The sequence below is a fragment of the Rhinolophus sinicus genome, linkage group LG01, assembly GCF_036562045.2.
Source record: "Rhinolophus sinicus isolate RSC01 linkage group LG01, ASM3656204v1, whole genome shotgun sequence".
Taxonomy (NCBI): domain Eukaryota; kingdom Metazoa; phylum Chordata; class Mammalia; order Chiroptera; family Rhinolophidae; genus Rhinolophus; species Rhinolophus sinicus.
In genome coordinates, this window is record NC_133751.1 from 69,192,600 (window position 1) to 69,302,923 (window position 110,324).

Here is a 110,324-nt window from a genome sequence, read left to right on the forward strand (position 1 = left end):
CACTACTGGCACTTTGATTTCAAACTTCTGGCCTCCAGAACTGTGAGACAATAAACTTGTTTCTTTAAGCCACCAAGTTTGTAGTAATTTTGAATGGCAGCTACAAGAAACTAATGCAGGAGCTACAGAAGGTCCAGAGAAAGCAGACTATTTTCCAAAGGTTGAACATCCTTGTTACTGACAGTTCCTGTTCCATAGTATAGATATAGGTAAAAAGGCCAAAGATGGGCAGGCCACAGTATCTCACCCCGGGCGCCATACTCTACTGAAAAGTTTACTCAACAAGGACTTCCAGCTTCTGAGGTGAACTTTGGCAAGTTACTCTTTCTCCCTGGACTTCAATTTCCTTGTTACAAAATGGAAGTGCCCTGATGCATCCCACACATTTCTCAGAAATGTTTGAGTCAGGGTGGAGGAGTGTGGTGTAGAAAGGGTGTATGTGAAAGAGAATAACTTGAGTGGCACAATTTGAAGCCTGACTAGTAAAGCATGAAAAAGCACAAGACATTTAGATTTAGTAGTAACCTCCTACAACTGGGTTTACGGCTCCTATGTAATTTTGGAGAGGGGGAACTTGCTCTTTTATTTTCCAGACAGTCTCAGACTGAAGCTTATACATCATTACATTTATATGAAGAATTAACCATCTTCAGCTGACAACACAGCTGTGTCAGCTAGAGTGCCGGCAGCTGAGTCAATATAAATTGTAACCAAGAATATTCTAAGCCAGAAAAAGAGCCTACCCTGAAAAACATCAGTCCCAAGAGAGGCCACCTGGGGCCCTAGGGTTTCCCATGGAAGGTTAGAGCTTCCTCCTGGGTCCCATAGACTGAATCATCCTTGCTCTTCCACAGCCACTTTGGGCCCAAGCAGTTGCTGTGTGAAGTGATAAAGATGCTGTGGAGCATCCTATTACTCATCCTAAAGTGTGGGGTCCGAGAGCACCCAGGACAAGTGGACGACCCACAACAGATGATTCGGGGCTCCTGTAAAAGCCCTGGCCCCTCCTTTATTCAGGTGCCAGGCAGTTGTTAGTGAGGATTGAGTAACACTTCCTTGATCACTCAGTGTATGCAGAGTCTGATAACAGAATTTAGTTTTCTGAAGGATCTACTACACAGATCACTGACGGCAAATATACGAAAGTCTGTGAAGCAGGCAAAGCACAGGATCTAGGGTCTGTCTTTACTCACTGTGGGACATTACTTTTCTAAGTCTCAGTTTCCTCATTTGTAAAATAACACTGTCTAACACATGTTGTTGCTGTAAATATGAAATCAGGAAATACAGATGAGTGGCTTAGAACTGGAAGTAAAGGCATGAGGCATAGTAAATACTCAAAAAATGTGAGCTTAAAAAAAGCCTGATTTTTGTGTTTCTGTGTCCTATTTTTTTCTTCCCCCTTTCTCGTGACTTCCTACCAGGGCTCACAGCCCTCACCCTTTCAGCACACACATTTCTGATATCCCCAGACTTATTTTCCCTACCTAACACCATTGCCTACCTCAGACAAAAAAAACAACAACAAACAAAAGACAAAAAAACAGAATACCCTTCCCTTTCTTTTCTTTACTTCCTCTGAAGGAGACATTGTCCAGGCCCTCCCTACATCTCTTTGGCACTCATTCTCCCTCTGCATGCTGACAGCTTCTTACTGCAAAACTATGCTCAATGTGGCCAGAGGGACAAATCAAGAATGTCAGGGAGTTAATGACCCTGAGAATAGCTCTGGGCCACTAAGTGGGAGATAGTGGTAACCTTAATGGTCTAAATGTTCCAGTTAAAAGGCAGAGATGGACAGAATAGATTTCAAAAAGAAAGACTGTATTATATGTTTCCCACAGAGATACACTTAAAAGATAAAGATACAGACAGGTGGAAAGTAAATAGTTAGAAAGAGATCAGCTATGCAGAAGTAAGCAAAAGGAGGCTAGAGTGGCTGTGTTAGTGACAAATAAAGTAGACTCCAAACCAAAGAGTATTACCAATAATGAAAAGGGACATTCCATAATAATCAAAACGTCAGTTCATCAGAAAGATTTAACAATTATAAATGTGCCTTCACCTAATAACAGAGACTTAAAATGCACAAACCAAACATTGAGAGAAAAATATGGAAAAATAGACAATTCAACACATGGCATGAAATTTCAACTCCCCTCCATTCAATTGCTGAAGACACTAAGGGGGAAAAAAAATAAAGACATGGAAGACCATAAGAGCATTATAAGTCTGCGTGACCTAATTGACATTTATGAAGCACTATATATAACTGCAGTATATACATTGTTTTCAAGAACGCATGGTACATTGCTAAGAGAAATGGAAGACCTAAATAAATGGAGAAGTATACTGTATTAATGTGTTAAAAGGTTTAATATCATTATAATTCCATATATCCTGAAATTTGTCAATGAAATACCAATAAAAATTCCAGAAAACTTTTGTGTAGAAAATGAAAAGTGAATTCAAAATTATATATGGAAATGAAAATACCTATATAACCAAAGCAATTTTTAACAAAAGAGGACAAAGTTGAAGGACTTATCTTACTTGATTTCAAAACTTCTCATAAAACTACAGTAATCAAAATAATTTGGTATTGACAAAAAGAACATATATATATATATATATATATATATATATATATATATATATATATATATATAAAACGAATGGAATAAAATAGTCTAGAAATAGACCTACACATACAGGATCAATTGATCTAGTACAAAGGTGCCAAGGTGATTTAATGAGAAAAAAGTCTTTAAAAAGTTGATGCTGGATATCAATATAAGAAAACTTAATAAATATCAACCCTTACGTCATTACATACACAAGAATAAACCTGAAATGGATCAAAGGTTCAAATGTAAAATCTAAATTTATAAAACATTAGGAAGAAAGACAGGAGAAAATCATCATTACCTTGGGATAGGCAAAGATTTCTCAGATAGACTGCAAAGAGCACAAACTGTAAAAGAAAAACATTTATAAAATTGGACAATATCAAAATGCAAACATTTGTTCTTCAAAAGGAAGCTTTAAAAAGGCAAGCCACCAAATCAGAAAAAATGTCTGTAACACATCCATTTAACAAAGGACTTGTTTCTAAAATATATAATCTGAGCTTTTTTTACTCACAGTACTCTGACACCAAATGTGTGGGATTTTCCAACTCTTTGTTCTCCAACTCTTTGAACACCAACCGTGTGTCTTACAAGCCAATTCTTATACTAATGACCCAGAGTTAATGTCAGATTCCACAGGTTTAAGGGCTCAGTCCCATAAGATTGTCCTAACTTCAGAAGCCAATTGCAAGTCCCAGATTGCCAACTGTACTTTTGACCAACAGGCTATAAATTGGGGGTTCCCATGACCCTCTCCTCAGGTTTAATAATTTGCTAGAATGGCTCACAGAAGTAAAGGGACAGCACTTTACTTCCTATTACTGATTTATTATAAAGGACACAACTCAGAACAGACAAATAGAAGAGATGTTTAGGGTCATCCTCCCAGCACCTCGATGTGTTTACCAACCTAGAAGTTCTCCCAGTCGCATTGCTTGGGGGATTTTATGGAGGTTTCATTACGTAGAAGTGCTTGACTAAATCATTGGCCACAGTGACTAACTCTGTATCCAGCCTCTCTACCTGCCCAGGAGGTTAGGAGGTGTGCTGAAAGTTCTAATCCTCTAATCATACCTTGGTCTTTTTGGTGACTAGCCCCCATTCTAAAGCTCTCTAGGGGTCCCCTACCACCATCTTATTAACATAAAAAAGACAATCTTATCACTCCAGAAATTCCAGGGGTTTTAGGAGGTAAGTGCCCAGGAACCTGGGACAAAGACCAAATATTTATTTTCTCATATATTGCATATCAAACCCCTTAAAACTCAATAATAAGACAAGCTTTAGACAGACATTTCACATAAGAAGATATATGAATGGTAAACAAACAGAAAATATGTTCAATGCCATTAGCCATCAGGGAAATGTAAACTAAAACCACAATGAGATACCACTATACACATATTAGAATGGTTAAAATTAAAATAACTGACCAACCAAGTTTTGATGAGGATATGGAGCAACTGATACTCTCTTAAACTCCTGGTGGGAATGTTAAATGGTACTACTAGTTTGAAAAAAAGTTCGGCATTTTCTTAAAAAGCTAAAAATATACCTACTGTATGACTCAAACATTCCACTCTTAGAGAATCGAGAATCCATGTCCCCACACAAACTAGTACACAAATGCTCATAGCTGCATTACATTTAGTAACCAAACTTGGAAACAGTCCAAATGTATATCAATAAGTGATAAACAAATTGTGATATATCTATACAGTGGGATACCTCAGCAGTAAGATGAATGAGTTATTGATACAAGAACATGAATAAATCTCAAAATAATTATGCTGAGTGAAAAGAAGCCAAGCAAAAAAGAGTCCATATTTTATGATTTCCTTAATATGAAAGTATAGAAAATGAAAACTAATCTATAGTGACAAAACAGATCAGTGGTTGCATGCGGACAGAGGTGGAGGGAGGGATGAATTACAAAAAGGCAGGAAGGAAACCTTAAAAGGTGATGGTAATGTTTGTTATCTTGATTTTCAGGATGACTTTACAGTCATGTAATATGTCAAATCTTATCAAATTATACACTTTCAATATGTGAAGTACATTGTACTGCAAGTATATCTCAATAAAGTTGTAAAAGAACTGTAAAAACATAAAAGCAGAGCAAAAGGGAAAAATGAAGAAAGGAATAGAGATAAAGCATATGTTACAAAATTTTGACATGGATGACTGGTTCAGAGGGGTTCATTATATTATGCTATCTACTTTGTGTGTTATAAAATTTTCACAGTATAATTTAAAACGATACAATTAAGATGCCACTTTGGGAATGGTACCCTGCAGAGTTGGGGTGGTATAAACTGAATCTATAGCCATTGTATGCTTCTGTGTCTCAAAAGTTATAATATGTGGGTCAGGAAACCAAGTGGTGGAAGTAAGAGTGGTTCCTCTCACTATCATGTCCAGTGATTCTCTTGGGATTTTTGTTCCTGTCATCCCAACACATTTAGGATTTGTGGGGGTGAAGGTCCTTGTTTACAGTATCTGGGAATAAGCACTGTAAAGTCCCACTAAACCTAAAGCAGACGTCTAAAACTTTTTAGTTTCAAGACCCTTTTATATTCTTTGAGGATCTCAATGAGTTTTATTTTTGTGGGTTTTCTCTACCACTAATTATCGTATTTGTAATTAAAGCTAAAGAATTTTAAGAGTATTCATTTATTAATTTATTTTAAAATAACAGTAGCACACCTATTGCATATTAAAGTAAATACTGTATTTAGAGAAAAGGAAATATTTCCAAAACAAAAATTTTAATGACAGAATGCCCTTGTTTTATATTTTTGCAAGTCTCTGGTTTAATAGAAGCAGGTGGATTCCCACATCAACTTCAGGGTTCAACCTATTGTGAAGGCTTCTTCTTCTTCTTTTTTTTTTTTTCTGGTTGAACCATATGAAGAAAATTTCAGGTCCCTCACAGATACATAGTTGGAAATGGTGGCCCTCACAAGGCCCTGGAAATAGTCTTGGGAACTCCCTGTACTCTTCAGTCGTCTCTTTGAGATTCCCTAAACCTAAAGTTATGACTGCCACCTGGTCATTTTGCACTTCTCATGCTGATAAACTACCAGGAAAAGAAGTGTCACTATAGTGGGATGAAGATGGGAGATAGATTATTTATATATAGTGCTAGCAGAGAAGGAAATATCTGGAACCCAGAAAATTCACTGGGGCACTTTTGGTTGATTTCCTATATGGTGATAATCACGAACAGGCAATTCAAGCAGTCTCAGTTTGACAAAAGCTGCTAATCAAGGGCTCATAACCCTCAGGGATGAAGTTCTAGGTTGCCAAACCAGGGAAGCAACCTAAACCAGCCAAACTACTAAACAAGTGGTAAAGGATGGAGATGATAATTATCAGTGGTGACTCTGGGACTGACTGCACCAGGGGTGACTGTATCTCGTGCCATCAACTTTCCTGTTGTCTTTGTTCTTTTTCTCTTTTGAAGTCTCTAGCAAATTATCTCTGTAAAGAATCAGTGACTGAGTCAATGTAAAATAAGGCCCCAGGGGACTGGAGTGATGCAAAAGGTGGATTACTGCAGACACTGTTGGAACCCAATCCATGTCCCCTTAGCAGGCATCAGTCTCTTGCATGCTGATGGCTTTTTTCTTCAAGCCCAAGAGTCAGGTCACTCAGTTCCATACAAGTGGAATGATAAAAATGCCTGGAGGAAATAATGCCCTGGAGCATCTCTCAACCAATGATGAACATCAGTTGGTGAATAAATACCCCAGATCTTACGTCTTGGTTGAGAAAACTGAGATGTGCTATTCACAGTGTCCTAGAGGTTCCCCCTGGGATGCACCCCAATTGCCACAGTAGTAAATTGTTCATTATCACACACTATATTGCTTTTCTCTTTTCCCTATTTCACTTCCCTGTTCCCCTACTCATGATTTATTTGATCTGATGGCAAATAAATTACTATTACTTTATTCGTTGTCTTACCAGTTGATGCTGGGAGCACCCAATTCAAGACAACCTCTTACCCACTGAAACTTTGTCTGACCTGAGTGTCATTTTATCAGTTATTTTCTCTAAGTAATGGTTATATATGTTTTAGTAAGTGTTTACAATTGGTTTATATACTACTCCTTCCACACAAAGGTTTAAAATTACAGCAGTCCTAAACAAAAAAAAAGAAGTGTGATGTGGAAATGGAAGGCAGTGGGTGGCTAAATGGGTGGGGAAGATATTCTAGAACAGGAGGGACTTCCTTACTCTGTTATGAGTACAAGTGACCTTAGGATGTGGACCGGTCACTTCCGGAACTACTTCTCTTTTTCATTTTTAGTCATCTACGAGTTCTAATGTATTAGCACCCTGCTTCTGAATGTATGTTTAGTGATTTTTAGAATTTATTGAAAAAAAATTGTTTTCACTAAAAACCCATGTTTAGCCTCAGAGATCTCTTTCCACTTGTTTATTCTTATAACATTCTCTTTTTAAAATGAAATGTTTGTTTGGACTTTGATTATAATTGTTTGAAGGCAAGAGTAAAACAAACACTATGTTGTATTGTACCTATTCTTCTGGGTAAAAGAAAAATGTATGCTTGGATTGGTTAAGAAAAAGGGAAAAAATGAAGATATGGAAAATGGCTTGTAGAATTTTAGTTATAAACCATATTTGAAAGCCCAGAATAACCACTCTATATGCATTTGTAAAGAATTGTTTGTGTGACATTGTTTCATGATGTATAATTGATAGGTTACCTTTTTGCAAGAAAAAGTTAAAGATATTCCTAAAACAGTGGTTTCCATTTTTATCTGATCACATCACTTGGGAAATTGCTTTAAATACAGATTCCTGGGATCCACTCCAGACTTACTGAATCATAATCCCTTAGAGTGAGGCCCAGGAGTCTGCATTTTTAAGTAGTTGTTCCTGGTGATTCTAACGTAAAGGATTCTTGGGTCAGACTGTGAGAAACACAACCATAGATGAATAGAACTCTTGTTCTGAAATTTATCAAAGTCCTAAGAGGTAAATCCAGAGGGGCAAAAATAGTTGTTGTATCCATTGTCAGTCAACTTAGTGAGATATTGGTATAAATGGAGAAAAACTACCCCTGAAGTTCCTGATACAGATTCTCACATATGTGAGGTCATAGCTGGAGACAAAAGATTCTCTTCATATTCAGACTGGTTTTCAAGTACCTACCCTATATTTGCATGTCAGTTCCCCTTTTACCCATCCCTTCCACCTTTTCTCAGACAATTCTCCTCATACAGTAAGTCCCATTTTTCTTGTCCACTGTCCCCCAGTTTTAGTACTTTCTGGAGCTCCAACCTTAGACCCTCTCCCCATTGAACCCAATGCCCTATACTATTTACTTTTCTTTCATGCAATAAGCGTCAATAGTTTTGAAATTCAGAGTCCAGATTATTAGCAACTTAACACTGGTTTCTCTTTCCAGTGTAGGAAAGCTTGGTCATTAGACACTTCCAGGGGGAAAGGAGAAATGTTTGTCTTCCTTCCTGGGGGTGGACAGCAATGGGAATGGAAGGAAGGCAGTGACTGGTACCCCTTCTTCTAAAATGAATTGAATCATTCCTTCCGATGCAGAAAAGCAAAGAAAAACAGACAACAGGTAGTGATGTTTCCATATTAAAACAGGTTAGAAATTCATATCCTGTATCTTTATATTTCCAATATATTATACCTTGCTTGTATCTCTGGAATAATTCCTTATGATTAAGGGAGAAAATGATGGTGCCCTGAGAGCTCTGTGGGTCTTGGCTTCCGTTTGCCCTCTGTTTGATGTCCTTTATGTGCGCTGTTGTAATTGAACTGTTTTGGTAATTCCATTATAAATTTCTTTTTTTTTTATTAAGTTGTTTGGACCCTGGTCACCAAATCTCCTGTGCAGCCTCAGTTTAAGAGCAGAGCTAATGGTGACACTTTTTCACCCTGACCAGCTTGGATTTCTTTATAGCGTGAAAATGCAAAATGAATAAGAAGAAGCAGTTGTGCCTTTATTAGAAAAAGCCATAGATTGTGCAAGTCAGGGGGTTGTGGGAATTACTCATAGAAAAAATATGGGTTGCCATCTTTCGAGATGACACCTGAATCTTTAAGGGGTAAAATCTTTACTTGGTTTGCATGGGGCAAAGATTTAGTTTCAGATTGACTTGTCTTTTATTTAGAGGAAAAAAGAACAAATTCTCTCCTTCCCACATTCAACCAGTTCATTTTAGACCACAGAGTTTATTAATATTCAGTAATATGTCTAGCTTGAATGGATAAAAATAGACAAGCCGTTTCATTCAGAAACAGATTTCTGTAAGTTTATTTTCCCCACCACCGCAAGTATAACTATCTGTGGAACGCGAATTTTTCCTAGTAATGATCAGCATGTGGGCCACCATCTTTACTAATTTACTTTGTTTCCTGAAAGGCTGTGTTCATTTGGGTTCTGTCTGTTAGCATCTGTCATGCAGGAGACCCTGCTCGCTGCGTCATTTGTCATGCAGGGTGACAGGCGGGGTCTCTTCTGGGGTCTCTAGTCCCGCTTCCCACATAGGAACATAGGATATGGTGAGGCCAAAAAGGAACACCCACGGAGCCATAGGTAGGGGTGTCATACCACTATATTCTCGCTGGCGGCTGGGTTGGAGACACAGGAAGTAGGAGTCACACGATCCGCTACTTGCTGTATGCTTCTCTGCAATCCGCAACCCTCACTCCGCCATGCTTACTGCAATCCGCTCTTGCTAGCTCAGCCACCATCTTCTTGCTAGCCCCCATTTGCTGCCAGCGTAGCCACAGCAGTTATATTAGTGGCCAATGGCTCACTGGTTACAGCTGACGGTCAACTAGCCACAGCTGATGGCCATGAAATCACAGTTGATGGCCATTTACTACCTAAGCCAGCACCTTTCCACATGAGGCCGAGAGCCTGGAAACTCCAATCCTGGCTCTGTCCCCACAGCATCTTTACCTGTCTGTTTCTCTTTCTACTGTACTTTTACCTCTACCCCACAAAATATTAAAACAGGTTAAATACCTGTTAAATATCTCTTCTATCTATTAAGAAAATATTCTTCTCCAGTAAAATATGTAAAATTCCCTGGTCATCCACAATGTTGCTATGATCTGAGTACTATACAGCCTCATGTGGTTATTTAAATTTAAATTCACTAAAACAAAACAAAACAATTCATTTCCTTAGTTGAACTAGCCATATTTCAAGGGCTCAATGGTTTCCTGTGTCTAGTGACCACCATATTGTACAGCACAGAACATCTTTCCATCTTTTCAGAAAGTTTTACTGGATGACACTGCTATAGAGGCTTAATTGAATAAAGATCGCTTATAGAAAGCCATTTCAAATTCCAGTTGGCTGTAACTATTATTTTTATGCCAGTTTGGGAATTCTAATTGAGTATAACTGAAAGGATTTTGTCATTGTTTTGTTTTGTTTTTGTTTTCCAAAGAGCTCTTTTTTTAATCTCTGAAAAAAAATCTTACATAGACAACTAGAGAGTAATGATCTAAAAGTTAGATAGTCCTGGGTCTGGTTCAGATGTCACACTACCAGCTATACGCCCTCCCTTGATCTCTGAGTATAGATTCTTTCCTATAAAATGGAGACAATTATGTTGCCTGCTCTGCTATTTCCCTCATCAATAGGCAGGGATCGTGTCATATTTATCTTTGTAGCCATGAAGCTTATAATAGTGACCAGTACACAACAGGTGCTCAATCAATGTTTGTTGAGCAAAACAGTGAGGTAATTTACATAGATTCCCTTTGCAACTTCAAATTGTTCTTTAATATATCAGAATATAACTAAATGAAGGATTTTATTCACCAAAATTTGAAGGAAGGTGGTCCTAGTGATATAAAACCTGGAAAAGATGTCTAAAGAGGGTTTTGAGAAAGTTTTAAGGAAATTACAACAAAGATCTAGTAAATTCTTGAAAGCTTTCTGAGTCAGAGTGATGTGGTTTTGAACGTCTTGCTCCACCTGGTTTCAAAGCAAGAGTAACCAGGCCTCCTTTTATATGGGTTAGAATCATATGAGAGATTAAAAATAGATCATGTAAATTAAATTTTTTTAAGACCTTTAAATTATAATCTTCTTTTCCCCTTTGTTCCTTACAGCTCTCACTACCCTAAGCCTGCATTAAAGTCTGTATTGCAGCTGTAGCTTTGGGAGAGCTTAGAGAAAGTAAAATAACCTCCCACCTTAGACAAGCCGGCTTTCTTTATAGGTGTTATATACAAAGCCTTACTTTTTTATGAGCACTCACAGAGCAAAGTGCTGCAGACCCTGACCAATATACATAACAAGAGTCAGAGTTTTGTTAAACAGCTTCTAAATTAACAAGGAATCAAACCAGCCAGACAGATGCGTGTGCAGTAGAATTCCAACTGCAGGAACACAGAAGTCAGGCTGTGTTGGCAGTTTGGAAGAAGGGTTGGGTTACTCTGGGAGGACTTTCTGGAAAGAAGGACTGAATGTTCAAACCAGATTAGCACCCTGACAGATGGGAATGGGTTTGAGGATCTTTGTGGCCAAAAGACTATGGGGATTATATTGTTCCTTGCTTTTCTCTGTAAAGCATGAGTCCAGATGTGCTGAGCTCCAGGGGTGAGCTGGCCAGGCACACGGCCCTGTCTCAACTCTATTTTTACTTCACAGAAGAATGAAAATCTGATCTCTGCATTCCCTAAGTACAGAGGAACCTGGCTTGGTGCATTGCCATTCATTATATACTACTTTTACTCTCACATATATTCATCTTCATTAGGTTGTATATTGTGGGTCTATGTTCATTTGCATGTTTTACAAGAGTTCGATCTGTGACTCAACATCCTGCAGGATGTAATTGAAGTGATAAATGGCCTGGCTGTATCTTTTGCAAGTCTGGCTTCCATATCTTATCTTCTTTTTTTAATTTAATGAGAGTGATCTACATGTGGGGAGGTCTTCCTTTCTTGTCTGATGTTACTTTTATCAGTTATTGCTGATATTCTCAAATTACACTGTAAAGAAGGTGGAAAATATACTCTCCAAATGTTGATTTGTTGCAGATCCAATTCTGTAAATTCAATTTAAATAACAAATTGCTATAATTCCTAATCCCTTTCCTGTCACTTTCTCTTTTTCTTTTGAGAACAGTGATTGCAGATCTCAGTTCTTTCAAGCTATCAGAAGCTCTTTCTCAGATAGCTGCTTGTATTTTGAGCCTCTTCATTTCTATGCTGGAATATTATATTTCCTTTGGTTCTTTAGGATACACGGAAATCTGAGTCCTTCTGGCCTAATGGTGGCCATGGTCACATAAGTGATTGGTCAATCTCAAAACCTAGACATTGCCTCACTCTCCTTACCCAAAATACACACAAACACAGATCCACCTGGGAGACTGGATTGTCCAGACGAAGAACACTGGAGCGACAGGGAGTCCAGAGGCCTGGATTTGAGGTGCCAGCAACTAGCATGTGTGCATAGCAAATAACTTCACCTCTGTTTTCCTCAACTGCAAAATGATGGAGCTGGATTAGATAATCACAAAGGTTCTGCTGGCTCTGACACTGCTTAAATCCACAAAGCCTGAAGAATACTAAGGCAAATAACAGTAGGGAGGGCAGAACTCATAAATCCACTGCACCTCCTTACTGCACGTGTAAGAATATTCTAAGCAGCAGACTTTAGACTTCTTAATTGATATTTCTCATCTAGTTTGGAAGGAAGCCAGAAAATAAAAGGTATCATAAGAAAACACTTGCCCACAAGGGCTTCTTTTAATAAATTCCTAAAAAAAAATGTTCTATTGTTTCTCCAGAAATAAGAGATTTAGTCTTTCCCACATCTCCCAATTCCAGGAAGTTTCTAGGTTCTCTATACTGCTGAATATTTGGTAAAGTATTTGACTTATTGTATGAAATTATGACTATTACACAGTTATTTTTAGATACTGTTATATTGAAAATCTTTAGGCATTCTTAAATATGATTTTTAAATGTTAATCTAGATCTTGTGTGTGTGTGTGTGTGTGTGTGTGTGTGTGTGTGTGTGTATCCATGTCTTGGATATATCAACAGGAAAATGAATCAATTTCCCAAAAAAGTGAAATTTCAGAAAGTTATGTATTGTGTACCTTAAGTCTACCAGTGTCTCTGTGTCACATTGCTCCTCATCTGGGCATGCCCTTTTTCACCCCTCTGCTCTGTCAATATATGCTCCAGAGTTTAGAGCAGCAGCTCCCAGCCCACTCTCAGGGCCTCTGGTCCTGACAGAATTCCTACAGAACCTTTGGTCTTTATACCATAATCTTTCATTCATTCAGTTAATCCAAAGAATATTTTATATGTCTGAAACTTTGCCAAGCAGTGAAGATGTGGTAGTAAGTAAGAGAGAAGTAGATATTAAACTAACAGGAGCTGATTATTTCATTACAATTATAATAGTGCTATATAGAAGGAGACAGAGTTCCCTAGGAGGATAGAATGGAGAATCTAACTAGAGGGTGAATGTACAGGAGGAATGTCAAGGAAGGGCTCCCAGAGGAAATGCTCTGTCCTTAGACTTTAAGGAGGATACAGAGTTGTTCAGGAGAGGACAAAGTGGGGTGGGCATGAGAGTGAGGAAGAAAGGGAAGCTCACAAAGTCTCATATAAACAGCCAAGTTAGCTTTAAGCCTTCAATTTCTAATCCCCTTTGGCCACTCTGCTACAAAATACTCATATGAGTGCCTCAAGACACATTACACTTTTTCAGGCACAGAACTCTCTTAATTCACCTACAGGAAAGATTCCCAAGTTAATAATAATTACCCCAGGGGTTGCTATTATGGATATTAATTTTGTCTTTGTACCTTTGCATATTTTTCACATTTATAATGACCATATGTTACTTTTATAACTTTTTTTTTTTTTTAACAATTTTTTTCTGGAACTTTTTTTTATGATTCAAATGTTGTTGGTTTTTTTTTTTTTTTTTAGATTTTATTGGGGAAGGGGAACAGGACTTTATTGGGGAACAGTGTGTACTTCCAGGCCTTTTTTCCAAGTCAAGTTGTTGTCCTTTCAATCTTAGTTGTGGAGGGTGCCGTTCAGCTTCAAGTTTTTGTCCTTTCAGTCTTAGTTGCAGGGGGCGCAGCCCACCATCCCCCGTGGGACTCCAGGAATTGAACTGGCAACCTTGTGGTTGAGAGCCCACTGGCCCACGTGGGAATCGAACCGGCAGCCTTTGGAGTTAGGAGCATGGAGCTCTAACCACCTGAGCCACAGAGCCGGCCCCTATAACTTTTAAAATAGTGAATTTTACTTTTAAAGGAAAAAGTCATTGAGACATTGATGTGTACATTGCGTGGCTGATTTAGAATGAAGGGAACTTTCACACAAAAACTAGTTGGCATAATGCCTGGAACAGCCTAGGCTCTTAAATGTTTGTTCCATTTTTTCTTATTTATCTCCTAATCCCCAGTACTGGGCATGGTGCCTAGAATATTGCTCAATAAATATTTGTTAAATGAATCCATAAGCAAAACCTCCAGCTAGAGTTATGGGTATTGACTATGAGACTGCTGATCTGTACGAAGGAGGCAAAAACTATACATATTTTAGGGACATGAAGCTCTTATTCATCCTGGCTGTGACACGGAATTGAGAAAGGCCAGCTGACCTTCTGTGATCAAACTTTTGACCTCGCCCTTATTAATCTTGGGCCTTAAACCACTGAAGTAACTGGACATACCCAGTTGTAATACTTGAACACTTTAACACAATTCAATGGGAAGGATATCATCTTTTATAAAAAGATTCCTGATCACTATGTTTGCATTACAAACTGAAATTCTAACAGAATCATCCCAGGTTAGTTAGTCTATATGGTATAGCTCTCATATTTTTCATAATGGTGGTAGAAAGTCATTAGAAAGTCACAATTTTGGGGTTTCATATCCATTACAATTCAAGGTGAGTTAGTTTTGGCAAAATGTATCATCTTGGCTTTAGAGACTGTGCATTGTCACCCCAATAAATTTAATTAAAAAAAAAAAAGGTTGATTAAAGTTTCCTCAATTAAAAAGAAAAATGAGGAATCTATAGGGGAGGACAAATAGAATGACAATACCTTCGAGTAGCAGTTGCTAATTCAAACCATACTAAGGTTGGCAGAACATAAGGGACACACACACGAGAGAAATGGACCTGGAAGTTCAGAGCAAAAGGCTATGATTCTTCCAACCTTTTAACACTTTCATGAATGAATTACATGCCCCACCTTGTTCATGAACTCAACAAGACTAAAGCTAAACTCATTTTCACAGTTGACCCAAGGGGAATATGAGCCCACTTCGACTTGCTAATGGGCCCTTGGGAATCTGCCTTTTCAGGGTCTTCATTTGCCCAAGCTCCCTGTACAGTACTAACCACTGTACTCAAGGCAAATTTCCTGGGGGCTCCAGTGTCTTGCCCAGTACCTGACCTGAAGTTGCAGCATGTTCTTTCAAGCATTTTTGCTGAAGAGGTCTCATTTACTTCCCCAGAAGTACACTTCTCTTGATTGATCAGGTCAGTGTTTCCAACTACCTGACCCTTGTAAGGACCAAAAGATTATCTAGAAGTTTGTAACTTCTTCATTGGTTTCTTGTGTTTTCCTATCTTTGAACGTGTGGAAAGCTGACTTTTGATGATCACAAAATCAACCAAATAACTAAAACTACAGTCCCCAACAGGAAACTCTGCACTTCTCTCAAAGCATGTAAAAAAGTATAATTGGGTGGAACGATGGAAAGTTATGGATAACTCACTATAGACTGACTTTCAAAGGTAAATGTAATAATTTATTTTTGGCCATGACATCTTAAAAGATTTTCAGGAGAGGTAGTTATGCTGCTTAAAATCTGTGCACTTGCTTTTATTTTTTTCTAACTTACTAAATTCTTGTCAGTTTTGGTCACGTTGGTTAAACCTGTTTCTACTGCCAAGTGTTCACATTGTTCACTATTAGAAAGACAGTGTTTTTCAGACTGTGCACTATGGAGCCCCACGAGCCTGAGAAGGTATCTCAATGGCTATTGTGGGGTTTGGGGGAAGGTGCATGAGTCAGGAACCAGACCATGTTGTTTCTGTCACATGGATATTTTTTGTTTTTTTTAAGACAATGGAACCATTTATAAAACTTTGTTTGGAGATAAGAGTTCTTTAATGAAAGTGATTTTGAAGATATCTGAGCTGAATATATGTATAGTGGACACTTCCATGAAATCCTAAGTGATACAGTCATAGGAAACAGAATTATGAGTTTATGTTCCCCTTGGTTAAGTTCTGTGTACATTAGAAATAATTCAGTACAGAAGGAAAAACTCTTGCTCATTTAGTCATTCATCCTAATAGTTACTGAAATTTTGTTTTGTGTCAGGCCTTGGAAAAACTATATTATTTTGTGAGATAGCATTGTTTCACCTGTAGTCTAGCCTTTAACAAGGACAAATAACACTTATTAATAATTTTTTAAATGCTTACCATATTTTCTCACTTATTCTTTTTATCAAGCCTTCAACTTGCAAGGTAAGTATTATCTGCTTGCTTCAGGTAAGGAAAGCACACCTTAGAGATGTTAAGAATGTTCTTCATATTTACCAACTCAGTAAATAACCTTTCTACTCTCTCTTGGCCTTCTCTAGCTTCTCATCTCTGACAGGACACAGTAGCTCTGAATTCAGCAGAATCACATATAAAATGTATAATACGTTATTATATTTTCTTTGCCATCTCATACGGTTGTAAAAATTGAAATGACATAATCTGTGACAGTACTTTTCAAGGTAAAAAAACAAACAAAAATTATACTGATATTAGGTGATGGATTATTTTTATTGGACATTTGCATCCTGAGCATTGCTGATCAGAAGGTCAGAATCAATCATTGCATAATTATGGATCAAGAGCAAGGCACTGGCAATTGGAAAGACCACTGATCAGGACAGTGCTTCTCAAACTATCTACGGTTAAAAACCAGTCAGTTATTTTAAATTCCCAGTTCTTTATGGATAAATACACAAAATATAAACCTCTTTTTTATGATCAGCTCCAAGAGATTTAAAATTATCATGACAAACTGCTGAAAAACTTTCCAAATGCCATTCTCAATTTCTGTATAATGTTGTTATGGACTGATAAGCAAAAGTCAATAGCAGTGTGTGAATACACTTTCAGTTGTGCTGGGTTAGGAGAACTGGAATTCGTGGGTGTTAGAATTTTTAAGTTTCTGTACAGAGCTATCCTTAAACCTATAAATATGAGTCAAAGATGAGCACCTGAGGGAAAGAGAGAATGGGAGAGGAAAAAAGGTTCTTCATACTCTATCGTTTCTAGTCTAGGAAATATAAAGGGAAAATTTTGTTCAATAGTAGTCATCCAGTGCTTTATGTAGCAGAAATGTCCCAATCAAGGAGGCCATAAAACCAATTTTTTTATATAGTAGGTTTTATGTGTATTCATCAGAAATCTCCTCTAAATTTTAGCTGATATTGAGATGAAATTGAAAGATGTTTTCTCCTCTGCAGAGTGGGAGGTTATGTTAATGTTCTTTCTTATGTTAATATGTTGTGATTTTGACTTGCAAGCCCACTCTGTGCCTAGATAATGCAATGAACCAGAGGAATACCTCTGGTGGAGGTCTGGGCTACATCTTTCTGGCCAGGGCCCTCTCTTCCAATGCTATTCCCTTGTTAAATTCTTCGCAAAAACTCCCATATCTTAGTTCTCTTCTTCTTTTTTTTTTTTTTTTAACATATATTCTAATAGGTTTTTTTAAATTAGTTTCCAGTGTACAAAACAATGTAATAGTTAGACACTTACACCCCTCATAAAGTGATAGCCCCCCCAATCTACTATCCCTCTGACATCGTATATAGTTGTTACAATTCCATTGATTCTATTCCCTGTTAGTTCTCTTCTTTATTCTGCTATTTAGAATGTCTAATAGAGTCACAAGTGGAGTGTCATACTTTGTTAGGCGGTGCCCTTGACTAATGTATGCAGGAAATACCCCTGAGTTAGACACTTTAGGTCACATACAATGAGCAGCTGGTTGTTAGCGCTTCAGAAAGTTCAAAGCTATTTACACAAAATGTATATTTTTGGCTCCTGGTAGTCTTCATTGCTGAGCAGAAGGTTGCAGACAACAAGTTTTGAATATATATTTTTGGAAGTTTCTAGAATAATTTGAATGGTTCCAGCAGCAATTCGTTTGTGAGCTGAAGGTTGATGTAGTCTGTAAGGCCTGATTTTTAGAGGCCTTTAAATCATTAGTATGATTTTTAGAGGCCTTTCAGATATCAGCTTTTACCAGAAAAGAGTCCCTTTCATACTACACATAACTAGGTAGCAAGAATAATTAACACTACTATTGTTTTTTTATTTGTTTATTTCCTCCTTGTCACTGCAGCATGTATTATAACGATTTTACTGCGATAGAAATGTTTTCTGACTGCCCTTCCTTCATATTACATGAAGACACATTTCACAAGTGGGCCAAATAAAGAGAAGAGACTAGAACAGAATCATAGGCTAGTTTTGTACACAGATGCACAGCAGACAGGCTGAGGCTCCGCCAGCACAGATCAGCATAGCCCTTTTGCTTGTTTGCAGCTGGTGTCTTTCTGATTGGCTGGTGCTGTTGCAGGGCTTTCAACACCAATGCCAGGTGTACAGTGACCCACTGAAAGCTAAACGGGTAAAATATAGCACATAGATGGATGCAATGAGCTGTCTTCAGATATAACCCAACAGAAACCCATAAATGTGGGCCTGAGAAAGTATAAAAGCACCCAAATTCAAGGTGTAAACAAAAGAACTCAAGCCTGAAATGTGACTAAATCTAAGAAAGCCCACCTAAACAATGTGTCTGAATGGGAATGAGAGAGTGTTGTCCAGGGACCTAGATACAGTCATACTACAGCCACCTCCCTCTGAAGTTCATGTGGGAAATAGGCATCAAAGACAAGATCAGAACATGTACACTTGCTTCTGAGAACTTTTATCCCAAATTCCAACTGGGTTGGCTGGTGAACGAGGCTGAGGATTTGGAGGCCTCCCTCTAATATGTTTAAGGAAGGCCTATTTTTTCCATTTTCTGCTGGGCTCAGACAAAAGCATCTGTCTTCTTGATTATGCCATGCTGATAGCAAGGAAAAGCAGTACAAAAACCTGCCAAGGAAAAGGGGGAAGGGAGTCAGCTTGCATCTCCTTAAGGGCTATGGGACACTGGTCTATCTAAACTTCCCACCACACACTCTCTCCTGGCAGGGTGAGCCACAGCCAGGAGCTGCTCCTGGTCATCTATTGTACCAGGTGTGTAGAGGCAAGACAGGCTCCCAAGAAAGAAAGCACTGGAAGAAAGAGACCACAGCCTTAGTATGGTGGTTCAATGTCCAGATGCGAGTGCATTCAAGAATGGGAAAGTGGCGGGAAGAAGGGGAATGAAACCGCAGGCCTGGAGCTTTCCCTAGAGGCTAATTGCATTCTACCCTGAGTGAAAAAGAAACTTGTATTAGAAAGCTGGGGAAACCTAAAATAAAAGGGTAAGAGTCATCAGTTTTCTGTCAGCACTATTCAGGAAAGAGAGAGACACTAAATTTGGTGACCAGAGCTGAGTGCTTGAAAGAAAGTGCAGGTCCAGAATCCTTTATGAACAGTTCCCAAAAAACTCTGAAAATGGAAGTTGTTTTATGAGTCATTTGGTAACAAAATATGACCTGAGTTGATATGAGGCAATTTATAGTCTATCTCAGTGTGAATTTAAAAAAAATTTTTTTTATTACAGATATAGTCATGTGTTTAATCGTGAGACGCTACCCCAATCCCCACTAGGGTTGTTGTAAGGTACACATATGAATTGTTTACTTCTCTAAAATCTTAAAAATTATGAAATCTGAAATACATCTGGCCCCAATCAGCTGAGGGACTGTGGACCTATGTATCATAATGCTTGATACTGTGTGGGCCTCAATGCCAGCTCAGCCACTCATATGCCATGTCATGTGACTTTGAACAAGTGACTTACTGGCTCTACAGTTTTGTTTCTTCATTAGTATGGTGAGGATATTACTAGCTAAGATATTAAATGAGGTTATGCACGGTGTTCAGCACAGGGCCTGGCAAATGGTAAACATCTAATAATGTTAGTATTTATTATCATACTTTCTCTGAAAGAGTGCATACTTGATTCATAATCACCAAGGTGTCATCTGCCTACCAGCTACCAGGCACTCTGATACCAGGAAGGTGAAACATTGCAGAATTAATTTTTGAGTTTTTGAGTCACTGATGATCCATTATAATTCAACAATTTGATACTCTAAATCCAAACTCAGTCTTGAATATTAAACAAAAATCAATTAAACAAAACTCAGAGATAGCCTCACTTGTGAGGTACACCTGTCTATATACCTACAACCCTCCTGTTTGCAAGTGGGTTTTAGTAAGACACCCAAGAGCATTTTGAAGTTGGGTAAATTGAGGCAAAGAAACTTAGAGAATAAAATTTTTTTATATGAACATTATAAATCTATCGAGACTTATTTTGTGGCCTAACGTGGTCTATTTTGGAAAATGTTTAATGTGCACTTGAAAAGAATGTATATTCTGCTGCTTTGAGTTGAAATGCTCTAAAAATATCAATTAAATCTATCTGTTCTAGTGTGTCATTTAAGGCCACTGTTTCCTTGTTGATTTTCTGTCTGGAAGATCTGTCCATTGGTGTTACTAGAGTGTTAAAGTCCTCTACTATGATTGTATTACTGTTGATCTCTCCCTTTATGTTGGTCAATATTTATCTTATATATTTAGGTGCTCGTATGTTGGGTGCATAGATGTTTACCAGGGTTATGTCCTCTTATTGGATTGATCCCTTTATCCTTATGTAATGTCCTTCTTTGTCTTTTATTATAGTCTTTATTTTAAAGTCTATTTTGTCTGATATAAGTATTGCTACCCCAACTTGTTTTGTTTTGTTTCCATTTGCATGAAATATATTTTCTATCTCTTTACTTTCAGTCTATGTGTGTCTTTCGATCTGAGGCCAGTCTCTCATAGATAGTGTATGTATGGGTCTTGTTTTCTTATCCATTCAGCTAATTTACATCTTTTGATTGGAACATTTAATCCATTTACATTTAAAGTGATTATTGATAGGTACATTGTTATTTGCATTATTATTATTTTGATCTTTTTTATTTGTTTTCCCCCTTCTTCATCTTAAAGAAGTCTCTTTAACATTTTTTTGTAACACTGGCTTGGTGGTAATGAATTCCTTTAGCTTTTTTGTGTCTGGTAGCTCTCTATCTCTCTTTCAATTTTAAATGATAGCCTTGCTGGGTAGAGTAATCTTGGTTGTAGATCCTTGCTTTTCTCCACTTTGAATATTTTGTGCCAATCTCTTCTTGCTTGCAATGCTTCTGTTGAGAAATCAGCTGACAATCTTACGGGAGCTCCCTTGTAAGTAACTAGTTGCCTTTCTCTTGTTGCTTTTAGGATTCTCTCTTAACTTTTGCCATTTTAATTATAATGTGTCTTGGTTTGGGCCTGTTTGGGTTCATATTGTTTTGGGCTCTTGCGCTTCCTGGGCAATCTGTAGGTTCAATGCAATCCCTATCAAAATACCAATGGCATTTTTCACAGAACTAGAAGAAATAATCTTAAAATTCATATAGAACCACAAATGACCTAGAATAATCATAGCAATCTTGAGAGAGAAGAACAAAATTGAAGGTATCACATTACCTGATATCAAACTATACTATAAGACTATAGCAAGCAAAACAGCATGGTACTGGCATAAAAACAGAAAGATCAACAGAACAGAATAGAGAACCCAGAAATAAACCCACGCCTATATGGTCATTTAATCTACGACAAAGGAGGCAAGCTTATACAGTTGGGTACAGACAGTCTATTCAATAAATTGTGCTGGGAAAACTGGACAAATACTGCAAAAAATGAAACTATGCCAACTTTTTATATTATATGCAAGAATAAACTCAAAATGGATTAAAGACTTAAATGTAAAGCCCAAAACCATAAAACTTCTAGAAGAAAACATAGGCAGTAAACTCTCTGACATTGCTCTTAGTAATATTATTTCTGATCTATCTCCTTCGGCAAGGGAAACAAAAGAAAAAATAAACAAATGGAGCTACATAAAACAAAAGTTTTCGCACAGCAAAGGAAACCATCAACAAAATGAAAAGACATCCTACTGAATGGGAGAAGGTATTCACCAATGATATACCTGATAAGGTGTTAATATCTAAAATTTATAAAGAACTCATACAACTCGACACCAAAAAAACCCCAAACAATCCGATTAAAAAATGGGCAGAGGACTTGAACAGACAGTGCTCCAAAGAGAACATACACGTGGCCAATAGACATATGAAAAGATACTCAATGTCACTAATAATCACAGAAATGCAAATTAAAAGCACAATGAGCTCTCATCTACACCTGTCAGAATGGCTATCATCAATAAATTAACAGAAAACAAGTGTTGGTGAGGACACCAAGAAAAGGGGGCCCTTGTGCACCTTTGTGGGGATTGAAAATGGGTGCCGCCACTATAGAAAATGATTTGGAGTTTCCTCAAAAAATTAAAAATAGAACTACCCTATGACCTAGCGATTCCATTTCTGGGTATTTATCTGAAGAAATCCAAAACACTAATTCGAAAGACATATGCACGCCTACGTTCATTGCAGCACTATTTACAATAGTCAAGATATGGAAGCAACCCAGTGCCCTTCAGTACACAATTGGATAAAGAAGCTGTGGTACATACAAAATAGTCACGGGATGTAAAGTACAGCATAAAATACATAGTTAATAATGTTGCAACAAGTATATATCGTGCTGGGTGAAACTAATCGGGGGATCACGGCATAAATTACATAAATGTCTAACCACTATGCTGTAAACTTGAAAGCAATATAAAATAATATTAAATGTCTACTGTAATTAACTAAATAAATAATCTAAAAACTAAAAAAAAAACACCCATAAAATTATCACTCTCATACAGATATAAAATGAACATTTCAATGATTTTATTTAATTTAATGAAGGAATCAGCAAGATGTTAAAACTAATTCAAAGATGACTGAGGAACAGACATATATATATATAGGTAATCAGCAATACTGAAATAAATGACTAATTGTAGAAAGATACTATCTATAGAGCAAAAAATATACTTAGAAATAATATTTACTACAGGTCAGAAATAATTATATATCTATTAGACACAATTTATTTGTGTTTCTATAGAAAGTTATTTGCATTGCTCTCAGTTTCTCTAATTTATGGTGAGTTGTACAATAGTCTTGTGAAAGACAAGAACACCCATCTAGAATCAGATAACCCCCAGAGTGTCCACTAGATAGGTAACAATGAGCATTCCATTGAAAAGATACTGTAGTAAGCAGAATAATGCCCTTCAAGCCCCCAAACTCAGATGTCTATGTCCTAATTCCCAGAATCTATGAATTTGTTATGTTAGGTGGAAAAGGGGAACTAAGGTTGCGGATAGAATTTTGTTTGCTAATCAGGTGACTTTAAGATAAGGAAATTGTCCTGGGTGGATTCAATGTAACTACAAATTCCTTTAAAGTGGAAAAGAGAGACAGAGGAGAGGTCAGAGTCAGAGATTTGAAGATACTACACTGCTGGCTTTGAAGATGGAGGAATAAGACACAAGCCAAGAAATGCAGGTGGCCTCCAGAAGCTGGCAAAGGCAGAGAAACAAGATTCTTCCCTGAGCCTCCAGAGCAATGCAACTCTGCTGCCACTTTGATTTTGACCCGGTAAGACCCATTTGAAACTCTGACATCCAGAAGCACAAGATGATAAATTTGTGTCATTTTAATCCACTAGGTTTGTGGTAATTTGTTACAATAGTAAGAGAAAACCAACAGAGACACCTAGTAATCTCTGCCTGTTTTAGTCTTTTACAAATTTTCCCAATAAGGAGAAGTAGCAGACTGTTATAGATGAACTTAAAAAACTCCATAAATGCTTCCTTCATTGCTTACACATTATTATGCATAATAGTACATGATAATATAAGCAAAGATATTTAAAATATATGAAAAGTCAGACAATTAAGTTGACTGTGTAAATGCACAGTGGAAAGTTTGCGAACTTAATTGTCTGACCTTTCATATATCAAGTAGGAAAATGAAAAAGTGCAATACAAGGAACAATAAAAAGTACAATAAAAAGAAACCATTCAAACTATTTGGAGTAGATTGTGAAAAATAAAGTACAATAAAAAGAAATAATTCAAACTATTTGGATTAGATTATGAAAAATCTGGAAGTTTCTTCAGACTTTTAACAGAAATGAAGTTTTATTGCTTTTGTTTAGAATCAATAAACATTGATCATACTATGAACTCCTGCTGAATAGCATTCTGTAGTAGGGGGCTAAGCCAGGCTCTTCGTTTTAGGCTTTGTGCCTAGACCAGGTACCCACACAGTCCTGCTCTGAATTCAATATCCTTTGCCTATTACCTGGTGGGGCTTTTGTTGTAGTGCACGTGTCAGGAGCATGTGTTTTTCACGAAATATTTAACTAGATGTGCACTCTTCAAGGGCTCACATTGCAAACAGATGAAAAGTTGTCCCATCCATTGTGTTCAGGTCTTTCTACCAGCTGGCTTTATAGAAGTTAGGCTTCTGCACTTGAGAATGTAGCAGGGTGATAGTAATGTAGTCGTGAAATGCGCTCCTACCAGTTCAGTTCTCTGCCCCTGGGAGATTTATTTGGAAATGATTGTTGTGGCTACAAGCTACCCCAAAAATAATCACCCAGAATCCAAATGACTAAGTTAAGGGAAGTCCTTGTAGAACCTGCTTCACCCCCACCCCCTGCCCTGGGAGGAGATACTGACAAGCTTCTGCAGAAGGCTGAATAAAGAGTGTTTTAAAACTCAAAATAGTGAGGGGAGATGGTGATAGTGGGGTGTGTGTGTGTTAGTGTGGGGGGGAGAGTTACTAAATAGCTCTTCCTGCAAAGAGCAGTAGATAAAACAATACCACACCTTGGGTGAATTTTGCTGAGCACACTGTTAGAATTGCAGGTCTATGTGGAAACAGGGCAGCTCATCTCAAAGAGAGCAAAGATTCCCCAACTTGTCACCCCAATTTCCCTCCAACATTGGCAAATTGTGGGACTTTGTAATTTCCTCATGGCTCCAGAAAGCCTTTGATGTTAGTTGGTAGTATACATTTTTTAACCAACTCTAAGAAGTCACCTGGCCAACCAAAGTGACAGAGAGACACCAGGGAATGCTCATTGGCTTCCACCTGGGATAAGAGGCAAAAGTGGCTATGGCTTTCTGAAATGAATTGAAGCCACAAATCTTAGGAAGAAAATGGTTCTCAGAGACCACCTAATTTATACCTGCTAGTCAATGTCAGGGGCTGATCTGGGACCAGACTATGTGAGACTTGAGAAACTGCAGAGAGGTAGTGCAGGACAGATATTGAGGTGGTGAGGAACTCCCCTTTGTTCTCTCCAGGCAGTTGGAGAAGAAGAGAAAGAAGATTTGTATACACTGGACTGTTGCTGAGATAATAATTTTGAATTTGACAGGATAAGAGTAACTGTCTGAAAGTGACTGGATTAATTTTCTGCTATCATCACTAATGGGGACTTGGAATCACAAGATTCATCTGAAATTATGAAACAAATTATGTTTTTAAACTTCTGAGTTAGGTGGACAATTGTAATGGGGAAACATTGTGTCAGTTTCTACAGGACAAAAAAAGTAATCCAAGACAAAAAGACAGAAGGAGAAATTATCCTAAGTGTTTAAATGAAATTGAGGCCATCATCAAACAGTTAATGTGTAGAGAAAGTGACTCAGAGGATGGGATGATTGCATCATCTGAAAAAGTAGCAACAATTGACTTTCTCCTCAAACCCACCAACTATTGGCAGTTTTGCTAATATCTTTGGGAATTAATAATACAGGAGCCAAAGAAATCTGGAATGTATTGTTGGGGACTTTGAAGTCCAGACTACAAGATGAAACATTTAGAAGAGAAAAAGGCATTGGGGAAGTGAACTATTGGCCACAGAAATGGTTTTAAAATGTTTTTTTGTTTTTTATTTTTCCCCTTCTCGGTGACCTGGGGTTAGGAGCATGGCGCTCCAACCACCTGAGCCACCCGGCCGTCCCTGAAAATGTTTTAGACCGTGGCTTTTCATGCTAGAACATCTGAGCCTTGGCAAGGGATGAAATACAGCCTATGAGAAAAGGAAAACTGTATTTGACAGAATTCCTAACCTGTTTAAAAGGTATTTCACCTGATATATGAATGAGACTGAGGAAAAAAAAAAACCACAGATAAAGCTATAAAAGTTTGGTGATTGACTGATAGGACATTGGAGGCACCATAACAAAGTGATTAGTTATTGTAACAAGAGAATATCAGGGAAGAGAATCAAAAAGTAAATTTATGGCCCTGTCTCACTATGTATCCCAATACATAGAGAATGGATGGGGATTCAGTCTCATGCATCTATTCTCATACAAACTAATAGAAGAAGGTGGTTAATGCAATTTCATGAACATCATTGTGAAGACAGAGAGATGGGGCTTATGGTTGTGATGTGTATTATGGAGTGTGATAACTGAGACTGCTCTAGCTGGAGCAGCCGTGCAGGAAAACAAAATAGTACCTCTTAGTCAGATTTACTATATGTTTGTTTAGAACCCAGCAATTTGGATTTGGGGTATACATAGCAGAAAGACTCACACAGGTCCTTAAAGATTTATTGTAGCCGTTTTGGTGGTGATAGGGAAATGGAGGCACTCAGGTGTTCATCACAGGAAAGTGGATAATCCAAATGATGTGACAGATGAATACCACGGAGCATCATGCAGCTCCATGTATGTGTGTATATCAACCTGTATGGAACTCAAAAATATGGTACTGTGTGAAAAGAAAAAAGAAATAGCATGAGCTACATAACACAATATTAATTATGTACTAAAAAATGCATGCACATGAGTGATGTCAGAAACATGGCGGCATAAGTGGCTCCCCTTGATCTGTCCCCTTGAAGTTGCAACAAGTTGAACAGCTATAAGTCAACAAAGGACTCCCTGTACAACACATAAACACGTCTGAGAGAGCCACTCATCAAAACATGAAGATGGGAGAATCAGGGTGAACAAGGGAGGAGGAAAGGAAGAAGTGCAGAGACAGGGGCCGTGGATACATCTTGGACCTCAATGGGAGAGGGGAGGACTGAGACTGCAGTGCACTCTCTGTAGCACTGAGCATTTATGCCTGAATGAGACCAAATACAGCAGTGCGATAATGATGGTCTAGCAGCCCTGACTGCCAGGCAGAAAACATGGCATAGAGCCGGCCTCTCTCCACCCTCCCAGAGCTCACCTCCTGTGCACCCTCCCAGGGTCAGCAGAGAGCCCCAGAAGAAACTGTAGCAGTGTCGGGTTAAAGAGCAGAATATCTACAATCCTGAGAACCAGAGGAGCACCTCCTGAGTGGCAGATGCACACTGCGGCTAGTTCCAGTGACAAGGGAGGAGATGTTGGGGTGAGGCAGCTGTGGTCTGGTAGTCACCATTACTCAAAGGAGAACAAAGCCACAAACACACCAGTGGCTTCTTCCTGCCCACCTTGCCACCACCTTTTGTGGCTGATTCCAGCAGGGGCACCGAGGGCTGCTGAGGCATACAGCTCTTTACCAGGCTGCAGGGGTAGCACTGGGATTTCAGGGGCTCAGAACCTCATTGCCCACCACATCCACCCACAAAGGCAGTGCCCTGAAACCATGGTGACCTGGTCACAGAGGAGACATCCATCTTCCCAGTGAATCTTCCACCGTAAGAAGCTGGAGCAGGGCAAGAGAAAATAAAAGGCTCCAGTGCTACCTACTGAAACATAAAAGAAAGACCTTTGCATATCAACCTGCTGTTGAATTCATTCCTGTAGATGCTTAGGAAGAGAAATAATCCAACAATTATCATGAATAACTAAGATAATAAGGCAGCTCAGAAGGAAAATGAAAAATCCCCAGAAAATAAATTTAAAGACATTTCCATGTCTTTAATTAATGTGACTTAATAAAACATTAAATAATGTGACTTAAATGACAGAGACTTCAAGATTGCAGTTCTGAAAAAAACCTCAATGAGATACAAGAAAATACAGATAGGCAGTTCAATGAAATCAGAAATAAAATCAATGAACCAAATGAATATTTTACCAAAGAGATTGAAATTTTTAAAAAGAACCTAATAGAAATTTTAGAGATGAAGAACTCAATAAAAGAACACAAAATCGGGCACTATACACTTGAACAGAACATAAAGGTTAAAGGAGATAAAAACATAAAAAAAGAGAAGAAGGCAATTTGCTACCGCAACTCAGAAATAAACTCAGAATAAATAGGGATAATTTTCAACAACAAAGGGAGAGGGTAAAGTTTGGAGTTTGTAAAGAGGAAGGGACATAAGATGAATGCTGAAGAAAAAGGACTACTGTATATATGAAACTCTCTTTTACATAAACTTAAAAAAAAAAATCCAGAACTGAGACACATAACATAAAAAAAAAAAAGAGGAAACGGAGGGAAAAAATCACAGACTACTACCAAACTGTAACAGAAAGAAACACAGGACAAATAAACAATGGAGACACCAAGCTACTAGAAAATAAAAGATAAAATAGCTATGGAAAATCCCCATATATCAATAATCACTGTAAATGTAAATGACTTGAATCCACCAATAGAAGGCACAGAGTAGGATTGGATCGAAAAACAATACCCAATCATTTGCTGCCTTCAAGAGACACATCTCAGCCACAAGGACAAATATAGACTCCAAGTGAAATGGTAGAAAATGATACTCTAAGCAAATGGCATTCAGAGAAAAGTGGGTGTGGTCATACTTATATCTGACGAAACAGATTTCAGGATAAAAAAGATACCAAGAGATAAAGATGGACATTTCATGATAAAGGGGACAATACAACAAGAAGACATAACACTTATCAATATATATGCACCCAATCAGAGAGCACCAAAATATATAAAGCAACTACTAACAGAACTAAAGGGAGAAACTGACAAAAACACAGTTATAGTAGGGGACCTATACCCAATTAACAGCCATGAATAGATCATCCAAACAGAAAATCAATAAGGAAATATCCTCCTTAAACGGCACATTAGACCAAATGGACCTAATTGACATTTACAGTCTTTCATCCTAGAACACCAAACTATACATTATTTTCTAGTGTACATGGAACATTCTCAAGAATAGACCATATATTGGGAGATAAAACTAGCCTCAACAAATTTAAGGGGATTGAAATCACACCAAACATATTTTCAGACCACAAAGCTTTGAAATTGAAGATCAACTGAAAAAGAAAGCACGAAAGCAAACAGACAAACGAAAAAAAAAAAAACCCACAAATATGGGGAGATTAAACAACATGCTACTAAAGAACAACTGAGTCAAGGAAGAAATAAAAAGAGAGATTCAAAGATACATAGAAATAAATGAGAATGAAAATACATCATATCAAAATTGTTAGGATGTAGCAAAAACAATACTAAGAGGGAAATTTATATCATTACAGGTTTAGCTCAAGAAACAAGAAAAATCCAAAATAAACAACCTAACATTACATCTTGAAGAACTAGAAAAGCAGAAACCCAAAATCAGTAGAAGAAAGGAAATAATAAAAATTAGAGCTGAATTAAATGAAATAGCGAACAAAAAGACAGCAGAAAAAAATTAATGCAACAAAGAGCTGGCTCTTTGAAAACATTAATAAAATTGAGAAACCTCTGGCTAGACTCACTAAGAAAAAAAGAGAAAAGACACGAATAAACAAAATCAGAAATGAAAGAGACATTATAATGGATACCACAGAAATACAAAGGATCATCCAAGAATACTATGAAGGATCAAATGCTTCCAAATTCAGTAACCTAGAAGAATTGGACAAGTTCTTAGAAATGTACAACCTTTCTAGACTAAATCGTGAAGAACTGGAAAATCTAAATAGATGGATCAACCCTAAGGAAATTGAAACAATCATCCAGAACCTCCCCGAAAGAAAAGGTCCAGGGTCAAATGGCTTTATTAGTGAATTCTACCAAACACACAAAGATGATTTTTAAAAAATTAACTTATTGAGGTGATAAGGGACTAATATCCAAAATATATAAAGAACATGTACAACTCAACAACAACAACAAACAAATAATCCAATTTAAAAAACGGGCAAAGGACCTGAACAGACTCTTCTTCCAAGAAGATATATGATGGTCAACAGATATATAAAAAAAAATTCTCAACTTCACTAGCTATTAGGGAAATGCTAATCAAAACCACAATTATATACTACTTCACACCTGTTAGAATGGATATTATCAGCAAGACAAATAATAACAAGTGTTGGAAAAGTTGTAGAGAAAAAGAAACCTGTATACACTGCTGGTGGGAATATAAATTGGAACAGCCACTATGGAAAACATATGGAGATTCCTCAAAAAATTAAGAATGGAATTACCATATGACCCAGCAATCCCTCTTCTGGGTATCTACCTAAAAAATCTGAAAACATTTATCCATAAAGATATATGTACCCCTATGTTCATTGGAGCTTTATTCATGGCAGCCAAGACATGGAAACAACCAGAGTCCTTCGATCGATGATTGGATCAAGAAGATGTGGTACATATATATGATGGACTATTATTTTGCCATAAGAAAAGATGAAATACTGCCATTTGTGACAACATGGATGGATCTTGAGATTAATATGCTAAGCAAAATAAGTCAGACAGAAAAAGTAGAGAACCAAATGACTTCACTCATGTAGGATATACAACAGAAAGCAACAAATGAATAAGACAAACAAACTAACAAAAACTCATAGACACAGACATCAACTTAGTGGTTACCATACAGTAAGGGGGGAGGCAGGGTGGTAGAAGAGGGTAAAGGGGGTCAAATTAATGGTGACAGATGCAGAAATGACTCTGGATGGTGACCACACAATGCAATACACAGATGATATATTATAAAATTGTACACTTGAAACATATAATTTTATTAACCAATGTCATCTGAGTAAATTTAGTAAAAATTTAAAAATATATATTGTTAAAAAAGTACATGCACATGAAAAAATCGTACATATTTTGAAAGTACATTTACAAACATACACAGAAATCCATTAAACATGTGAGAACAATTGCCCATGTGGGGAGGTTGGGGTATGGTGATAAAAAAAAACACCTTAGACTAATAAGATAATATGTAATGAACTATTGAGTTCAAATTATAGGGGAGGAAGAGAGAGTAAGGGAAAATGAGGGAGAGAGAGAGATATAATGGAAGGAGAGTAATAGTATGTGGAACAAAAAGGACTGCTGAATACTTACGGGGGAAATCCATATGTATGTCTTTGCCCGTGACTAAGTCCTGTATGACATTTTATGAGTAACCTGAATAAATATGTAAGGGAAGAATGTTCATCAAATTTCTATGACACAAATCTGAAATGAGTTGTTACTCTGTTAGACATTGGAAATCAGGGATAGCATCTTGGGAGCAGCCAGAGAAATAGTGGCACCTAAGCTTAGTGCCATTATCTTCCTCTGATGGCGATGTATAAAATACTTTTGTTGGAGAGAAAGAATCTGGCAGCAGGATGTCAGACTTGTAGGAAAAACAGGACTGCCTCTCTGGGAGTATGGGCCATTATAGACTCAAAAATGTTTGCCTACTGTGATGGGAGATGCTGAGGAAGAGTCCTCCACGTGACCTGAGATGCTCCCACACTCGTAATTTTTTCTTCTTATGGGAAACCTAAGGACTTAACATGGTATCATCATTAGCTATTTTTCTAAAGCAATGTTATTAATAAGCAGAATTTATTGATCTAATTGTGCCCCTAGTATTATTATAAATTCTTTGCATCTATTATTTCTTTTATCTCATAATGACCCTATGAAGTAGATACAGCTGTTAACTCACTTTTAGGTAAGGAAGCTGAAGATAAGTTAAGAAATTTGTCCAAGGTCACACAGCAATAAGAGGTAGAACCCAAATTCATATTGAAACTATCTAACTCCCAAATGCATTCTTTTAATAATTACACTGTAGGTGTTTGAGAGTTGGGCTGCATATTATATGAAGGAGAGACAATGTGTAATATTGGCAAATTCCTATTAAAAAGTTATTTGGGCTTATAAACTCTTCTTGCTTGCTTTTTGTATCTCTGAAAGAAGAAAGAGAAACCTGCTCATGGTATTCCAAATTAGATAGGAGAGTAGTGATTGGATGACATCGTGTTACACAAAGCACACCCTCTTTCACAGCCTGCCTCAGGTCAATGAGGAAGCAAGGGACCCAGAGCCTTGGAGAAATGAAGAACCCCACTTTCTGGCAGAGGGCAGGGAGTCATGAGAGTAATTGCTGGGCATGGCTTGGCACTACATTTGATGGGTAGTAAAGGCAATGTACGAGTAAAACCTTATGGTTTGCCTCTTTTAGTACCCTGAAATTTCCATTTCGTCATACTCCAAAGAATCATATATGATCTTGCTCAGAGAGGGAAAACAGTCTCGTTTTGCCTTAAAACACTGCTTCTTCAGATCTCTTATTTTTGAAAGCTATCCCACATTTCTTCACTTAGTTAAGAAATTTCGATCCTTCAGTATCTTTTTCTCCACCTGTTTTTCCCTCCCCTTCCCTCTTCTCCCCTTCCCTCCCCGGCCCCTTTCTTTCCCTTCTCTTTTGAATTTTGTTTAATTGTATACTTGTCTGACATCCCCACTACATTTCAAATTTGTTGAGGAAAGGTTCTGTTTTTCTCACCTTTTTCATCTCTCACATGCCAATCTAGCAGAGTTAATGTATGTATGCATATATCTGTTTGGCTGTGCTTACTAATTTGTTTCTTACTAAAAACACCTTGGGAAAAGGAATTGCTTCTGGTTATCAGCTGGTATTATTTTATAGTTCTATCTGACCTTATTGTTCCCTCTCTGGAAAACGTAACTGAAGTGGTCTGCTACGTAAGACTGGAAATGAGTTCTCTTACGGTGGCTTATCCACTGCTCTGAATACCTTACTTTCCCTTTTCCTTCTTTCTCCATTCTTTTTCTTTTTCTTCATTTAGTATACACTTCCAATAGATTTTTTAGAGAAATAAAAGTTTTTCATAAAATGAATAAAACATAATCATTAATTTTAGTAACAATGTAGGCTATCAATAACTTTAATAAGATATAGGCCTTTATATGAATTTATTGAATACATTCTTTTTCTTCAACCCAATGATTTATGCTGGATTTAATTGATTTTTATTGGCACAGGGATGTAATGTGGTCATCTTTAAGTAAGGGCAGAGGTTGGGTTGGGTGGATCTAAGTGTGGTTGGAGAGCCAGCCTTGGCTTCTGAGTTTGGTTTGGTGCCAGTTGGTGGAAACTTGAGAGTTTCTAGTTCTTTTCAATGTGATTACATAGTAAGGAGAAAATGTCTAGACTAGGCATCTGAGAAATAATTTCCCTTAGACCACATAATAAAAAACTCAAGAAGCATTTTGACTTTATTTGGCTGTCATAAAGCAGGGAACATTAAGGAATATTTAGACGTTTTAATGCACCAATAAAAACCAACTTCAATTTAGATGAAAATGGTACACATAGTTTTCTGTTTAGAGTGGGTATGAACTAACCTGTGTTGCCACACATGAATGCTAGTGTTTCAAGTGGGATTCTAGACAATGTCATTTATTAATCAACTTTGCAACATGTCTTTACATTAAGCCAGGATATTCTTTGAAACTCATAGTAGTAAATGAATGGCAATTCCCCCTACCACCTCGCTCTGTTTCTGAAGCTCCAATATTTGTGACATTTGTCCAAAGATTCTCCACTTCTCCATCTTTAAAAAATGCATGTCTGTCTTTCTTGCACTCCCGGCCATACATCTTGCAGATGTGCATTTTTATGGAATATAATTAGGGCTGGATAGCCCCATGGAACATTCCCATTATCTCAGCCTCATTGCCGCCCTACCTGGGCTCAACTTTTTCATGGGTCACTGCGAAATGTTGATTGCTTTTTGGTGTTATCTGACAAATATATCGGCCTAGGAAATATGACATCTAGTGCTTTATTGCATTAACGTTTTATTCTGGGTGACCTATATAGGGTGACGAGATCAGCCATAAAAAAATGTGATAATGGTGTGTTTTTCTCCCCAGTATATTGTCTAGAATGCTCTGCAAATCTCTGCACATTTCTCTGAAATGTTCGGTGTGTTTTCTGGGGTCTATACTCCTCAAGCAGATTCCACGTTGCTCATCTGGGCTTATCAGACCTCCTCTTCTTCCTGGGTAAATCTCTGGATTACATTTTCCAGCCTTCTCCCAGTTAGGCGCAGCCATGTACTGAATTCTGGCCAATAGAGTTTGGGCTATATTCTTATAGCCACTTTCTAGCCTGGCCTCTAACACTTTGGACTCACCCTTTAAGCCAGTGTTCTCAAGTCAGGGGATGATTTTTGCCTTCCTATTCCACCCAGGAACTTTTGATAATGTGTGGAGCCATTTTGATTGTCACAACTGGGAGAATGCTATTGGCATCTAATGGGGTGGAGGTTAGAGATACTGCTGAACATATTACAATGCACAAGACAGCATACAAAAATATGATCCAACCCAAAATGTCAATATTACTAAGTTTAGGAAACCCTGCCCTAAGCTCTTTCTTACTCTGTCTCCTGCCTAGATTCAGAATGTCCACAATAGGATTCAGAGAACCTAAAAGTTGGCCACACCTCCAGATAAGGAGACTGGGGCTCTGAATCACTGTATAATGGCCTGCACTGAATCCGGTTGGCCTGTGACTTGAGAAAGGAATAAAGCTGTCACCATATTATGTCATTGAGATTTGAGGGTTATTTGGTAAAGCCATTAAAAAGAAAGAAAAGAAAAAAAACTTTGACTACTATAAGCTCAAATCTTGGGCAAATTACTTAATCTCTCTTTGTCTTAATTTCCCCGTCTGTTAAATGAAAACAATGGTAGCACCTTCCTCACTGGGCTTCTGTGTGGACTGAATGAGTTTGTATTTGAAAACACTTAGAATAGTGCCTGCATAGTTGGTTAACTGTTATATCCATGAAAACCTATTTGTCCTGTGGCCTATTCCTACAAAAGACTACTCACAAGTCTGATAATAGCTGTAGAACTGCCTTTCTCAAAGAACCATTTGTGTAATGAGCTCATTCAGCATTTTAACCAAAGCGGGAGACCAAAGGTAGGGATTTCTCTAGGTTACAAGCCCTCTCTAGGTAGTGCTGCCCAACAGAACTTACTGCAATGGTAGAAATATTCTATGTGCTGTCCAGTGTGGCAGCTGCTAACCACATGCAGTTATTGAAAACTTAAAATATGGCTAATATGACTAAGAAACTGAAGTTTAGATTTGATTTAATTTTAATTAATTAAATTGTAAATGGCCCTTGTGCTAGTTGCTGCTGTGTTAGACGATGAAGCTCTAGAATACAAGTTCCATGACACCAAGGAGTGGTTCTGATTTGTTCATTATTGTATCCTCAGAGCTCAGAACTGTCCTGGGACATAGTAGCTGCTCCATTAATATTTAGTGAGTGACATTCATTCCATGGAGAAGATTATTTTCAGGGGATCCATGTAGCCACATAATGTAATAAAAGCAAAATTAGTATGCATAGCTGGGTTAAACTGGTAATTTGTTGCTCTGCATTCTCATTGATGAGCTCCTTAATCTCAGATGTGTGCTACTTCACTGCTGTTCTGGATTCCTAGAGTCTCTCGCGGGAGTATCTGCATAGCTAAATAAGACTGTACTAACTTGACTTTATTGCTGCCTCATATGCAAGTTCCATGAACCAGTCCTGAGGTTGGTATCATTGACCTGCTTTCTTCCCCTGTTTTGCCTTGACATTTCTGAGAGAATGAAGGAGGCCTCTTTTAACATTAATGCAAGAAAATCAGGGAGCACATACTGACTGCTTCAGTATGAGCCTTCCTGATTTAGCTTGAGTGGGGTCTCTGAAGTTAGCTAGCCTCATCCAGCATAAATAGAAATTAAGACTGGTCATTTGTCTATAATTGCCTGTGGGTAAGACAGGAATAAAGCAGAGGAGGGAGGAGCTTCCCAGCTTAGAGCCACAGCGTGGTTATATAGAAACCTCAGAGACTTGGATTAATGTGAGAAAGAAATAAAGACCCTGAGAAGACCTTGACATAGCCAGTTCACACCTAGGCTGCCTGGCCAGTTCTGTACGGTAGGGCACCCATATTTTTGTTCTTCACTTGCTGACTTCTCAGCTTGCCATTGAAAATGCCATGGAATAAAGAAGAATGAAATCTTACCATTTGCAACAATATGAATGGACCTAGAGAACATTATGCTAAGTGAAATAAGTCAGACAGAGAAAGACAAATACCATATGATCTCACTTATATGTGGAATCTAAAGAAAAGAATAAATGAATGAACTAATCAGAAAGAGTCTCAGAGACATACAGGAAAAACTGAGGGTTGCTAGATGGGAGGGGGAGATAGGAATAAAGGGGAAGGTGAGGGGATTAGAAAGCACAATTGGTAACACAAGATTGCCATGGGGATATGAAAGTCAATTTGGGGAATGTAATCAATAATTTTGTAAAGACTTGAAGGGTATCCGATGGACACTTGTCTCATTAGGTAGACCACCTCAGGGATGATGTAGATGCCTGATCACTGCACTGTACACCTGAAGCTGAAGCTGAACAATAATGAATGTCAACTACATATATATATATATATATATATATATATATATATATATATATACACACATATATATATACACATATATACATATATACATACATATATACATATGTGTGTATATATATATATATATACATATATATATATGTATATATACACACATATATATATACAAGAAGTGGAGTACAGCATTAGGAATAGAGACAGTGGAAATGTAATGGCTGTGTGCGATGTCAGAGGGGTGGTAGATGGGAGGAGGGGGGTTATCACTGTGTGAGGGATATAAATGATAAATGTCTAACTATTACATTGTTTTGTACACCTAAAACTAATAAAAAAGAAGAAAGAAAGAAAATGCTATGGAAGATTGTGGTTAGTTGTATTTAAGGACAACTTGCAATGTGTGCTAATTTCCAAATGAAGATGTAAGCTATAAATAGACTTCTTCAGACAGAAGTCCAACACTTCTCATCCAACCGGGGAAATCCAGGCTGTGTAGGCAGGACTCAGCTGCCTGGTTCCATAGAAAGTAGGTGCCTAGGGTAGAAGTGGACCCTCAGAAGAGAAGGTGAATGATAAAGCTGGATCTATGATAAAGCTCTATGTCGGGCTTTTGCCCCCGTATTTCTATTGTTCTTGTGCTTCTCCCTACCATCCTGAGCCTCAGCACCCATCCCATGAGCCCATGTGGGTGTGTCTGCTACACCCAACCATGGCATCATGGTTTCTTTCTCCCTTAAAGACTAAGTTCTTCATGGCAGCAGCTTTTATCTCAACCCCAACCTTCTCTTCCCTGGCAACTCTTCTCAAGGATTCTGAAGTCAATATCTGTGTTCACTTAAGGAAGTGTGGTGGGGGCAGAGAACATCATTTTTACCAAGGAAAACCATTACAAATCATGATACTGGGCCATTTAGACCCTTACTGTGTCTCTAAACACCTGGGGACTTAAAACAACTATAGGCCAGGCTCCAGCCCCACAGATTGGGGTCCACTGGTCTAATGTGCAGCAAGGTTGAGACTGTTGATGTAGACCCTCATTTATAAATATAGACAGACAACCTAGAATCACCCAGCATTTGGGGAAAAATAATTTATAAATATAAACAGAAAACTTAGAATCACCTAGCATTTGAGGGGAGGGGGAAAGCAACAACAGCATGGGGATTTAAAAAACAGGAGAACCAAACACCAAGAAAACAGATAATTTTAGGAAAAGATAAGAAATTTTAAAAATATATTCAGTACATTTGGGAATTTTGAGAGGCCATCACATCCATGAAATAAGCAAGGCTGCTATAAAGAAGAGAAATAATTTGTAGATAGCATCTAAGACTCTTAAATTTTTCCTTCCCTAGGGTAAACACTCTCAATCTTATCAGTGATATTTTTGGTCAGAAAATTCTGTGCATTGTAGGATGTTTAGAAGTATCCTGATTTCTACCCAGTAGATGCCAGTAGCATAGCCCTCTCCCAGTTGTGACAACTAAAAGTGTGTCTAGATATTGTCAACTACCCCTTAGAGGGCAAAATTGCCCCCTTGGTTGAGAACCACTGCTCTACTCTAAGAGAAGGAAAATGGTATTTAAGAGAGAGAATCCCAAAGAGATGAGCCAATTTGCCAGTTCACCAGGAAATCCTGCTTTGGATGAGCTTGCCAACCAAAATCTTAGAGAGGCTGGTTTAGGCTGTGCTCCTAGGTTATATAGTTTTAATATAGGCATAATGACTCTGTAACTGTGATAACAAGAATGAACATTTAATGGTTGTCAGGAACTGACCTAGTATTTTGCCTGGATTATCTCATTTAATACTTAAAACAACAAGCAGACAATAAATTGAATATGATTCCTGTCATTTTACGTAGAGGGAATCAGAGGCACAGAGCTATCAAGAAACTTGTCCAAGGTCAGGTAACTATTAGGTTGGTGCAAAAGAAATTGCAGTTTAAAAGGTTAAAAAGAATTGCAAAAACCACAATGACTTTTTGCATAGTAAGTAATAGAACTCCAATGAAAGACCAGGTGGTTTGACTGCAGACTCCATGCAGACTTCACTACATTCCCTTCTGGAAAGAGTGATTCTAATAGAAGGACTATCTGGCGATGGAACATGCTGGTGGAAGTAGAATTGAGGTTGTTGGTCCTCTTTTTGCCCCTCCAACCACATCAGTGCTCTATTGTCTCCCCAATTCATGATTTGGACAGCCTTTTATGTGAACGGGGAGAACTGTGTAGGGAAAACATGGAGCAGAGCCCATCTTCACACCACCATTGGACCATTTTCCCTTTAAGAAGGGTAGCCAGATGTAGGTCATCAAAAGCCTATCCAGTGGCAGTGGAACCCGTGCTAAGAGCATGGCCTGCAGTCACACAGACATGGATCCAAAGTATAGTGTGGCCAAGGAACTTCCATTTTTGACCTTCAGCTTCTTCATCTGCACATTAGAGACCATGGAGACTAAACCTTGCAGAGCTGTGCTGTGTATAAAGCATCAAGCAGAGTGTGTGGTACATGGTCGGTATTCAATGTAATGGTAGTTGTTCTAGTGGCTAAAAAGGCCTTCCTTGCTAAGTAACCTTGAAATCAGACCGGTGGTCCTCAGTGCGACTGCTTTGGACCTTGGCTTCAGTTTTGACTTCTTTTTGCTGTTTGCTGCTGGTTTCAGCATCTGGTGTATATTTTATGTGTGTAACTTAGTCACTTGCCTCTTTTGCTCAACCCACATTTGGGGCCTTTGTGTCCTGGGTCTTCCTGTTCCCTTGTGATGACAGGAAAGGTGCCTTGCTCTCTGGACTTGTGTCTGATAAGACTGCCTCTGAGCTGGATAAATTAGGATTCAAAGAAGCAGAAAGAGAAGGTGTAAGTCATGCTTGCTAAAGAGCTGAAGAAAGAATAGCTACAAAATTAGAAAGCCACAAAAAGCAGAAGCAGACAAACCACTAATGCACAGCAACAAAGGTTGAACAATGATGTGTGGAAAAAAGGCCAACGCTCTGGCTTCTATGTGATTGTCTGCTCTCAATGCTGATGTCTTAGGGACACCACCATGGGTCAGACACCTTGCACTGAATAAGGAATCTGCACGGAAGGAATGAAGGAACGCTTTGAAGCATGTTGACCTGCTTCTGTGAAAGAATAAACTGCTTGCCTACTGTGGGCAGGAGCCCACAAAGCCTCAGAGACCTGTGTTTGCAAAGCAAATGCTGGCTTTTTGTGGGTTTGAAAGCTGCCAGAAACAAATTCTTTCCTCCTTTTGTACTAGGCCTCTTGCCAATACCAACAAACAATTTTAGTTCTTAAAAACAAAACAAAACACCTATTTCAGGTTGTCCTTGCAATCTTCCACCACCATCTGCAGGACTGAAAACATACTTCCATTCGATACTTCCTCCTCCTCCTTAAAGCTGAAGGCTTTGAAACCCAAGGTCTCCTTTGATGGAACATCCCTGGTAAGAAGAGTTCAGGACACAGTGCATAAAAAAGGTTGACTAGAGTTAAAGGAAATTTTAGTCCCAGGACTAATAGATGATATGTTAGCAATCAACACACTGCCTGACCCCACATAGCTGGGTGCAGACCATTCATTTTATTTATGTAAAACACAAACCTAATCTGTTTAATTTGTGATAAATTTTCACAGAAATGAGAGTCACACATTTTGAGTTTTTCTAATGCTCATAAAGCAGATTACCCCTTCAAGTTCAACAATGTAAGGAAACAGAGCTCCCCAGCCCTCTCTGTTCCCATGATGCCTGTAAGGGCTGGAAACCTTGGAGGTAGAGGGAGAAGGGAATCTGAGAAATAGAGGGTGGAACACAATAAATATCCAATCATAAGTGTGTGCTTACTGACCGTGATCTTTTGCACCCTACCTGGAATGAGTCATAAGACAGTTCCTGGCAAAACTTGAGAGAAGCCTCTATGTTTTATCTTCAGTGGGTTCAACTTGCTAGAACTCCCAGCACAGTCAGCTTCGGAGAAGGAAGCACACATAACTCATATGCCCTGGACTTGGCCCTCACCTCCGTCTCACTCCCATCTTGGTTCCTAGCTGTGACCTTCCCAGAAGTCTGGTCTCTTGCTTGTCTCCTGTTTTCACCCGAGATTTGCTGTCAGCATTAGTTTGACCAGCCCTGCTACCACATCCAACTCCATCTATTCATTATACTCTTTCCCCCTGGTTCTAGAAGTTTCCTTGTGATGGAAAAGGCAGAGTTCGAGGATTAGGGACTAGTGAGTAGATGAAGCAGGAAAAACTTATGACTTTATTCATTCAACAAATATTTATTAAATAGCTACCATGTGCCAGGAGTTAGGACTTCAGTGGTCCATGAAATAGTCACCAGCTGAGCTTTAAGGAATTTACGCACTTGGGTTCCACTTAATACCACATTATAAGTCACACCTACTGAGCCCTTGCTACACACCAGGCATTGTGCAAAGAGATTTATCCTACAAAATACCTACAGTAGCCATCTAAGGAGTAAATTTATCAGTTCTATTTTGGAACTTGAAACTCAAAAGTTTGAGTAACTTTCCCAGGCTCACAGAGCTAGTAATGGGTAAAAGTAGGATTTTACTGAAACTCTTAACTTCTGCCCCAGTGCCCTTAATTTCTGTGCTGCATTCTGCTAATTTGGAATCACAGATCCTTCCTTGCACATTGCCACATTTAAATGTTTGTAGAATTGACCTGTTTGTTCAGGAAAGTGTTGCAGGTTTAGCCTCATGAGTGAGGAGAAGGTGGTGACATAGGTGATGATAATCTGATAGATTACACATGGCCTGAAATTCTGCCTTTGAGATTAACTGTGCGAGGTGATTAATTACTCTATTTTTTCAGTTCTCTTTCTAAGACTGCATAACTCTGGATTATGGATGGAGGTTCACCTTCAGGCCTGAACATCTAAATGAGAATTGGTTTTATCAGTCTTTTTTTCCTTAGGAGATAATGAGCAGTTTAGGAAAAGAAGATTTTGGAGAGTGTTTAGAATGCTTTGAGAATCAGTGAGTCTCCTATTGCCATTTGAACCCTAAGCTGGGCCTAGGACCATTAAACAGGTGTTTTACTTGAAACTAACTACTCTTGTGGGACCTTACATTTGGCAAAGCATCTAGCTCAGATTATAGCATAGCCATTACTCAGCATTTCTGGGAAACCATCCATCTGAGTTTGCAATAATCTCCTTGTTTGGCTGAATTGCCAATCAAAACAATATCATCCTCCCTGGTCCAAAACGTTTTCATAGCACAGTGGAGTCAATCACCACTGATGTCACACAGGGGATTTGGAGAACTGCAAGTACAGTCAACCAAGCTTTACTAGAGACAGCAATAGGGAAACTGCTTTCTTTGTGTGTTGGGAATTCTCTACTGTCAAGGGAAAGGCAGGCACATCCCAGTAAAGCAAAGACCTGGGCAATTAGTTTCAAAGACACAGCCATTTGATTATGCAGGTCTGCAAAAGTAAGCATGTCTCTTCTGGGACACTGCCCTTGTAATTCAACTATTGTCTAAACTCCAAAGCCCTAGAAGTTTTATTTGGTTTGTGGCTCAGCAGTGACACAATTGCTGTCAATCTCCAGCCAGACACAGTTCTGGGTGGCAGCACAAAGCCGTCTTCACTGGGAAACATGGGATCGTTTCATTGTTTGAGTCAGTGAAGCTCCATAAGAGAAGGGATATGTTAATTTCAGACCTACAAGTTGATTTCTTTCCTGAGCAGACCCACGGTTGGAAAAGGAGAGGCACTTTATTGAAAGAAACCCCTTGTTTCGAGTCTGAGAACCATTTTCTTTCTTTTTTTCATCCATAAAGAAGCAGGTGGCACAAAGAATTAGATGAAGTCCAGGTGGTAAAAGGATTAAGAATTCTCCAAAGAAATAAATTCTAAGTCTGACAATCTTTCAAACAATCTATCCAAGACATTGTATGTCTTATTAATTCTCCCTTTTGAAGGTTAGCGTAATAAAAACTGGTATTTACATAGTGCTTACTCTGTGGCAGGCACTAGTCTAATGTTTGTTTGTTTTTTAATTGTACCTACATTAAGTCCTTACATTCTCACAACAACTTTTGTGAAGTGGGCTATTTTTATTCCCACTTTAAAAATGAGGCAACTAAGGCACAGAAAGAATCAGTAACTTGCCCAAGTTTTCATAGCAAGTAAAGTCAGAGTCAGAAATTGAATCAGGCAGTCTAGCTCCAGAGGCTTAAGATACTCCAAACACTATCACTAGAAAAAGAAGAAGAAGGAGGAGGAGGAGGAGGAAAGAAGAAGAATTTAAAGGCAGATAAGGTAACATTAGTCATTTCTTTCCTTTGATCTAGGTGGCCATGCTTCATATTTGAGCGATAAGAATTAATCCACAATGTTCCCACCAGTACAAATATTCTGTGTCTCTGGAATCCAGTTCTTTACCTCTTTGTTCTTATCACTCCCTCCCTGCCTTGGCAGACTTCTCTATGGGCTGGCTGGTATCTGTGTACTGATTGTGTTTGAATGATGCTCGTGAATGTGGCCTGTGTACACTTATAAGAAAAGTTACCATGAAGCAGAGCGCTCCATCAGGGTTTCTGGGTGGGTTGGATCAAGTCACTTGTCTTTCAGATCTGTTATAAGAACCCATGCGTGGACTCCGGTTAGGCAATATTTCATTTTCCAGAACTCAGCATGTGATTGCCAAATTTCTATTCAAAGGTAACATTTTATGAAACACCAGATGTTTTTGAATGTCTGACTGAAGTTAAGTGTAAAAACAGCCATGTATTCATAAGAATACAACAATAATCTCCCCAAGAAAGTTTTCTATCTCTGAGATCACTGAATAATAACTGAGTTGACCGACTGGATGATAGCCTTGCAAGATAATCAGCTGTAATGGAAAGAGATGCTAGTTAGCTGAGCTCATCCAGGTTACAAAATAAATCTTTGTCATTAGTTTGTGTGTGTGTGTGTGTGTGTGTGTGTGTGTGTTTCACTTTATGATTCAGTTTTTCCTTCTAGTTCAATAGTTTCTGTTTTATATTCGTTATTTGATAATTCACATCATAGATTCATAGTGATTACTTTCAATTCTATAATAAGGGCTCTGAATCTAAGAATTAGAGAAACATTAGGACCATCTAGTCCAATCATTTTGTTTTGTGAATGAAAAGGCTTGGACCCAGTCAGGTTGAGGGGCTTCTCAAGGTTGTGTAGTGAGTAAGATGGTGGGAAATGATGCCTTACAGCTCTCTTGCTTGTTAGAGCTCAGCTTCCTCCAACTAAAATTGGTGATGGGACAGAAACAGCGGAAGGCAGGAGCTATTAACACTGCCTTTTACCCTTCTCAAATTGCTATGGTAGGTTACTCTGTTATGAACACCAGAAGTCACCCTGATGACTCTGGAAGTAAAGGTTGAGGAAGGGTGGCGTATGGGTCTGCTCAGGGTCTGCCCCCAGATGCTGTCTGCCTCTTTGTATCTTGCAGTCCTTAACTTCAGGTCATTTTTTACCTAATGCTTTCAGTCATTGAGATGCCACACTATGTCCTTGTCAAAAACAGGAGATAATTTTGGGCTTTGAATTATAACGCCTTCACAGTCTTGGTCACAGGCACAATAGATTTTTACTTTTTTTATAATAATTTTTGTTAAGAACAGCTTATTTTTACTAAAAGGCAGTTAAGGGGTCTAAATGGCCTCTAGAAGTAGTTATATTCTAAAATTATCTTGTCCTATGTAGGATACAGCCACAAGGTGTGTGTGTGTGTGTGTGTGTGTGTGTGTGTATCTTTAGTTGTGCTGTTGTGGCTGCCTCGATGTCCTGAATCAATTCAAAATGTTTACCTTTCATGGTCATTTTGACTTTGGGGAAGAGCCAGAAGTCACGTGGTGCCAGATCTAGTGAATAAGGTGAATGAGGACACACTGTAATGTTTTTATTTGACAGAAATTGCCGTACCAGAAGCAATGTGTAATAGGGAACATTGCCATGATGGAGGATGAAGTAAAGACACTCACGAAGGAGGACTTCCAGAACTGCTTCAGAAAGTGGCAAGAATGATGGGATACGTGTGTCTGAAGCAAGGGGGAGTATTTTGAGGGGTGTTAATGGCAATGTGTCTTTTACTGTAAATATATTTTCTTAAATTTAAACATTCACTGTATTTTTTTATCACACCTCATACACGCACACAAATATATATGTTTATACATATATATTTCTGAATCTAGGGTATCAGTTTCTGAATCTAGGAAGGAAGTAGGGTGAGTTTTATTTTTGTCTCAGAGTTCGAACTAGAACTAGATTGCATTAATTGGTGACCGCAACAGTTGAATTTAGTGATAAACAATAGTCTATATGTAGATGTAGAGATTTGTGTTTCTCTGAAATCCTGTTCCACTTTATACAACTCTTTTGTATGCATAGCGTGTAACAAGATATTAATTCCCCTAACTTGATGTTTCACGTGAAGTTAAACTTTTAAGGAAATATTTCAGTTATGTTCTTGGTTCATTGAGTCAGGGAAATACTATGGGTCAAACACAATTATAATTAAGGCATCCCCCCTCACTTGGTGGCAGCAGCTAAAGGAATACAATAAAAGAAAAATGGGATCTTTTTATTTGTGGCAAATACTACAGGATCCTTAGAAGCTGGATTTAATCCTCCTGTTTCCAAGGAATGAAAACAGAACGTCTAAGAGTTTCTTTCACCTGACCATGGTCATGTGGCATACCAAAGGAGGAACCTGCAGACTATTCAGGGCACCAGTGTGTTCTATTTACCTAGTTTACTTTCCCCTGTATTTGTAGAACTCAGTTTGGTCTCAACTTCACTGGCTTCGATATTTCCTCAGATGAAAACCCCCAAAAGGCTCTGAATCATACTTGCCTCAGAATATTGGCGTGCCTATTCTATGAGTCTGTTCTTTTATCCAACCTCCACACCACTATCTAAGGTCTTCAGAAAATAAGGAAAAAAACACCCTGGAACAGCCTCATGAGTTAGCAGAGGTCAGGAAATCTAGCCCTGTTATGAGGGGAGATTTCATTGAGACATATGAGGGAAGAGAATGGTGTATTATTCTAATTTCAATACAGTCAGTGAGGGGGGTGTTGGCTGGATGCCAGATAAGGAAATGAAACATGTAATGAAAAAGCCCCACCATCAGAAATCCAACTACATTGATCCTAACACTCATTTGAATCTTGTAGAACAGCTCTTTCAAAGTAACCTGATAAGTTTGAACACTACATTCATATTCACCTAGTGCTCCTGTGTGCCTGGGGTCAGGATGCCCTTCAGCTCCACCAACCAGAGGAATAAGGACACTCCAAACTTTCCCCCAGCGAAATGATTTGTAGTCAGAGCCAGGAAGAAACCCAGAGACAAAAGCTGAGCCTGGCCCAGTTCACTGGCTACATTCTGCCTGCGGAGCAAACTTAGCCTCAAAAGAAACTCCAAACAGCTGAGAGTAAAACTTGACAGAAGCCAGAGGCTTATCTCAGCCACCTTAACTTAGACATGGCTTGAAAGATGTACCGAGATCAATAAATTTAAAACGATTGCATTCAGTTTCTTTTTCCGGAAGTAGCTTTCTGAGGTAGCGTGCGGGTTAGTGTGGTCTTTGTCAGCTTCCACCATGGCGTACCATGGCCAGGGCCAAAAAGTGCAGAAGGTGATGGTGCAGCCCATCAACCTCATCTTCAGATACTTGCAAAAATAGATCTTGGATTCAGGTGTGGCTATATGAGCAAGTGAATATGCAGATAGAGGGCTGTATCATTGGTTTTGATGAGTATATGAACCTCATATTAGATGATGCAGAAGAGATTCATTCTAAAACAAAGTCAAGAAAACAGTTGGGGCGGATCATGCTAAAAGGAGATAATATTACTCTGCTTCAAGGTGTCTCCAACTAGAAATGACTAATGAAGTGAGAAATTGTTGAGAAGGCAAAACAGTTTGTATTTTTTAGGTCTCCTTTGTTAGGAGCATAGTTCTTAAACGTTTATTCATATTGCTCCAATTACTCTTATGTTATTACCAGATGACCATAAATGCTGAGGAATTGTTTTTATTAAAAAATAAAATTAAAATTAAAATAAATAAAATGATTGCATTCATACAAAATTTGTTTTCTGACCACAATGGAATGAAATTAGAAATCAATAACAGTAAGAAATTTGAGAAATTCATAAATACATGGAAATTAACATAGTCCTACATAACCAATGGGTCAAAACTGATTCAAGAAGAAATAAAAAACCTGAACCTATCTATAACAAGTAAAGAGATTGAGTCAGTAATTAAAAACCTCCCAAACAAAGATGGTTTCACTGGTGAATTCTACCAAATATTTAAAGAAAAATTAGTCTCCTCAAACTCTGTCAATAGAGAAGGAGGGAATACTTCTCAACTCATTCTGTATTACCCTTATACCAAAATTTATACCAGTGTATTATATATTTTTTCAAAATTTATCAAATTGCATTTTTTAAATATGTGCAGTTGACTTTCTGTCAATTATACCTCAAAAACAAAATCTGAAAAAATAGCGGAGAACTATCACCGTAAATTGAATAAAAACCCCTAAATTCAATGATAAGAAAATGAACGCTTTGGTGTTATGGTTCAACTTCCTTATTCCTCTTCATATTTAGTCACAAGAAATGGGTCTACTTGGTGCAACATTACATGAACTAGGCATAATTTTAAGGACTTTGCATGTATCAGCTTATTTAATATTCACAACACCCCTGTGAGATACATAACCCTATTATAACATTTTATAGTTGAGGAAACTGAGGCACAGATAGACTTAACCAAGGACACTGATTAAATTAGCCAACCCAGAATTTAAATCCAGACTATCTAGCTCTAGCAGGTTCACTCTTGACAACTGCTCTATACACTACCTCTCAGACAAAGCTTTCAAATGGTTGTGAACTGTGCTTACTGGTTTCAAGTAGAAATACTAGGACTAGGAGGGAGACCTTCAGAACACCAGGGAAGAGGACTGAATGAGGTCCAGAAAAAGTCACCTGTGTAGTCCAGATCTGTCTGTACACATGTCCTGCAAAGGCCATGTGTCATAGACCTTAATTATTTTCTCCATTTGTGCAGGTTGACTCTTTCTGCACCAGGATAACCTTGGTGCTCAAGGCCCTTCACCAGCTTTCACAAGAAATTCAACCACACTAAACATACACGGAATTTTGTTTGTAGTTTTCATCAAGTTCTGGGATTAATGGGAAAGGGTCATACCTCCCTGGGCACAGCTTTACCCCATCCCTCCATCTCATCAACTCTTCTTTACGCCTCTCTTCCCTTCTGCAGCCTGTTTCCCATCACTCCTCATATTTTCCTTGAAAGCCTTGGTCCCAGTTGGCCTTTTATTTTCCTTCTCCACTTAATACCTAGACTTTGACTCTCCTTACAAGCCTATCAAAGCCATTTCTCCCTTAGGAAATTCTCACATCAGCTGATAAGATGATGAGGTTGCCTCCATGTCCTCACAGAAGCCCTCTGCTAGCTTTCCCAAGGCTGACCTGACTGTGTGTTGCTTTGGTACCACATCTAAAAGAAATGCATGGAGAACCTTCCATGCAAGGTTCTTGCATGCAAGGGCCTTCCTCTCAGACAGAACCTTAGCCCTCGGGTATCAAAGCAAAGGCCAAAGCTCAGTTCACCCCTCAGATTCTTCCGAGATTTTCTCAGATTGATACCTGATGTCCCCTGTTGGCTAGTGGGCTCCCCTGCTTCAGTTTGTATGGCTCTGCTAGGGAAGAAATACAAAGGCTTGCACACTTCTCCCCTCCCACAAGCTTTGTACAGCTGCATCGTTTGGGCCTGCATATTTTTAAATGTAAAGGCAGCAGCAGGGACAGAGTGGGCATTTATGACTCAGGATCTCAGGTCTCTAAGGACTGGAAAAACAATTAGGATGACCTCAGCCACTAATCTGGATTGCCCGTGGGAGAGTAAGGGGTGGAAAGGGAGGAAGAATGGCCAATGAGGCCTCTCCCCAACAGTTGGTGCAGTACGAAGTGTGGGAGTAGAATAAACACTGTTAAAGGAAGTGAAATCCTCCGATGAGACAGTCTTTGCTACGCCTCTTCTTTGCTGTGTCGCCCCCTCACTCCAGCAATGACTAAGCTGATTCATTCGTGGCACATCCATTTTCAAATGGAGAGCAGCAGTTAGGACTTGAGAGAGGAGGAAGGTACAGGCCACAGTGACCTTCCTACAAGAGCAGAGACTGTGTGTGGAGGCAGAGGGATCTGTAGACATGTCTTTTGATTAGCAGTCACAATCTTTTACAAAGGCCTGAATTGGTTGTCAGCACATTTGTAAAAAGGGGATTATTTTATATTAAAAAAATCAAAATTCATGGATATACGCTGATCTGGCAACCTCATTTGTATTACTTTAAATAGCTGCTTAGCCGGTCTCCCTGCTTACAATCTGCTTTGAACTCAGCAGCCAGAGGGATCCTTTTACATGTAAATCAAATCACTGATCAAAATCTTCCCATGATGTTTCATCTCACTCAGAGTAGAAATCAGATTTCCAGAAATGCTCTGCGAGACCCTACATGAGGAGCACCCTGTTACCTTTGATCTCTTCCTCCTCCTCTCCCCACAGATGACACAGATTCAAATCATGGTTCTATTTTCTATGTTCTGTTGTCACTTCCTCATCTGTAAAATGAAGCTAATACTTATAGCCTGCTCATAAGGTTGTTACAAAGACAAAACAAGTTAATATCATAAAAGCCCTTAAAACAGTGCCCGACACACAGTAAGAACAATCCTGATGACCTCCTTCTCCAGTCAGGGTGGCCTCTTTGATGTGCTTTAGATAAGCCAGGTTTGTATTTGCCTGAGGGTCTTTGCAAGTGCTGCTGTCTCTGCCCGGCTCTGGCTTCCACCATAACCAGGCGATTTGCCCCCTCACTTCCTTCAGGTCTTCCTTACCAGTATTTGGGATGAATCAAAAATTTAAAAATGAAGCGTGAAAGTGGAACAAAACAAAAGCCAGTCAGGAAGAAGTGAAATGAGTATTGATTAAATTCAGGAAGGAGATGGAAGAAAAAGACAAAACTATCTCAAAATGAAGCCTCGATTACAAGGTAGCTAATGGAGAAGAGTATCAAATAAAAATTTAACAAGGAGCATTGAAGAAAGACTGGAAAATAAGAGAATTAAGGCGTATGATAATTTTCTTTCTAGATAGATACGGATCAGCACTGTCTGGTTTAGGATTTACCAAATTATTGTTCTAGATATTTCTGTCTGAGCATCCAAGACCAGCTTGTCACCATCTCTGGCTAGCAGAAAACCTTTTTTGCCAATACTTCCATTCTGCTCCTTCCCCTCATCCGACTGAACTGTCTTCTCCAGCCTGTGACCACCCAGGAAGCAGAGCGCTGTAACTCCTTGTCCTTGCATCTAGGACAGGCTGAGATCACCCATCACCAGGCTCCTTAGACTTTCCAAGCGTCAAATGGTACCACATGCCCAACTCCCCCATGCCCTGTCCATCCTTCTTCTTCCCCTCCAATCTCCAGGTCTTTCTCTGACCTCTGAAAAGTTGTCAAAGTACTAAAAACCTCAGGGTGGGGAAGGGGAACAAAAATATAGAAAGAAAATATCTCGAAATATTTGTGCAGATTTTGTTTGATGTTGCTTGAATGGGAGCTGGAGGAAGAAGCAGGTGGATCGTCATTGGCTTTCCCTTAGCAGACCTTGTTTTAGAGGAGGGAGGAGGACTTATGGAACTCAGATGTCGACTACATTTTTTTCTATTTAGGAAGCTTGTCTGCTGGAGCCTTTCTCTAACCCCTCTCTGCCCCTTCAAATTAGATAATTGTTTTTCTAACAAACTTTAGGGTGGAAGAGTTCTTTGAATTTGTTCCGGAACAGATAGTGTCAATTTAACTTAAGCTCACACTTTGATTGCAGATTTCCCTCAACCTGAAAAAAACACACACAAAAAATAAAACACCAAAAAAACACAACTTCCCCATTCTGTCACATCTCTCTTCTGTTTTCTCCTTTAATTATAAGCAGGGTTCTGTGACCAGAGTAGGGAAGAGGTAAGCTAGCTCAATGCTCCCACACAAAAGGAACCCTAACAAGCATGGAATGGACCTGTTCAGGATGGTCATTGTCACTGCCCACTGTCTCCGGCTTGTGGTAGAAGGAAGAAGGAATAAGAAACATGGCTCCAAGGAGAAGGATAAATGAAGAAGGCCAAATATAAAGAACATCCATGAATATTTTTTAATTAAAATTGAAGTTTACATACATATGTCAATTCTATAAATACAAATTCTGGAGAAATTCTAAATTTGTACATTTTCATTTCTCAAGGCCATATTAGTATTCAGTTTTGTAGTTCTGCAATATACCACTTCCCCTACTTTTCTGTTCAACCTCTATCCTACTGCAGCCTATAGTTATTTAAGGTTCTTCTACTTGAGTTTTGACTTCTGAAATTAGATATATTTGTAAATGTAAAATACACTGCCTTTTAAAATCCAGAAGTAAATGACTTTCAGCCTGACATCCACATTGAGAATATCAGGGTTTCTGGGCTTTTCTTTGTATGTCCCCATTCCTCTTGGAATTCAGAAAAGAAAGGAAAAATTACACTGATGTATTTTATTATATCTTTTATTTAATAGGGTGACAGGGGCCAACCCAGAAGGTAATCCAGAAACTGCTTCAGTTTCTAGATAAATTGCTTCTTGTTTACCTTTTCTCTGGAAAATCATGCATTCAGGTTGCAGGGGTAAGGAATGCCAAACCTTCTGACGTATGGGCTGTCCTGATTACTGCCCCACTGACTTCCAACTTTCCCCAAAACCCAATGTCATGTTCCAGCAGAGTACTGGAGAGAAGAGAATAAAACATATCAGTTAGGATTAGATTCAGCTGAGAATAACATGAACCACTTCCCCTCTCACACACACACAAAGTGCCTTGAAAAATAGAAGTGTCAAGGAATGATGTCAACCATAGAGTCATCAGGGAACCAGTCTTTCTACAAGGTTCTGTTCCAACATACTTGCCGGGGGTGGGGGGGGTGTTTGTCCTTATTCTTATGGTTCAAGATGGCTACTGGTGCCCAACCATCACTTCAACTGAATGGAGGGAAAGCAAAGGGCTTTTTCATCTTTCAAGAGAATTCCTAAAATGTCACACAATACTTCTACTTATGCCATATGAGCCAAAATTAATCACATGGTTAGCGGTAGCAAAAAGAGAGATTGTGCATATATACTTTTTGCTACACTCTAAGCTAAAATGTGGGTTTCTTATTACTAATAGAGGGGAGAATGAATATTGAAAGACAAATATCAGTCTCTGTCATACCTCATTCCTCCCTTTAACTACTTTATATTTTATAAAAATAGAAAAAGACCATCTCATTTATGTAAAGGTAACATTTTTGTACTATGGAATCTAATTACTTTTGTTCCATTTCCCAAAGAATTTTAAGTTATTGGCCTAGAAATCAAACTCTAGAAAGCTAGACTTCCATGACAGTGGGCTATAAATATGACTTGTATTTTTGCTCCAATCCACAGGCCAATGATTCCTTCGATCATTTTGTTTGATTCTACTCCCCCATCTTATTATTAGTAGTCATAGAAACAAGAGAATCTCAAACAGATTCACAACATGTACTCAGAATCCTCAGTGTTGCTACTCAAAGTATGAATTATCATTCTTTTAAAAAGGAATAAAATTATAGGGCCCACATCACCAAATATCTCAATATTTCCAAATCTCTAGATATAAAAGCATTGTGAGATCCCAGCTACTTGGTAATAGACCAATTATTTTTTTATATGGATGTTTTTACCTCATTTGAAAAATAATTTTTTTTCCGGTGAAATTCCAAATTTTGAAAAAAATCATCTTCTTGGTATTTCAGGTTCTTCGGTTAAGTTTTTGTGAGTTACTTAGAATGTCTGCCATCTCTCATTCGATACTTATTAAATTCACTTCTTTATTTCTGCTAACTTTCTAGTATTTTTAGCATTTTCTTAAAGTCATAGGCCTTCTCAAAAATTCTTAAAATTCCTAGAAAAATTCCTGATAATAGAGTCCACCTATGCATGAATAAACATATATCTCCTATTTCCATCCTCATAAAAAAATATCTTTGTGTCAGGATGAGATAGAGAAAGCATGGAGATTTCTAGGAAATCCCAATTCTAGGCTGTATTCAAGTTCTTTCCCTCACTTGTCATTTCTACAATAACATTTCTGATGTGGCCAACTGATCAAAGAAAGGTACAATGCTCTCTGCATGGTCTTTGCAAGATGTTTCCTAAAACGTACATTGTAGTTATTGAAATGGAGGAGTAAAATTAATTTACAATGTTTCCATAAGATTTATTGCTACCTTTCAACTGGTCCTCGTGGCTTTTCTGATATATTCTTTATAATTGAAGGTGTCATTGTTATTCCGTTGGTGTTGTTCTTGTGGTTTTGTCTCTTTTGTTTCATTTATTCTGATTCATACTCTCATATCAGAAGAAGAGCACAAGAAGTAAGAGAGCTGGAGGCACACAGAGAATGAGACAAAATGACAGAGGCTATGCGGAGTACAGACTGTTGTATGACTTTAGTTAGGCAACTAAATCCTTCAAAATAATTATCTCCATTTACTATATTATGCGCTCACTGGGTATATCTTGCCACCACCTGAAGGGTGAATGTCCTCTGCATCAATCAGCTGGGGTTATTACTATTTAAAGCAGAAAGAAAGCATTAAATATATATTATGGTGGGAATAACATATAGTAGAAGAAGGGGACTAGAGATTTTACAGATGAGAAGTAATGACTGGAAGTGGGCCAGAGATCTACCATGACCAAAATCAGACAACTGAGGTGGAGTGATGTTAAACCTGATTGCAAAGAAATGACAGTTAACACCAAAGTGTGTGACAGTTGAACATCCGAGGGGTTAGGACTAAGGATTACTGTAAAGAAAGGAAATTGTGCTCATCACATGCAGGCAGAGGGGGCAAGTGAGATGGACAGAGCTTTAATGGCATTTATAAGGATCCGTTCTCTTGCCTTGTGGTTCTTAAAGGATGTGGATGTCTTTGGATCTGGGAACTCTACAGAATGCCCTAGAGCCCTGGAGTGTGTGTGGGTACACGGGCCCATCAAAGAAAAGACTACGTCCCTATCTTCAGAAAATAAATCATTACAATTATTTAGAAAACTCTATTTAGAAGATATATTTTAATTTTTGTAGAGTTGGCATTTCAGTGTCCCAAATTCTCCTTGCAGATGTCTCTTTCAAGGTGATTCTGGCTGTAAAAGTGCCTGGCAACAACAAATCTGAAGATTCATGAAGAGACCATGAAGACAGTAGTAGAAAACATGAGATGATATCCTTTAAATAGTCATTTTAAAAACATGGATTCACAGAAATATTTTGCGCTGCAGCAGTAGCCACGGGAACAGAAATTTCTACAAAAGATTCTGTGCGATGTCAGTTTTGGATCACATTTTGAGAGCACAATTGTTCCATCCAAGGATGATTAGATGTTGCTATTCTGCCATGTTTTTAAAAGCTTTCTTTGAATACATATCTCAATGATAGGAACATGCTGGGGCTACCAAGCAGGGCTCATGGGAATGATAACAGAGCAAACAGCTTTGGCCGTAAGGTCTTCTGTTTGGTCTAATACACTGTGGGAATGATTACTTGCCAGTAGTTTAGTAACTAAGGTCTGCACAAAAGCAAAGAAAGACACATTGTGACTAAAGGCACAGTAAATATTGAAGATGCAAGTTAGATAACGGGTAGTAAATGTAGGTTAATGAAGATTTGTAAAATATGAATAAACTGGAGTTCCTCTTAGAAATCATGTGAAACACACTGCCTTTCAAAGGAAGTGCTTTAAGACTTGGCTTCCCAAATGTATGTTGAGAAAGAGAAGTAAAGGAAATTTATTGATCTTGTGACAAAAGGAAAACAAACACATTAAATAATAATAATAATAATGATAATGATAATAATAATATTCAGACACTATTTAACTCTCATTTTTGCATGGTTTATTAACCAAATGCAAATTTTCAAGCCTAATGACTTGACCACAGTATGAAAACACTATGAAAGAAGACTCAAAAATCTACAAATTTCAGGTTTTCCCTTTGACTTTGGATTTAAAAAATATTGTTAAATAGGAAGAAAATCTTTTCCCAAATTTCAGATAAAGAGAAAGCAGAAGATTTATACAATTCAATGATAAATTGTTTGAATGTTAATAGATATCAAAATAAACCCTGCTTAGAAATAAAATCAATAATGTCTTCTCTTGTAAAATAGAGGTGCTAATAATACCTACCTCATCAGGTTAATTCACCTAAATAAAGTCCTGGCATGTGGAAATTGCTCAATATATTTGTTTCCTCTCTTCAAAGACAATGATCAAAATGTAACCGTCAATATTCCTCCTGATCACTTAGGACAAAATACATTGTGATGGGCATTTAATTATTTTTCACTCCTAGATCAAAAGCAGAGAACTGCAGTAAAAATAGAAAAGTCTTTAGAAAATGACTTCTTGCCTTCCATCTATTTAGTGTCATCTACACAATGCCACTATTGGACTTGGCAACAGTGACTAATACCTTAGCCACTATTTCATTGCTTTTATATCTGTAATTAACAGAGTTAAATATTTAAGTGTTAAGGTAACTCTTGAAAATTGCATTCTTTTTACAGAATTACAAAGCAATTAAAGGTAAAGACAACAATAGCAACAAAGGAAAGACAACTTAATGGCACTTCATTGAAAGTTAATAATGTGACATAAAATACATGATATCCTTAATTATGAAATACTAGTTTCAATTCCTGTTACACACATAAGTATTGTGTGCCTTAGAGACTACATTTCCTTGCCTGCAAAATGGACATGATACCTGCTGTGAGATTAAAATAGTGCATCTAGAACATTCAGCTCACTGCTTGTATTGCAGTATTCACTCATGTATTCATCCATTTAGCAAATATTTAGTGAGTTTTTATACTATGTCTGGCAATGTGTTAGGCACTGGAAACAACAATGAAAAAATAGACATTGTTCCTGATCTCCAGCTTAACAATGGCAGAAGAAACAGACATTAAAAATGAGACAAATAATAGTTTGATAAACAGGTAAAAGTTAATTCTGACTAAAAGTTCCCTTTCCCTTCTCCTCATTTGTAATAAAGAGAACACCTGTTCTTTTCACTCTCACTTATGAGAACTAAGTGAATTAGGAATGTGAGTCCACTTTGGAAATTCTAAAGCTCTCTACAAATACCTATTGCTGTATTAGTAACACAGATTTACCAAGCATGGGCTAATTACAAGGTCCTAGGGAAAATACAAAGGTTGACAGGACACAGGTTCTGCCTGCCCCTGCTTGGGGAAAGTAGGACAATTATAGCACTGTGAGCTATAATTCATGGCAGAAGGTGTCTTGAAAGAGGGAGGGGAAGGTAATTGGATACTTGGAGGTGGCAGAGACAGGCTCAGTTGGGAGTGCTTAGAAGACCTCATAGAGCAGGTGAGTTAGAATTGGCTTTGATAGATAGGGGACTTGACAGCGTTTGGACTTGAGATCAGGAAACAATAAGCAAAGTACAGAAGTGGGAGAAAATGGGTAAGAGGAGAGAGGGGCGATAGATGAGAGTAAAAGGGATCAAATATATGGTGATGGAAGGAGAACTGACTCTGGGTGGTGAACACACAATGTGATATATATATGATGTATTACAGAATTGTACACCTGAAATCTATGTAACTTTACCAACAATTGTCATGCCAATAAACTTTAACTTAAAAAAAAAGGAAAAACAGTCAACAAAGAAACAGTATGTGGTGCATTTTGGTTAAACTGAAAGAGGCATTAATGGCAGCATTTGGCAATAAGAGTTTGGACAAGTAGTTTAACATTGGCTCATAAAGGACTGTGAATGCCAAACTAAAAAGTGTGACCTGTATTTTCTGATAGCTGCAAGCCATTTAAGAAATTTGAGCAAGACAATAACAAAACTGGAGCTGTGAGCCAGGAAGAGCACTCATCCTTCAACAGTGTGTTGGATGGATCGTTATGACTATTGAAACAATTTTGATGAAGGGTATGGAGAGAGAGTTTTTGAAGTTTTGTATTTTGGTCATCTTGAAATCCAGGGTCCTAAAGCTGTTAGAGTTGGAGTTGTCCTGGAAATCTGAAGTATTTTTGTATTTGGTGGTATTGAGACATGTAGAAAATAAACTTCTTTCTCTGAATGATATGAAACTCATAATATAGATCCAAAGAACATACATGTTTGGTGAAAATAAAGCACTCTTTGTAACCATATCTTTCATTTGCCTTAGCATGGGGTCACATTATCTATAATCTCTTGTCATAGAACTAGAGAAGAGAGAAATCAGGAGATAAAATCAATTGTTTGAAAAACTAGGCTGCTATGACTCACCATTTTCAACGGTACACACCAGGCCCCTTAGGGCTGTAACTAGCATTAAGTAATAGCTGATCAGAGCAGCTTAATGAAATATCCCTGCTTCTGGAACTCCCACGGGCTGTGTGCACCGAACCAGCTGACCCTGACCCTCTCCTTCTACACCCATGAGCCTCTCAGAGCCAAAACAGCTGTGGGAGGTGAGTGGCAGCTGGTCAGCCAATCAACAAGGAGCTAAGAGATGACAGGCTCCATCTGTGACTTTACAGAGGTGGTGGAGGAAGCCAAGTTGCCCTGCCCAGTTGGGTTCAGAAACTCTCAACTGAAAGAATAACAGATGTTCATTAAAAAAAAATAAAAACCCCCAAACATAATTTTACTACATAAATACACGCCAGTGAATATTTGAAGAATAAGAACATTTTTTTTTTTTTTTTTTTTTTTCCCCAGCCCTCACAGGACGTCTGGAAGACAGACACAGAGAAGGGTCTACATACTTCTCATCTCTGTCACATTTCCGTGATGAACTCCAGAGAGTGTGAGACACTGTCTTGGTATGCTCTGCAGAGGAACTCTCAGGGCTTGTGCTGGGTTTGTTTAGAGCCAGAGGCAAATATGGGACTGAGCTCCCTATTCCCAAGGCAAGGAGAACAAATTATTTAGGAGCAAGATAGGTAGCTGAAGACTTTGTCCTATTACTTCATGTAAAAGTCGTCATATTAAATAAACACATTTGACATGAATTTACCATCATAGAGGAAAACGACGCTAAGCCATCCAGACAAGCTTTTAAGGAATTCAAAGGCCAGAATTTAAAATTCTCTTCATCCAAATAAGCAACCAGCAACCAGGGTTGGGCCTTCAGTCATGAATGGATTATGTAATGAAAGGAGGCAGCCAGAGGTTAAACCCTTTCTCCTAATGATGAACAAGTTAGTGAAAAACTCCCATAGAGGAGAATGCTACCTCAGGGCCTGTTCGTCAAAAGCTTCATCTTGCTGCCTTGGCCCAAAGGCCAGCATAATTATGGCCAAGGTGTGACCTGACCTCTGTAAATGGCAAGAAAGGTGCCAGAAAGGTCTTGAAAGACTATATGGGCTCGTCTTTGGGCTCTAGTCTGTACTTGTGGCTCTGTATCTGAAGCTGCCTCCAAAGTCTTCCTAGCTCAACTCTGAGAAAACCTAAACCTCCACCGCAGTACCAGGATTTCCCAACCCACCCAAATCTCTCCTGGGGCATTACTCTGTAATTAGGGAAGGAAAATATTGGCTTCCAGTAAACCTGCCATTGTGCCTGCCCAGGGCAGTCTTTCTTGGTAATTCACTATTAAGATGGAACCTTGAGGTAGAGATAAATTTATGCAGAGATAAATTTATTTTAGGAATCCTGGGTGATACCTATAGGGTTATGGGAGTAGAAATGGACTCCAGCAGGCACTCAGACAGATGTGCTGAACCCAAAAACACTGGAGGGTAGGTCAAGAGGCCAAACCAGTGTTCATAAAATAGAGGTCACAGGCAGAGCTGGGACAGACTTAGGTCAGGAATAAACACCTGAGTCTAGATATGTTGAAGCACCTACAACTATGATCACCTAAATCACCCATAATTACTTTCAGTGACTAACATCCCAGGGATGCTTGCCGCCTAGTATAACTGTTCCAGTATAATTAATTAATGTACTTAGCTTAGATTTCTAAAGATGATTCTTGACACAACAGGCTTAGACTTTTCCCTTTTAGTTGACATACATCTGCTATTTCTGCTGTAGATTTGTGTAGGGTAGGAAAGTTTAAATAATTTTTTAAGAACTGTTAATACAATGACTTTTATTTTACATGTCTGTTTTCAGATTGTTTTAAGGAGTTCCCTTTGAAAATACAAGAGGTCTATTACTCAATAAAAGGGAGAAGTCCACCAAAATTAATCCATTTCAACAGGTACTGAATGTCATGGCAAATAGTTTAAAGTTTGTTTGCAACCTTATCTGAGAGGAGAATGTGAAGTTTAGTATTTTAGATTTAACCGATTGAGTTGTAATTGCAAATATTCACTAAATTCTTAGGAGGATGAACAAGAGACTCAGCTGTTGACTTGGAGGCGAGTAAAATTTTCCCAACAAAATTGCATAACATGACCTAGTACCCATCACTTTGCAGTTGGACTTTTATAGCACAATCCCCAAAAGGATCACATTTTTAAGCTTATTCAATGGCTTAATTAATTTTCTGAAAGACTTATTTTAATCTGTTGATATCCAGATAATTTTCATTTGAAGTACTTTCCCCCCCAAAAATAAGACCTAACCGGAAAATAAGCCCTAGCATGATTTTTCAGGATGACATCCCCTGAACATAAGCCCTAATGCATCTTTTGGAGCAAAAATTAATATAAGACCCGGTGTTATTTTCGGGGAAACATGATACCAATCATTTTTTCATTCTTGTTGATTTTCTTTTCTGCCAATTTACTTTTTAATGTCTTTGCATGTAATTTCAGTAGTTCTTCACCATTTCTTGCTAAAGATGCTAATTGAGGGGCAAGGTTGTTGTACAGAGCAGAATGTCTGGAAACTAATTTTGTCAGTGGACAGTTTATTATTTTTGTGTTATGATGACACATGCTTCCTACCTTGTGTAGGAAGTTGTTATCAGGATAAAAACTCTGATAACAGGTATTTCATGTAAATTTTTCTTTTCTCAAAAAGAAGCCAGAGCAACTATTACATCGATTCATATGTAGTAACTAGAGAAACCATAGATTCCCAGAAACTGCAAGGCTAAACATTTACCTCGGTTAGCCACTCACCCAATGTTTAAATTCTCTGCTAAGGAACCCCTATTTTAACATCTTCTCCAACAGGGAACTTAACTGCCTCCCAGTCTCTCTCTTCATCTTTAAACAGCTCTGATATTTATAACATTTTCTTTACAATAAGCTGAAATGTTGTCTAGTATTTGGGCATATGACAGTACAGCTATCGGGATGCTGGAAAAACACAGTGAGGAAAAGGGAGGGAAAAAATAAACTGGTTTGTACTTTTTCCCAATGAGGTAAATTGAGTTTGAATAGTTGGGCAAACATTTAATTAGCTCTATTACAATTAAAAACACAGGGAAAAAATTGGTGCTTTTAAATATGTCAGATTGTCTCACTCTGAATATCTGTAGAACAAAGAGTTTCAAATTTCTAAGTACTTGTGACATTTCAATAAACTGAGTGAATATTATTCATTTACACATGATAAAATATTTGTTTTTCAAAAAACACTAAAAACAACCCCTAGATTTAAAATATTGTTTTATGCTATATTTCTATCTATAATCACTCACTCATATAGAAATCTTGGTAATTTAGGCATACTAGCTCACCATGAATAGGTAGGTGTGTGTGGGTCTTGTTTTAACATCCATCTATTTTGAGACAACATTAAATTAAAAATAAAATTAAAGGCACAATCTTTTAAAAATAAATTATTTCTAAAAACATAATTAAAACCACAATCTTCTTCCTGAATTTATTCTTTTTTTAAAAGTTTTAAGTATAGCCAAGTTAATTTAGGTCCAACATGGTGAAAAAAAATTCTTTCCATCTTATTCCAAGTTTATACTCAGGAAAACTTTTTTATAACCAAGTTGTTAAAAGCCTTAATTAATGGAATCACTGCTCCTCAATTTCTAAATCATGCAATTGTGCTGCTCTTTAATGGGAAGCAGAGGCTCTGGGGCTTTGCATTCCCTTCATATATGGGGATGCTGTCTATTTGATGTACCCTGTGAGATGTGTCTAGGGTGCTTCATTGTTCCAGTGTATCTTGTGCAGCTTGCACTCAAACCATCAAGTGGTTTTCTCCTGAAGACCATGGTCTTGAGACTATGCTTTCATCTTGCTCTTCTAGGGCATCTTCTACATTACACTCATCTCTGTTAGAGTTCAAAATCTTTACAGGAGGAAATCTCAGGGTGCCAAGCTCCACTCAGGTATTATATTGCAGGCATACATTCTCATTACTCCTTTCCCCTGGATCCAACTTCATACTATCACCAGGTTTCCATGGTTACCACTGGGATCGGTGCCTATTTCCCAGCTCACTTCTACGCCAGGGAAGCCTTGCGTTTTCTCTTGGAAGTTCTCTGCTCACTGTTGAGGAATTTGCAGCAGGAATGAAACATTGATGTTTTAGGAAAATTATAGTGACAGCCATTTGGGGAATAGGTTGGAGAGGATGAATCTGTTGGTGAGAAGACCAATTAGAAGATTTTTGCAGCCACAGAGGTGAGAACCAAGAGGAGACACAACGTATAAACACTGTTCTGGCTTTTGATTTCATGACAGATTGGCATGAAATACTTAATAGGTGAATCTCTTTTTAATGTTTAATCATTATCTTTGTGTTTGGCGTTTAGCACCTGTACCTCAGCCTTTAGCTCCTTCCTATGTTGTTTCATTAGCCTCAGGGAAGAAGTCTGAATTTATGACTGCTCTTGTGCAGACACCATTTCCCCTGCCATTAACTGAGTATTAGCTCTGTGGTAGGCACATTTCATACATTAAAAATAACCATTCACAATCCAATTTATAGAAACACAAAGTAGAATAGTAATTACCAGGAATGGAGGAAAGCGGGGAACAGGGAGTTATTGTTTCATAGGTATAGAGTTTCAATTTGGGAAGATGAAAAAATTCTGGAGCAGGACAGTGGTGATGGCTGCACAACAATGTGAATGCACTTATGGCCGCTGAACTATACACTTAAAAATTGTTAAAATGGTAAAGTTATGTTATGTACTTTACCACAATAAAGAAATAAACAAACAGAAGATTAAGAACTTCTAGACAAAATCAATCCAGACACTTGCCCCACTTTGGGATATTTTATTTGCGTGAGCTGACAAATTGCCTGTTGTTTACAGCAGGATTTTCTGTTATTTGAACCAGGAAGCATGCTAATAAAATCATTGTTAGAAAAAGAAATTAACCCTATTATTTATATAAAAAAAAAATTCATATTTTTGTAGATGAAGAAACTGAGGTTCAGGGAAGTTAACAGCTTGCCCAAGTCACACAACTAGTGAGCAACGAACGAACCTGGGATTCCAATCAAAGGTTTGTTTGACTGCAAATTTTGTGCTGTCTTCTTATAGGCAAAACAAATCTTATCCAATAAATGAATGAAATCTCCAAACATGGGACTGTTCTCTAACCAGGAATTCTTTTTTCCAATCTAAGTTGTTTATCTCATTTTGATGCAGTTACTTACTAACATTTATTTGTATGGCCTCTGAATTTTTCCAGTAGTTAATGCCAAGGCTTCTGTCAATTTCCACCATCACAAATTATTTGTAAAAGGTCCACATGCCTTTATTTTCCATGCTTAACTTTTAAATAAAAATAACATTTAAAACTTTGGAATGTTACCTGTTAACATATTCAGAACGAATTCTACTTTGAACTTTTTAACTCACTTTGAAGTCCACATTATATTTGATCTTTATTCTGGAATTTTTGCAACTGACTTCAGTTAAAAGCATTTAAGTTACAACAATATAGTTTTTAAACAGAGCTTTCTGAGATGTGATTACAAACTAATGTGACTGTTATTTTTTAAAAAAAACAGTGGGGTTCAAATTAATATCACTGACCTCAAAGCAGACATTTTGGGGAACTAGATAGCAATGTTTCAATTATTCAAATGCATAATAAATACTTATTCTATGCCAGACACTCAGAGAACTTTGAAGTTCCTTTTCCATATTTCCTCCAAAGCTAGTTAATGAACCATGCAGGAAATATTACTTTGTAGTCATGTATTATTTTGACCTCAGCCAGAATTATACAATTTGATCATCTACCTCACTCAATAGACTCAACTCCTAGAGACTTCAGACTATGATTAAAGCTGAACTCTAACTTCAAAGGTTGAAGAATTGACAAAATTTAAGATATGCCAAATGTTCCTTTACATGTATCACGTAACTACTTTGATAAGGCTAGCCCTTGGGAGTATCTGATCACCCCATCTTAAATAGTGTATTTCTTCCTTCATTTACTACTACTTTTCTTTGCATTGTTTTTCTTCAGTGTACTTATCTCTCCCCAATAGAATGTGAGTTCCATAAGAACACAAACTTCTAATCTATCGCTGTATCCCCAACACTGGAATAATGTCCAATACATACAATGTGCTTCGTAAACAGTTTTTTAATGAATTAATGAATAAAATGAAGATTTATAATTATTTACATAAAATGCTTTGCCTCAGTTTCATAATTCCATAATTCAATGCAATTAGAATGTTTAATTTTGATGATTTATAGTGCTAAGTCTTCTGGTGCTACTATTACCAGGTTTTCCTGAAAATAAGACCTAGCTGGACAATCAGCTCTAATGCGTCTTTTGGAGCAAAAATTAATATAAGACCTGGTCTTATTTTACTATAATATAAGACCCGGTCATATAATATAATATAATATAATATAATATAATATAATATAATAATATAATATAATATAACGTAATACCTGGTCTTATATTAATTTTTGCTCCAAAAGATGCATTGGAGCTGATTGTCCAGCTAGGTCTTATTTTCAGGGAAACACAGTATTATTTAATAAATAGAGATTAAGTAACTCTCTGGTGCTAGTAACTTTAAAGTGATAAGTCAAAGTTAGGTTGCCTTCTGGGGTTTTGTAATCTCTCTTTTTTACTGTATTTGGTTGGTATGGATTTATAATTTTTGCATCTTAACTATATGCAGGGTATCAAGAAGTATTCAAAATAAATGTAAGTTTGTGTTCTCATGGAACTCACGTTCTATTGGTGAGAGATAACTACCCTAAAGAAAAACAATGCAGAGAAAAGTAGTAGTAAATGAAAGAAGAAATACGCTATTTAAGAGGGGGTGACCAGATACTACCAAAGGCTAGCCTTGTCAACATAGTTGTATGCTACATGTTCTCAGTAGCTTAAAGATCTTGGAGTAACAAGACCCATATTTGAAATACAAAATAATCAGAAGAGTGATGCTCTACAGAATACCTTCCTAGAGAAAGGGGAATGGTTTTGGGAAAACCTTGTGGAAAGAGTACAGAGCCTGGACACTGAGCAATGAACTGAATGTAGACATGTATGGCACGGGCTTATAAAGAAAGGGTCAGAGGTGACATGTAGTTCAAGCTGTGGGTGAGTGAAAACCACCATGGGCTTCTGCCTTTCTTCTACCACAATAGCTGCTCCTCCTCCACATCCTTTATTGTTCTTTTTACCTTCTAAATATTGCATGCCAGGCCGGAGTTTGCTTCATCTTCACCTATACTCGTTCCTTCAGTGATTTCTTCCAGCCTCATGTTTTAAATATTGTTCGAAATTTATAACGCCAACCCCAGTCTTCCTTGAAGTCTAGACTCATGTACCAACTGCCTGCTCAGCCTCTATATCAGAATGTCTAACAGGATTTTCAAACAAAACATTTGATTGTCTCTGCCCCAAACTACTCATATCAGCTTTATCTTCAAAATATATACCATAGAGGATGACTTTTCTGCACCTCCACTGCTACTGGCACGCAAATTCAAGGTATCACACCTTTCACTTTATTAGTACATTATTTTCCTAACTGATCTTCCCACTGCCTTTTTTGCCCCCATACACTATTCTCCATATGATACCCATAGTGAGCCCTTTAACTCATAGATCAGGTCTTTCTTGCCACATCCTTGTTTAAAATTCTTCAGCATCACTCTTCTGGGACACACTTATCAAGTAATCCCTGCTTCAATGCCTATGTACTTGCTGTTCCCTCTACTTAGAATGTTCTTCCCCTCCCCAATACTTGAGTTACTTGCCTCCTTAGCTTTACTTAGGACCATTATCTTTGACCCCTATCTAAAATGGCCGCCTTCTCTTCATTTTTTTCCCCTCACCTTTTTCTCCTCTCCCTTTTAAAAAATCCCTTCCAAGCACATGTCTAGATATAGTACATTTATTTGTTCATATTCTTATGGCTTGCTTTCTGCCACTGGACTATAAGTTCCATGGGGTTAGGAACTCATTCATTGCTATATCCCCAGTGACTCGAACAATGCCTGCACTGAATAAATATTTGTTGAATGAATAAATTGGTATCCTATTATGTAAGGTGATGTTCTGAGTGATGCAATCAAAACCTGGAGTGAAGGGTCAATACAGCAAAACAAGTGAAAGACATCGCAATCCCAGTAGGGCAAGCACAGAAGACAGAGTCAAAATAGGGACCAGGAAATGAGGATAAAAGGACTGTCAGGCAACCTAGCACATCCTGCCAGACACAATATTTAGAGTCTTATAGACTCTAAAGGACTCTAGAGCCAACAGAACACACCACAAGATTTTCCAGATACCAAACAGTGGCTGCAATGGGAAGCCTCTTTCTGCCTCCAACAAAGAGGCAATGTCTCTGACATGAATGGACTCTGTGCATATTGGCTGCTGCCATTGTCAGCACTGACTTTTTACATGAAGAGAAAGTTGCAGTGCTGCTGCAGAGAGTACAATTGACTAATATTTATTTCTCTTTTCCAATGGACTGTGAGCTTCTAAAGGGAAGAGACTGACTGCCTGGTTCTCTATCATTCCTGGTACAAAGTCTGTACTCTTGGAGAACATATGAGAGAAGGGAGAAATAAATTGGATCATGACTTTCTTCTTGGCTATGTCTAAGAGGATGGAGAGCAGCATAATCAAAATTTTCCCCTTCAAATTTGATTGATATATTTTGTATGCATTAAATGGCCAGTGGTTAAGACCTTGAACCCAGGGCTGTCCACCTCCTCCCAGTCTAGAACGAACTCCCCAAGCTGTAAATTGATATACCTAGAAGTTTACTCACATAGATTGGCAACCCAAAAAATCTGAACTTTAAATCACTATGTCAAAAATTTTAAATGAGCCCTTAGGTCATTTACATACCTTCTTAATACCTTCTGGTAAGAGTCTTCAATTTGCTCTAATTAGGATTTGACATTTTCTTAATTAAACAACTTTCCACCTGGAAAACAATACCTTCACGTTTCCTTCAATTAACTTTAAATAAAAATAAACGAATAAAAAAGAATATTAAAAACGTTTTTCCCAATAGTTTTGACCACTATTCTTTCAGGTAATTTTTATTTTTATTTATTTCTTTTAAAATTATACAGATCCTTCAACTTTGGATTAAACATGTGACCTTGTTTACATTTCAGAGACAATTTCAGTGTGTTTGTTTTGGGGATTACCCTTTCTCAGAGCTTCTCCAGCTGCAGAAGCACCCTGAGTTAGCAGTCATTGTGGGCTTTCCCCTTGACCTCGCTGTTTATTTCTTCAGTTTGTCCTACTATGCAAATACTGAGAAACAGAATTTTTTTTTTATTCTGAAGGACATAAGTGTGGCTTAAGACTGAACATTGATTAAAGTTTGCAAGTGGAAAGGAAAAGCTTGTAGCATTTATCCTCAATGTGACTATTTGTGTCTCTGCCACAACAGTGTGAGAAAAGGGCTCTACTATTTTTCCTGTTGGGGGAACAGGTTATCACAGAGCATGAGAGGTGGTTTCCCTCGAAAACCACACTGAAGGGCTTACATTTCCCCCCCATTTTCTTTTTTCCTCATTTCCTCATTATTATTATTATTATTATTATTATTTTAATTAAATTTACTGGGGTGACAATGGTTAGTAAAATCACATAGGTTTCAAGTGTGCATTTCTATAATACATTATCTATATATCATATTGTGTGCTCACCACCCAGAGCCAGGATATGATTTTTTTCAGCAATAGAACATTTTGAATCCAGTTCAGTAATACCCCCTGTGTGTTACTCTGTGCGAGGGAATCAAATGCATGTGACACAAACCATGGTTTCTCTAGGGTGCTTGGGGCGACATAGTTCCCTGACTGTTAGTCCCAGGTTGCTGAATCCAGGTCAGTGGGGGTATGATCAGTTAACACACCCACTTCTGACGCCTCCTTACATATACACTGACTTCCATCAAACAACTACCACCTATTCTAGTGTCTCTAAAGCAATTCTGTTTTGCATATTCTGTTCTTTCTTCCCTCCAAATTACTATGTGACCGATGTCAGGCAGTTTCTTGTCAGTGAATTCCTAAATAGTATTTCTAAAAGCTACTTTTGAATTGTATTTCTTTTACCTTTCTTTGACTCAACGTAAATCATTGTCTCTCATATCTCTGGCTCTTCTCTCCTAATTAGTTAATGCTTCTTTTTTAGATTACAAAAAAATTGGAAAGATCTAAGTGAGGGACTTTTTAATACAGGTCTCTTAAATCATGGACTAGATTTGTAATTGAGAATCATTACAAACTATATATCATCATGGGCTTCTCCAGGAAGGGGTGGATGCTAACTTGCTCATTGCTCTTATCAGGTATGTGTTCGCTGGACTGGAAAGACCCCGGGGGGAGGGGACAGGATTCTGAGGTCCCAGGGGAGGCGTTAGGCATTGAGGTTAAAAAATCCTGAGGATCAGGCACAAGAAGCACCACTTTGCCAGTGTGTCCTACGGGGTGGGCAAGCATTGGGGAGACACGGAGGTGGCAGTATTAGGTCCTCTCCCACATATGTGTTTAGCGCGCCATCTAGTGGCTGAATCTCACAGAAGGGAATAAAGCTTGAGGTCCCCAGGAAGACGGGGTACAGCTCAGGCTAGGCTGGCTTCCCCTTTGGGTCAAATCCAAGTGGCTAAAGTGGCAATATTTCATCCTTACCAGTGCACAGGTGGGGAATGTTGTACACATCGTTGGGAGGTTGGTGGAAACCATGTGATATTTTTAAAAAAGGATAAAAGACTCTAAGGATCTACTAAGAAAGGTAGAAAGTACCATTACACAATTACTCCAAAAAGTAGAATTCTGAAAGTATAAATGCTCTGATTAAGCAAACAAATGAGACTCTTCTATGAATATGGGAAACACAAAAAGGAACTAAAGGAAGAGGAAAAAGAGAAGGCATGGAAAGAAAATGAAAGTGGGAGACAGGAATACAATGTTTTGTAGACACTTCTAAACCTGGGTTCAAATGTCAGCACTACCACTTACCATTTGTGTGACAGTAGGCAATTTATTTAAACTATCTAAGCCTCAGTTTGTTCATCTATAAAATGGGAATAATCCTACCTATCTCTTAGTAGTGCTGTGAAGGTCAGCTAAAAGAATATATGGAAGTGCTAAGCCCAGAGCCTCACATGAAAATGTCCCATAAATGGTAGTTGTTATTAGTAGGGAAGATACAAAAGAAAAAGAAAAGAAGGGAGGGAAAGGCCTTGAAAGGGATAACATGGAACACATTATGATTTGGGAAAGGAAATACCATCTAGGACTGTCCAACAGCATAGGTATTCGATCCACTTAAGGTGAAACCTATGAAAGGAAAAGCCTTCTCTGAGTCTGGTGGACAGAGGGTCTCTGTCTGAAGCCCACCTTTTTTTACTGTAGTTACAAGTATTTTTGAGGGTTCCACAGGAGGATCTTTCCTCTTGGCACTCCTTGGTCATCAAGCTGTGGGCTAAGCCTTACACTCAACCCCCTTACAGGTCTTCAATTCAGTGCTGGGAACTTATGTGAAGGAACGGCAAATGACCCATTGGAAATGGGCTGATAAAGGAGTAGCAACTAGGGACCAGATTTTATCCAGTGAGGGTAGCCATGGGCATGGTCTAATTTGCAAGGAGCCTTTTGAGAACTCTGGCTCACCACTGTCTCTGCCAATTAAAACCAATTGAATTCTCTTGGAGAAGTTGGGAGAAATATCTGTATAACCTGAGGCACCTTTCCACCCCCGGAAAAGCTGAATCCCCATGACAGGTCCAGGAGGTAGACACACAGAGATGCCTTAGTCTCATCTTTGGAACTTGATATGGCTATTTCTGAGGATTGCCTAAAGCCCTCCAGATACCTGAAGCTTTTGGAGAGCAAAATACTGCATTACACTCCTCCCTCTATCCCCGCACACACCTCCAAAGAAGGTCTTAGCCTACCATCTCCAGCCAGAGCCCGAACTGGAGATCATAATGCCCTTCCCCTGATGTAATGGCTGACTACAGTCTCAGGGGGACAGCAGCCACTGCCTGCATTTCTAACCTTTTACCAACTTCCTTGTATGCCAAGGAGAAAACTAGGAACAAGAACACAGTAATATGATCTCCAATTAGCATAAAATAAAAACAACCCAGTCATGTTTTCCATGGGCTTTTCCAACCTCAAGCTAAGTGCATGCAGCAGGCTGAAAGAGATAAAAATGTATACATGGAACTATAAATACATATATTGTCTGTATATGTATAGCCAAGCACCCTGACCTAAAGGAATATCTGTCTCTCAGAAAACCAAGCAGCAGATGCAGAAATCTGAGCGTTTTCCTTTTCCAGAGTGCAGTATGAGTATAGACAGGAAGGGAAAGTATCCTGATTACTCGGTACGGAAGGGGTTAAGTCCTCAGCCATCCTATTCTAAAGTGATTTATGATGATGGGTAGTGTTTCAAAACTTTCCCCCACCAAAAGAAAAGCCCTCTCCCTCCTCACCGAGTCCACTCTCAACGTGCTGAAATGGGAAGGAGGCGGTGTTTTGCTGATCTGTTAAATTCTTAGTGAAGTTTCCTTGATTTCCAGTGGCTGCTGTTGTGTGAGTTTGGTTTGGATCAAAACTGAGGTTGTCCTGGCATTCCTGGGACTGAATCCAGGCAAGAGGAAGAAGAAAAAGAAGGAAAAGAGGAGGAAAAAAAAGGTCGGGAGAAATAAAGGGAGGAGAGAGGCATAGAAAAAGAGAAAAAAAAAAAAAAAAGCTCTTTTTCAACATCACATTCCTGTGTTTTCCCTCAGCCTGGAAAACATATTAATCCCAGTGCTTTAACACTGGGAAACAAAGGGAATAAGCCAGACTGTGAGGGAAAGGGTGATAAGAAGGTTCCTGGAACTCTAAAGAGAGAAAAGAGTGAGATTTTGAAATAGCTGGGGCTCCACTTTAAGGGGCGTCCTGTCTGTCGGCACAGGGGACTGGCACACACAGACACACCAGACGGAGAAAAACTACAGAAAAATGGAGATGCAAAGACTTAAGATGCAAAGGACAGCTCCTGTCACCTCATCCTACTTGTCAAGAAGGTAAAAAGACACAGCCAGAAAAATAAAAGAAGAAATCAGCTCAGCCCTCAGGTCAGGACAGGCGACTTTGGGAGCTGGAACTGCAGCACACCCCAGCCTCTCAAAGGAGAAAGAGGGTTGGGAGTTAAAGTATTTCATCTAGGAAACTGTCCTGGGACCACACTACAGATTGCTCTTTAAACCATCTGCATTCCATCTCCATGAGCCACAATGTAAGTGTGTAATCCTTTCTGTCTTTGGTGTTTGTTTCTTTGTTGCTTGTTTGAAGAAATGAAATGGGAATGTTGTCATAATTAATATGCTCAGTGTGCATTTTCTCTGGAGCATCAGAGCCAGTTGAAAGGGTGAAAGCATGCTGAATGGGGCACAGAGTTGGGTTCCCTGCTTAATGTAACTGTCTCTGCTAAGCGCTGACAAATTACAGGGGCTTAAAAATTACAAGATCTCATCCTATTTTCCATTCCCTGACCTCTGTCCTTCTTCTTCTCTAACCACCCCTTTTCCCCAAACTTTGGCCAAAATAGAGAAAGAGAAAATGCCCAGTTCTGTTTGCAATTAAACAATTTTCTTTCTGTTTCCCCCTTTCCCACCCCTTTCGTCTTTTGATTTTTCTGCCTCCCAAAGTGGATTGCACAATGACATGGAGAATGGGACCTAGTTTTACCATGCTGCTGGCAATGTGGTTGGTGTGTGGCTCAGAACCCCACCTCCATGCCATGAACAGAGGGAGCCATGGAGGGCGGAAAGCACCTCCGGTTTCTGAAGTCAACAGAAAGCCAGCTCGATTTCTGAGGCACACGGGAAGGTCTCAGGGAATTGAGAGAACCACTCTGGAAGAACCAAACCTTCAGCCTCCCCTAAGAAGGAGCAGTGTGCCAGTGCTGAGAATAGCCCACGAAAAGGCCCCGAGGGCCCCGCTGGGCATCAATGGGGCCCTGCTGAGATCTGAGCGGAGACCCACAGGCCGAAGCTCTCCCCGTGAGATGGTCCGAGATGAGGGGTCTTCAGCTCGTTCAAGAATGTTGCGCTTCCCCTCTGGGTCCAGTTCTCCCAACATCCTTGCCAGCTTTGCAGGGAAGAATCGTGTGTGGGTCATCTCGGCCCCTCATGCCTCGGAAGGCTACTACCGCCTCATGATGAGCCTCCTGAAGGACGATGTGTATTGTGAGCTGGCAGAACGGCACATCCAGCAGATAGTGCTGTTCCACCAGGCCGGCGAGGAAGGGGGCAAAGTGCGGAGGATCACCAGTGAGGGCCGGGTCCTGGAGCAGCCCCTGGACCCCACCCTCATCCCAAAGCTGATGAGCTTCTTAAAGCTGGAGAAGGGGAAGTTCGGCATGGTGCTGCTGAAGAAGACGCTGCAGGTAGAGGAGCGCTATCCTTACCCGGTCAGGCTGGAGGCCATGTACGAGATCATCGACCAGGGCCCCATCCGCAGGATAGAGAAGATCAGGCAGAAGGGTTTTGTCCAAAAATGTAAGGCCTCCGGGGTGGAGGGCCAGGTAGTGGATGAGGGGAACAATGGTGGAGGAGCAGGAAAGCCAAGCCTGAGCAGTGAGAAGAGGAAAGAAGACCTGAGAAGAGCACAAGTTCCACCCACGAGAGAGAGTCGGGTGAAGGTGCTGAGAAAACCTGCCACCACCAAGGCGGCTCCCGGGCCACCTCCTCCGACCCCAAGGGCCACCACCCTGCCTCCTGCTCCGGTCACAACAGTGACTCGGGCCACCTCTCGGGTGGTAACTGTAGCAGCAAGACCTACAACCACCATGGCCTTTCCAACCACCCAGAGGCCCTGGACCCCCCGGGTGCACCCCTCCTCAGATGCCCACAGGCCTCCAGCAACAGCTGAGGTGACCACTGTCAGGGGGTCCGTGGTCTCAGAGAATCTCTACCCTCCATCCAGGAAGGAGCAGCACAGGGAGAGGCCACAGACCACCAGGAGGCCCAGCAAGGCCACCAGCTTCGAGAGTTTCACGGCTGCCCCTCCCACTCCCACGTCGGAGCACAGCACCAGGGTTGTGGCAGGCCGTTTCCGGGACAACCGCACAGACAAGCGGGAGCATGGCCACCGGGACCCAAATGTGGTGCCAGGTCCTCACAAGCCAGCAAAGGGGAAACCTCCCAAAAAGAAGGCCCAGGACAAAATTCTTAGCAATGAGTATGAGGATAAGTATGACCCCAGCCGGCCTACTGCCTCTCAGCTGGAGGAGGAGTTGCACGTGGGGAATATACCGCCCCCCAAAGCAAAGGAGTCTAAAAAGCATGAAAAGCTTGAGAAAGCTGAGAAGGAGAAGAAAAAAAAGGTGAAGACTGAGAAAGCAGACAAGTTACTCAAGAATGAAAAGCAAGTGAAGAAGGACAAGGCTGAGAAAAAGAGCAGGCAGGAGAAAGAAAAGAACAAGAAGAAAAAAGCAGGTAAAACAGAGCAGGATGGTTACCTGAAACCCACCACAAAGCACTTCACTCAGAATCCCAAGAAGTTGGTGACTGACCTGCTGGGCTCCTTTGAAGGCAAACGAAGGCTCCTTGTAAGTAATCTTCTCCTTGGCATTGTTCTGTGGGCTGAGGTAGGGCGTGTTAATATTTGGTTGTTATTTTTCTAAAATCACATGGCTGGATGGCAGAGCGTGTCGGAATCTGTGCCATGTCAATACGATCAGGAGGTGTGTCAAGAAAGGGCAGCCAGGCCAGTAGCTCCTTTGGATTCAGATGTCCTATGCACTTTTTTTTCCACACAGGCTCAGAGTCAATTGTCAAGGGACCTTAGACATGTACCCAGGGAAGCATCTGTAGTCAGCTTCCTCCAAATCCATCAGTACCCATCCTTATTCTTACTTCTCTCTTCCAAGGGATAGTTCTCGATACAGCTCCCTTTTACTTATTCTTCCGTTCAAAGAATAAAAGAAGAATGAAGGAGATCCTGAAATGGCATGCATTGACTCACTCTGGTCACAAATTAAGAAAAGGGTTTTTCTCTTCATGAGCTTAGGAACTACAAGCATGTGTATAGGGGAAATAGGGTTTCTTATGCCCCCTTAATTTGGTCCATATCAACAATGGGAAACCTCACAGAGGAAAGTAAGGCAGCCTGGGTGGAGAGTGGGTACGACTGAGAGTGGAGAAGTTTCCTCCATGATGTGACCCTCACAAATGGTTTTAAAACCAGCTGGCTGAAATCTTCTCCTCTTAAAGGCTGCCTCTTCCATCACTGCCCAACTATCAGTAAAAGGCCAAAATGATGGAGTGTGGGGAACTGGGTTAATTGTTTCAATATCCAATACGCTAGACACATCTGAACTTGGAGTCCAAATATCAGTTTCCCTGAGACTCTATAAAATGAGCCTGAGTATGTGTGTGTATAAAAAAAGAGGCAAGTGCTTTCACTTTGCCTGTTTCTGAGTGCTACTAGTATTGAGCAAGTCACAGGTCCATTTCAGTAGCTCTCTCTTTTGGCCATTACTTGCCACCACCCAAAGAATGATACCAGTTATCTATTCAAACCCCAGGAAGGCTTTAAACAGGAATAAGTCCCATCCTAAATGTAAGGGCAGTTCTCATCAGCAATGTAAGAATGGCTCCTTCTCCTCTCCATGTCTCCTTGCCCATTCTTTTAGTGCCCTTCCAAGATTTTACCCCTAGCTTCTTCATGCTATCATTTTACTTCAGGCTGTCAAGGAGGAAAAGAATATGATACAATAACTTCAGAGAAAAAGGTTAGTACATTAATGTTGGGGAATATGAGTCAGGAATGACTCTCTCAGATACCTGGGTGTGATGGAGCCATCTCGTGCCACTGAGGACAGCATCTATTCTACTGAAGGCACAAGATGACTCCACACTCTGCATCCCACCCCCACTCCCACCACCAAAGGAGACAAGCATTCTTCTCTCAAGGCATTTCTCAGAAGGTTTTTTAGTTTTTCCAATCTGGCCTAAATTTGGATTAATGATCTGAGCCAGAGCAACTCTGGTGTCCATTTATCTTTAGTGGTTTCGAAAGTTTAAATGTTCATTTGAAATGTTATTCAGAGCAGAGTCCCTTGTGGTATTTATCATGGATGGGGCATATCCCCAAATTCTCTTAGCTATTCCATCAATAGTGTATTTATGCATTAGAACAAAGCCTAAGTTTTGATTGATTCTACAGGTGTGTGTGTGTGTGTGTTATTTTTTTGTGATTCTGCAGGTGTGTGTGTGTGTGTGTGTGTGTGTGTTATTTTTTTGTATGTTGTTACTTGTTTTTAACCAGAACCTTAAAGTAACTATATAAACTTAGGTTAGCAAAGGATATGCTGTCTGTTAGAGTAGTTTAACAGCTACTTAGTTATCCCCAGAGTACATAAATTTAAATGGGAATGTTCCAGTCAGAACCAAAAGAATCACTGATTTCAGAGCAGAACTCTGCTTGGTACTTGAGTATTTGCTAGAGAACCCGTGAGGAAAAACTGCTCTCTTTGGGCTGTGGGACATCATTAGTGGTGTGCTCCATTGCTCTCTTCCTAAGTACCTGGGACTTTGTCCAGCTTGCTAAAGCACATCAGCCGACCCTGGCCATTTAGCCAACAAGCAGGCAAAGTGTTCCTCACAGTCATGTTTTAACCAGGGGAAAAATAATGATGGGTAAAATGTCAGGATTGTAATTGTGCACCTAACTGGTAACTACTTCCATTACCCTAGTGTGTGAGTGAAAAGAAAAGGGTTTTCATACTGTATCCCTGTTATTAGTCATGCCTTTTATTGCTCTCTTTGTCTCCACTCCCTTAGAGGGATTTGAAAGCCCAGCTGGGTCTTTTCTGCTTTTAACAGTATCTCTGATCATAAATTTCTAGCAAATGAAACTCAAATGACAGCTTCTGCTGATGTCATGTGAGGCAAAACAGAAACCAGCTGGGATTGCTCGTGCCAGTGTTGCTCTTGGGGGCTGGTGAGTGAACCAGGTTGGTTATTAAACAGAAAGTACCAACAAGAGGCGTTTCAGTCTTGCAATTCGACATGTGCCTAGCTGATGATCATATCAGATATGTGTTTTCTGAAAAGCTAATGATATCCAAAATAAGAATGGATTAGAAAAAAACAAGATGAAATAAACATGATAACAATATCAAAAGGTGGAGAGAAAAGACAGAAGACTTGTGTTTCTGGGTGAAAGATGTAGTTGGTGCCATTTATCATTTCCCCCTTAAACACGGCTCATGTTATTCAGGAAGTTCAGTGATTCAATTAATATTCATTAAGGCTTAGCACTCTTCAAGCTGTTCCAGTACAGCTGACAACATATACCTCCTACTGGCCTCAGCCTAACCCAGTGCGTTCAAACTGAAATGAGGTTTGCATTCCAAGAAATTGTGTAGGTCTTTTAGCTCTTCTTTCCCATTTTTCAGTAACCTGGTGCCCAACTACAATTCATCATAAGCCCTCTGTTACTTGCATTTATTCATATCATTCTTTAGATGTGAAAACATTACATAACCTCTACTTAACCAGTTACTTAAAGAAACACTGGCAGCAGTGGTATAGGTTGTGGTTGAGTGAACAGCATCTTAAAGCCCTTCAAAGGAGCTGCAGGAGGAGCCAGGTGTCCTGTTCTTAGGACAAAGGTCAATCCTTCAAACCCCCTGCCTCTCAGTCTGTCAGAAGAAAAGAACACATCCTGCCAGGGGCTTTTCCCAACATTGTGTGGTTTAATTTTCACAACAGTCCTATGGAGAAGGACCTACTAACTCCATTTTGTAGACAAGGAAACAGAAGCTTAGAGAGGCTGAGAAGTTTCTCAAGGTGTATAGCTAATACGTGGCAAAGCCAGAATTAGACCTCAGGTCTGTTTGATTTTAAAGCTCGTGCTCAAGCCACTCCCCCATTCTGCCTTCCTGTGGGTGTGAATATGGGGCACATGCCATAAAGCGAAGGAGAAACTGATAAATTATCCTGATAGATAATCAATAAAGACATTTAAAAATTCATTTTCAACCTTGAATTACTCAGATAAATGGTAAGCTACAGCAGTTGTCAATATTTTGTGCTGAGCACTGATGGAGAGATTCTGCTTTCAATACTCAGCTGGTTCCCAGCACCTCAACTCTCTGGCTTTCCCGGCAGTCAGTCAGAAGCAATATCCCAGTGACTGAATCCCAGTGAACCTAATCCCTCAGACTCATTGATGTCAGTCTGGGGTGACAATGGTGAGAATACAGCTAAGCTGTTTATCACTTATACATTGGACTCTCACTAAGCTGACAAGCCCTCATTTTGTGCCCCGAGAGCTAGTCCATACCTACTTGTCAAGAGGCCTCATAGCGCTGAATTGCAGAGATTCGACTTCCAGTTTAAACATTCTTTGGAGACTGAATCTCCTGTAATTCAAGTGGGTTAATACTTTCAACCTTACTTCAAAAATATGGGTATTGGGACAATAATCTACTTATTTTATGGAACTTTAGAAAAGGATATAAAGCTCTGTTTTACTGTGGCAGACTACTAGCTTGAATGTTATTTTTCAGAATCTGTAAAAATCACGCTGTATGTAGAATAATCTGAGACTTAAAATGCTTTCCCCCTAGCATTTCCCATTCCTGTTTGCTCCCTTTATTTATGCAAACTGGCTTCGTAATACTCTTTAGGTGCCTTGTGCCAACACACTGGGAACAGAAACATAAAAAAGAACCACAACACAATTCTAAATTCATGAGACATGCCCTGATTTATTGCTACCAAACTGGGAAGAGATCAAGTAGCAGACAATAATGTTTACTGAGGATTTCCAGAACACTCTTTTTAGCAAGAGGGGATTGGAAATGGTTACCATTTTAAATACGGTTTGAAATACTGCCAAACTAGAAAATGAATGGGACAGAGATGTCAATCCACAGGGAAAGAGTTCCTGAAATATGTTCAGAGGATCAGCCTCCTCTACTTTCCCTGATGCAAACTTGAGGAGCAGATTAAACCAACAAGTTTGTGGTGGGGGACCATTGTGTTCCTGAGCCCCTCTCCTCTCCTCTGGCTGGAGTGATCCATGTAGCCTGAAGGATGTGGGTAGTGTTTGTTCCCTACCATGTGCACAGCAGTGGGAGGGGCTAGGGCTTCAGTGCTTTGAAGAACTTACACTCTAGTTGGGGAGGTGTGACATAAACATAAAATATAATAGTAAGTCAAGGAAATACATAAATTCCAAGTGAGCAGTGCAAACTATAACAACAGTAATTAAAGGGAAGAAGTGATCATTGAGGGCTAGAAAAGACTTTAAGGAAGATGCTGCGTTTGAAGAATGACTCACATTCAGATGCATTGGAGGGGAGGGCAGGGCTTTTGGGGTGGGAGGGGTGACACGAGCGAGCCAAAGCAGAGGAAGGACTGTGGGTGAACTATTCAGAGGTGATAGGCATGTGTGGTACTCAGGGGCACACAGCCTTACACACATCTATTTAGTTATTTGTGCTCAATTCTCACTACTGTATGAGGTTGTCAGAGAAGTTGTTCCATTATAAAGATGAGAAAGCTAAGGTTCATAAGGTTACATGGCCTTGGTAAAGCTACGTGACTACCAGGGGTTGCACAAGGATTAAAATGCCAGGCCCTCTAACTTTGACTATAATCACCCTTTCTCTGTGCCACCATGCCAAGATTCCTTTCATTTCATAATTTAGAATAGTCTGGCTAGAGGGTGAAGAGGTCACATAAGGGAAAGTAGGAGTAAAGATTAGCAAGAAAGACCCTGGGGTCAGATCACTGAATGCCGGTAGCTAAGGAATCAGTCATGCAAAATGAATGTCACCTCATGGTGGGTTAAGGTATCCTTGGGCAAAGCTCTCAAGGTGAAAATAAACATCAGAGCTCTTTATATATTTAAGTGTGATTCCCACTGAGTATCCATAGCCTAAGACTGCCATATTCAGAAGGCCGTGGGAGAAGCTTCCAGGCAAGGGAGGATGAGGTTCTGTATGATTATATATTGTCTGAAATTCTCAATTATGTACAAGGGGAAGAAAAAGATCAGAGGGAGCTCTGAGGACTCTTGAAATCCTGTTATCATGGTCTGTTCATGGACTTTAAGGGTTCATGGCAAAATATGCAATGAAGGAACTAGAGTCTATGTATGGATTTGAAGTTGTAGAGGCAGGTAATTATCAGTCATTTAGCATCTGGGCAGCTGTGCCCTAGAGACACCTCTAAATATATTCTAAGTATGGGTTTATACTTCATTTAGAATAGGGAGTCCAAAATCATTACCAGTAAATCTTAACTGTTTTTGACTACTTTGTGTCCTTATTTAAACATTCATTTTATTTATTTCAAAGTAGTGTGTTTGTAAACAAAGAACAGCCAGAAAGATAAACATAAAACACATCAACTGAAAATAAAACTCCAAGATTTGGGCTACCATAAAAACTGAAAGAAATATTTTCAAATGTCAGACAGCTAATTAAAAACTCACAAACAAACCAAAAATACCATTACCATCTCTTTTTATAGCCACATTAATTTTTTTAAGGCTAAATATGAATCAATGAATAAATTTGAGGAAACTTGATTATTTTTCCTCTTGGGAAATTACATTTCTAAAACAAGCATTTCCTACCCACTTTGTCCATCTGAATAGGCATATAAACACAAATTCAACAATAAATGAAATCATGTCTACTTAAAATAAATAACGATCTGAGAAAAAAAATAACTTCATTCCAGAAAATCTTTGTTAATGTTCTGCTCAAAAGCTATTGAACACATCTTGATTTCCATGAGGGATAGTATTTTGTCAAGCATAGAGAATTCTTAGAAGGGAAAGCCTGCAGGAAGCATAAACATATCTCTGACAGAGAAAAATAAACAGCAAGATCAAGTTGGGACCAGATTTATTAACCATTTTGAAAAAGAATTTGGAAGAGGTTACAATATGGTGCCTTCCCCTCCAAAAAAATCCAAGCTAATAGTGACAGGCTTCAGAATTATTTTATAAGATTAGATGGGTAAGTAAAAAGTGGCTGATAAATTTGAATGTAGTCAAATGCTGGCCTCAAACCAATGAGTCAGCAAAGCATGAATAGACAGTGTTCCTTGCAGACATCAGCCATCCAGAGTGCCCAAGGCCTGGCTATGAAACTCTCTCAACCCTGTGAGACATGAAATAATTGTAGTAACCACTCAGTTCATGGATATCTGAGCAGCAAATTAGCGTAATAAAGATCAAAATGAGGGAAAGAAGACAGCATTTATTGAACAGGTTTTACATGCCAAATATTTATGCAATAACCTTACAAAATAAGTATTCTTGTGTGGAGTTCAGAAATGAGAAAACCACAACACATGACTAGTAAGAAAGGTAAATAATGGAAATGTGTAGAAAAGTATAAGTTGTCTGAAACCATTAAAAAAAAGCCCTATCTAAATGGCCCCCTTGTGGCCCTGATTATGCTAACTGTCCAACGAAACTGTCTGGTGTAGTTCAGTTTAGCTTAGCTTAATTTAGTTTAGGTGTCGGTCACTGCAAGCCACCTGCCCCCCTTCAAAATCACCCCTTTGTATTTTACTTCAGTGTGAAACTATTACTGTTAATTAACATTTACCTGCCTTCACTCACCTCCAGCTGATCACCACTCCTAAGGTTGAGAACAACATGTATGTGCAACAGCGAGATGAATATCTGGAAAGTTTCTGCAAGATGGCCACCAGGAAAATCTCCGTGATCACCATCTTTGGTCCTGTCAACAACAGCTCCATGAAAATCGACCACTTCCAGCTAGGTTCTCTTAAATATTTTAATGTTATTATTGTTTTCCTCATAGCTAAGGTGGGACAAACTTTATGGGAGAGGTAGGTGGGGAATCAAAAAGAAAATTCAGATATCCAGAGGACTCTTTCCTCATGGTACCAAACATCAGTCTGCTTGCCTATTTACATAACCATTCCAGATGGTTCTGGCTTGTTTTTTGCACTTTAAAATTAAAAATATGCAAGCACTCTATGGTTTGAAAGTCAGTAAGGTAGAGAAAAAAAGAGAAGTAATACACTCGGGGGAGAACCAGAGAGGTATTCAGACACTTCCTTCTGGATTCTGAGTCTTCTTGCCAGTGAGCAACACCATGTGATCTTCCTGCAGCCTTTATGCTACAGGCGACTCACTGATATGTGGGAACCTGCCAGACCCTTGGAAATACTTGACTCTGGCAAGGCTGGGAAGGGAATTCACCAGGGCTGAAAGAAGCTGTTAAGACAAATGAAAAGTCACTGAAAATATGGACTGAACTGTGCCCAAGTCCTTTTGGAGAGCAGAAGAATTTGGCTGAATGCAGAGTTTTCACAATTTTTCATATTAATGATACATGTGAGACTCTTGAGGCATACAGCTCAGCATTGGGCAACTGAGATCTAACTCACTGCAGTTCTCCTGGGAACATTGCAAGACTTTCTGTGAGTAGTTAGGCCTCATAGTCAGAAGCCCCAAATTTGACCCACCCATTTCTTTTATAATTATTACATCTCTAGGGCTTTATATTAAAAACACACACACACACACACAAAACCTTTTTTTCTTACATGAATTCTCTACTTTTTTATTCTAATTTAAACTATAATGAAAATCCTTCATATTCCAACATTTGCATAGTCTGCATATTTTTCATAAATTATATTATATCTGCAAACATCTGAAGAATATAAAATATTTTCGCCATTAGTTAACATTTAACTTCAATACATGTGATACATTATCTCACAGATTTTTCTGTCCTGTGATCTTGGTATAATTGAACACATATGAGTTGTAGTTATGTCATGATAATGTCAATTTGATTTATAATATGGTCTAACTTTCTAAATCATATTTCTTACTGTGGTAAAAACACGAAATATGAGATCTACCCTCTTAACTAATTTTTAAGCACACAATACAGTATTGTTAACTATAGGTACATATTGTATAGCAGGTCTCTAGAATTTACTCAGGTATGAAGTTTCAGTTATGCATTCTCTACTTTTATTAGCCTGCCTTCCCCTGACATAGCTCCAAAGGAAAATAAATAGCATCTTTTCCAATGTCCCATTATAAATCGTTGTGGAATGGTGATTGGTGTGTGGATATGCTGTGTGTATGTTTGGGAGGGGGGACAACAACAACAAAAGAGTGTCCTTACCTTAACCAAAATAATAATAATACAAACAAAAAACACAAAAGAAGTTCTAGAGAGTCAAATAAACCACTTCAAATCCACAGTCACAACTTATTTGTTGTGTGACCTTGGGCAAATTACTTCCTAAGTCTCAGCTTAGAACACAGTTACATGTATTTCACAGTCTACGGGGAGGATTTAATAAGGTAATGTGTGTAAATACCTGTCACATAATACGTACTATTATTGTGGTCACCATCACCACCATTTGTTCTGGCAAGCTTCTGGAGATCAGTGAGCTGTCACAGGGAGTACAACACCTATAACTGAAAACTACTTGCAATTGCTTTCTGCTAATTATGGAATGTTGACAGTGAACCCTCACAACTGCTCTTCACCATCAGGCTGCATTCCCACTCCTGGTGATAATACTACAAAGCCACATGTTCAGTGGTTAACTGGGATTCAACCATTTGCTTCCTGAATTTTCAAATAGTAGCATGAGCCGTTTCAGTGAGTTCAATTATAATCCAAATGTCTAGCGAGGAAGTAGGTATTGAATCCAGTGTAGAAACGGGTGCTGGCTGGTGATGAAAGCTCTCCTTCACCAGGTGTTCCTGGTGTCAAACGTGTTACCCACCAACTCTCACATAAAGAATTCTCATTCCTTATTTCAGGGAAGTTTGGAAAAATCATTATATCTCCCACCTCAACCTCTATATGGTTCCAACTGTTATAAGCATCTGGTGCTGCCTTGGCAAAATTTTAGCATTAATCCTGCTGTTTTCTAGACATCTGGATTGAATATGAACTGTAGAGGGACTGAGGTCTTTTTTTTCTCTACTAGAAATCAGGTATTGTGATTTGGATGTTTGCCTCTTACTGAATGGCAGCTTGGGCATGGTTTGGGGGGCCTTTTATCTTGTTTCTCATCTAATTCCTGGAAGGCCTTGCTGTCCTTGTGTCATGTCCCAGGTTACCCTTATGGGAAAGGCCGTAGTACTTGCAGCCAAGACTGAGAGTCAGCCATGGGAAAACAGGAATTGGCATTCTCCATGGTCTCAGTAAACCAAACTCCAGCCTTGACCGATTTTCAGCTGGAAATCTATCAGATGGCCTGAATTTCCTTAAAAATAAATCAAGCACTCTTGACTCTTTCAGATTTTACTGGGCCTTAAAAACAGAGGCCCACGTCCAGCTACAGTACGGGCTGTCCTCCCAGCTGGTCCATCTTGTTAAATGTATTTGAACTATAAATGATGAACCTACAAATACCAGGAAACTTACCCGGAGAGTTCAGGCATTGCCCAACAAAAGTTATTCATGCTTGAACAAATTCTAATGCAGAATAATAAGCCCATGTGGTTTTGGCAACCCAGAGTATATATACGGGAGAGTCGAATGACCTAACACATAAAGGCGTTTTTAATTGTTAGTCGTGTTTCAGATGTCAATCTAGGATAAGAATATTGGTGTATATGTCAAGAGGATGGATTACAGACAAAGTTTATCAGGTAGGAAGAAGTTGCTGGCTAAAAGCACTTTTGCAGAATGAAAATAGAAATGAGGAGGAAATGCCGCAAGTGTGGTTTTTTCTTAGCAAAGTAGAGGAGTTTGAGGGTACGTGATAAAAGGGGAGGTGGAAAAGTTGATGGAGGTGGAATGTGGCAAACAGGAGAGAAAGTATTAATGCCCTATTCATATGAGTAAGGAAATCAAAGGTAAATTTCTAAAAAAAATTTTTATAAGTGAATATGATAGAATATAATCAGCCTAAAATACTATCTCTGATCCCGTTGAAGAGAATTGTTTTTTATGGACAAAACCTCACAACTATCAGGATCCATAACAATGCAAAAATGCTGCTTTCCCTCAAAAACACCTGAAAAATTGACCCTTTGCCCCAATCCCTCCTTTCATCAGTGGTGACAATGTGTGGCAGCTGCTGTCTCTAGGCCCTGCACCTCTGTGCTGAGAGGAAGGTTGTGTGAGAGATCAGATTTCCTGACACGGGCTGCAGTGTCCCTGTCTGTTTATTTAGTCTTTGATTATCAATCATTCTATGCACTAGAGGCTAGAGAGCCTGTACCTTAACTAGTTCAGCCATCCCATTCCACTGCCCTCGCTGCCTCTAACAGCAAGCGTATCAGTGTCAAGATCAGCCCATGACAATCCAGGGGTGTAAAGTGCCTGATAGGTCAAATGTACAAAACAAGTATTTAAAGAATGTGTTGGAAGGATAAGCTCTTCCAGTTGCAGTCATCAGAGGAGGTATTGTAAATATCAGAGAATTTTGAAAAGTAAATTTAATGGAGGGAATTTGAAACTGAGTTGATTTTTCTGGTAGGTGATGACTCTATCAAGGTACCTTTTGCTTTTATTTAATTTTTTTTGGAAAAGAAATGATAAATTTTTTGGATTCCAAAGTCAGAGCTGCATGAAAAGGTCATACACAGACAAGTCTTACTCCCATTTCTGGGGCCTTTACCTCGTTACTCTCTGCTCCCATAGGTATTTTTATGATTTCTTGTTAGTGTATTTAGTGCTTCTTTATGAAAATACAAATAACTATAAATACCTATATTCCCCTTCTTTTTATACAAAATATAGTATATTATATATAGCGTGTTGTATATACTACTTGCTTTTTTCACTTAAATATGCTTCCTGGAGATCTTTCCTTATGAGTATATAGAGATCTTTCACATTTTTTATTAAGCCATTGTGAGCTTCTACCATAGTTTATTTAACCAGTCCCCTTGTTGATAAACATTTGGATTGCTGCTAGTATTTTGTTATAAACAATTTCACAGTTAATGACCTTGTACATTTGCCATTCTATGTATGTGGGTGTATCTGTACAGTAGTTTCTTAAAAGTAGGGTTATTGGACCAAATGGAAAATGTATCTAGTTTTGGTAGCTATCATTAGCTTTCTCTCCATACAAGTTGTATCATTTTGCAGTCCCATCAGCAATGTATAAGTGTCTGTTTCCCCAAAACACTCCAACAGAGTGTGTGATCAAACTTGTGAATGGTTTTAGCCAACATGATATGTGAAACATGGTAGTGTTGGGTTGCATTTCTCTTTTTATAAGTATGACTGAACACCTTTTCATATAATTAAGGAGCATTTGTATTTTGTTTGTAGTGTTCTTTGCCCATTTTTTTCATTGGGTTGTTCGTCTTTTTAATCTCAATTTATAGGTACTCTTTATAATACGAACAAAAATGCAGACTCCCAGGTCCTCTCCCCACTCCAAGAGACTGACTCAGTTTGGGGATGGAGTCCAGGATTCTCTTTTCAAAAATGTGCAAGTGATTTTGATCTGCAGCCAGATTTGGTCTAGAGCAGAGGGTTGGGTGTAGGCTACAAGGGAAGAGAGGGCTAGAAATGTAGTTTGCCACCACATTTGAAAGGATTTCAAATACCAGGACATAGAATTCAAGCTTTATTTGGTAAACCATGTAAAGTCAACTAGAGATATTGTAATATATTTTTCAAATAAATTTGAAATAATTTTGAAGGTTTGGTAGAGTTCATGGATAGGATAGAAAAGCCCCTGGAAGGACAGTCTTCCTAGATAGGACAAGTTGCTCTTTCTAGTGGGAGCAGCAGCTTTGTGACCAGGATTGTCCAGGTTAGTTCCTCCCTGTCACTGCCACCAGTCACCCATCCCACAATGGCATGGTAGGCAGGCAAACCACCCCCTCAGAGTCAAACAGGAGACAGCAGGTCACCTACAAAATCATTTACATTGATCAGTTTCCAATTAAAAAGAAGTAAATCCCATAGCTGGAGGCCAAGATGATCCTAACTGAAATAACCTACGACAGATTGCTCAGGAATTCAGGGAATATTCTTGAGATAAAAGCAATCAGCCTTCCGGGAGTCTTTGCCTCCAGATTATTCCAAGTACAAAAGAAATGTTTGGCTTGCACTGACTTCTTGAGTAGGATAGTTATATTTTAAATGTCTTATAAATATGTTTTATCTATATTTCATGTTATCCCAGGACAGCGTTTATTAAGTTATGGCGGTGAATGGTGAGCAGAGTGAATGACATTCAAGAGACCAGAATGTAAAAGGGAACTAGAATTTACTCGCAGGTCCCAGAGAGGAAACTGCAGCATGCTCCACAGGGACATAGGGGGCACACCAGGTTTGGGTCAGGAAGAAGCAAAAATGAGGAGAGAACCCGGGTCATTGTCTCTATTGGGGTTTCCAAGGGAAAGGCAAGGCAGGGCAGGGTGAACAGCTTCCTGTTGGCTAGTTTGAATAATTAAGCAGGCTTTGGGCGGTAGAGATGGTCCCTAGCTGCTTGGTACCTGGCCCTGGGATGATTAAAGCAGAGGAATATTGTCTCCTGGAGTCCATGGGCCAAGGGGCAGGGTTAGGGCTCTAAATTGCTTAGTTTGCATTGCAAAGACCTGCTTCTGGCTGGGCCCTTTGCTATCTCCAAGAATTGGCTAGCCCAGGGAGGAACAGTCTCTCTCCAGCCAGAAAGTTCTTTTTTTGTTTTTGTTTGGTTTTGGTTTTGTTTGTTTGTTTTTTTAAGATGTCAAAATATTATAATATACAGAAAATTAAAAAATATAGATGACTAATACAATTATAATACCTCATACATGAAAACCCAGATTTAGAAAATAAACATATATGGTATGTTTTCTCAAATTACTCTTAGATTGGCTGTGTTTGGGTGTCACAAGGTAAAAGAAAATATAAGGGTTTGATGGTGAGTTTTCTATGCAGAACAGAATTACTCACCTTCTGTATTCTGTCCCTTATACCCTCTTTTTTTCATGTGCTGTTTCCCTAGGGCAGAGTTTTCATGATCACCATGTCTGTATCAAGTGCCTAGGTGTGTCGGCTACAGGATTTAGAAGCTGACCAACACTCAGTCCCTGTCGTTGAGTCGTTCCTATCTAGTGGGATGATAGATGTGTAAACATTGGTTGCAATGCAAGGTGATAAGCATTATTACAGAAGAATACAAACATTTTATGAGTGCACAGCTGAGATAAAGACAGGTTTCCCAGGTAATTAAGAGTTCCCGTGTGAACAAGGGAAGGGATAGCATGCCAGAAAGGGAAGGCATATTTCTAGAAACTGAAAATAGAGGACTGGAAACATAACGCATGGAAGCAGAGTTAAAAGACAAGCTAATTAGGACAGAGTCCAGGACACAAATGGCCTGCATGCTATGCCAAGGATATGTATTTTATCTCTGTCCTTACAGAGTATAACTATCACTCAGGAAACTTGTGAAAATGCAGATTCCTGAGGAGCACCCTTTTGGTTGCTAAATGGGGTACTGCCTGATTCATGAATCACTTAATCCAATTAGATTAAGTTGCATTTTGAGTAAGCTAAGGTTTAGGGAAGCTGAATAAGTTTGCCAGGATCATAAAAAATAAACAAAAATAAATAAAATGCAGATTTCTTGGTTCTCACCACTAGTGATTCTGATCTAATTGGTTTGGATCCAAGGATTATAATTTTAATATGAACTCCAGGTGATTGTGATGAAGTTAGACAGTGGATCATACTTGGAAAAAGTGCTAGAGGAGATAGGAAACTACTGAAGCAATGGGAGAAAGTAAAGTGGTCCAGGGACATCGGTGTCATGGCCTGGACTTCGGAATGGAGGGTAGGAGGAGGAGAAACCATGGATATTACGGAGAAGAAACAGTCACAGATGAGAGATTCTGTTACCGGATGTGATGGTATTCCGAGGCTGCTGGTTTCTCAAAGGAAAGAATTCAGGCAAAAGACAGCATTTTGTGCAAATATAGGATTGTAAGAAGTTTATTAGTAAAGGTAGATACACTCCAAGATGTGGAGTGGACCAATCCCCAAAGGGGTAATGGCCTCTCCTTACATTCTATGAAGGCTTTTATTTCTATAGGTAGAATTGCCTCCGCCTTTCCTTTCTCCTTAGCTCTTTCTCTTCTGCTGAGGTGCTCAGTCCTGCCTTTTGGTTCTCAAGCTAGTTTCTGTCAGTTTTCTTTTTATGATTTGTTTGAGAAGCTCACTAAAATGGTCCTGATAAGTAGAATGTATACTCTACTAAGCAGGATGTCTTCCTTCCTTCTCTGGCTTCTAACAACACGTCCCTTTGATTTAGGGGCCTGTGTGAGCCTGGAATCCTGTGGGGCTAGGAAGGCACTGGTGCCCTAAGTGAGGGCAGCTGCAAGGGGTCGTGACCCAAGTAGGAGCAGCTGCAAGGGGCTTTCTAACCGGGTTAGGTCTCTCCTTCTCCTGCTCATTCTATCTATCTACCTCCCTATCACTTCAAACATAATGTATGGCACATGGTTGGAGTTTAACAAGATATAACTGAAGCAGAATTTTTCTGCAGTGTCCTTGCTCTTTATAGTCAGACATGGGAGAGCAAATACATGAAGAAATTTCCTATCCCTTGAATTTGATCACTGACTTTTGGAGTTGGAGTTCTTCTAGGACATGAAATTTGGCAACTGTCTCACATGTAGGGCCAGTCCTTACCCGCACACAGCAGAGTTTATCCTCCCTCCTCAATAATCTTAGGTCTGGGGCAGGCTGTGTGGAATGACCAAATCCCACCAAATGGGCTTGGGTCTGTGAATCATTTCAGCTGGATCAGGACCAGGTAGACAGTTTACAGGGTGCTTGCTGAAGAATGTTTGCTTCTAAGCCCTGCAACCTTTGATGAGGACTACAGAGCTTTGGCAAAACAAGAAGCTGCCAAATTTATGTTGCTTTTCCAGACAACCTTGTTGTGGGGACAGAGCCAGGAGTGCAGTTTCCAGGCTCTCGGCCTCACATGGAAAGGTGCTGGCTCAGGTAGTAAATGGCCATCAACTGTGATTGGATGGCCATCAGCTGTGGCTAGTTGGCCGTCAGCTGTAACCAGTGAGCCACTGGCCACTAATATAACTGCCGTGGCTATGCTAACAAAAAATGGGGGCTAGCAAGAAGATGGTGGCTGGCAAGCGCGGATTGCAGTTAGGATGGCGGGTTGCAGACAGTGTGGCTCCTGCTTCCTGTGTCTCCAACCCAGCCGCCAGCGAGAATATAGTGGTATGACTCCCCTACCTATGGCTCTGTGGGTGTTCCTTTTTGGCCTCACCATATCCTGCGTTCTTATGTGGGGAGCGGGAGCAGAGACCCCGCCTGACATCCTGCGTGACACTTGTGTTCACCCAGCTCTGATTTAGACAGAAGACAGAGCATGGCGGAGATCTGTGGCAAGAGCAGGCAGCTCCTTCCAATTCACTACAACAAGGGTGGGCAAAGATGGGGCTTGATCATCCTTAGAAGACTAACTTTCAAAATCAGTTCATTCATTTGCTTCTATATTTACATATCCACTTTGTTAACTTTTGTTCAAACAAAATGTTAGCCAAATATGTGCAAGTAATGGAAGCCATTCTACTTAACTCAGGATTAAGGCCCAGAGTGCCCAGCCCTTTGCTTCTCACTGATTTCTGTCTTGTCACCCCCATATTTATTCACATTTCATTTCCCTGAAGATAATGAGAAACCCATGCGAGTGGTAGAGGATGAGGACTTGGTCGACCAGCATCTCATCAGTGAGCTGAGGAAAGAGTATGGAATGGCCTATGATGAGTTCTTCATGGTGCTCACAGACGTGGACCTGAGAGTCAAGGTACGGAGTCCTGTTTTCCGTGATGCGTTACCACTCCTTAGCATAGCAGCTCTAAGGTTTTGTTAGTCAGTCAATTAAATGTACAAGTAAGCGCAAATTCTTTCATAAATGGGAAGGTTTTGTAATGGTCTAAATATCCCAAGCTGGCCTATGGAATTTGCATCCAGAAATGTGGTTTCCAGAAAAGACTGGGTGGCATGGCCTCCTATGGCCCAGCTACTTGATTCAGAATAAATTCTTCTGTAATATAAATGTCTTGCATTCATCGGATACTTGTTGAATAGCTATGAAGTGCCAGGACCTGGGGATAAAACATGAAGACTATTTATTTGGCCTCTGCCTTCAGGAAAACCAGATTTAACATAAGCCTACTTTGGAAAGGCCTGGAAATCTACCTCCTGATCAAACATGGACCAGTAGGGTTTTATACCTACTTTCTTCATATAGTTAGGGACAAAGGTTCTGAACTATGAAAAATAAATAATAACAAAAATAACTAACTTTACTGAGTGTTTTCCTTATGTCAGCCAGGCACTAACCTTAACCCTTTACAATTCTTACCTCAAACCTCTAGGATAAATAATAAGTATTATCTTTGTTTCACAGAGGAACAAACAGAGGCCCAGAGTGGTTAAGTAACTTGCCCAAGTTCACCTTGTTAGCATTGGGCTTCATACTGAGAATATGCCATGATTATGTGAAAATCATTAGGAAAAAGGCTGGCCGAGCTGTCAGAATAGCTGATCCAACTTGCAGCATTTATTTTTGAATCTGAAAAAGGTCTCTTCAGTAATTCATTCTGCACATGTGCTGCCCCATCTCTAATGGCAGAGCTTAGACTAGATGATCTCTAAGGTCACTGCCCGCTTTCGCATCCTATGGTTTACTGAATTCCCGCTTGGGGCATAGCTCCAAGTTTAAACTTTTCTCTAGTTTACGCTGGTTATGCTGAGCCAGTTCCCCAAATCCAGGTTGCTGTTGTAAGTCCAACAGGTATGGTCCAGGAAACTGAATTTCATTATCTTAAGTTGGATCCCAGCTCTTTCTGAGAATACATAAGGAAGCGTGATCTAATTCTAAATGATGCTCACTCAAAATAATCTCTGGGAATCAAAGAGTCTATGTAGATTCCTGATGACTACAGAACAGGCATCCTTCCGGTGGAAAATTACCCTTATTACTCAGGTCATATACTCTAACATGTTTTTCTATTCCTTCTCACTTTCTCTCCAGTTGTGTAGTGAACAGGAGCCAGCTTAGTCCCATAGGTAGGGCAGTGAACCTAGGATGAGGGTGGTGAGGAAGGCATGGACCCTTTCCAATAAAAAGAATGCAGTTAAGAAGAAATCCTCATTAAAGGTAAGAGGTGTTTCTTTCATGGATCCAGGACCTCAAACATCCGCAAAGGCACTATTGCTGGACAGAGTTTATAAATCACTGAGCCCTCCAGGCTCTGATTTCTCCAGACTCCCCTGAATGTTCCCTGGCACTCTATCCTCTGAGCAGAGGGAAGAAACATGATGTACTTTCTATTCTTTCTTAAACAGCAATACTATGAGGTACCTATAACAATGAAATCTGTGTTCGATTTGATTGACACTTTCCAATCCCGAATCAAAGACATGGAAAAGCAGAAGAAGGAGGGCATTGTTTGCAAGGAAGACAAGAAGCAGTCATTGGAGAACTTCCTATCCAGGTACATCACCTTTGGAGTCCCCGAGGAGGCAGGCGGGAATGTGTTCTGGGTGCGTTAATGAAAACGCCAAGGAAACACAGAGCAGACACGTGCAGTGAGGAACCTTCCCTGATGGAAGGTCTGCCTGCCTCACAGCCCTGGCCACTGGGCATAGTCTTGTCCTGTTGGAAGTGGCTCTTGTCACAAGGCTGGCTGGGGTCATCTCCAAGCTTGAATGTTGATTTGGTAGCTTTGGATAAATCTTTTCTCTCTTTTCTGCTCCCTTTTTGGGCACAGAGTACAGAATTCTGACCTATGAGGGTTTATTTATTTGGTCAGTGAATTTGGAGGGCGTTGTACACAGCATTTTTATTTTACGTATTTATTTAATAGGCCCCTTCTAGTTTCAAACAGGATTTGGAATGCTGTGCTTGATTTTTCTGCTTCCTGCCAACTCTGCAGAGAACCAAAGCCCCACCAGGACCTCAAAGGGAGGAATCCTCTTGCCCCAGCTCCCTGCTTCCCCAGGGAGTATGGTTTACTGCAACTCATGGTAGGGAAACTCTGGTACACACACAGAAAAGAGAGTTTAAAAAACAAAAAAATCACTCCACTTCCTCCATTCTCCATCCAGTCTGTCATGTTGGATGAAAATTCTGCAGCGCCTTTGGGGCCCTAGGAGTTGCAAAGCGGCAATAATTCCACCCACAACAAATAAACTTACAGAGACCTCAGTGCAAACCACCCAAACGATATTGTGTGGCTGAGGGGCTCCTGGAATGGAACAAGATTTTGCTTGGAGGCTCAGTGTTAACTGTGTATCACTCTAGGCAAAACTTCCTTACTTGTCTCTATAAAGCACATTCTCCATAAATGAGCCAGAGAATAAAGGATTCTATGATGAGTAAGTGAATATCTCGAATTCCTCTAGATTCAGGAGAGTTGGGTCTCTTAGGAGATACCCTTACGATATGTAAAGAGCATAGGACTTATCATTCATCAAAGTTTTGGATCTGCAATTTACTAGCTATGTTGCCCCTATGCTTCTTAATTAACCTGCTTTAAAAATCTCTTCCCCACAAATGAGAATAAAGATAATAAGTAGCCCTACCTCCATCCCAGGGTTGCTGTGATCACTTTTTGTATGCTCATCTCTGTGCCAAGCATTTCCTCTTCTTTTCTGGGTTTAATCGTTACTACAATCCCATGATGTAAATACTGCAACTATTGTCATGTTGCAGATGAAACAACTGAAACTAATGGCGATTAACTAACTTTTTCTCATCACTGAGCTGGTGTCAGCTCTAGGACTCAGTAGCTCCAGGATAATCTGGCTCCCAGAGTCCACACTCTTATTTTTAATACTCCTTTTGAAAATATAATGTGAATTATTTTTAGTCTTGGACCCAGAGGCCCAGAGTTTGACGTGAAAGAAGGTAATCCTAAAACCACAGGATTTCAGAACTGAAAGAAACCTGAGGTTCTTCCTTCATCCAAATTTTCAGTGCAGTGCAAGTCTCTGGAATGTAGATAGAAGGTGCATGCCTCCATAAGGACTTAAAACTCAACTCAGTCTTCAGGCCACTCTCTTGTCTGAGAAAGGGTTCTAGGACTCCACTGGGCAGATGGCTTCTTGTACAGTCCTGGGACTACTATTGAAGCATCAACTTCTGATCCAAGGTTACCCCTCTAGATGGCAATGACTTAGAAGATGAATGATAAGAGCTTATTGTTGCCCTTGAGGTGTTTTGTTTTTCGTTGTTTATTTTTCCCTTCCCTTCCTTCTTTCCTTCTTTCCTTCCTTCCTTCCTTCCTTCCTTCCTTCCTTCCTTCCTTCCTTCCTCCCTCCCTTCCTTCCGGAAAAGATTCTTTAAAAGTTTACTTTTGATTTTAGTTCTTCTTAAACTTTTAAGTTAGACTTTTAAATCTTATTACTCTTTTTATAACAGCAAATTTTAGCTATCATTTTTAAGGAGCTTTGAATAACGTATGATGTTGCTTAAAATCTCAGTAATTAAACAACTTCATGATTTCAAACAACCATTTTACATTTAATATATTTCTTTCAATTGCTTGAAAGTAAACAAAGAATCTCTGAGTACTTAAATGATCCATAAGTTTAATAAGTTAATCTTTTAAATACAGTGAATCTAAAGTTCTGTCATATGTTCCAATAACTGTATAAACGTAGTAAGCTTTCAACTTAAAACCATACATTTAAACCAATTACTCAATTGCACATTCTAATTTTGGGTTTCAAGGTAGTCATTTGATTAAGCCAAATTACCTTAAGTTTCACAAGAACATAAATTATAGAAAGAAAACCAGGATCCTTCTTAGAAATATATATTATCACTATGACATTGATTATCTGAAAACTTTTTCTTCTTAATTCTAAATCTTTCAGGACTGAAAGGTACATACCTACTGAACCATTCCAGTAAACTCAGGTTGCCCAACCTTTATAGACAGTTACCACCCAGTTCGCTGATATTATTTATAACCAAAGATTTGGGCCAGCCATGACACTCAGCCACAAACAGACACCATGAGGAATTATTCTTACCATCCCTAATCACTGTGTAATAGGGTTTAAACTTGAAAGGGAAAGCTGACATTATCTCAATTTTGTTCAGTCACAAAGCTTGCAATGCTCATTCGCATCGATCACTGATTTGAATTTGTCCTATCTTTGATTATTAAGACTTGTAGACACATTTTGCATCTAAATGCTTTTGAATTGGATAGGGACCTATATTATATAACTATATTTTCCTTCTAATGTAAGAGCTTATGGGTTCTTACATTCATTACTATTTCAGGAACATACATCTCTTATGGATATTCAGGATGGTATATGATTATAATTTTGATGTCCACAGCTATACATGACTTGTGGTCACAACCCATGAAATCACTGTGCTGATAATTATCGTTGATCTTAAACATTAAATTTCAGTAGTGTATTACTTAAAAGCAGTAGTAAGATAGCCCTGAGTTTAAATCCTATTTTCTCTACATATTAGTTGTGTGATCTTGGGCTGATTACTTAACCTTTCTAGGCTTTAGTTTTCTCATTGGCAAAATGGGGATAATAAGTGTTATCTATTTTTAATATTGTTGTAAAAGGTAAATTCAATACTAAAGGTGGCCCACAATATGGCCCAGAACCTAGCATAGAGTAAGTAATTGATAAATTCTGGCTATTAGCAGTATTAGGGCCAGTTATTCAGTTCTTAGTTAGAGAGCTTTTTCATCAAAGGAGAGGTAAGAGGAGGAAATTTAGTAAACACCTTAGGATTGAAACCCAAGCAAAGAGAACTGGAAAAAAAAATTTTTTTTAAATAAAAGTTATATAAATAAATCAGTATCCAAGTGGGAATTTTCCTTCAAATTTGCTGCGTTGTTGGTGGGTCTATACAGCCTGGTTTCAGCTGACCAGACTCTGAAGCCAGTCTAATCTTTAGTGACCCTCATCTGGTTCAAGCTATAATTACCTTTCTCTGACACAGAAGCCCCAAAGAGTGGGCAAATGCACACTAATTTTGGAATGCCAATCAAGAGAAGCAAACATATGCATAGCTCATAGAATTTTTATTTACTGAGAAGCTAAAGTGACAAAAAAAAAAAAACACCAAAAAACTAAAACACCCAAAAACCAAGCTTTCCAAAATAAGAATCTGGGTCCCATTCACATCCCTTGTTACATCCTATGGAAGTTACTTCTTTCAGTGTCACAAGTTGGGGGCTTCTATCTTCATGTGAAGGGCTGTTGGAGAAAAAAATCTTTCCTTAGGGGAAATGACCTTCACTTAGTTGTGTCTGCGACAGGGAGTCTCAGATCCCATCCCTTTCCAATCAGGACAGCATTCAGTGGTGCACACAGGTAAACAAGCCAAAATATACCTCACCCAAAATAGCTGCCTGCAGGATACCCTACAGCTCTGTGTGAGGCCAGGAAGGCTGGCCTGGTTTGCATGCTGGCTGAGAAGCTAGGGCTGGTCTGGCATGTCTCCTAAGGAAGCAGGGAAAGTACAGGAGACCATGTTTGTCATCCGACAGTAGTCACTGTTCCCTATCCCAGGAAACCTCGGACAATCTCAGATGCTCCTCTCCCCTCCTCAGTGCCAAACACATTCATCTTGCTATCCTCAGTGGAGATTTTAGTTTTTCTTTCCCTTTAAAGAAAAATAAGCAGAGGAAGCAAATGTAATGTCACAGCAAGCAATTCTTGGCGAGCCTTGCTACAGGCGTCCATTCAGAGATTGTATTTCATCAGACTATCATTTTCTCTCATTCACCCAAACCACTATTCCCCCAAGAGGGCATTTTCTTTGGGTTGAAAACTCTCATGTTCACTCTGAGGCTAGAAGGGGCACTGGGAAAGAGGCCGTGAGTAAAATCATCTGGCTTCCAGCTCATTGAGTGCACTAATACCCCACCGTTGCCTACACTGAAGGCACAAAGCAAAACCCCTGCTCCAGTGAAGGCGGAATTTGAGACTACTCAATACAGTTGCCCCTTGGCGGCATACCCTCGCTCCCTCACACCCTTTTAGGGACCCTGAGAGCACCAGCCAAGCATCAGGATCGCTGAGGGTGGGAGATTAGGGAAACCACTGGCCTGGGAGTCAGAGAAATCTGTGTTTTGCTACAACCTCTTAGATTTACTAATGAGGCAAATTATTTCACTCCTCTAAGCCTCATTTTGTCATCTGTAAAATGGAGACACTAAGCCGTTCCCTCACTGAACTCTAATGAGGAACATATACTGTGTCGATGAAAATAAGCTATAAAATGACACACAAACGTAAGGATTAAATCAGTTGTCATATAGCATCGTGGTAGACAATGTCCAAGGTCTGTTCATGAACAAAGTTCTACGTCGAGAAGCCTGCAGATGTAGACACAATCTATATTCATGCCATCACATGGAAAACTTACATGGATGAGCTTTGGTTTAATTCTTATAACACCACTTTGAAATGGATGCAATTTGTGATTCTAGAGATGATAAGGAAAAACAGAAACTTAGATGAACTGAGGGACATGCTCAAGGAACCCAAGAAGTAGCAGCGATGAAACATGGCCTCAGGTCTCCTGACTATAAGACAGCAGCTCTTTCTACTACCCTCCTGTGTTGGAGCTGTAAGAGCAGAAACAAGTTTACTATGTATTTTAAATTCCTATGGCTCTAGGTTTAGCCCCAGTCTACTTCATAGGGGTACTCTGTGTCGGTTCTTACTAGTGATATAGGGTATATGTTAGAACTTGTATTTGCCTTTGGAAGAATCACAGACACCTGAGGAAGGTAAATAAGTCTTTGTTTTTCCAGGAACTCTCCTGGATCCTTTGAGCCACTTTCCCATTTTCCTTCCTCCTGTCACCATTACCTACTTAAAATGTACTTATTTTTTCCCTATTCTATTTCCTGTCCATATATTCATTTCCTAACCCCTTCCAAACCTTAGGGAACGCTACTAGAACTTGAGTTTTCTTCAGTTCCCTCCAATTCCCTATTTCTGTTGCTACACTATAACACAATTTTGGTCAGTCTTCCTTGCATCTGAGAGCTTTGTCTCTTCTTAAGTGACTTCATCCGTCATAGTGGCTAGACTCATGCCTGACACATCATGCAAATGCCACACACAGTAAGCAGACTGTGAAATTACAACAGAACCAAGGGCAGGAAATGCAGTATAATGGCCTTGAGGAGCTAGGAGACATTTCTAAGGGTCAGTGTTTTTTATTCTGGGCACAGAAAAACACCGACAGCCTAAGTTCCTCTGCTTTCTTACACTAGCCTCTGTTGTTTGAAGCAGTAATTGTGGCTTCTGCTTCTTTCCCAGGTTCCGATGGAGGCGGCGGCTGCTGGTCATCTCTGCTCCTAGTGATGAAGACTGGGCCTATTCACAGCAGCTCTCGGCCCTCAGTGGTCAGGCCTGCAATTTTGGTGAGTAGGAAGCCTGGTCATCACGGCGTTAGCACAGTACTCTCGTCCTGGTCAGTTCTAAAATGGGACATAGCAGCTTAGATCATCGAAATAGTCCCCGGTCCAGACTGTAGATTCCCAGACACTTATTCAATTATATGGAGTACAAAGTTCCTTTCAGGCTGGAGCTACTTTTTTCAGACTGGGGTCTACTTTTTATTTTCTCAATATTCTCCCTGCTCATATTCTTCATTGAAGTGTTTGAAAAGACTCCTTTACTTTCAGGGATCTATATTATTGTGTGTCTTCTTGTTTTGATGTTTTTAAGTAGTTGTCTCAAATATAAAACTCAGGTATCATCATTTAGTTCAGTAATTCTTAGGTACCAACATTGGGTACTTCTCTACACATTAAATGTCTCTTGTAAAACAGGAATGGCTTTGCGAATTAATATGTTAGGTGAAGCACACTATAATATATTGCCATTCCATTAAAAAGGATTTTGATCTATAATGGGCAGACAGCAAGATCTGTTACAAAGAATCTTATTTTTAAGACAAACAGGTAAAGAGAAACTATTATTATTATTATTATTATTATTATTATTATTATTATTATTATGTTTGTAGTGAATTGCCCAGTGTTTTGAAAATTAACGTATACTTTCTTTTCTTTTTAAATTTATTGGGGTGACAATTGTTAGTAAAATTACATGGATTTCAGGTGTACAATTCTGTATTACATCATCTATAAATCCCATTGTGTGTTCACCACCCAGAGTCAGTTCTCCTTCCATCACCATATATTTGATCCCCCTTACCCTCATCTCCCACCCCCCAACCCCCTTACACTCTGGTAAACACTAAACTATTGTCTGTGTCTATGAGTTTTTGTTTCTCATTTGTTTGTCTTGTTCTTTTGTTGTTTTGGGTTTATATACCACATATCAGTGAAATCATATGGTTCTCTGCTTTTTCTGTCTGATGTATTTCGCTTAGCATTATACTCTCAAGATCCATCCATGTTGTCACAAATGTTCGTATATCATCTTTTCTTCCCGCCGAATAGTATTCCATTGTGTATATATACCACAACTTCTTTATCCATTCATCTATCGAAGGACATTTTGGTTGTTTCCATGTCTTGGCCACCGTAAACAAAGCTGCATTGAACATTGGAGCACACATGTTTTTATGTATAAATGTTTTCAGATTTTTTGGGTAGATACCCAGAAGAGGGATTGCTGGGTCATATGGTAATTCTATTCGTAATTTTTTGAGGAATCTCCACACTGCCTTCCATAACGGCTGCACCAGTCTGCATTCCCACCAATAGTGTATGAGGGTTCCTATTTCTCCACAGCCTCTCCAACACTTGTTACTATTTGTCTTGTTGATGATAGCCATTCTGACTGGGGTGAGGTGACATCTCATTGTGGTTTTTATTTGCATTTCTCTGATGATTAGTGATGTTGAGCATTTTTTCATATGTCTATTTGCCATTTTATGTCCTCTTTGGAGAAATGTCTCTTCAGGTCGTCTGCCCATTTTTCAATTGGGTTGTTTATGTTTTTGTTGTTGAGTTTCATGAGTTCCTTGTATATTTTAGATATTAGTCCCTTATCGGAGGCACTGTTTGCAAAAACTTCTTCCATTCAGTTGGTTGCCTCTTTATTTTGTCAATGGTTTCTTTTGCTGTGCAGAAGCTTTTAAGTTTCATATAGTCCCATTCGTTTATTTTAGCTTTTACTTCCCTTGTCTTTGGAGTCAAATTCATAAAATGCTCTTTGAACCCAAGGTCCATAAGTTTAGTACCTATGTTTTCTTCTATGCAGTTTATTGTGTCAGGTCTTATGCTTAAGTCTTTGATCCATTTTGAATTAATTTTGGTACATGGTGACAGATAGCAGTCCAGTTTCATTCTTTTGCACGTGGCTATCCAATTCTCCCAGCACCATTTATTGAAGAGGCTGTCTTTTCTCCATTGTATGTTTTTAGCTTCTTTGTCAAAAATTATCTGTCCATATTTATGTGGTTTTATTTCTGGGTTCTCAATTCTATTCCATTGGTCTATGTGTCTGTTTTTCTGCCAATACCATGCTGTTTTGATTATTGTAGCCCTGTAGTACAAGCTAAAGTCAGGGAGTGTGATACCTCCAGTATTGTTCTTTTTCTTAAGATTGCTTTGGCTATTCAGGGTCTTTTGTGGTTCCAAACAAATCTGATGACATTTTGTTCTATTTCTTTAAAAAATGCCTTTGGGATTTTGATGGGGAGTGCATTAAATCTGTATATTTCTTTGAGTAATATGGCCATTTTAACTATGTTGATTCTTCCAATCCATGAGCATGGGATGTCTTTCCATTTCTTTGTGTCTTCTTCAATTTCTTTTAAAAATGTCTCACAGTTTTCAGCATATAGGTCTTTCACATCCTTGGTTAAGTTTATTCCTAGGTATTTTATTCTTTTTGCTGCAATTGCAAAAGGAATTGTTTTTTGTATTTCTTTTTCTGAGATTTCATTGTTAGTATATAGGAATGCAATGGACTTTTTATGTTGATTTTATTAATAGCTTTTTGGTGGAGTCTTTAGGGTTTTCTAGATATAGCATCATGTCATCTGCCAAGAGTGACAATTTAACTTCTTCATTCCCAATTTGGATGCCTTTTATTTCTTTCTCTTGCCTGACTGTTCTGGTGAGGACTTCCAACACTATGTTGAAAAGCAGAGGTGATAGGGGACAGCCCTGTCGTGTTCCTGAATGTAGAGCAAAGGGCTTCAGTTTTTCACCATTAATTATGAGATTAGCTGAGGGTTTGTCATATATGGCCTTTATTATGTTAAGGCATTTTCCTTCTATACCTATTTTATTAAGTGTTTTAATCATAAATGGATGTTGTATCTTGTCAAATGCTTTTTCTGCATCAATTGATATAATCATATGATTTTTGTCCTTTATTTTGTTTATGTGATGTATCACATTGATGGATTTGCGGATGTTGAACCATCCTTGTGCCCCTGGGCTGAACCCTACTTGGTCGTGATGAATAATCTTTTTAATGCATTGTTGTATTTGATTTGCTAGAATTATGTTTAGGATTTTTGCATCTGTATTCATCAGAGATATTGGTCTGTAGTTCTCTTTTTTTGTGTTGTCCTTGCCAGGTTTTGGTATCAAGGTAATGTTGGCCTCATAAAATGAGTTAGGGAGTACTGTCTCTTCTTCAATTTTTTGGAAGAGTTTGAGCAGGATTGGTATTAGATCCTCTTTGAAGGTTTGGTAGAATTCACTAGTGAAGCCATCTGGTCCCGGACTTTTGCTTTTGGGAAGGTTTTGGATGACTGATTCAATTTCGTTACTGGTGATTGGTCTGTTTAGATTTTCCAGTTCTTCATGGTTCAGCCTAGGGAGGCTATATGTTTCTCAGAACTTGTCCATTTCTTCTAGGTTATTGAATTTGGTGGCATATAGTCCTTCATAGTATTCTTGGATGATCCTTGGTATTTTTGTGGTGTCCGTGATAATTTCACCTTTTTCATTTCTGATTTTGTTAATTAGTGTCTTTTCTCTTTTTATCTTAGTGAGTCTAGCCAAGGGTTTGTCAATTTTGTTAATCTTTTCAAAGAACCAGCTCTTTGTCACATTAATTTTTTCTATTGTCTTTTTGTTCTCTATTTCATTTAGTTTTGCTTTGATTTTTGTTATTTCCTTTCTTCTGCTGACCTTGGGTTTTATTTGTTCTTCTTTTTCTAGCTCTTTAAGGTGTAACATGAGGTTATTTATTTGGGATTTTTCTTGTTTCTTGAGATAGGCCTGTAATGATATAAATTTCCCTCTTAAAACTGCTTTCACTATATCTCAAATATTTCGTAGGATGTATTTTCATTGTCATTTGTTTCTACATATGTTTTGATCTCTCCTCTAATTTCTTCTTTGACCTGGTCGTTCTTTGAAAGTATGTTGTTTAATCTCCATGTATTTGTGTTTTTCCCTGCTTTCTTTTTGCAGTTGATATCCAATTTCAAAGCCTTGTGATCAGAGAATATGCTTGGTATGATTTCAGTTTTCTTAAATTTGCTGAGGCTGATTTCATGTCCCAATATATGGTTTATCCTTGAGAATGTTCCATGTACACTAGAAAAAAATGTATAGTCTGATGTTTTAGGATGAAGTGCTCTATAAATGTCAATTATGTCCATTTCATCTAATGTGTCATTTAGGGCTGCTATTTCGTTATTTATTTTCTGTTTGGATGATCTATCCATAGCTGTCAATGATGTATTTAAGTCCCTTAGTATAATTGTGTTTTGGTCAATTTCTCCCTTTAGTTCTGTTAGTAGTTGCTTGGTATATTTCGGTGCTCCCTGATTGGGGGCATAAATATTGATGACTGTTATGTCTTCTTGTTGTATAGTCCCCTTCACCATTATGAAATGTCCTTCTTTGTCTCTTGTTGTCTTTTTCACCCTGAAGTCTGTTTCATCTGATATCATTATGGCTACACCTGATTTTCTCTGGTACCATTTGCTTGGAGTGTCAATTTTCACCCTTTCACTTTGAGTCTATGCTAGTCCTTGTAGCTGAGATGTGTGTTTTGGAGACAGCATATGGTTGGGTTTACTTTTTTGATCCAATCTGCTACTCTGTGCCTTTTTAATGGTGAGTTTAGTCCATTTACATTTAGGGTGATTATTGATATGTGAGGATTTCCTGTCATTCTATCTTTAGTTTTCTGGTAAGGCTGTGTCTCCATTGTTTCTTTGCCTTTTTGTTGTTGTCTATTATTTCTGTGTGGTGGTATTCTAGGATGTTTCCCTCTGTTTCTTCTGTTATTACAGTATATATTTCAGTTCTTGATTTTTTTTGAGTTGTTACCCTTAAGTTTATGTAAAAGAAAGTTTGATATTTAGAGTATTCCATTTTCTTCAGCACGCTTACTTTCTCCATTCCCATCTTCCAGTTCAGGCCTTTACACTCCCCCTTTTAATTTTTGGTTGCCACAAATTGTCCCTGTTGATGGTGGTCGAATAGCCTCCTTTAGTATTTCTTGTAGTGCAGGTCGTGTATTAGAAAATTCCCTTAGCTTCTGTATGTCTGGGAAGGTCCTTATTCCTCCTTCATATCTAAAGGATATCTTTGCTGGATATATTATTCTTGGCTCATAATTTCTCTCTTTCAATAGTTTGAATACTTGGTTCCATTCCCTCCTGGCTTCTAGAGTTTCTGCAGAAAAATCTGATGATAATCTAATTGCCTTTCCTTTGTAGGTTACCGTCTTCTTTTCCTGGCTGCTTTGAGGATTCTTTCTTTGTCGTTGATTTGAGACAGCTTCATTACAATGTGTCTTGGAGAAGGCCTGTTGGGATTGATGTAATTAGGTGTTTATTTGCTTCTTGGATTCGAGGATTCAGTTCTGTCCACAAGTTTGGGAAGTTCTCATCGACAATTTGTTTGAATATATTCCCTGTTCCCTTCTCTCTTTCTTCTCCTTCTGAGATACCCATTATTCTTATATTGCTCTTTCTGATTGAGTCAGAAAGTTCTTGTAGAATTCTTTCATTTCTTTTACGTCTCAAGTTTCTTTCTTCTTCCATCTGTGTAATTTCCAGGTTTCTATCTTCAGTGTCACTGATTCTTTCCTCCATCTGGTCAACTCTACTACCTAAGCTGGTTATTTCATTCTTAATTTCTTCTATTGAGTTCTTATTGTCTAGAAATTCTATTTGGTTCTTTTTTAAAATTTCAATCTCTTTCGTAAAATGCTCATGTTGTTCTTTGATTGTGTTTCTGAGTTCATTAAACTGCCTTTCTGTGTTTTCTTGCATCTCATTGAGTTTTCTCAGAACTGCAATCTCGAATTCTCTGTCATTTAAGTCACATATTTCCATATCTTTAAGGTCCTTTTCTGGAGACTTTTCACTTTCTTTCTGACCTGTCTTGTTGCCTTGGTTATTCATGGCAATTACTGATTTATTGTTTCTCTTCCTAGACATCTAAAGGAGTGGCTTCTGTAACAGGTTGATAGGAAGAGGTCTTTTTTTTTGTTTTTCAGTACTTGTTAGTAGAATGTTTTATTTTCTCTCTGACTGCAGCCTTTTTTTCTCTCTCACATGGTAGTGCTTTGTTTTCTCTGCACTATTCCAGCTTCTCACACAATGGGGGGATTCCCTGGGAGACGGGCTCTCCTCTGTTAATAGTTCGACTGGATCACAGGGCGCAGTGTCTGTGTGGGTATTCAGAGAGCTTTTGAAGTTCCAAAGCTCTTCCTGCACCAGATTCAGAGCCCCTATGCTTCAGCAGTTCTGTTTACTCCTGCAGGGATCCGCCCAGATAGGTGGGGCCAGGGGCGGGGTGAGTTGTGAGAGGTGGCCCAGAGCAAAGGCGGCGGCCACCACCATGGCCGGTCTTGCTTCCACAGCTCCCTCGCCTTTGCCGGAACAAGTTGGGCTGCGAATCTGTGTCTGTGGTCCACAGTTCTCAGAACAGCAAATATTCTGTTCTTTTGATCCAACACTGCTACTGTTCCACTTCTAGCACCGGGCAGGTGGGGGTGGGGCGAGTTCTGGGAGAGTAAGGAGGGGGCGGCTAGTCTCAGTGCCTAGGGCTCCGTTCTCTGCTCAGCAGTGAGGGCTTAAACCACGGTTTTCAGCCTTCTTCCCTCAGTCTTTGCTCTGAGGTCTCTGCTGTGAGTGTTGGGTTCGGCCATGGTATATGCTGTCCCCTCAGCCCTGTGGGCCATAAGCGGAGCCCTAGCAGTCTGAGTTCTTCCCTCTCCCACCGCTGCAGTAGTTCCAGGATGCAGCAAGCTCGGAGCACTGAGCTAGGTCTGCGTCCTGCGCCCACGCGGCTCTGTCTCCGCACTTCTCCCTTCCCTCCTTTCCCGCTCACACGAGTCGCCCACCTTTAGGTGAATTCAGTAGTGGGCCTCTTCGTCTTGCCTGTCTGCTGTGCAGGGAGTCCTTTGTGGAGTTATAGTTGTTCAATTAGTTGTAAATTCCAGGGGAGATTTACAGAGGCTGACCACATGCCGCCATTTTGATGACGTCTCACATATGCTTTCTTTACCAAACATTATTATCTTACCGGGCTGATAGAGCTAATATCTTTTTAAATATGGATATACAGAAAGTAAAATGTATAGCACATACAGAAAGGAAAATGTATAGCACATAGAACAATGATGAACCACGGAGATAATGGCAATTTCAAGAGTGGAAATCACACCTGAAGTCTCATTGAAGATATACCTTTGCAGAGAAAGAATTTTTGAGAATCATGGGTGGTGGGGGGAAGTAGCAGGGACCACAGATTTTAAAAATCTATTATTGGAACATAGATGAATCAGCATTATTTTGATACTTGTATTAGGAAGAAGAATCATTTGTTAGTTATAAACCTGTGCTTGACTTATGTGTGTGTGGGGGGAGAGTTGTTAACAGAGCCTGGGTCCTTGCTAGGTACCTATACCTGTAAATTATAAACACATTTCAGTTTTAAGATGTGAAATAATAACTCAAAGGAGGCAGAAAACAAGCTCATAACAGTAAGAAAAATTAGAAAACTTGGGAATTTTTATTTATACTCCTATTATCAAGGTTAATAATTTAAGACTTTATATTAACACTTATAAGATTTGATTGTGCCACTATTCTTAAGCCTATTTTAAGTTATTTATAGCCACCGATGGTGCTAGGTAAGACAGAACTTCCTAGAGCTATTAATGACCCTTCACAATAAAAGAATATAAATAAAATCAGGACTTGTTAATTTTCTAAAGATTTCTTTGCTGCAGCTATCAGATGGTGTTCTTAATCTCTGTCCACAGAGCCTAAGTCACATTAGTTGTAAGCAAACTCTTTTGTTTACAATAATCAGGAAATATGAACAAGTCATGTTTCCCAGGAATAATTAAATTCATGATCTTTCCATCTGAAAACATGACCCAACAGCATGTAGAACAGAATGCTTCACTTCTCTGGGAGAAGAGTAAAGAACACAAACATTTTTTGGGGGGAAATATTATTTTGCCTTAAGCTCCTCCTTAAAAAATGCCTCCCATGGTGGCTTTCAATTTTATCTCCTGGACAATAAACACCATCAATATTTATATTATTAGTTTCAAGTTATTATCCTGACTAGGCTGGGATTTTGTCTAAAACCTTGAAATCTTGATAGGGTGACCTGACAGCCCCTCTTCATTCTGAATCCCTTCATGTGCAATTCATCTTCAAAAGAATTCCAACGAGCTGCCAAGGAATGACCTCTGTCCTTTCCTGAAACTTGAGTTGAGGGTGGGAAGCAAACTGTGCTTGCCTAAGTGTGAATCCTCTAAATAAGTGATAAGAACCTGCCCTTTAAGCTGACAAACTTTTGTTCAAGGAAGTCAGAATTATCAATGACAATGAATGGGGTCTGCAGTCTTTTCTCCGAAAGTTATCCAGGTAAGCTTATGTGATGTTAGAAGACTGATCAGTTAGATCATCTCAGATATTTTAATGTTCTGATGACTTAATTTTTGTTTTGTCATTTAATAGAGTGTGAATCACAGTGTAAGAGTACATTCTTTATTTCAACCTACAAAAAAACCCCACAAAAGAACAAACATCTGACCTTTTGTTAATCCCAAAATCTGTAATTGGTCTTCTTCAAGGTTTTAAAATTATTTAGGCATTTTCTTATGGAAAAAATTGAAAATGGATTATTCTATTTGATCAGGTTATGTTCCATATTCTTTTTAAACTTACAGATTTTTAATTGTCAGACACTCTTTGGAGGTAAAAGATAACTTAGAGTCCTTTCCCCTAATTCTGTGGCTTTCTTTTTTCTTCCAGGTCTGCGCCACATAACCATTTTGAAGCTCTTAGGCGTCGGAGAGGAAGTTGGGGGAGTTTTAGAACTGTTCCCGATTAATGGTATAGCGTTTTTATTTGCTAATGATTTAAACTACTGTGCAGTTCAGTTAAATTATTAAATTATATGCAAACAGTGGGTGTACCTCGAAGGTGAACAAAGTTCCACGAGTCCTCCCCACCTCCTGTGCAGGAGTGTGTGTGTGTGCATATGTGTGCACAGTATGTGTGTAGAGGAAGGGGAAGTGGATTGCAAGCACTAACATTGTTTTAAATATGAAATCACTCATAAGTGACAGTAAAAATATCTACTTCCTTAACTAATGCTTTTCGTCTGCACAGAGCTTTATGGTTTACAAAGCATTTTCATGTACGTTATCTCATTTAATTCTCACAATGGTATTATGAGGCCCATAGATTATATCTTATTGATTCCCTTTCAACAGATAAGGACATATATTAACAGGCTCCAAGAAGCTGAAAGAAAATGACTAATGACTAAAAGTTTCAGAAGGCAAATCCAGTCCTTCCTTCCAAGATCAAGTTCTTTACATTAGATAATGTGTCTAAAATCCTGGCACAATACTGGATAGTGTCAGCTGCCTTCCCCCACCCCCTTTCTTCTTTTCACTAATCGTAGCAGTTCAAATACATTTATCCAGCTCTTATATAACTGGTATTTTCCACCTTTGATGATGAAATAAGCTTTTTGTTATAAAGACAAGAGCACCAAAGGGAAAACTATAATTACAAAGAACTAACTAAGCTAATTGGAAATAAATTTAAAAATATAAACAATATAGTCTTTGTTAGTGACAGATTTTAAACAAACTGATCTTGCCAAGATTAAATTAAGAGACTGGTTTTATATTTTGTAACATTTCTGTAAGAGACATTATGTGCCCCAAAGTTTGACACTAATAATGTTGCAGAACCGCAGGGATATTTAATTTCTCGTTGAAAAAAACCAGCAAGATTCTTTGGATTTTGAGCTAAAGAGGCTCATAGGTCCTCTCTCGATTCTCACAGTGATTTTTTTTCTCACTTTGATGTTTTCCTGAGTACTGACTCTTTAATCCACTAACATTTTTTTTTCTAATCCTGTTCTAGGGAGCTCTGTTGTTGAGCGAGAAGACGTGCCAGCCCATTTAGTGAAAGATATACGTAACTATTTTCAAGTGAGCCCAGAGTACTTCTCTATGCTTCTAGTTGGAAAAGATGGAAATGTAAAATCCTGGTATCCTTCCCCAATGTGGTCCATGGTAATAGTGTATGATTTAATTGATTCGATGCAACTTCGGAGACAGGAAATGGCCATTCAGCAGTCACTGGGGATGCGCTGCCCAGAAGATGAGTACGCAGGCTACGGTTACCATAGTTACCACCAAGGATACCAAGATGGTTACCAGGATGACTACCGTCATCACGAGAGTTACCACCATGGATACCCTTACTGAACAGAAATATGTAAACCTTAGCCTCAGCCAGTTTCCCCGAAGCTATTAAAGCCACATGTGGCCAGCTATGTAAAGGAGTTCTGCCTACATTCCACACTGCCTACATTCCTTTCTTTTTCCTTTCAGTGTTCATCCAAGATTAAATAAATAGCAAACTTTTGCCTACTCATGAGTTGTTACTGAAGTCTGAAATCATAAAGATGTTTGAAAGAATTATTTGTTTCTCTAACTGGAGGAGATCGGGTGCTGAATAATGGTACTGAAAATGAATTATTTTACTTTTTTCTTACATGATGGACATGATTTGGAATACAAAATTCTATAGGATAAGTATTTATATCTCTCTTTTACCTTTTTTAGCATTAATTGGTAAGTGAAAACTATGCTTGTTAAAGAAAATTAAAGATCACAGCACATGTTTTCAGGAAACATCTGAACAGATGGAACAGACAGAATATAGCTTCTTAACCCTTTTTGAAATGTCAGTCTGAAACTGATTAAGATGACGCTGCTTTATATTGTTAGTTTCTTTCATGAAGTGTGATACCACAGGAGTCCAGTGATGTTGGCTACCAGGGAAGAAAGAACCTCACCCAGCTTTTCTATCACAGTCACTTCCTGTCCTGCTTCTGTTCTTTAGTGTCTTTTCAGAGCTAGAGCAGGGAAAAGGAATCCCTACATCACCACCAGATTCTGGCCCTGCAGCTGGAGGTGATGCTTCCCAGGGTTCTAGGTACTGTGCACTCCCGGGCATGGAAAACCTTGTACTTACTTGCTAATGGGCCTATTACCATACTGGACCTTGTAAAATAAAATGACAAAAAAGATTATATCCAGGAATTCTTTTGTGTTTTCAAAGGCAAATATTACTAAATCACAGTGGATAACATTGCGGCCGGAGTACAAAATACAATTCTTGTTTTTGAAAAAGAGCATTTATTTTTCACATATGGCATATAAACTACATATCCTCCTTTTCTCCCTCCTTCTTTCCCTTCCTACTTTTCTTTTTTTCAGCAAACAACTACCAAGCAATATTACCAACTACTGCCGTGAGCTTTCCCTGAGTCCATCAGTCAGATTGCCAGGCTTTAGCAGACTGACAGTGCCAGCCTCCATCAATAATGGGGATGCTTATTTTTTTACCAGTTATTAATAACTAATTATTCAAATAATCTTTAGACTGGTTATTAACTATGATGAGCACAGATATTAATAACTGCATTCAAGCCAAATGTAACTATTAGCTATTAACGTATCTGTGCCTATTTACACAAATTTGTCTTTACGTTATCTGGACTTTGTTATAAATATAGTAAAAGTGAAGTTTGTGACTCAATAAGCTTGAGAAATCCCTTATTCTCAATGAAGATCATTTATTCTTACCATTTTATAGGCAACTGAGGTCCAGAAAGTTCAAGTGACTTCAGAACATAGTTCTCTTATTTGTACACTATGTTACCACCCTACCCCACCCCTACTCCTGTGGTGGAGAGCTTTCCTCTCCTCTCCTTCTAGAACAGTCTGTACTAGCTGCTTGAGGAGTGCCGGGGGAGAGCCGGGTTGATGTGTATTGGCCTTAAATTTATGGCAAGCTGAAGTACAGCTTAAAATTGCCAATAAAATGGAGTTCTTTACTATTGCTTCTGAAATTATGTAGGGACAATTTCTTAATAAGGGGCCCAAATAGTGTCAGTTTCAGGAAATATATAATGAGGGAGTTTCATCTTCCAAGGAAACTACTTAAATAGAAATAGTAGAAAATTTACTAATAGAATAATATCAGTAAGTTTCTAGCTCCTGCAACCAAAAAAAGACAACACTTTTTCAAAACCTCATATTACTTTTTCAATCATTCTTCTGGTTTCATTGGCAATGAGATAATAATATGTCTGAATTCTCCTTCTTCTAATACAAGAAGTCATGGATCATCATTTGGAGCACTGTAGAATAAGCCATAGCTCAGCAAAAGAACCAAAATACCTTCAGAGGAAGACACTACTAGCGAATGCCCTCAAATCCTATAGTCTGGTAAAATACAAAGTATATTCCAGCAAATGGGAGAACTGGAGAATTAGGTGATCTGAATAGAGATTCAGGGGCCATAGATCAAATAGTTTGTAATCTGGGTGTCATTTTTCTATAAAAGCATTTTCTTCAAAACAACAGCAACAAAAAATGGTAAGGAACAAAGACAATATAGTTTTTGAGAAAGACTGCAGAATTACGGTATTTAAAAAGAAAAGCACCCGCTTCAGTTAGGGAAATCTGGAAGACTCTGAAAAGGACAGGGCCTTGCCAAAGTTGCTGGTTATCACAATCCCCTTCCATGAATTTCCAAGGGTTGTTTTTCACCAGAGAAATCCCTGGGCACTGAGGTGAATATTAATTCAGCAGAGACCATTCCCTGCTACAGAGGCAGCCGGTGCTGAGGCAGGGGAGTAAGTAGGGCCCCGGTGACCTCATTTTCTGAGGATAGTTAATAATGAAGTTCACACCTTCTCAACTTCTAGAGCCTTGAGGATAAAAACAGCTCAAGACCAAGGTAAATGATGGCCTCGCAGGCCCTGATCGATCACCTGATCTCAGGACTCAGTAATGTATGGAGATTACGGGTGGAGAAGCTTCTTGAAAGAGCGTCTGTCCGTTTCTGTGCCACCACTATTTCCCCTTTCCCTGCTGATTGCTCTCCTATCCTCCTTTGTCCTCCTTGGCTCCTCTGTACTTTATGGTTCGTTGTGTGCAGATAGTGGGGTGTGGGTGGTGAGGACTCTTAACTTCATGACAAAGTGAAGCACAGTTAAAAGACTATCCACTTCGCTTCAGTTCTCTCGGAGTCGGTGCAAAGCCCCCAATGGCAAACTTTCTCTTAGCTTTGTACATGTATTAAAAGCTCAAGAATCACAGTTATGGGGTGGTAGGTGGTGTTGCTGGTTGGTCTCAGCCTATACTAGTGATGCTATCAGCTAGGAATGGCTGAGGCCCTCATTTGGGCCCCTACTACTGTGGCAGGCCCCACAGACCTTTCCCTGACCAGAACCAATGTCGTGGCTGGATAATAAGAACCAATGTCGTGGTTCTTATTATGATTGCAAGATGTATCTCAGCAACAACCGTCAGTGAACATGGAGAAAAACCACGTTTATTATTCACAGGTCCTGGAGGGTACACACAGTGGGGTCATAGGTAGAGAGTGCGCAAACATGTCTTTATTGGGGTTGAAGGGTGTGATGCCTAGGGTTTCGTGGGTTCACTCTTTATTGTAGAATTTAAAACACAAACAGCAGGAATTAAAGTGCAGGAAGGAAAAACAGGGGTGGCTCAAGAGGAACTTCATGGGTGGGCAGTTGGCTCTTTACCTAGTCCTGTAGCTGGCAATATGTTTATTCAAAATGGGTGTCTTTGAAATGGATGACTTGGCAAGCAAAAGTTATTGTCAAGCAATTACATTACAATCAAGAAAGCTAATTGTCAGACACTTACAATATAGGTGGTGAGAGGCAAAGGGCCAGTTGTAAGAGAATTTAGT

General features: G+C 39.0%; 1 protein-coding gene, 1 long non-coding RNA gene and 1 pseudogene across 2 annotated transcripts; all 3 read left to right on the forward strand.

Moving 5' to 3' along the window:
• Positions 1-23,276: 23,276 nt before the first annotated feature.
• LOC141571534 (uncharacterized) lies at positions 23,277-58,928 on the forward strand. Its single transcript, XR_012496327.1, has 4 exons — positions 23,277-23,470; positions 53,812-56,661; positions 57,439-57,542; positions 58,840-58,928. It is a non-coding gene; the product is annotated as an uncharacterized LOC141571534 (long non-coding RNA).
• Positions 44,814-46,548, forward strand: LOC141571530 (small nuclear ribonucleoprotein E-like; annotated as a pseudogene).
• A 10,627-nt stretch (positions 58,929-69,555) lies between the features above and the next one.
• Positions 69,556-106,960, forward strand: CCDC80 (coiled-coil domain containing 80). The gene is made up of 8 exons (XM_019734879.2): positions 69,556-70,339; positions 70,752-72,655; positions 79,708-79,864; positions 88,747-88,883; positions 90,431-90,579; positions 96,407-96,510; positions 105,321-105,401; positions 106,449-106,960. The coding sequence occupies exons 2-8, from the start codon at positions 70,763-70,765 to the stop codon at positions 106,793-106,795; spliced, it is 2,868 nt and encodes a 955-aa protein (XP_019590438.2). The 5' UTR covers positions 69,556-70,339; positions 70,752-70,762; the 3' UTR covers positions 106,796-106,960.
• Positions 106,961-110,324: the final 3,364 nt, after the last annotated feature.

Bases quoted from the DNA above. Each gene is read 5' to 3' on its own strand.
- CCDC80 (XM_019734879.2), top strand. From the start codon at position 70,763: ATGACATGGAGAATGGGACCTAGTTTTACCATGCTGCTGGCAATGTGG. The intron at 79,865-88,746 runs GTTCTCTTAAAT...ATTTCCCTGAAG, and splicing joins AATCGACCACTTCCAGCTAG to ATAATGAGAAACCCATGCGA. The intron at 88,884-90,430 runs GTACGGAGTCCT...TTTCTTAAACAG, and splicing joins ACGTGGACCTGAGAGTCAAG to CAATACTATGAGGTACCTAT.